The sequence below is a fragment of the Notolepis coatsorum genome (genome assembly GCF_963971535.1).
Source record: "Notolepis coatsorum genome assembly, chromosome: 14".
Taxonomy (NCBI): domain Eukaryota; kingdom Metazoa; phylum Chordata; class Actinopteri; order Aulopiformes; family Paralepididae; genus Notolepis; species Notolepis coatsorum.
In genome coordinates, this window is record NC_140178.1 from 6743891 (window position 1) to 6869134 (window position 125244).

General features: G+C 46.1%; 14 protein-coding genes across 15 annotated transcripts; 3 read left to right on the plus strand and 11 right to left on the minus strand.

The window, feature by feature from the left end:
- Positions 1-17650: 17650 nt before the first annotated feature.
- On the plus strand, positions 17651-46654 carry LOC311239891 (ras-related protein Rab-5C-like; the record flags this gene model as incomplete). The annotated part of the gene is made up of 5 exons (XM_084328335.1): positions 17651-17816; positions 22136-22287; positions 40643-40762; positions 44565-44658; positions 46524-46654. 5 exons carry the CDS (start codon positions 17651-17653, stop codon positions 46652-46654), a joined length of 663 nt encoding a protein of 220 aa, XP_084184461.1.
- A 20309-nt stretch (positions 46655-66963) lies between these two features.
- On the minus strand, positions 66964-67338 carry LOC311240210 (histone H2B-like; the record flags this gene model as incomplete). Its single annotated transcript, XM_084328754.1, has 1 exon — positions 66964-67338. The coding sequence occupies one exon, from the start codon at positions 67336-67338 to the stop codon at positions 66964-66966; it is 375 nt and encodes a 124-aa protein (XP_084184880.1).
- An 883-nt stretch (positions 67339-68221) lies between these two features.
- LOC311239892 (histone H2A-like) lies at positions 68222-68814 on the minus strand (the record flags this gene model as incomplete). Its single annotated transcript, XM_084328336.1, has 2 exons — positions 68222-68626; positions 68797-68814. 2 exons carry the CDS (start codon positions 68812-68814, stop codon positions 68222-68224), a joined length of 423 nt encoding a protein of 140 aa, XP_084184462.1.
- A 5379-nt stretch (positions 68815-74193) lies between these two features.
- LOC311240212 (histone H4) lies at positions 74194-74505 on the minus strand (the record flags this gene model as incomplete). Its single annotated transcript, XM_084328756.1, has 1 exon — positions 74194-74505. The coding sequence occupies one exon, from the start codon at positions 74503-74505 to the stop codon at positions 74194-74196; it is 312 nt and encodes a 103-aa protein (XP_084184882.1).
- A 5263-nt stretch (positions 74506-79768) lies between these two features.
- On the minus strand, positions 79769-80356 carry LOC311239893 (histone H1-like; the record flags this gene model as incomplete). Its single annotated transcript, XM_084328337.1, has 1 exon — positions 79769-80356. One exon carries the CDS (start codon positions 80354-80356, stop codon positions 79769-79771), a length of 588 nt encoding a protein of 195 aa, XP_084184463.1.
- A 1956-nt stretch (positions 80357-82312) lies between these two features.
- On the plus strand, positions 82313-82687 carry LOC311240209 (histone H2B-like; the record flags this gene model as incomplete). Its single annotated transcript, XM_084328753.1, has 1 exon — positions 82313-82687. One exon carries the CDS (start codon positions 82313-82315, stop codon positions 82685-82687), a length of 375 nt encoding a protein of 124 aa, XP_084184879.1.
- An 11016-nt stretch (positions 82688-93703) lies between these two features.
- Positions 93704-94078, minus strand: LOC311240211 (histone H2B-like; the record flags this gene model as incomplete). Its single annotated transcript, XM_084328755.1, has 1 exon — positions 93704-94078. The coding sequence occupies one exon, from the start codon at positions 94076-94078 to the stop codon at positions 93704-93706; it is 375 nt and encodes a 124-aa protein (XP_084184881.1).
- An 807-nt stretch (positions 94079-94885) lies between these two features.
- LOC311239894 (histone H2A-like) lies at positions 94886-95278 on the minus strand (the record flags this gene model as incomplete). The annotated part of the gene is made up of 1 exon (XM_084328338.1): positions 94886-95278. The coding sequence occupies one exon, from the start codon at positions 95276-95278 to the stop codon at positions 94886-94888; it is 393 nt and encodes a 130-aa protein (XP_084184464.1).
- Positions 95279-96666: 1388 nt separating this feature from the next.
- LOC311240207 (histone H3.2-like) lies at positions 96667-97306 on the minus strand. The gene has a single exon (XM_084328751.1). It carries the CDS (start codon positions 97287-97289, stop codon positions 96879-96881), a length of 411 nt encoding a protein of 136 aa, XP_084184877.1. The 5' UTR covers positions 97290-97306; the 3' UTR covers positions 96667-96878.
- A 6-nt stretch (positions 97307-97312) lies between these two features.
- LOC311240205 (histone H1-like) lies at positions 97313-99081 on the minus strand (the record flags this gene model as incomplete). 2 transcript variants are annotated; one of them, XM_084328749.1, is made up of 2 exons in its annotated part: positions 98398-98538; positions 98587-99081. In XM_084328749.1, 2 exons carry the CDS (start codon positions 99079-99081, stop codon positions 98428-98430), a joined length of 606 nt encoding a protein of 201 aa, XP_084184875.1. In that variant the 3' UTR covers positions 98398-98427. The 2 variants fall into 2 exon arrangements, with proteins under 2 accessions (XP_084184874.1, XP_084184875.1); XM_084328748.1 differs by having other exon boundaries at positions 97313-99081.
- An 8959-nt stretch (positions 99082-108040) lies between these two features.
- LOC311239895 (histone H3.2) lies at positions 108041-108451 on the minus strand (the record flags this gene model as incomplete). The annotated part of the gene is made up of 1 exon (XM_084328339.1): positions 108041-108451. The coding sequence occupies one exon, from the start codon at positions 108449-108451 to the stop codon at positions 108041-108043; it is 411 nt and encodes a 136-aa protein (XP_084184465.1).
- Positions 108452-109592: 1141 nt separating this feature from the next.
- Positions 109593-109982, minus strand: LOC311240208 (histone H2A-like; the record flags this gene model as incomplete). Its single annotated transcript, XM_084328752.1, has 1 exon — positions 109593-109982. One exon carries the CDS (start codon positions 109980-109982, stop codon positions 109593-109595), a length of 390 nt encoding a protein of 129 aa, XP_084184878.1.
- A 1614-nt stretch (positions 109983-111596) lies between these two features.
- On the minus strand, positions 111597-111908 carry LOC311240213 (histone H4; the record flags this gene model as incomplete). Its single annotated transcript, XM_084328757.1, has 1 exon — positions 111597-111908. The coding sequence occupies one exon, from the start codon at positions 111906-111908 to the stop codon at positions 111597-111599; it is 312 nt and encodes a 103-aa protein (XP_084184883.1).
- Positions 111909-113696: 1788 nt separating this feature from the next.
- Positions 113697-114450, plus strand: LOC311239896 (histone H2A-like; the record flags this gene model as incomplete). Its single annotated transcript, XM_084328340.1, has 2 exons — positions 113697-113709; positions 114089-114450. 2 exons carry the CDS (start codon positions 113697-113699, stop codon positions 114448-114450), a joined length of 375 nt encoding a protein of 124 aa, XP_084184466.1.
- Between the last annotated feature and the right edge of the window lie 10794 nt (positions 114451-125244).

A 125244-nucleotide genomic window follows, 5' to 3' on the forward strand; every position in this document is an offset into this window, starting at 1 on the left:
CTGGCGACCCAAAACAAATACAGACAGAGTGGCAGGGGGCAAAACAAGACAAAAACAAAAGGTACTGGCCAAGCCAGCAGGGGAAGCCACCACAAGAGTGGGGCTAGCAAAAGAAACAGGGTCGCCGAGGGGTAACTAGGGTAGCAGAGGGGCAACAGGAGGAACTGGCCTAGAGGAAACCGGGCCTAGAGGAACCGGGTCAGGATGAACTGGGTCCAGAGAACTAGCCTAGAGAACTGGCCAAGAGAACTGGCCTAGAGAACCGGTCTAGAGAACTGGTTTAGAGAACTGGCCTAGAGAACTGGTCTAGAGAACTGGTCTAGAGGAACTGGTCTAGAGGAACTGAGGGGCAAGCAGGGTAGCTAAGGGGTAACCATGGTAGCACCGGGAAAGGGCTAGCAGAGGGAAAGGGTAGCTGCCAAGGCACTGATAGCTACAGGGCCTATGCTAGCTGTACTGCTACATCAACATAGAGGCTGCGCTAGCTGCCGAGCTAGGCTAGCAGGGGGAAAGGGTAGCTGCCAAGGCACTGATAGCTACAGGGCCTATGCCAGCTGTACTGCTACATTAACATAGAGGCTGCGCTAGCTGCCGGAGCTAGGCTGGCAGACAGGGCTGGACCAGCATGAGAGAACAAGCTAGCTGGAAGGACAGTCCTAGCTGTGTGAGATAAACTGACCTTGCTAGCTGAAGGGCAGTCCTAGCAGTGTGAGATAAACTGACCTTGCTAGCTGAAAAGGCAGTCCTAGCAGTGGGAGAAAAACTGACCTTGCTAGCTGAAAGGGCAGTCCTAGCAGTGGGATAAACTACACAAAAAAGTGGAGGCCATGCAGAGGGACCGGGTTAGCTGCTTGGGCCTGGCTAGCTACAGGGCCTATGCCAGCTGCAAGGCTGCATTAACATAGAGGCTGTGCTAGCAGCCGGGGCTAAGCTAGCAGACTGGGGCTCTGCTGAGGGACTGGGTTAGCTGCCAGGGCATGGCTAGCTACAGGGCCTATGCCAGCAGTAAGGGCTGCATTAACATAGAGGCTGTGCTAGCCGCCGAGGCAAAGCTAGCAGACAGGGCCATGCTGGTAGTAGAGGCCTAACAAGCTGCAGGGGGGTCAAACAGGGCTAAGAGGGGAGCTAAACAGGGCTAACAGGGAAGCAAATGGGGGAGTCAACAGGCTAACAGGGGAGCTAACCGGGGAGACCAACAAGCTAACAGGGGAGCTAACAGGCTAACAAGGAAGCTAGAGGGGAGCTAGAGGGAACAAGAAAAAAAAAGGCAAACTCAACATACACCGTCTGTGCTGGCTGGGGTCATCGATTTGGTGGGGTCGTACTGTTATGGTTTGTAACCGACCCCAATCGCACAACACAAGACAGGTATGATGGTTTGCCAAGAAACAGATATTTATTGAGAGACAGGGAAAAAAGGGCACTGTCCCTTTAAGGGAGAACACAAATACAGGAATATAACAAGAGGGGAAAAACTAGGTGCCTTTAAGAGGCGGGCAGGAAAAGAGTACACTAAGGGAAGGTTAATGAACGCTAGGGGAAACATTAAAGGAACGCTAGGGGAAGGTTAAGGAAACAGAGGAACTAGAGACTAGGAGATGTCGGGACAAGGAGAGCTAGGGAACAGGAGAACTGGGGACTAGGAGAACTAGGGACAAGGAACTAGGTGGAACTAGAAGGGGAGAACTTGGGACCAGGAACTAGGTGGAACTAGAAGGGGAGAACTAGGGACAGAGGGGACTGAGGCCCGCGGAGGCGGGCTGGGGACAGGGAGGAACTGGGGACTGGTGGGAAAACATCTGGGCCGCTCTGCAGAACAGAGGAGAGGGTTAATATTCAAAAGGGAACAAACAGAGCAGATGCAGAACAGTCCAAATAAACAAAGTAACAAAGTAATAATATCTTTGTGTGACAAACACACAGGGGGAGATGTAATGTCCAAAAATACTATCTAAGTGAGAACAAAAACAGAGTGGGAGATGAAATGTCCAAACTACTAACTAAGTGAGAACAAAAACAGAGTGGGAGATGAAATGTCCAAACTACTAACTAAGTGAGAACAAGAAAAGGAGGCATTACGCTGGGTGAGTGACATCACAATCAAAACTCACCCAAGCGTATGCGGAATGGTACAGGAACGCAGCGGGACGGGGGCAAGAGGCATTACGCTGGGTGAGTGACATCACAATCAAAACTCACCCAGGCGTATGCGTAATGGTACAGGGACAGCAGCGGGACGAGGGCAAGAGGCATTACGCTGGGTGAGTGACATCACAATCAAAACTCACCCAGGCGTATGCGTAATGGTGCAGGAACAGCAGCGGGACGGGGGCAAGAGGCATTACGCTGGGTGAGTGACATCACAATCAAAACTCACCCAGGCGTATGCGTAATGGTACAGGAAACGCAGCGGGACGGGGGCAAGAGGCATTACGCTGGGTGAGTGACATCACAATCAAAACTCACCCAGGCGTATGCGTAATGGTGCAGGAACAGCAGCGGGACGGGGGCAAGAGGCATTACGCTGGGTGAGTGACATCACAATCAAAACTCACCCAGGCGTATGCGTAATGGTGCAGGAACAGCAGCGGCGGCGAGGGTGTCGCCACCGGGTAGCTGGCTGTCCGAGCCGAGGAACAGAGTGCTGGAACAGCGGCGGTGGCGAGGGTGTCGTCCACCGGGTAGCCGCTGTCGGAGCCGAGGAACAGGGTGCTGGAACAGCGGCGGTGGCGAGGGTGTCGTCCACCGGGTAGCCGCTGTCGGAGCCGAGGAACAGAGTGCTGGAACAGCGGCGGTGGCGAGGGTGTCGTCCACCGGGTAGCCGCTGTCGGAGCCGAGGAACAGGGTGCTGGAACAGCGGCGGTGGCGAGGGTGTCGTCCACCGGGTAGCCGCTGTCGGAGCCGAGGAACAGAGTGGCGCGCCACACCTTGGTGTGCACGTCGGAACCGAGAGACGCCTCGGGGTGCGTCTGCGAGGAGGAGTGTGCCAAGCACGAGGATCCTTGGAAGATGCGCGTTGCGCGCTGGAGACTGGAGAGCGTGCCAAGCCCTTGAAGATGCGCGTTGCGCGCTGGTGACTGGAGAGCGTGCCAAGCCCTTGCAGATGCGCGTTGCGCGCTGGTGACTGGAGAGCGTGCCAAGCACGAGGATCCTTGGAAGATGCGCGTTGCGCGCTGGAGACTGGAGAGCGTGCCAAGCCCTTGAAGATGCGCGTTGCGCGCTGGTGACTGGAGAGCGTGCCAAGCCCTTGCAGATGCGCGTTGCGCGCTGGTGACTGGAGAGCGTGCCAAGCCCGAGGGTCCGGGAGATGCGCGTTGGTCTAGATGTGCGTCAGGACGAACAGCTGCGCTGGGGTCTGCAGTGGAGCGCTGGGGTGCCTCCCGTGGAAGTACAGGGAGCGCAGAACAGTCTCCTCCACAGGCTACGGCGACAGCAGACGAAGGCTGGAGCAAAACATCTCAAGGCTGGAGAAATCCATATACAGCATTGGTAGACCAGAGGATCTCCCGAAAGAGTCTAGATGTTAGAGAATATGACTCAGCATGAATACAACACGACCCCACGCCGAAACGAGGGGAAGAGCCCTGGTATTTAAAGCCCACAGGGGAACTAATTAGCCTGCCACCACAGGTGCGAGAGGTAATTGATAATAGTCCAGGTGTGGCCACTGAGAGTAAACGAGAGTAAAGAACGAGAGGGTGGGGGCTAGAGAGAGTGAGTGAGAAGGGAATTTCTAACAGTAGGCTTAAAGAAAACAGAGAAAGTTGGTGAGCAGCGGACAAAACCTCACAGTACCCCCCCCTCAACGGGAGCCACCTGGCGACCCAAAACAAATACAGACAGAGTGGCAGGGGGCAAAACAAGACAAAAACAAAAGGTACTGGCCAAGCCAGCAGGGGAAGCCACCACAAGAGTGGGGCTAGCAAAAGAAACAGGGTCGCCGAGGGGTAACTAGGGTAGCAGAGGGGCAACAGGAGGAACTGGCCTAGAGGAAACCGGGCCTAGAGGAACCGGGTCAGGATGAACTGGGTCCAGAGAACTAGCCTAGAGAACTGGCCAAGAGAACTGGCCTAGAGAACCGGTCTAGAGAACTGGTTTAGAGAACTGGCCTAGAGAACTGGTCTAGAGAACTGGTCTAGAGGAACTGGTCTAGAGGAACTGAGGGGCAAGCAGGGTAGCTAAGGGGTAACCATGGTAGCACCGGGAAAGGGCTAGCAGAGGGAAAGGGTAGCTGCCAAGGCACTGATAGCTACAGGGCCTATGCTAGCTGTACTGCTACATCAACATAGAGGCTGCGCTAGCTGCCGAGCTAGGCTAGCAGGGGGAAAGGGTAGCTGCCAAGGCACTGATAGCTACAGGGCCTATGCCAGCTGTACTGCTACATTAACATAGAGGCTGCGCTAGCTGCCGGAGCTAGGCTGGCAGACAGGGCTGGACCAGCATGAGAGAACAAGCTAGCTGGAAGGACAGTCCTAGCTGTGTGAGATAAACTGACCTTGCTAGCTGAAGGGCAGTCCTAGCAGTGTGAGATAAACTGACCTTGCTAGCTGAAAAGGCAGTCCTAGCAGTGGGAGAAAAACTGACCTTGCTAGCTGAAAGGGCAGTCCTAGCAGTGGGATAAACTACACAAAAAAGTGGAGGCCATGCAGAGGGACCGGGTTAGCTGCTTGGGCCTGGCTAGCTACAGGGCCTATGCCAGCTGCAAGGCTGCATTAACATAGAGGCTGTGCTAGCAGCCGGGGCTAAGCTAGCAGACTGGGGCTCTGCTGAGGGACTGGGTTAGCTGCCAGGGCATGGCTAGCTACAGGGCCTATGCCAGCAGTAAGGGCTGCATTAACATAGAGGCTGTGCTAGCCGCCGAGGCAAAGCTAGCAGACAGGGCCATGCTGGTAGTAGAGGCCTAACAAGCTGCAGGGGGGTCAAACAGGGCTAAGAGGGGAGCTAAACAGGGCTAACAGGGAAGCAAATGGGGGAGTCAACAGGCTAACAGGGGAGCTAACCGGGGAGACCAACAAGCTAACAGGGGAGCTAACAGGCTAACAAGGAAGCTAGAGGGGAGCTAGAGGGAACAAGAAAAAAAAAGGCAAACTCAACATACACCGTCTGTGCTGGCTGGGGTCATCGATTTGGTGGGGTTGTACTGTTATGGTTTGTAACCGACCCCAATCGCACAACACAAGACAGGTATGATGGTTTGCCAAGAAACAGATATTTATTGAGAGACAGGGAAAAAAGGGCACTGTCCCTTTAAGGGAGAACACAAATACAGGAATATAACAAGAGGGGAAAAACTAGGTGCCTTTAAGAGGCGGGCAGGAAAAGAGTACACTAAGGGAAGGTTAATGAACGCTAGGGGAAACATTAAAGGAACGCTAGGGGAAGGTTAAGGAAACAGAGGAACTAGAGACTAGGAGATGTCGGGACAAGGAGAGCTAGGGAACAGGAGAACTGGGGACTAGGAGAACTAGGGACAAGGAACTAGGTGGAACTAGAAGGGGAGAACTTGGGACCAGGAACTAGGTGGAACTAGAAGGGGAGAACTAGGGACAGAGGGGACTGAGGCCCGCGGAGGCGGGCTGGGGACAGGGAGGAACTGGGGACTGGTGGGAAAACATCTGGGCCGCTCTGCAGAACAGAGGAGAGGGTTAATATTCAAAAGGGAACAAACAGAGCAGATGCAGAACAGTCCAAATAAACAAAGTAACAAAGTAATAATATCTTTGTGTGACAAACACACAGGGGGAGATGTAATGTCCAAAAATACTATCTAAGTGAGAACAAAAACAGAGTGGGAGATGAAATGTCCAAACTACTAACTAAGTGAGAACAAAAACAGAGTGGGAGATGAAATGTCCAAACTACTAACTAAGTGAGAACAAGAAAAGGAGGCATTACGCTGGGTGAGTGACATCACAATCAAAACTCACCCAAGCGTATGCGGAATGGTACAGGAACGCAGCGGGACGGGGGCAAGAGGCATTACGCTGGGTGAGTGACATCACAATCAAAACTCACCCAGGCGTATGCGTAATGGTACAGGGACAGCAGCGGGACGAGGGCAAGAGGCATTACGCTGGGTGAGTGACATCACAATCAAAACTCACCCAGGCGTATGCGTAATGGTGCAGGAACAGCAGCGGGACGGGGGCAAGAGGCATTACGCTGGGTGAGTGACATCACAATCAAAACTCACCCAGGCGTATGCGTAATGGTACAGGAAACGCAGCGGGACGGGGGCAAGAGGCATTACGCTGGGTGAGTGACATCACAATCAAAACTCACCCAGGCGTATGCGTAATGGTGCAGGAACAGCAGCGGGACGGGGGCAAGAGGCATTACGCTGGGTGAGTGACATCACAATCAAAACTCACCCAGGCGTATGCGTAATGGTGCAGGAACAGCAGCGGCGGCGAGGGTGTCGCCACCGGGTAGCTGGCTGTCCGAGCCGAGGAACAGAGTGCTGGAACAGCGGCGGTGGCGAGGGTGTCGTCCACCGGGTAGCCGCTGTCGGAGCCGAGGAACAGGGTGCTGGAACAGCGGCGGTGGCGAGGGTGTCGTCCACCGGGTAGCCGCTGTCGGAGCCGAGGAACAGAGTGCTGGAACAGCGGCGGTGGCGAGGGTGTCGTCCACCGGGTAGCCGCTGTCGGAGCCGAGGAACAGGGTGCTGGAACAGCGGCGGTGGCGAGGGTGTCGTCCACCGGGTAGCCGCTGTCGGAGCCGAGGAACAGAGTGGCGCGCCACACCTTGGTGTGCACGTCGGAACCGAGAGACGCCTCGGGGTGCGTCTGCGAGGAGGAGTGTGCCAAGCACGAGGATCCTTGGAAGATGCGCGTTGCGCGCTGGAGACTGGAGAGCGTGCCAAGCCCTTGAAGATGCGCGTTGCGCGCTGGTGACTGGAGAGCGTGCCAAGCCCTTGCAGATGCGCGTTGCGCGCTGGTGACTGGAGAGCGTGCCAAGCACGAGGATCCTTGGAAGATGCGCGTTGCGCGCTGGAGACTGGAGAGCGTGCCAAGCCCTTGAAGATGCGCGTTGCGCGCTGGTGACTGGAGAGCGTGCCAAGCCCTTGCAGATGCGCGTTGCGCGCTGGTGACTGGAGAGCGTGCCAAGCCCGAGGGTCCGGGAGATGCGCGTTGGTCTAGATGTGCGTCAGGACGAACAGCTGCGCTGGGGTCTGCAGTGGAGCGCTGGGGTGCCTCCCGTGGAAGTACAGGGAGCGCAGAACAGTCTCCTCCACAGGCTACGGCGACAGCAGACGAAGGCTGGAGCAAAACATCTCAAGGCTGGAGAAATCCATATACAGCATTGGTAGACCAGAGGATCTCCCGAAAGAGTCTAGATGTTAGAGAATATGACTCAGCATGAATACAACACGACCCCACGCCGAAACGAGGGGAAGAGCCCTGGTATTTAAAGCCCACAGGGGAACTAATTAGCCTGCCACCACAGGTGCGAGAGGTAATTGATAATAGTCCAGGTGTGGCCACTGAGAGTAAACGAGAGTAAAGAACGAGAGGGTGGGGGCTAGAGAGAGTGAGTGAGAAGGGAATTTCTAACAGTAGGCTTAAAGAAAACAGAGAAAGTTGGTGAGCAGCGGACAAAACCTCACACACAGTGCCTTTAAGAGGCGAGCTGGCCAAGGGGAAGGCTAAGGGAAGGCTAACGGAACAGGGCCGGGGCAAGGGACAAGGCAGGAACAGGGAGGACTAGGAGGACAGGACAGGGAGGACTAGGAGGACTAGGAGGAGAAAACAGGGACAGAGGCCCGCGGAGGCGGGCTGGGGACAGGGAGGACTAGGAGGACTAGAGAAAACAGGGTAAGGCCTTGGAACAGGGCGAGGGCTGGAGCTGCATACTGGGACAGAGAAAACAGGGTAAGGCCTTGGAAACAAGCATTAATGAATGTTGCTGCTCTGCAGCTTCTCCCGGGATGGTTAGTCTGGGGAAGCAGGTGGGTACGTCAGAGCCGCTCTGCAGACTTCTCTCGGCAGATCTCCGAGGTGGTAAGCGGGACCGAGAGGGAGAGAGGGAGCGGGTTAGCTCAGAGTACAGTAGGGAACAGAGCAGGTGAACAGGAGAAGTGACTTGTCCCAAAAACAGAGTAATCCAAGTGACAGAATCTTCGGTGTATATACACACTGTGAGAGAAGTCCCAAAATACAAATCCAAGTGAATAATATCTTCGGTGAGTATACACACAGTGAGCGATGTTAAGGCCAAATATTATCCCAAAGAACAGTCCAAAAAGCTGACGCTGGGTGAGTGACAGTCTGACAAAAAGCTGGATATCTTCAGTGTCTTTAAACACACGAAAAACGAATAGGATCAAAGACAGTCATAAAAACTCACCCAGGCGCTGTGCGTAAAGAGAGTTGGATCAAAACGGGGCGAGCGCGTCGCCACGGGGAAACGGGTTGTCCGAGCGGAGGTCTGAGTGGTGCGCGACTGCTTGGAGTACGCGCCGGTACGAAGGGCGCAACTGGCGCGGAGGTCTGAGTGGTGCGCGACTGCTTGGAGTACGCGCCGGTACGAAGGGCGCATCTGGCGCGGAGGTCTGAGTGGTGCGCGACTGCTTGGAGTGCGCGCCGGTACGGAGGACGCATCTGGAGTGCGTCTGAATGCGCGTCTGGGGTGAAGAGCGCGTCTGCGCAAAAGAGCGCGCCGGCTCGGAGAGACGCATCCTCCCATAGAGTATTAGGAAGCGATGCGCGTCTGGAGTGAAGAGCGCGTCTGCTGCGCGGAGGTCTGGATGCGCGTCTGGGCGTCTGCTGCGCGGAGGTCTGGATGCGCGTCAGGACGTCTGCTGCGCGGAGGTCTGAAGTGGAACACTGGGATACCTCCCGTGGAAGTTTAGAGAGCGCAGTCCAGTGTCTCCCTCAGGCAACGGCGACAGGAGGCGAAGGCTGGAGCGCATCTCACGCCGGAGATGAAAACAGCATAAACAGACAGAGGACCTCCCGAAGGAGTCTTGGTGATAGAGAATATGATACGGAATGATACGGCGCGACCCGAAAAGGGACAGAGGGGAAGAGCGAGGTACTTAAAGCCCACAGGGGAACTAATTAGAATGCACATCAGGTGCGTGAAGGTAATTGATACTTGAAACTAGAAGTGAGTGTTCGGCACCAGACCAATCAACCACATAATGACAGGTAGTCCAAGGGTGTGGCTGCTGAGAGCAAACGAACGCGAGGGTGGGGGCTAGTGAAGTGAGGAGACAGGGAATTGATTAACAGAAACTAAAGGAACAGAGCGAGTAGGCTTAAAGGAACAGAGCGAGTAGGCTTATAGGAACAGAGCGAGTAGGTGAGCAATGGACAAAACCTCACAGTACCCCCCCCTCCACGGGAGCCACCCGGCGACCCAAAACAAAGACAGAGGGGCAGGGGAAAAAACAAGGCAACAAACAAAAGGTACTGGGCCAGGCCAGCAGGGGAAGCCACAACAAAAGTGGGGCTAGCAACTGGGGCAGGGTAGCCGAGGGGTAACTAGGGTAGCTGAGGGGTAACTAGAGGAGCTGAGGGGTAACCAGAGGAGCTGAGGGGTAACTAGAGGAGCTGAGGGGTAACCAGAGGAGCTGAGGGGTAACTAGAGGAGCAACGGGAAGGGGCTAGCAGAGGGAAAGGGTAGCTGCCAGGGCACTGATAGCTAACAGGGCCTATGCTAGCTGTACTGCTACATTAACATAGAGGCTGCGCTAGCTGCCGGAGCTAGGCTGGCAGACAGGGCTGGACCAGCATGAGAGAACAAGCTAGCTGGAAGGACAGTCCTAGCTGTGGGGAACTGACCTTGCTAGCTGAAGGGGCAGTCCTAGCAGTGAGAGAAAACTGACCTTGCTAGCTGAAGGGGCAGTCCTAGCAGTGGGAGAAAAACTGACATTGCTAGCTGAAGGGGCAGTCCTAGCAGTGGGGCAAACTGACCTTGCTAGCTGAAGCGGCAGTCCTAGCAGTGGGAGCAAACTGACCTTGCTAGCTGAAGGGGCAGTCCTAGCAGTGGGAGAAAAACTGACATTGCTAGCTAAAGCGGCAGTTCTAGCAGAGGGAGGAAACTGACCTTGCTAGCTGAAAGGGCAGTCCTAGCAGTGGGAAAACTGACCTTGCTAGCTGAAAGGGCAGTCCTAGCAGTGGGAAAAACTGACCCTGCTAGCTGAAAGGGCAGTCCTAGCAGTGGGAAAAACTGACCTTGCTAGCTGAAGGGGCAGTCCTAGCAGCGGGGCAAACTGACCTTGCTAGCTGAAGCGGCAGTCCTAGCAGTGGGAGCAAACTGACCTTGCTAGCTGAAAGGGCAGTCCTAGCAGTGGGAAAACTGACCTTGCTAGCTGAAAGGGCAGTCCTAGCAGTGGGAAAAGCTGACCTTGCTAGCTGAAAGGGCAGTCCTAGCAGTGGGAAAAAACTGACCTTGCTAGCTGAAAGGGCAGTCCTAGCAGTGGGAGAAAAACTGACCTTGCTAGCTGAAAGGGCAGTCCTAGCAGTGGGAAAAACTGACCTTGCTAGCTGAAAGGGCAGTCCTAGCAGTGGGAAAACTACACAAAAACTGGAGGCCATGCAGAGGGACCGGGTTAGCTGCCTGGGCATGGCTAGCTACAGGGCCTATGCTGGCTGCAAGGCCTGCATTAACATAGAGGCTGTGCTAACAGCCGGGGCTAAGCTAGCAGACTGGGGCCATGCAGAGGGACTGGGTTAGCTGCCAGGGCATGGCTAGCTACAGGGCCTATGCCAGCAGCGAGGGCTGCATTAACATAGAGGCTGTGCTAGCAGCCGGGGCTAAGCTAGCAGACTGGGGCCATGCTGAGGGACTGGGTTAGCTGCCCTGGGCATGGCTAGCTACAGGGCCTATGCCAGCAGCAAGGGCTGCATTAACATAGAGGCTGTGCTAGCAGCCGGGGCTAAGCTAGCAGACAGGGGCCAAGCTGGTAGTAGAGGCCTAACAAGCTGCAGGGGAGCTAACGAGGCTAACAGGGAAGCTAACAGGGGAGACTAACAAGCTAACAGGGGAGCTAACAGGGCTAACAGGGGAGACTAACAGAACAAGAAAAAAAAAAGGCAAACTCAACATACACCGTCTGTGCTGGCTGGGGTCGTCGATTGGTCGGGTCGTACTGTTATGGTTTGTAACCGACCCCAATCGCACAACACAAGACAGGTATGAGAGTAAGCCAAGAACTGGGCATTTATTGAAACACACAGAAAACGGCACTGTCCCTTTAAGGGAGAACACAAAATACAAGAAAACAAGAAAGGGGAAAATAGGCACAGTGCCTTTAAGAGGCGAGCTGGCCAAGGGGAAGGCTAAGGGAAGGCTAACGGAACAGGGCCGGGGCAAGGGACAAGGCAGGAACAGGGAGGACTAGGAGGACAGGACAGGGAGGACTAGGAGGACTAGGAGGAGAAAACAGGGACAGAGGCCCGCGGAGGCGGGCTGGGGACAGGGAGGACTAGGAGGACTAGAGAAAACAGGGTAAGGCCTTGGAACAGGGCGAGGGCTGGAGCTGCATACTGGGACAGAGAAAACAGGGTAAGGCCTTGGAAACAAGCATTAATGAATGTTGCTGCTCTGCAGCTTCTCCCGGGATGGTTAGTCTGGGGAAGCAGGTGGGTACGTCAGAGCCGCTCTGCAGACTTCTCTCGGCAGATCTCCGAGGTGGTAAGCGGGACCGAGAGGGAGAGAGGGAGCGGGTTAGCTCAGAGTACAGTAGGGAACAGAGCAGGTGAACAGGAGAAGTGACTTGTCCCAAAAACAGAGTAATCCAAGTGACAGAATCTTCGGTGTATATACACACTGTGAGAAAAGTCCCAAAATACAAATCCAAGTGAATAATATCTTCGGTGAGTATACACACAGTGAGCGATGTTAAGGCCAAATATTATCCCAAAGAACAGTCCAAAAAGCTGACGCTGGGTGAGTGACAGTCTGACAAAAAGCTGGATATCTTCAGTGTCTTTAAACACACGAAAAACGAATAGGATCAAAGACAGTCATAAAAACTCACCCAGGCGCTGTGCGTAAAGAGAGTTGGATCAAAACGGGGCGAGCGCGTCGCCACGGGGAAACGGGTTGTCCGAGCGGAGGTCTGAGTGGTGCGCGACTGCTTGGAGTACGCGCCGGTACGAAGGGCGCATCTGGCGCGGAGGTCTGAGTGGTGCGCGACTGCTTGGAGTACGCGCCGGTACGAAGGGCGCATCTGGCGCGGAGGTCTGAGTGGTGCGCGACTGCTTGGAGTGCGCGCCGGTACGGAGGACGCATCTGGAGTGCGTCTGAATGCGCGTCTGGGGTGAAGAGCGCGTCTGCGCGGAAGAGCGCGCCGGCTCGGAGAGACGCATCCTCCCGTAGAGTATTAGGAAGCGATGCGCGTCTGGAGTGAAGAGAGCGTCTGCTGCACGGAGGTCTGGATGCGCGTCTGGGCGTCTGCTGCGCGGAGGTCTGGATGCGCGTCAGGACGTCTGCTGCGCGGAGGTCTGAAGTGGAACACTGGGATACCTCCCGTGGAAGTTTAGAGAGCGCAGTCCAGTGTCTCCCTCAGGCAACGGCGACAGGAGGCGAAGGCTGGAGCGCATCTCACGCCGGAGATGAAAACAGCATAAACAGACAGAGGACCTCCCGAAGGAGTCTTGGTGATAGAGAATATGATACGGAATGATACGGCGCGACCCGAAAAGGGACAGAGGGGAAGAGCGAGGTACTTAAAGCCCACAGGGGAACTAATTAGAATGCACATCAGGTGCGTGAAGGTAATTGATACTTGAAACTAGAAGTGAGTGTTCGGCACCAGACCAATCAACCACATAATGACAGGTAGTCCAAGGGTGTGGCTGCTGAGAGCAAACGAACGCGAGGGTGGGGGCTAGTGAAGTGAGGAGACAGGGAATTGATTAACAGAAACTAAAGGAACAGAGCGAGTAGGCTTAAAGGAACAGAGCGAGTAGGCTTATAGGAACAGAGCGAGTAGGTGAGCAATGGACAAAACCTCACAGTACCCCCCCCTCCACGGGAGCCACCCGGCGACCCAAAACAAAGACAGAGGGGCAGGGGAAAAAACAAGGCAACAAACAAAAGGTACTGGGCCAGGCCAGCAGGGGAAGCCACAACAAAAGTGGGGCTAGCAACTGGGGCAGGGTAGCCGAGGGGTAACTAGGGTAGCTGAGGGGTAACTAGAGGAGCTGAGGGGTAACCAGAGGAGCTGAGGGGTAACTAGAGGAGCTGAGGGGTAACCAGAGGAGCTGAGGGGTAACTAGAGGAGCAACGGGAAGGGGCTAGCAGAGGGAAAGGGTAGCTGCCAGGGCACTGATAGCTAACAGGGCCTATGCTAGCTGTACTGCTACATTAACATAGAGGCTGCGCTAGCTGCCGGAGCTAGGCTGGCAGACAGGGCTGGACCAGCATGAGAGAACAAGCTAGCTGGAAGGACAGTCCTAGCTGTGGGGAACTGACCTTGCTAGCTGAAGGGGCAGTCCTAGCAGTGAGAGAAAACTGACCTTGCTAGCTGAAGGGGCAGTCCTAGCAGTGGGAGAAAAACTGACATTGCTAGCTGAAGGGGCAGTCCTAGCAGTGGGGCAAACTGACCTTGCTAGCTGAAGCGGCAGTCCTAGCAGTGGGAGCAAACTGACCTTGCTAGCTGAAGGGGCAGTCCTAGCAGTGGGAGAAAAACTGACATTGCTAGCTAAAGCGGCAGTTCTAGCAGAGGGAGGAAACTGACCTTGCTAGCTGAAAGGGCAGTCCTAGCAGTGAGAAAACTGACCTTGCTAGCTGAAAGGGCAGTCCTAGCAGTGGGAAAAACTGACCCTGCTAGCTGAAAGGGCAGTCCTAGCAGTGGGAAAAACTGACCTTGCTAGCTGAAGGGGCAGTCCTAGCAGCGGGGCAAACTGACCTTGCTAGCTGAAGCGGCAGTCCTAGCAGTGGGAGCAAACTGACCTTGCTAGCTGAAAGGGCAGTCCTAGCAGTGGGAAAACTAACCTTGCTAGCTGAAAGGGCAGTCCTAGCAGTGGGAAAAGCTGACCTTGCTAGCTGAAAGGGCAGTCCTAGCAGTGGGAAAAAACTGACCTTGCTAGCTGAAAGGGCAGTCCTAGCAGTGGGAGAAAGACTGACCTTGCTAGCTGAAAGGGCAGTCCTAGCAGTGGGAAAAACTGACCTTGCTAGCTGAAAGGGCAGTCCTAGCAGTGGGAAAACTACACAAAAAGTGGAGGCCATGCAGAGGGACCGGGTTAGCTGCCTGGGCATGGCTAGCTACAGGGCCTATGCTGGCTGCAAGGCCTGCATTAACATAGAGGCTGTGCTAACAGCCGGGGCTAAGCTAGCAGACTGGGGCCATGCAGAGGGACTGGGTTAGCTGCCAGGGCATGGCTAGCTACAGGGCCTATGCCAGCAGCGAGGGCTGCATTAACATAGAGGCTGTGCTAGCAGCCGGGGCTAAGCTAGCAGACTGGGGCCATGCTGAGGGACTGGGTTAGCTGCCCTGGGCATGGCTAGCTACAGGGCCTATGCCAGCAGCAAGGGCTGCATTAACATAGAGGCTGTGCTAGCAGCCGGGGCTAAGCTAGCAGACAGGGGCCAAGCTGGTAGTAGAGGCCTAACAAGCTGCAGGGGAGCTAACGAGGCTAACAGGGAAGCTAACAGGGGAGACTAACAAGCTAACAGGGGAGCTAACAGGGCTAACAGGGGAGACTAACAGAACAAGAAAAAAAAAAGGCAAACTCAACATACACCGTCTGTGCTGGCTGGGGTCGTCGATTGGTCGGGTCGTACTGTTATGGTTTGTAACCGACCCCAATCGCACAACACAAGACAGGTATGAGAGTAAGCCAAGAACTGGGCATTTATTGAAACACACAGAAAACGGCACTGTCCCTTTAAGGGAGAACACAAAATACTAGAAAACAAGAAAGGGGAAAATAGGCACAGTGCCTTTAAGAGGCGAGCTGGCCAAGGGGAAGGCTAAGGGAAGGCTAACGGAACAGGGCCGGGGCAAGGGACAAGGCAGGAACAGGGAGGACTAGGAGGACAGGACAGGGAGGACTAGGAGGACTAGGAGGAGAAAACAGGGACAGAGGCCCGCGGAGGCGGGCTGGGGACAGGGAGGACTAGGAGGACTAGAGAAAACAGGGTAAGGCCTTGGAACAGGGCGAGGGCTGGAGCTGCATACTGGGACAGAGAAAACAGGGTAAGGCCTTGGAAACAAGCATTAATGAATGTTGCTGCTCTGCAGCTTCTCCCGGGATGGTTAGTCTGGGGAAGCAGGTGGGTACGTCAGAGCCGCTCTGCAGACTTCTCTCGGCAGATCTCCGAGGTGGTAAGCGGGACCGAGAGGGAGAGAGGGAGCGGGTTAGCTCAGAGTACAGTAGGGAACAGAGCAGGTGAACAGGAGAAGTGACTTGTCCCAAAAACAGAGTAATCCAAGTGACAGAATCTTCGGTGTATATACACACTGTGAGAGAAGTCCCAAAATACAAATCCAAGTGAATAATATCTTCGGTGAGTATACACACAGTGAGCGATGTTAAGGCCAAATATTATCCCAAAGAACAGTCCAAAAAGCTGACGCTGGGTGAGTGACAGTCTGACAAAAAGCTGGATATCTTCAGTGTCTTTAAACACACGAAAAACGAATAGGATCAAAGACAGTCATAAAAACTCACCCAGGCGCTGTGCGTAAAGAGAGTTGGATCAAAACGGGGCGAGCGCGTCGCCACGGGGAAACGGGTTGTCCGAGCGGAGGTCTGAGTGGTGCGCGACTGCTTGGAGTACGCGCCGGTACGAAGGGCGCATCTGGCGCGGAGGTCTGAGTGGTGCGCGACTGCTTGGAGTACGCGCCGGTACGAAGGGCGCATCTGGCGCGGAGGTCTGAGTGGTGCGCGACTGCTTGGAGTGCGCGCCGGTACGGAGGACGCATCTGGAGTGCGTCTGAATGCGCGTCTGGGGTGAAGAGCGCGTCTGCGCGGAAGAGCGCGCCGGCTCGGAGAGACGCATCCTCCCGTAGAGTATTAGGAAGCGATGCGCGTCTGGAGTGAAGAGCGCGTCTGCTGCGCGGAGGTCTGGATGCGCGTCTGGGCGTCTGCTGCGCGGAGGTCTGGATGCGCGTCAGGACGTCTGCTGCGCGGAGGTCTGAAGTGGAACACTGGGATACCTCCCGTGGAAGTTTAGAGAGCGCAGTCCAGTGTCTCCCTCAGGCAACGGCGACAGGAGGCGAAGGCTGGAGCGCATCTCACGCCGGAGATGAAAACAGCATAAACAGACAGAGGACCTCCCGAAGGAGTCTTGGTGATAGAGAATATGATACGGAATGATACGGCGCAACCCGACAAGGGACAGAGGGGAAGAGCGAGGTACTTAAAGCCCACAGGGGAACTAATTAGAATGCACATCAGGTGCGTGAAGGTAATTGATACTTGAAACTAGAAGTGAGTGTTCGGCACCAGACCAATCAACCACATAATGACAGGTAGTCCAAGGGTGTGGCTGCTGAGAGCAAACGAACGCGAGGGTGGGGGCTAGTGAAGTGAGGAGACAGGGAATTGATTAACAGAAACTAAAGGAACAGAGCGAGTAGGCTTAAAGGAACAGAGCGAGTAGGCTTAAAGGAACAGAGCGAGTAGGTGAGCAATGGACAAAACCTCACAGTACAGGTGATTAAACTGGGTATAAAATATATAAATGAGTACTACCGAGTAATATTGCTAATCAGATGTATGTACAGAGTTGTAGTATTAGTGATACAGTATAAAGACACTATGGTAGTAAGTCTTACTGACCAGCAGTGTAACTAGTAAGAGTAGGTAAGGGATAATGTACAGATATAGATCTAGTATCTACAGATATGTAAAATGATTATATGCAGGTATGTACAGACAGATGTGGATATATATATACTCGGTAAGAATAAACATATATATACCGTATACAGCATTATTGTACATGCTATCAGAGTTATATGGGTCATCAATGGTACTTCAACATTTGATTTATAATCCAGTAAATATAAAAACTGCACATTGTATCAGTATAAAACATTTGTGATGGAAATTGAAGAATAGTACATTTTGAACAAAAGCCGCACCGTGCACGATCATTCCAGTACGAAACGAAATGCATCAAAAATATGTTACATTGCTATTGCAATCACCTGTCCTGTCGCACCTGCTACACCTTTTCAGAATAGTTATATATATTATCTAACATTATTGTACATGCTATCATAGTTATATGTAGGTATATAGGAACTGTTCTCCAATTTCTATTCTAATTAGTGTATTATACTAGATCGTACAGCCCTGGTCTATTTTATTTTATAATTCTATTATTTTCTATTGTGCTTCTATTTTAATTTAGCTTTACATTCCATTTGATTTTATTCTACCGTAATCGTCTGTCCTTTAATGTCGCACCAAAAACGACCAAATCAAATTCCTTGTATGTGTAAAACTACTTGGCAATATAAAGACCTTCCTTGATTCTCAATTTGCCTTCATTCATGTCCCCTCTCTTCCAGCTCCCACAGGTGACGTGTCCTCTCTTCCTCTGGAGCGCCCTCTGCCCCGGTCAAACCTCATGACCCACCCGCACCTCCGTCACCCCCCTGCACCGAGCCTCCGCCCAGAGTCGCCCCCGAAACCCTCCAGACACGTCTCTCCGAGCAAAGCTCCTCCCAGCAGTACAGCGCACCATGGAAGGTCGAGGAGGCCCGGCGCGGACCAACGGCACGGCGGCAAGCAACAAGATCTGCCAGTTCAAGCTCGTCCTCCTGGGAGGGTATGCGGTGGGCAAGTCCAGCCTGGTGCTGCGCTTTGTCAAGGGCCAGTTCCACAAGTGCCATGAGGGCACCATCGGAGGTGAGTCGTCTTCCTGCGGGGGGAGAGCTGGTCGTCTGGTGATCGAGTTTATAGTATCGAATCAAATCAAATGTATTAGTAAGGCCCGACAGCACACGTTAATGTCACCATGGGCCGGACACATCTTCTTTAAACAAGTCAAGAAGAAACATCACAATAAGTCAAGAACAAAACAAAAACACCATGAAGTCCAACACATTTAAAATAAATGCAAAATAAATGCAACACTCCCAGACATACCCCACGCGAAGGTAAGGAAAAACTCACTAAAACCTAGCAATAGGAAAAAATGCACCACAGGCAATGTGGAGGTGTAGCATATTGTCCCTGCAGTAGTATCTTGTCCCAGCAGTAGCATCTAGTCCCTGTAGTAGCATCTTGTCCCTGTACTAGCATCTTGTCCCTGTACTAGCATCTTGTCCCTGTACTAGCATCTTGTCCCTGTAGTAGTATCTAGTCCCTGTAGTAGCATCTTGTCCCTGTACTAGCATAGTATCTTGTCCCTGTAGTAGTATATTGTCCCTGTAGTAGCATCTTGTCCCTGTAGTAGCATCTAGTCCCTGTACTAGCATCTTGTCCCTGTACTAGCATCTTGTCCCTGTAGTAGCATTTTGTCCCTGTAGTATCATCTTGTCCCTGTAGTAGCATCTTGCACCTCACATGGTCGCCTCCGCCGTCACCCATGAGTGAATGGGTGAATGTGAGGAACAACAATTGTAAAGTGCTTTGGATAAAAGCTGTTATATTAATTTACCATTTTTCTGTCTCCGTTCTGAAGCGATGGTCCACAGAACGGGGTCTGCCGTAGCGTCTCTAATTGCTTTCTCAGCGAGATGATGCGGAACACTATAGTGCCTTGTCTCCAACTAACAATAGCCAAAAGAAAATCATGGACGCAGCCTCCACAAATTACGCACCAAAGCTATGGAACACCCTGCCTATGGACAATAGGGAGGCTAGATAAAGCTATGGAACACCTTGCCTATGGACATCAGGGAGGCTAGATAAAGCTATGGAACACCCTGCCTATGGACATCAGGGAGGCTAGATAAAGCTATGGAACACCCTGCCTATGGACATCAGGGAGGCTAGATAAAGCTATGGAACACCCTGCCTATGGACAATAGGGAGGCTAGATAAAGCTATGGAACACCCTACCTATGGACATTAGGGAGGCTAGATAAAGCTATGGAACACCCTGCCTATGGACATCAGGGAGGCTGAATAAAGCTATGGAACACCCTGCCTATGGACATCAGGGAGGCTGAATAAAGCTATGGAACACCCTGCCTATGGACATCAGGGAGGCTAGATAAAGCTATGGAACACCCTACCTATGGACAATAGGGAGGCTAGATAAAGCTATGGAACACCCTGCCTATGGACATTAGGGAGGCTAGATAAAGCTATGGAACACCCTGCCTATGGGCATTAGGGAGGTTGGATAAAGCTATGGAACACCCTGTCTATGGACATCAGGGAGGCTAGATAAAGCTATGGAACACCCTGTCTATGGCCAGAAGCTCGACAAATGTACCCAGCTGAAGCCCCCCACAACCATCAGACCGGAGAGGACCGAGCCCCCCCGACCCTCCCTAATGGAGGGATACCCTCCCTATTGGAGGATGGGAGGGAGACGGATCAGACCGTGCGAAGAGGAACTCGAGCAACTCAACGCACAGGGTGAGCAGACCGTGGCTTGACCTCACGACTACGCACACGCACAACCCGCATGCCACCAGGGAACGAACAGAAGGAACAAACCTTGTTACTGCCCCCAAAATCACGGAGTCAAGAGCAAACTCAACCCCGTGGCAAGGCCGTAGCAGCGGAGCGCGAAGGAAGACCCAGACCCCCTGAAGGGACTGGATCCCCTGGAAAAAGGGGGCCGGGAGAGGTCAATGACGCCAAGCGTCAAGACCTCACCAGGTGGTCACTTAGTGACACCGCCCCCCACATCGCCAGCGTATTTGGACAGGGCCCCTCCAAGAGCGGGCCCTTCCCCCCACTAGTACGCCGCCTGGCACACTGACCCTGCAACACAGGCAGTCAGCATGGCCGTAACTTGAAGCACTCAAAAGACTAACCATAACGGAAGCAGGCAGCGCACCGGGGAAACCAGGCAGCAGGCTTTAGACCCGAGCCTGGAGCACTGCGGACGAGACAGGCGCCAAAGGGGTCAACTGAAAACAGCACCCCGGCGGAAGGGGCGTATGCTGGCATTGTTGCGCACCATGACAAAGCCTCCATCAAAAAAAAACCACCCAGAGGGGTCGAGGCAGAGAAGGCTGACACGATTGGCAGACGTCATGAACGTGCAGGGGCACACTTAACCGGGTAACCCGGGAGTTGACTCTGCTCCAACACACCAGGGAATCAACCACCCTCTTGGTACCACATACGGTGGTTGTTCCTATAACCCCTCAAGAAAAAACTCCAAAACACACCTGCGGGTATACACCAGCTATACTGCAGTACCAGTGTTTCAGTTTCCAAAAAAGGGTTATTCCAGGCCTACGGGTCAACGAAACATTACTTCGGACCGGGCCCGGCGGCTCGGGAAACACACAGGGCTACCAGAGGAGGTCCAGAAGACCACCCCAACAGCCCCCTCTTCGCCATGCGTGAGAGAGGAGCGAAAAGAATGGAGAACCAGCCCCTTTACGATAGTGCAGAGTACAACATGTACCCAACAAAGGGTCCCCATAACGCCTAACCCTGTGGCACAAGTCCCTCAGGGTACCAGAACAGCAGATCTGCGTCCCCGGCGGACAACGGGTTAACTGACCTGGACCAGCACGACCAGAACCAGTCCCGTGCCCTAACCACGCCTACATGCCCACTCCAGGAGAGGGGGTAGGTATGCGTGTCGATCTAAAACATGAAAAGAGGGCGCCACCCAGACGGTCCCATTTGTACCGCGCTCAGTGGCCCACCCCAAGGGCGTGAGACCCCTCTACCTATGTTCTGATCTATTCCGTTAACATCCCCCAGATATGAACGAGAATCCATCGAGACCCAGTAACAGGCGCTCGGAAGAGGAAAAAATCCCCCATCCCAGTTGCCCTATAAAAACGCTGTTTTAATAACGAGCAACCAAGGCGTACTAGCCTCCTGCATGATTCCTATCAGAAAACACCCGAGCCAGCACTATGTACGCGTCGAGACCCAAACACATCAATGGACAGTCTAACCAGACACCAGACATTGGTCCTTCAAGTCGCCTGGGAGAACGACAAGAAGTTGTCGTGCTTCATATTCTTCACTCTTTTTATTAAAAAGAAAGAAACACTGACTGACATGAATCCCACGTGACGCGGCCGAGGGTAAAAATTGTTTACATTCTTACATCCCGCCACCCTCACCACAGAGAGGAGACGGGAATCCTCAGAGAGACTTCTCACGTGAGCCATAGATTGAAAAGTCACGGTAACATTGAGTCATGTGACCAACAGACTCAAGTCACACGTATATCGAGCGTAGTAGAACAGTAAGTTCCTACGCTCTGCCCCGACAACTTGACAACAACAGACCCTACATACGGGTCTGAAAAAACTCACGGAAGCCGTCGTCCAATAGAAACATGCCTAGTGACGTTTGCTATGACGGGGGGAAACCCATGACTCAACCGCCTGTGATAGGTGCAGAGTCAGGGAAACCCCCCCCCCCCCCCCCCGTGCCAAGCTGCCTAACAGCTTGGCCCTAACCGAATGAAAAGAGAGTCCCAGAAACCCCCTGACCAATCAGAAGAGGGAAGGAGGGGTTTATCCGGTACCCCCTCGCAAGCCCAACCCTTGCATACGACAACAACAAACAGCCATATGATACCTTAAGTAGCCAATATGCTAATGAACAGCGCAAAGCTAATTCAATGCACGCTAGCGACAGACACATCTGTGAACATGGTTTATAACAAGTTTAAAAATTTAAACACGTAGCAACTTTCTTCGCTAACAACCTCGTCAAGTGGGGTATATACCAAGGCACTTCTTTATGGTGAAAGTGAAGAAGGAGGCGAGTAGGTGACCACACACCTGCTTATGAAGGTAAGCGGATAGGGGTGTGGCCAGACGGATGTCGGTATGTAAAGGTACATTGTGGAGTTTTTTATTCAGTGCTGTGCACGAAGTGAGGTTAGTGCAGACTGACGCTGAGCGGAAACCAGTATGAAATAGAACAATCTGTATTGTCACAGTGAAAGGGTTAACCATTCGGTAGTGTGACGGTGAAAGGGTTAACATGCTGTATTGTCGCAGTGAAAGGGTTAACCATGTGTCAGTGAAAGGGTTAATGTCCCGTGTCTCTCGTCTTCTCTCCAGCCGCCTTCCTCACACATACAGTATTTCTGGATGACACAACGGTCAAATTTGAGATCTGGGACACTGCTGGCCAGGAGCGGTTCCACAGCCTGGTGGCCATGTACTATAGAGGAGCCCAGGCTGCCATCGTGGTCTACGACATCACCGACACAGTGAGTCACATGGTCTATGACATCACCAACACAGTGAGTCACATGGTCTATGACATCACCAACATAGTGTGAGTCACATGGTCCCAGACGGACTCCCATCAGCCCGGAAGGCGTCTATGCCTTCTACAACGCTGTTCGGTTTCCGGGTTCCTCTGATTGGCCACTAAGCCCACGTGACCCTACGCTAGCACCAATAAACCAATACAAAATAAAAAATCGCTACTTTACATCAGGGTGAACGCTGTTACGCTGCCACCACCCACTTCAATGACAGAACTCTCATATTTGCGAATGCATAAACTATTATCTTAAATTATGGCTATGTGTCTAATATGGCCGTCGCTTATCAATGACTTGTTTTGTTTACATCAGGGTGAACGCTGTTGTGCGCCACCACCCACTTCAATGACAGAGCTCTCATATTTGCGAATGCATAAACGATATCTTAAATTATGGCTATGTGTCTAATATGGCCGTCGCTTATCAATTGACAGAGCTCTCATATTTGCGAATGCAACAGCGTTCACCCTGATGTCAACAAAACAAGTCATTGATAAGCGACGGCCATATTAGACATATAGCCATAATTTAAGATATAGTTTATGCATTCGCAAATATGAGAGCTCTGTCATTGAAGTGGGTGGTGGCAGCGTAACAGCGGTCACCCTGATGTAAAGTAGCGATTTTTTATTGGTTTGTCATGACAAACCAATTACATAATCCAACATATGTGTAAAGAAACAACATATTCCAGTTAACGGTATATTTTTTTAATGATTCATTACGGTATAAATTAGGTTAACTGGAGCTGCGTATTGCTGGCTCTCATATTTGCGAATGCAACAGCGTTCACCCTGATGTAAACAAAACAAGTCATTGATAAGCGACGGCCATATTAGACACATAGCCATAATTTAAGATATAGTTTATGCATTCGCAAATATGAGAGCTCTGTCATTGAAGGCGCTTGTCGCGGCTCATGCGCATGCGCAGGCGTACGCGATAACTGGCGGCGATAAGGGGGTGTGCTAGCGTAGGGTCACGTGGGCTTAGTGGCCAATCAGAGGAACCCGGAAACCGAACAGCGTTGTAGAAGGCATAGACGCGCCCGGGAGTTGACCCTTGGCTCACAAGCCTGGGTTGATCATTACTTAATATCGCAGACAACCAGAGACCTTTTGTTCCTGTAACTGTAAAAGTCATATAGATGATTTAAAGTTTAAACGCGTATAATTCTTTATTGCCTGTATTTATGGTAACGATGGGGCATACAGACCCTCAGCTGCACCTTTGTTTACATTATTAATTTTTCTCACATTTTTATATTCAGATCCAATTTGATTGCCTATATGTATGTCTTTCTATTATTACCTGTACACCCCCTCCCCCATGCTGCTATGATGCAGAATTCATAAAAGTAATCAATAAAGGAATATCTTATCTTATGATGAGATATTCCTTAGGTCCACCTCGTTCTCTTTCACGTTAGAACTCAAAGAGAGCTCGCGCACACTCAAAACAGTGCGCCATCCATAGTTACAGCAATTGTTAGCTACTATCAAATACATGTAACTCAGTACAAGTCAACTTCAGCAAAAACATATGAAATAATATGAAATGAAAGACAGTGTGTAAGCATTAATTAAACCGAAATACAAAAACAACGGTTCATACCTGTTATCAAACCAAAACAGCACACACAAAACATGGCGTGAGCTACCGTCATCACCGTGTAGTCCACCTGTTATTGCCAAACAGAATACGAGTTAGCACACAACGGTACTGTGGCTGTTTTACACAGGGCGAATTAATGTCATCACACACAGGACAATTTCAGTACCAAAACCAAAACATAAATCAATTTTACAAGTTATACATAGCAATTAAGGTAATTAGGTAACCGAACGTGCATACCTCGTTCTCTTTCACGTTAGAACTCAAAGAGAGCGACCACTTCCGCCGGCGTCTCTCTTGCCGACAAACCGGCTAAACCATTATGTACATTGGTTGAAAGTATTTACAATACAACAAATACTCAACTGGAAAGATGACCTATCCTCTCTAAACCCATTATAAAAGACCAAAAGGGATTTCGTTTGGAGAATCAATAACTCAATATGAGGAAATTAATATAAACTAGTAACCAAGGCACCCCTCCAAAACACTAGAGTGAGCTCGGTCCACTTTGTTCCTTCAAAGTAAGAGTGTTTCCGTCTTGACCTACTTATTTAAGATGAAAGATAACAGTTTCTGTCCATAATCTAGCATAACAACTTCACTCTGCTACATAAGCAAAGGTGCAGGTGAGGGTCTGTATGCCCCATCAGTTATATTGTACACAATAAATATAGGCAATACTAATTAGAATCTGAATATATACTAATGAGTAGTAAAAATAATCTGTATACATAAGGTACCCTAACTGGCATCAGATCAGATCAAACTGAACCTAAGCAAAACAGAATTGCTCCACCTGCCGGCCAAATCCTCCCCCCTGACCGACCTCTCCATCACAGTCGAGAATGCAGCTGTGACCGCATCGCCGACCGCCAAGAACCTTGGTGTTGTCCTCGACGACCAGTTGAACTTCTCTGCTCACATCGCAGCGACAACCAGAACCTGCAGATTCCTCCTGAGCAACGTCAGAAGGATACGCCCCTTCCTGACAAAAGAAGCCACCCAACTCCTCGTCCAATCAACAGTCATCTCCCGCCTCGACTACTGCAACGCACTGCTAGCTGGCCTCCCGGCCACTGCCACCAAGCCTCTTCAACTCATTCAAAACGCAGCGGCCCGCCTGATCTCAAACCTACCGAAGTCGGCCCATGTCACCCCACTTCTTAGGGACCTGCACTGGCTCCCCATTGCTGCACGTATCCGCTTCAAGGCCCTCGACCTAGCATACCGTGCGGCAAAGGGAACCGCTCCCGCCTACCTCCGGTCAATGGTCTCTAACTACACACCCTCAAGACCCCTACGCTCTGCATCTTCTGGCCGCCTCAGATCTACTCCTATCCAAGCTCCCGGAGGGTCATCAAAGAGAAGCCGCCTATTCTCAGTCCTTGCCCCACAATGGTGGAATGAACTACCCATCCCAGTTAGGACAGCCGAATCCCGTCCAATCTTTCGCCGTCGACTAAAGACTCACTTCTTCAACCATTATCTGAAATGATAAAAAAAAAAAAAAAAAGATCTAACCCCGACTAACCTTACTGTCATGGACTTGTCCTAATAAACTAACCTACACTGTAACACGCAACACTTTGATGAACATTGTTACTGAGTTATACCCTTCTTGCTGTCTTGTCGCACAGAACTTGTTATGGTTTGTAACCGACCCCAATCGCACAACACAAGACAGGTATGATGGTTTGCCAAGAAACAGATATTTATTTAGAACAGGGAAAAAGGGCACTGTCCCTTTAAGGGAGAAAACACAAAACACTGGAATAACACAAGAGGGGGAGGTAAAGTGCCTTTAAGAGGCGGGCAGGAAAAGGGAACACTATGGGAAGGTAAGGGAACGCCTAAGGGAAGGTTAAGGGAACGCCTAGGGAACAGAGGAACTAGAGACTAGGAGAACTAGGGAAAGAGGACTAGGGACTAGGAGAACTAGGGATAGAGGACTAGGGACTAGGTGGAACTAGAAGGGGAGAACTTGGGACAGAGGGGACTGAGGCCCGCGGAGGCGGGCTGGGGAACAGGGAGGAACTGGGGACAGAGAACCGCGGAGGCGGGCTGGGGACAGGGAGGAACTGGGGACTGGTGGGAAAACATCTGGGCCGCTCTGCAGAACAGAGGAGAGGGTTAATATTCAAAGGGAACAAACAGAGCAGATGCAGAACAGTCCAAATAACAAAGTAACAAAGTAAATACTATCTTCGTGTGAACAAACACACAGTGGGAGATGAAATGTCCAAAATAATATCCACGAGAGAACAAAACAGAGTGGGAGATGAAATGTCCAAACTAATAACTAAGTGAGAACTAAAGGAGGCAATACGCTGGGTGAGTGACATCACAATCAAAACTCACCCAGGCGTATGCGTAATGGTGCAGGAACAGCAGCGGGACGAGGGCAAGGGGCATTACGCTGAGTGAGTGACATCACAATCAAAACTCACCCAGGCGTATGCGTAAAGGTACAGGGACAGCAGCGGGAACGGGGGCAAGAGGCATTACGCTGAGTGAGTGACATCACAATCAAAACTCACCCAGGCGTATGCGTAAAGGTACAGGGACAGCAGCGGGAACGGGGGCAAAAAGCATTACGCTGAGTGAGTGACATCACAATCAAAACTCACCCAGGCGTATGCGTAAAGGTACAGGGACAGCAACGGGGCGAGGGCATCGCCACCGGGTGGCTGGCTGTCCGAGCCGAGGAACAGAGCGCTGGAACAGCGGCGGTGGCGAGGGCGTCGTCCACCGGGTAGCCGCTGTCGGAGCCGAGGAACAGAGTGCTGGAACAACGGCGGTGGCGAGGATGTCGTCCACCGGGTAGCCGCTGTCGGAGCCGAGGAACAGAGCGCTGGAACAGCGGCGGTGGCGAGGATGTCGTCCACCGGGTAGCCGCTGTCGGAGCCGAGGAACAGAGTGCGCGCCACACCTTGGTGTGCGCGTCGGAACAGTGGCGGTGGCGAGGGTGTCGTCCACCGGGTAGCCGCTGTCGGAGCCGAGGAACAGAGTGCGCGCCACACCTTGGTGTGCGCGTCGGAACAGTGGCGGTGGCGAGGGTGTCGTCCACCGGGTAGCCGCTGTCGGAGCCGAGGAACAGAGTGCGCGCCACACCTTGGTGTGCGCGTCGGAACCGAGAGACGCATCTGGTGCGTCTGCGTGGAGGAGTGTGCCAAGCAGGAAGGTCTGGAAGATGCGCGTCGGCGCGCTGAGGTCTGGAGAACGTGCCAAGCTCGAAGGTCTGGAAGATGCGCGTCTGTGCGCTGGTACGGAGGAGCGTGCCAAGCTCGAAGGTCTGGAAGATGCGCGTCTGTGCGCTGGTACGGAGGAGCGTGCCAAGCTCGAAGGTCTGGAAGATGCGCGTCTGTGCGCTGGTACGGAGGAGCGTGCCAAGCTCGAAGGTCTGAAGTGGAACACTGGAATACCTCCCGTAGAGGATTAGAGAGCGCAGTACAGTGTCTCCCTCCAGGCAAACGGCGGCAGGTGGCGAAGGCTTGAGCGCATCTGGCGCGCTGGTCTGGAGTGGAACACTGGAATACCTCCCGTAGAGAATTAGAGAGCGCAGTACTATGTCTCCCTCCAGGCAAACGGCGACAGGTGGCCAAAGCCCTTGAAGATGCGCGTTGCGCGCTGGTGACTGGAGAGCGTGCCAAGCCCTTGCAGATGCGCGTTGCGCGCTGGAGACTGGAGAGCGTGCCAAGCTCGAAGGTCCGGGAGATGCGCGTTGGTCTAGATGTGCGTCAGGACGAACAGCTGCGCTGGGGTCTGCAGTGGAGCGCTGGGGTGCCTCCCGTGGAAGTTACAGGGAGCGCAGAACAGTCTCCTCCACAGGCTACGGCGACAGCAGACGAAGGCTGGAGCAAACATCTCAAGGCTGGAGAGATCCATCTTACAGCATTGGTAGACCAGAGGATCTCCCGAAAGAGTCTAGATGTTAGAGAATATGACTCAGCATGAATACAACACGACCCCACGCCGAAACGAGGGGAAGAGCCCTGGTATTTAAAGCCCACAGGGGAACTAATTAGCCTGCCACCACAGGTGCGAGAGGTAATTGATAATAGTCCAGGTGTGGCCACTGAGAGTAAACGAGAGTAAAGAACGAGAGGGTGGGGGCTAGAGAGAGTGAGTGAGAGGGGAATTTCTAACAGTAGGCCTTAAAGAAACAGAGAAAAGGTGGTGAGCAGCGGGCAAAACCTCACAGTACCCCCCCCTCAACGGGAGCCACCCGGCGACCCAAAACAAATACAGACAGAGTGGCAGGGGGCAAAACAAGAGGTACTGGCCAAGCCAGCAGGGGAAGCCACCACAAGAGTGGGGCTAGCAAAAGAAACAGGGTCGCCGAGGGGTAACTAGGGTAGCAGAGGGGCAACTGGTCTAGAGGAACTGGGTCTAGAGAACTAGTCTAGCGAACTGGGCAAGAGAACTGGTCTAGAGAACTGGTCTAGAGAACTGGTCTAGAGAACTGGTCTAGAGCAACTGGTCTAGAGGAACTGAGGGGCAAGCAGGGTAGCTAAGGGGTAACCATGGAAGCACCGGGAATGGGCTAGCAGAGGGAAGGTTAGCTGCCAGGGCACTGATAGCTACAGGGCCTATGCTAGCTGTACTGCTACATCAACATAGAGGCTGCGCAAGCTGCCGGAGCCAGGCTAGCAGAGGGAAAGGGTAGCTGCCAGGGCACTGATAGCTACAGGGCCTATGCTAGCTGTACTGCTACATCAACATAGAGGCTGCGCTAGCTGCCGGAGCTAGGCTGGCAGACAGGGCTGGACCAGCATGAGAGCACAAGCTAGCTGGAAGGACAGTCCTAGCTGTGTGAGAAAAAACTGACCTTGCTAGCTGAAAGGGCAGTCCTAGCAGTGGGATAAACTACACAAAAAAGTGGAGGCCATGCAGAGGGACCGGGTTAGCTGCTTGGGCCTGGCTAGCTACAGGGCCTATGCCAGCTGCAAGGCTGCATTAACATAGAGGCTGTGCTAACAGCCGGGGCCAAGCTAGCAGACCGGGGCCATGCAGAGGGAAAACTGGGTTAGCCGCCAGGGCATGGCTAGCTACAGGGGGGTCAAACAGGGCAAAACGGGAAGCAAACAGGGGAGCTAACCGGGGAGACTAACAAGCTAAACAGGGGAGTAACAGGCTAACAAGGGAGCTAAACAGGACTAACAGGGAAGCTAAACTGGGCAAACAGGGAAGCTAACAGGGCTAACAGGGGAGCTAGAGGGGAGACTAACAAGCTAACAGGGGAGCTAACAGGGCTAACAGGGGAGCTAGAGGGAACAAGAAAAAAAAGGCAAACTCAACATACACCGTCTGTGCTGGCTGGGGTCGTCGATTTGGTGGGGTCGTACTGTTATGGTTTGTAACCGACCCCAATCGCACAACACAAGACAGGTATGATGGTTTGCCAAGAAACAGATATTTATTTAGAACAGGGAAAAAGGGCACTGTCCCTTTAAGGGAGAAAACACAAAACACTGGAATAACACAAGAGGGGGAGGTAAAGTGCCTTTAAGAGGCGGGCAGGAAAAGGGAACACTATGGGAAGGTAAGGGAACGCCTAAGGGAAGGTTAAGGGAACGCCTAGGGAACAGAGGAACTAGAGACTAGGAGAACTAGGGAAAGAGGACTAGGGACTAGGAGAACTAGGGATAGAGGACTAGGGACTAGGTGGAACTAGAAGGGGAGAACTTGGGACAGAGGGGACTGAGGCCCGCGGAGGCGGGCTGGGGAACAGGGAGGAACTGGGGACAGAGAACCGCGGAGGCGGGCTGGGGACAGGGAGGAACTGGGGACTGGTGGGAAAACATCTGGGCCGCTCTGCAGAACAGAGGAGAGGGTTAATATTCAAAGGGAACAAACAGAGCAGATGCAGAACAGTCCAAATAACAAAGTAACAAAGTAAATACTATCTTCGTGTGAACAAACACACAGTGGGAGATGAAATGTCCAAAATAATATCCACGAGAGAACAAAACAGAGTGGGAGATGAAATGTCCAAACTAATAACTAAGTGAGAACTAAAGGAGGCAATACGCTGGGTGAGTGACATCACAATCAAAACTCACCCAGGCGTATGCGTAATGGTGCAGGAACAGCAGCGGGACGAGGGCAAGGGGCATTACGCTGAGTGAGTGACATCACAATCAAAACTCACCCAGGCGTATGCGTAAAGGTACAGGGACAGCAGCGGGAACGGGGGCAAGAGGCATTACGCTGAGTGAGTGACATCACAATCAAAACTCACCCAGGCGTATGCGTAAAGGTACAGGGACAGCAGCGGGAACGGGGGCAAAAAGCATTACGCTGAGTGAGTGACATCACAATCAAAACTCACCCAGGCGTATGCGTAAAGGTACAGGGACAGCAACGGGGCGAGGGCATCGCCACCGGGTGGCTGGCTGTCCGAGCCGAGGAACAGAGCGCTGGAACAGCGGCGGTGGCGAGGGCGTCGTCCACCGGGTAGCCGCTGTCGGAGCCGAGGAACAGAGTGCTGGAACAACGGCGGTGGCGAGGATGTCGTCCACCGGGTAGCCGCTGTCGGAGCCGAGGAACAGAGCGCTGGAACAGCGGCGGTGGCGAGGATGTCGTCCACCGGGTAGCCGCTGTCGGAGCCGAGGAACAGAGTGCGCGCCACACCTTGGTGTGCGCGTCGGAACAGTGGCGGTGGCGAGGGTGTCGTCCACCGGGTAGCCGCTGTCGGAGCCGAGGAACAGAGTGCGCGCCACACCTTGGTGTGCGCGTCGGAACAGTGGCGGTGGCGAGGGTGTCGTCCACCGGGTAGCCGCTGTCGGAGCCGAGGAACAGAGTGCGCGCCACACCTTGGTGTGCGCGTCGGAACCGAGAGACGCATCTGGTGCGTCTGCGTGGAGGAGTGTGCCAAGCAGGAAGGTCTGGAAGATGCGCGTCGGCGCGCTGAGGTCTGGAGAGCGTGCCAAGCTCGAAGGTCTGGAAGATGCGCGTCTGTGCGCTGGTACGGAGGAGCGTGCCAAGCTCGAAGGTCTGGAAGATGCGCGTCTGTGCACTGGTACGGAGGAGCGTGCCAAGCTCGAAGGTCTGGAAGATGCGCGTCTGTGCGCTGGTACGGAGGAGCGTGCCAAGCTCGAAGGTCTGAAGTGGAACACTGGAATACCTCCCGTAGAGGATTAGAGAGCGCAGTACAGTGTCTCCCTCCAGGCAAACGGCGGCAGGTGGCGAAGGCTTGAGCGCATCTGGCGCGCTGGTCTGGAGTGGAACACTGGAATACCTCCCGTAGAGAATTAGAGAGCGCAGTACTATGTCTCCCTCCAGGCAAACGGCGACAGGTGGCCAAAGCCCTTGAAGATGCGCGTTGCGCGCTGGTGACTGGAGAGCGTGCCAAGCCCTTGCAGATGCGCGTTGCGCGCTGGAGACTGGAGAGCGTGCCAAGCTCGAAGGTCCGGGAGATGCGCGTTGGTCTAGATGTGCGTCAGGACGAACAGCTGCGCTGGGGTCTGCAGTGGAGCGCTGGGGTGCCTCCCGTGGAAGTTACAGGGAGCGCAGAACAGTCTCCTCCACAGGCTACGGCGACAGCAGACGAAGGCTGGAGCAAACATCTCAAGGCTGGAGAGATCCATCTTACAGCATTGGTAGACCAGAGGATCTCCCGAAAGAGTCTAGATGTTAGAGAATATGACTCAGCATGAATACAACACGACCCCACGCCGAAACGAGGGGAAGAGCCCTGGTATTTAAAGCCCACAGGGGAACTAATTAGCCTGCCACCACAGGTGCGAGAGGTAATTGATAATAGTCCAGGTGTGGCCACTGAGAGTAAACGAGAGTAAAGAACGAGAGGGTGGGGGCTAGAGAGAGTGAGTGAGAGGGGAATTTCTAACAGTAGGCCTTAAAGAAACAGAGAAAAGGTGGTGAGCAGCGGGCAAAACCTCACAGAACTTGTACGTCGCTTTGGATAAAAGCGTCAGCTAAATGACTAAATGTAAATGTAAATGTAAGATACATTGTAGTCTGTGCAGGTTAGGTGGTAAGAGGTTAGAGGTAATCATAATCTTGTTTTATCATAATGTTTTATTATTATGCTTGTTGTGTCTATATATATATATATATATATATATATAGTGCTGTCAATCGATTAACATATTTAATCTGATTAATCTCATGATTGTCCATAGTTAACTTGCGATTAATCGCTAATTAATCGCATATTTAAAGAAAAATGTATCTACCTTAAACAGATATTTTTCAAGTTACAAGTTTTAATACTCTTATCAACATGAGTCAACAAATGCTTGCTTTATGCAGCCATTTAACACAAAAGGATGACCCTCATGCATTGCAAATTTGCATCAAATTTAAAACAGTGATGCACAAAATAACTTAAAAGAAAATAATAATTTAAGACAATGAATAAAGTGTGCATGAAATAATAGGGGAAAGAAAACGTTAGGAACTTGTTACATTCACCCACACAAGGGCTGAGTAATCACACCCCCCCCCCCCTCTCTCTCTCACACAAACTCTCCCAGCTCTCTTTCTCTCTTGCCCCTTCAAATCAAATCGAATTTATTTGTAAGGCCCGACAACACACGTTAATGTCCCCATGGGCCGGACACATCTTATTTAAACAAGTCAAGAAGAAACATCACAATAAGTCAAGAAACAACACAAGAACACCATAAGGTCCAACAAATTTAAAATAAATGCAAAATAAATGAATGCAATGCAAACACTCCCAGACATACCCCACGCGAAGGTAATGGAAAAACTCACTAAAACCTAGCAATAGGAAAAAATGCACCACAGGCAATGTGGAGGAGAGAAACCTTAGAAGGGCCAATTCAAGGGGGGATCTCCCTTCTTAGATGTCGGTGATAGTAGTGTTGCAGACGGACAGTTGCTAAGCATGCACTCATGTGTGTAGTGAAACACAGATGACTGCATGCAATAGCAACTGAACATTTAGAAAAATTTAAGATAGAGCTGATAGCGGATCTATTTGAGGCACAGGGGCGGCGCAAAGAGGGTCGCGTCCTCCCCGTCTTAATCACGGGAGGTTCAACACTCCGGGCATAACTCCGAGACAGCCGGAGACAGGGGGACAGGGGGCTGCGCAGAGAGGGTCGCAACCTCCCCGTCATCATCGCGGGACGTCCAGCACACCGGTCATCACTACGAGACTGTTATGGTTTGTAACCGACCTCAAACGCAACGGCACAGACAGGTAGTTCAGAGTTAGCCAAATACTAGGGCGTATTTATTTACAGAGTCAAAAAAAAGGGTAAAGTACAATTATCAAACAAACAGGGAGACTGCCTTCGGCAGAGTCATCTGCGGCTCTGCAGAATCTTCCTGGTGATAGCGGTGGGGAAATGGCATGTGACGTTGTAGCGGCTCTGCAGATACTCCCAGCTTTTACTCAAGGTGGAAAACGGAGAGAGAGAGAGGTATCAGAAACAGTCCAACGAAACACGGAGGCAGTGTGGTTCCCTCCTCCCTTAGCTATGTCCAGAACCAATTGACAGTGACAGTCTTCAGTGTTCCCCACAACACACAATTAGCTGAGTCAGTGCAAACAAAACGAAATCTTCAGTGTCTCTTCTAAAACACACAATCAGAATAATCCAGAGGGGTAACGAAATCTTCAGTGTCTCTTCTAAAACACACAATCAGAATAATCCAGAGGGGTAACGAAATCTTCAGTGTCTCTTCTAAAACACACAATCAGAATAATCCAGAGGGGTTTGGTTCCACTCACCCAAGCGCAACGCGTAAAGCGGGAAAATGAGGCGCAGCTCCAAACGGGGAACAAGGTTCTCAACAGCGGTTCTCCACAGAAAGGTCCTGGAGAGAAAGTAGACCAGGAACAGCAACGGGGAAAAAGCAGGCAAATGCAGTTGTATTCCAGAACGACCCGACAACGATAGAAGGAAGGTCCAGGTATATAAAGCCCTCTGGGGCGCTAATCACAAACTATGACAGCTGCGTGATGAAAGTGGCAATCACTCAAAAAGCGTGTGGCGGGGAATGCACCAATCAGCACCGTACCTCAGGAGAGCGTGTGGCGGGGAACAAACCAAACCTCACAGTACCCCCCCCTCCACGGGAGCCACCCGGCGACCAGCCCGACCCGGCTCGCCCGGATGGGCACGATGGAAGTCGGTGATTAGGCCGGGATCCACGATGAGCTGGCGGGAGACCCAGCTCCGTTCCTCCGGGCCGTACCCCTCCCAGTCCACCAGGTACTGGAACCCCCGACCCCGCCGTCGAACGCCCATCAACCGGCGGACCAACCACTGGGGGTGACCGTCCACCATCACGGGAGGAGGTGGTTCCGGAGCAGGAGGCATCAGGGGACTGAGAGAGACAGGCTTAACCCGGGACACATGGAAAACGGGGTGAATGTGCATGGACGCAGGAAGCTTAAGACTCACCGCCGCCGGACTGAGTACCTTCAGAACCTCAAAAGGACCGACGAACCGGGGGTTAAGCTTCTTGGCCGAGGACCGAAGCGGAAGGTCCTTTGCGGAAAGCCACACCCTCTGCCCAGGGTGGTACGTCGGCGCAGGGACCCGGCGCCGGTCAGCCCCACGACTGGCGCGCTCCGATGACCGGAGCAGCGCAGTCCTGGTGATCTCCCAGACCCGACGGCACCGGTCGAGGTGGTCCTGTACGGAGGGAACTGCCACCTCCGACTCCTGTGCAGGGAAAAGAGGGGGTTGGTAGCCCAGGGATACCTCAAAAGGTGAGAGGCCGGTGGCGGAACTGACCATGGAGTTGATGGAGTACTCGACCCAGGGAAGGAAACGGCTCCAAGAAGCGGGTTTCTCGGCAGCCACACACCGAAGAGCAGACTCCACACTCTGGTTCATCCTCTCCGTTTGTCCGTTAGTCTGGGGATGATAACCAGAGGAAAGACTGACCGTTGCCCCCAATCCCTTGCAAAAAGCCCGCCATACCTGGGAAGTGAACTGGGGCCCACGGTCCGAGACTACGTCCTGGGGAAACCCATGGAGGCGAAACACGTGGCGTGTCAGGAGGTCCGCCGTCTCGGCCGCCGAGGGAAGCTTGGGAAGGGCCACGAGGTGAACCCCCTTGCTGAACCGATCCACCACGGTCAGTAGGCACGTGTTCCCCTGGGAAGAAGGAAGACCCGTGACGAAGTCCAACGCCACATGGGACCAAGGGCGGCTCGGAATGGGAAGCGGCTGCAATAGCCCGGAGGGTGCCTGGTGGGAGGCCTTGCTGCGGGCGCAGACTGCGCAGGCCAGTACGAACTCCTTGACGTCGTTCCTCATGGTGGGCCACCAGAATCGACGAGCCAGGAAGGAGAACGTTCGATGAACGCCTGGGTGGCAGGCGAACCGGCTGGTATGGCCCCACTGGAGGACCCGGGACCGGACTGAGTCGGGGACGAAGAGACGATGAACCGGTACATTGCCTGGAGCGCGATGGAAGCGTAGGGCACGCCTTACCACCCCCTCGATGCCCAAGGTGACTACTCCTACCACCCTGGCCTCTGGGAGGATGGGAGTCGGGTCCTCAGTGGTTGGAGCCCCCTTGGAGTGTAACCGGGACAGGGAGTCGGCCTTCGTGTTGCGGGAACCAGGGCGAAACGTCAGCGAGAAGTCGAACCGACTGAGGAAGCTGGCCCATCTTGCCTGGCGGCCATTGAGGCGCTTGGAAGCACGGATGTACGTCAGGTTCTTGTGGTCCGTCCAAATGGTAAATGGCTCCTCGGCCCCCTCTAGCCAATGACGCCACTCCTCCAAGGCAGCCACAACCGCCAGCAGCTCCCGATTGCCGATGTCGTAGTTCTTCTCGGCAGGGAGGAAACGACGCGAGTAGAAGGCGCACGGATGTACCTTCTGGTCCGTTGCCGACCGCTGGGATAAGATAGCTCCTAGTCCAGTATCCGAGGCGTCCACCTCTACGATGAATTGTCTCTTGGGGTCTGGATGGAGCAAGACCGGGGCGGAAGTGAACCTCTTCTTGAGGGAGCGGAACGCAGCACACGCCGCTGAGGACCAGTCGAACGGCAGGGCGGGAGAGGTCAGCCTGGTAAGTGGTTCCGCCACCTGACTGTAGTTCCGGATGAATCTTCGGTAGAAGTTGGCGAACCCGAGGAAGCTCTGTAACTCCTTCCGAGAGGTGGGTTCCGGCCACTCCTCCACGGCCCGGATCTTGCGAGGGTCAGCTCGGGTCAAGCCTCTCTCCACGATGAAGCCCAGGTAATCGACGGAGTCGGAGTGGAATCGGCACTTCTCTGACTTGACGAAGAGCCGATTGTGGAGGAGGCGCTCCAGCACACGGCGGACATGCTGGATGTGTTCCTCGAGGGTCTTGGAGAAAATGAGGATGTCGTCTAGGTATACTACCACAAACTCCTCCAGCATGTCACGAAGGACGTCGTTCATGAGCGCCTGGAATACCGCCGGAGCGTTGGTGAGGCCGAACGGCATTACCAGGTACTCGTAGTGGCCCCTGGGAGTCTTGAAGGCGGTCTTCCACTCATCGCCCTCTCGGATACGGACCAGATGGTAGGCACTCCGGAGGTCCAGCTTGGTAAAGACTGTAGCCTGGGTGAGAGGCTCGAAGGTGGAGTTCATGAGAGGAAGAGGGTACTTGTTCTTAATGGTGATCTCGTTGAGCTGGCGATAGTCGATGCAGGGTCGAAGGTCTCCGTCCTTCTTCCCAACAAAGAAGAAACCGGCCGCCACAGGGGAGGAGGAAGGCCGAATGAGTCCTGCTTCCAAGGACTCAGAGATATATTGATCCATCGCTGCCTTCTCAGGGACGGTCAGACTGTAGAGGCGGCTGCCGGGAAGGGGAGCCCCTGAGCGGAGGTCGATGGCACAGTCGTAAGGCCGGTGAGGCGGAAGGGCCTGAGCCCTGGACTTACTGAAAACCTCCTTGAGGTCGTGGTACTCGGGGGGTATGGTCGAGAGGTCCGGAGGCGGCTCACAAACGGATCTCCAGGGCGAGGGACAGGACGCCGCCTGAAGACACTGGGCATGACAGGAGGAGCTCCACCCCCTGATGGTACCGGAGGACCAGGCGATGTGGGGCTCGTGCAGCGCGAGCCAGGGCCGGCCCAGGACTACTGGGACAAGAGGGGATCTGGTGATAAAAAACTGGAGTCTCTCAACGTGGTTACCAGCAATGGTGAGCAGGACAGGACAGGTGCGTTGAGTGATGTCAGCCAGGCGGTGTTGGTCCAATGCGAACACCTCCAATGGCCTCACGAGGTCCTCTAGTGGAATGTTGGCCCGGGTAGCAAACTCGAAGTCTAGGAAACTCTCGTCAGCACCCGAGTCAATGAGTGCCTCCACCGTGGCCCGTTGGTCCGCCCAGGCCAGGGTGACGCTCATCAGACGGCTAGGTGGTGCACGGCTCTGGGAACGAGAAAAACGGCTCACCAGGATCTCCCGGGGTCCCGGCGAGCCTGGTCTTTTGGCCGGGTGGGGCAGTTGGAGATACGGTGTCCATCTCGACCGCAGTAGAGGCAAAGGCCGGACCTGAACCTTGCCTCCCGTTCAGCTAGGCTAAGATGTGAACGTCCCAGCTGCATGGGTTCCTCCCCGGGCACCGAACGGGAGGGGAAGGAACCACCAGTTGTGTTGGGAGCAGGGCGGACCGCAGTACCGTCACGAGTACGGGGGGTCTGGGGAACCTCTGGAGGTCCCGGTCGGGTTCTCTCACGTCTTCTCTCCTGGAGGCGTGCGTCGATGCGAATGGCGAGGCTGAATAGGTCCTCGAGGGACTCAGGTTCCTCACGGGTCGCGAGCTGGTCCCTGACAGCGTCGTTGAGCCCCCTCATGAAGGTGAGACGAAGCGCTTGATCGTTCCAACCGCTCTCCGTTGCCGCCAGTCTGAACTCCAGCACGTAGTCAGTGACCCCGCCACTGCCCTGCCGGAAGGTGCCCAACCGAGCTCCAGGGTCCTGGCCACGGGCTGGGTGGTGGAAAACCCTGCGGAGCTCAGCCACGAAATCTGGGTAGGAAAAACAGAAATCAGCCCCCATTGCCCAGGAGGCAGTAACCCACTGTGCTGCCCGGCCTGAGGGCAGGTTAGTCATGTAAGCCACTCGGGCTCCCCTTGAAGTGAATCGGCTGGGTTGATGACGAAAAACCAACTCACATTGCATGATGAATGTGGCACAATCCTCGAAGTTACCATTGAACAACCGTGGTTCGGAGAGGCGGGGCTCCCGAGGTGCGGGATCGGGAGGCGCGGGCCTGCCACGGCTGCGGGTGATGCTCCGGCCGAGGCTCCTGTAGTAGGTGGGGTTACAAGCAAGGTGTTAACTGCTTCACTCAGCGCTTGTAATTGGTGGAGAATATTAGTCTGCTGATTACCCTGGGCTGTCTGCAGGCTAGCCAGAGAGCCAATGGACTCCTGAATAGGCAGGACCTGGTTTCGGAGCTCCTGTACAGCAGCCGCACCTAGCTGTAGGCTGTGGTCGTTGGTTAATTCAATCTGGACCGCCAACGCTGTTCTGACCCTGTCTGTGTCGGCTGAGGTCGTCATGGTTGGGTCGTAATGTTATGGTTTGTAACCGACCTCAAACGCAACGGCACAGACAGGTAGTTCAGAGTTAGCCAAATACTAGGGCGTATTTATTTACAGAGTCAAAAAAAAGGGTAAAGTACAATTATCAAACAAACAGGGAGACTGCCTTCGGCAGAGTCATCTGCGGCTCTGCAGAATCCTCCTGGTGATAGCGGTGGGGAAATGGCATGTGACGTTGTAGCGGCTCTGCAGATACTCCCAGCTTTTACTCAAGGTGGAAAACGGAGAGAGAGAGAGGTATCAGAAACAGTCCAACGAAACACGGAGGCAGTGTGGTTCCCTCCTCCCTTAGCTGTGTCCAGAACCAATTGACAGTGACAGTCTTCAGTGTTCCCCACAACACACAATTAGCTGAGTCAGTGCAAACAAAACGAAATCTTCAGTGTCTCTTCTAAAACACACAATCAGAATAATCCAGAGGGGTAACGAAATCTTCAGTGTCTCTTCTAAAACACACAATCAGAATAATCCAGAGGGGTAACGAAATCTTCAGTGTCTCTTCTAAAACACACAATCAGAATAATCCAGAGGGGTTTGGTTCCACTCACCCAAGCGCAACGCGTAAAGCGGGAAAACGAGGCGAAGCTCCAAACGGGGAACAAGGTTCTCAACAGCGGTTCTCCACAGAAAGGTCCTGGAGAGAAAGTAGACCAGGAACAGCAACGGGGAAAAAGCAGGCAAATGCAGTTGTATTCCAGAACGACCCGACAACGATAGAAGGAAGGTCCAGGTATATAAAGCCCTCTGGGGCGCTAATCACAAACTATAACAGCTGCGTGATGAAAGTGGCAATCGCTCAAAAAGCGTGTGGCGGGGAATGCACCAATCAGCACTGTACCTCAGGAGAGCGTGTGGCGGGGAACGAACCAAACCTCACAGAGACAGCCGGAGACAGGGTGACAGGAGGGCACGCAGAGAGGGTCGCATCCTCCCGGTCTTCATCACGGGACGTCCGACACTCCGGTCATCACTCCGGGACAGCAACTCACAGGGAGACAGGGAGACGGGACAGGCGTTAGACAGCTTGCGTGATTGTAATGGGCGGACATAGCAATAGATACAAGTGGTAAGCATATATGTGAATAGAATGAAGTGAATATTATGAAGTAAGCATATTAAGTGAATAGAATAGAAGTACTTAACCCAGCAATGAAACCACATTGACAGACCACAAACCACGTTGACAGACCACGGACAGAAGACGGTAAGAAGCTGATCCATGGCCTCGGTGGTGCACGTAGAACAGTCACTGCAATCTTCCTCACCTGTCTCACCCCCCATCTCTCTCTATCCCTCACACACACACACTTCAGAACAAACATAGTATCAATGAGAGCATCAATAATACACCTGAGTGAAGTCTAGTAAAAAAAAAAAAAAAAAAAAAGTAAAAAATAAAGAATTCTTAAAAGTTAATCGTGAGTTAAAAAAAATAGTGGTGTTAATAGAATTGGGCGTTAACGCATTAATAACATGTTAACTTTGACAGCCTTAATATATATATATATATATATATTAGTGCTGTCAATTGATTAAAAAAAAAGTAACAAATTTATCTCACAATTTTCTGTAATTAATCTAGATTAAAAATCGCATTTTTTCTACTTAAGACCGAAGCTTGTAACAGATATTTACTTGAGTAAAATCATGGAATTAATGTAGAATCAACACAAAAAGTATATTTAGATTCAAAGTCTATTTTAATAGCTTTCTTTGAATACAGTTTCTCTCTTGTGAAATACAAATGTTCAACAAAACCATCAACATTGACTCAGCTAGACCTCTTTCTTCTATCCGTGGCGCTAACAGAAATAAAAACAACCCAGGCCTATGTTAAAGTGCAGATTGGCTTAGAGGACAATAATGACTTGTATATCAGTAATATAAATCATATTAACAACAAAAATGTGTTCCATCTTCATGTCAGATGATTTTCAAAAAGGTGCATGAGTCAATGCAAAAAAAGAACAAGCAAAGATACTGCTGAAAGTTCAGAACGTTGAACATTTTTCACTCCATAGATTAATCTATGGTAGATAATTTTTTTTTAATGTTTTAAATAATTTTAATTAATCTCAAGTTAAAGCATTAACTTTGACAGCCCTAATATATATATATTTATTTATCTTTCTCTCAGGATACATTCACATGTGCAAAGAACTGGGTGAAGGAGCTCCGACAAGCCAGCCCCAACATCGTGATCGCACTGGCGGGAAACAAAGCAGATCTGGCCAACAAGAGAGCTGTAGACTTCCAGGTACCAAGGAGTTGTACCACTGTACCTTATTCTGACATCTGATTGGACCATTTTCACAGGCAGAGTGGGCAGGGGGGTTATAATAATAATAATAATAATAATTTATAAAGCGCTTTTCAAGAACACAAAGACGCTGACAATGAGCAAAACGAATGAACAGAGAAACAAATAACCACAGGGAATAAGCAACAGTATGAATACGCAGGACATACAACCACGGGTAACAAATACAGAGTCCAGTAGGGGAACAGTCAGGGAAGTAAGGAAACTGAGGGGAGGGGTGGGGGGGGCAGGTGAGGGAGAGAAAGTAGGGAAGGGGAGGTGGTAGGTTGGAGGAGGGTGGTTATGGGTAGGGAAGGTTGTATGCTTGGGAGAACAGGTAGCCTGAATGCCTTCTACAACATAACTGCATTTCCGTGTCTCTGATTGGCCAGGTCATTTCTGGTCATGTGACGCGTATGCCCAATCGTGGGACCGCAAGTTTCTACAATGGTTAAGCTTAGGCGCTCTTTCGAAGTAGGTTAAGGTTAGAGTTTGTCTTAGAGCATGGTGATAGAACGCCTGCCCTGATTCCGACGGTTAAGCTTAGGCACTCTTTCGAAGTTGGTTAAGGTTAGAGTTTGTCTTAGAGCATGGCGATAGAACGCCAGGTAGTTTGCAGGCTGTTAGACCCGGAAATAGGCGCAGAACTTGCTGTCCCACGATTGGCGCACATGTCACATGACCTGGCCAATCAGAGCGCAACACTCGAACGTGGAAATGCAGTTCCGTCGTCGAAGGCATACACGCAAACAGGTATGTTTTGAGTCGGGATTTAAAGGTGGAGAGTGAGGGAGAGTCGGAGGGTGTTCCAAAGTCTGGGTTATGTTTGCTGTCTTAACAGCAGAGGAGATGAAACTGGTCCTGTCTGAGTTAGTTAAGGAGTCTAACAACAGAGGAGATGAAACTGGTCCTGTCTGAGTTAGTTAAGGAGTCTAACAGCAGAGTAGATGAAACTGGTCCTGTCTGTTTTAGTTAAGGAGTCTAACAGCAGAGGAGATGAAACTGGTCCTGTCTGTGTTAGTTAAGGGGTCTAACAGCAGAGGAGATGAAACTGGTCCTGTCTGTGTTAGTTAACACAATGGCGCCCGACCACGGAGATGTCTGTGTTAATCGCAGTTCGACGCCATCTTGCCTCCCGGACAACAGTGGAGTGGCGAGGCGGCCATTTCGGATGAGTACAAATGAGCATTGATGCTCCCGATTCCTTATACAATACACAGTGTGGTGCAGCCTGCGGGCGAAAGTAACGTTGCTACTACCATTCCATAGGGGTACCCCGAACAATATATGCCGGCATTAAGATAGGACTTTACTGGTATTTTGTGGGCTCACTCTTTTGTTTCATTCCTTTTCTTTGAGCGTGATAAGGTGTGTGTTTCATAATATTTCCCGTTCAGTGAATCCTTCTATTTTCCTCCCCTATGTTCCCCCTTCCTTTCCCATATTACCGACCTGGAGCAGTATATGTAATCCCTTAGAGAAGGTAGATACTGTGTTCAGCCCAGACGTGGGCAGCACTTAGTCTGGGTACCGTGAGAGCACTTGGTGCCTGGGTGTAATTATATAATTGATTTATGCCAGTGTAATCCTTGTGTTGATACCCATGGTGCAATAATCACCAGACGTAGCATTGTTGTAACTAGGCCACGTTACAATAACACTCATCCAGAACGGGAGCACTGTGTGTGTGACTTTTATTGAGCCTAACCCTAACCCTAACCCTTTGATGCGGGTAATATATCCATTATTAACCCCTTCCTATTCAACCTTCCATTTCCCACTGTAAGGTTTCTGGTGTTACTGAGGGAGGGTACTGCTTGCGGGGGGAACCAAGTTATTTCTTTACCATCCAGTCATTAGGTGTGGGGGGGGCTAATGAGACAATTGTGGAGGGTGAGGGTGTGTTGGGGAGTACTGCTGACTGCCCAAGAGAGAGGGAGGAAGACCAGAGTACCGGACCAGGTTTGTAAATCCTGGGCCTCATACACTCCCACTGCCAGCCTCCAGTTGACGCTCCGGACCCCAAAGACGGAGGTGCAGCTGGCCAGAGTGCTACTGTGTCTCGCTACCTAGTGACCGTGCACCACAGTTCCCACGAAGCAGGGATAATCCACCCTGCTACACCAAGATGCACAGTAGATAGATAGATAGATAGATGCAGTGTGCTTGTTTTGCAGTGAATGCGCGCCACGGTAATAATATACCCAAGATGGTTTATCAGGTGACTTCCTACGTTTGGTTCGATGAAGCCGAACCAAGACCTACGTTTTCAGGCGGACCAGAGTTCGCCTGCTTGGTCCGCGGACCGAGTTCGACGCGCATTCACACAAACCCGAAAAACCGGACTATCGAATTCTGGTCCGAAAGTCCGGACCAAACAGCCCCTGTGTGAAAGCGACCTAAGTGTGTATAAGATGTTAATTCATCTGTATCTGGATAACCAATGATCGGATTTTGTCAAGGCAGGTAGCGTTATTTCGGAGAAATTGATATCTATAGTCTGGTGTAGTTTTCGTCCACGAAAACTGGAGGCTCTAATTATTATTATTTATAGAGACTCTCTAGCAATAATAATTATTACAGCCTCCATTTTTTGTCTACACCAGACTATAGATATCAATTTTCCCGAAATAACGCTATACCTGCCTCGACAAAATCCGTGCATTGGTTATCCAGATACATGAATTATCATCTCAGAATAAGTGCATTTGTATGGGTTTTAGCTTATCTTTTACAGCTTACGTTTTGGGCAATTATTAGAGGCATAAATGCATTCGAACAAGAAACCAATGTATAGACATAGCAATGGCAAAAGAATTGCCAGGCCTAATGCGAGCCAGGTATGTCTTGGGCTTGTAACGTGGCTTCATCTCGAAGTTTCCATCCACTGAGCCGTGAGGCTCAACATGCTTGTTTGGTTGAGGTATGAACTCTCCAAATTGCCCATCAATATCGTTTTTGTGGGTATTGTCCAGTTATTGCTGTATGTTTTTATCTGCCCAAAATTCAAGCAAGCATGAAAGCATTACAGTAAGCTTGCACACCACGCCCCGCTCCGTCGTCAGGAACGCTGGTTCGCACCCGAGACCACCTACTACAGCGGTCCAGGTTTGGAGCGAATCAGGGGGGGGGGGGGGGGGGGCGTTCTCATCACACCCTATTTTGGTGCGATTGCGCTCTGATTCGACTTCGAATGGCTATTGTGAAAGCCCCCTCAGTCTGTATGTGTGGGAGGAGGAGGTTCTCTGTGGCACGGCTGCCACCTACAGTGTGAATGGGAATCGCAGAGCAGTAGCCGACTCTAGTGCCTAAAACCACAACTCGCTCATCTCTCAAACCCCACCCTTTTCTCTTGATCCTCCAATCACGGCTGTAGCCATGAGATATGTCAATTGACATGATTTTGTCTAATTTGATTTCTACAATGCCGTATGATAGAAAAACGGGGTCTAGGTTGAACATAATCATCCTTTTTAATTGGAAAGCTTCCCATCTATCTCTCTCCTCTCTGTTCTATCTCTCTCTGTGTTCTCTCTCTCCTCTGTTATCTCTGTTCTCTTTCTCTCCTCTCTGCTCTCTCCTATCTCTGTTCTCTCTCATCTCCCTCTCTCTGTTCACCCTCTCTCTCTCCTCTCTCTCTGTTCCCCCCCTCTCTCTCCTCTCTTTATCTCTGTGGTGGATCTGTGTGTTTCTGAGGTAACCAATGGGAATAAAATAGCTTTAAACGTAACCGTATCTGTCTTCTCCTTTAATGTTTCAGGAAGCACAGTCGTATTCAGATGACAACAGTTTGCTCTTCATGGAGACCTCAGCCAAGACTGCCATGAACGTCAATGAGATCTTTATGGCCATAGGTAAGTTATCTGTGATACCATCATGGCAGAATGAAATGGGGCATCCTGATGGCCTTGGGATAGAAGCTCCTGACCAGAGTCTCTCTGCACTGGCCATTTGGGCTGCACAATTAATCGTAAAAAGAAAAATCGCGATCTCGATTCATAGACTTATGCAATCTCATTTCTAAATGATGACGATTCTGATGTATTTGCATTTGACAAAAGCTATTCTTCCTGGGGTCCGGCACTTACAACAATATTCAATACATTACATCATTATCAACATCAATTACATCATTATCAACATCATTAACAATCTCATCCTCATATGTATCCTAAGATACGTATTAGTATAAAGTATTAAAATAAAATTATTAATCAAATAAATGGTGCTTCCTGAGCAGCACTCGCTACCATCAACATAAATACAATTAACAGTCAATTGGTTTTTACTAGGGATGAGCGATATTGCCCGCATATATCGGTATCGGAAATTAAGAGTTGGACAATATCGGACATCGGTAAAAAAGCCAATATCGAACATCCCTAGTTTTCACCGCTATGCCATAAGGGTTCAGTGCATGCTCGTTAGCAGATGGTATTTACATTTTTTCTTGAAAGTGGTTTTGGATTCTATTTGAGCGAAGTAGCTTGGCAATAGGATTGGGCACCGAGAACCGGTTCTAATAGGAACCGGAAGTAACATATTTGCATTTCGAAAGATTATTATTATTTTTTTTACTTTGTTAATTAATACCCTAGTTACAGTACAGCAACCAAATTAAACTGTATCAAGTCAACTGACAATGTGAATAGTATGCATTTTTTTTTAAAGATTAAAACAAATTTTCTTTTTTTAAACTCCTGCGAAATAAGCTGTGGCCTGTTTTGACCTGCACCTCAAAGAATCGGAATCGTTTAGAACAGGAATCGAAATGGAGAATCGGAACCGGAATCGTTCAAATCCAAACAATGCCCAACCCTACTTGGCAATGAGTTCCATTCCATGATAGCTCTGTAAGTCACAGAATATTTTAGTAGATTTGTTCTGGGTTTAGGTGCCAGTAGATGGCCTGACGTATAGCTTGTCTGGTCATATGGTCATGTTCTTCTCTTATGTAAACTATATGATCATAAAAATACTGCACCTGTATATGTGACGAATAAAACTTCAACTTGAATGCATTATCACTAGTCAAGTCAAGAGTTGTATTTGTCACGGCATACAAGCATACAGTGAAATGCGGGGGGTCATGCCTGCAGCGATGTGCAACACAGGTAATAAGACAGGAATGAGAATAGGACATTTGTGCAATAATACAATGTGCAATAATACAATGCAATAATACAAGTAATAATAATAACAACGGGTATATGTACATAAAGTTTACAAGAGCATGGTAGGACATGCTAGGTCCTGCGATAGTGCAATACACAGTTAGCTACGGATGAGGCACTGGGTCTTATGTACACTACTATACAATGCTATACTATGTGTCCTAGGGGTGTAACGATGCGACCTCACAATGATTAAATTCGATTACGATTCTTCAGGCAACGATTCAATGCATCATGAAATCTTTTCATTTGACTTCGATTCGATTAATTTTCTTAATTCCCCCAAAAATGTTGAATACACAAATGTGGCTGGGGGAACTGATTCACTCAGCACGAATGGACTATAGGTCAATAAAAACAACACACACACACAAAAAAAACAATAATAAATAATTTCGATTATATATCGATTCTAACATTTTCAAATCGATGCAGTTGAATCGTTGCATTAGGATCGATGCATTTCGATGCATCGATACACCCCTAATTATTACATTTCAGATTTTAACTAATCCCCCCTCCCCCTCCCTCCCTCTCTAAATTAGCCAAGAAGCTTTCCAAAGGCGAGCCCCAGGGCGCGGCCGGTGCCGGAGGACGAGCCAGAGGGGGGGTGGACCTGCAGGAGGCGGCGCCGCAGGGCAGGAGTGGCCAATGCTGTGGGGGAGGCGGGAACTAACTTCAAGCGGTCCAAGAAAACATCAAGCGGTCCAATGTGTTCCTGAGGAAGGAGGGAAGGAAGGAAGAACTAGAACTTGTTTCCCACTTCAAATTCCTTGGGGTCATCTTGGACTCAAACCTGACCTTTAAGAAACACATAAAGAAAGTGAGGAACACCATCAACTTCAACATTTCCAACTTCAAACAAATACAGCCCTCCCTAACACTTGAAGCCGCAAAGACATACCTACACTGTATGGTCTTCTCTCACATTGAATATTGCCTTCTAAACTGGTCATTTACTGGGGCCACAGCCATGAAACCCATAGAACAACTCTACAACAGAGCATTGAAGGTATATGACAGGAAACAGTACTCATACCACCACTGTAAAATCCTGGATAAGCATCAAATTTTAAATTTTGAAAACCTCAGACGTTATAAAAGTTCCTGCTTTGTATATAAATGCCTGCACAGATTAGCCCCTCCCCCTCTCAAGGAGTTTATCCACGAGAAAAGGAACACTGGATTAGCCACTAGATCAAACACCAGAGGGGATTGTGAGGTCCATTTTAGAAAGACCGCCTTCAGCAAAAATTGTCTATCGATAAAGGGAAGTGGAACATGGAACAGCCTTCCGGTCCCCTTAAGGGAATGTCCCACCCTGTCCACCTTTAAGGGCCAACTCAGGAAATGGCTGTTAGACAGCCAAATATGCACTCATTAGGGATGTTAGTGATGTTGTACTGACTGAATGTCATGTTAGTGTGGTCATGTCAGTGATGTCAGTTTTTATGAATGAACGTTGTATGGTCCGTTTTGTGTTTGTTTTATGTTAGGACTACGGGTGGAAATTAGCCCTGTGCTATTCCCGGCATATTTACGTCCTTATCATGCTGTGATGTTATGCATACACATGTAAATGATGTTCATTAATTTGCATTGTCCTTAATAAACAAATCTTAATCTTAACTTAACACGTTGACCGACCAACCAATCAACCGACACGGTATCGAGCAACTACACCAGATATCAACCAGCTTGACCACATCCTATTGGTCAAACCAAGCCACGCTGGTCAGACCACCAGATAAAAACCTTCACAGCATCACAGCACCAATCAACTGTTTTGGCAACAAACAAAAAACAGCCCACTGGCCAGTCGACTGCCAGACACAACAACTGAAGGTTTCCATTAATGAACTGACCAACGGACAAAAAGAATGAAATTTGACCAACGTGCTGATTTTCAGGATGGAGTTTTAAGAACAAGCCAACCCATGATTTGACTTATGGATATCTGACGTCACCCCCCAGGGAATAAAAAGAAGAAGAAAAAAAATAAAATAAAAAGGGTCCCACTGATGGGACTAAGAAAAAAATTAAAGAAAAAGCCATCTGCTCGCCCCCTTTTGTTTATCTGTGTTTTTGTAAAGAAAGAAAATAATAAAAAACCCAACTGGGAGAAATATAAACAAGCCTGTTGGTCTCTCTCTCGCTCTCCCTTCTCTCTCCTCGCTCCCTCTTTTACATGTTCCATAAAAAAAGGAAAAACCCTAGTATTTCTATCACTGTTCCAACTCTAATCCTGTAAAGTCCTTCTGAGGAGAAGAGAGAGGCAGGAGAGAGGGTTCACGGGAGGATAAGAAAGGCAGGAGAGAGGGTTCACAGGAGAAGGGGGGAGGCAGGAGAGAGGGTTCATGGGAGGAGGAGAGAGGCAGGAGAGAGAGGGTTCACGGGAGAAGGGGGGAGGAGAAGAGAGGCAGGAGAGAGGGTTCACAGGAGAAGGGGGGGAGGCAGGAGAGAGGGTTCATGGGAGGAGAAGAGAGGCAGGAGAGAGAGGGTTCAGGGGAGAAGGGGGGAGGAGAAGAGAGGCAGGAGAGAGGGTTCACGGGAGGAGAAGAGAGGCAGGAGAGAGGGTTCACGGGAGAAGGGGGGAGGAGAAGAGAGGCAGGAGAGGGTTCACGGGAGGAGAAGAGAGGCAGGAGAGAGGGTTCACGGGAGAAGGGGGGAGGAGAAGTGAGGCAGGAGAGGGTTCACGGGAGGAGAAGAGAGGCAGGAGAGAGGGTTCACGGAAGACAGCATGGGGGGTTGGGCGGTTGTTTTCCTTCGAGATAGCAGTCGTGTAGATTAACTGAATGATGACATTGTTGTTGTTATCACTATTATTATTACTTATTTTCTTATTTTTTTGGACACAAGTTATCCAGGATGATTTCAAAGCCTAAGACCCACTGTGGTTTTCCAATCGTTAACTCTTTATGATATCAACCATATCCAATGAATAGTGCATTATTAACATGGTCACGAGGAGTGATTTATTTAGCATTAATGTAAAGTGTCTGAATCATCTGTGTGTGCAAACGGGAGAGTGGATTAAAGCGAGTTTTCTCGACCAAAATCACAATTGTGTATTGAAAACATGTCGGCCGTGTTTGTATCCTCCCTTTTGCTGCAAACTTATAACCAATCAGTAGTTCTCGTCAATACAATATCTTGCCAATCGCTATGTGATGTTTTTTTGTCATCCTCGATTATTTTTGTGATGGACAAAAATGTTTTTTTTCTTTTTTATTATTATTATTATTATTATTATTATTATTATTATTATTATTATTATTATTATTATTATTATTATTATTATTATTATTATTATTATTATTATTATTATTATTATTATTATTATTATTATTATTATTATTATTATTATTATTATTATTATTATTATTATTATTATTATTATTATTATTATTATTATTATTATTATTATTATTATTATTATTATTATTATTATTATTATTATTATTATTATTATTATTATTATTATTATTATTATTATTATTATTATTATTATTATTTGTGTCTTGATTCCTCTTAATTTTTTCTGAAGATCTATGGTATTAAGTGCACTGGTTCTGTCTCGTCATCTTCTGTGAGTTCAGATGTTATCTTCAGCTTCCTTTTTCTTTCTCTCTTTTTACTTTTCATATCAGGGAGGGATTACCTTTTGGACCAGTGTTGTCATCCTCTGTTATGACATCATCAACAACTAGCACAACAGTACCTCCACGGCAACCACTGCTGTGAGGTGGGGGCTCTGGGGGAGGGTGGGGGTCTTGGGCAGAGAAAAAAAAATGTAATTTTACCAATAAACAAGGGGAAGGTATCTCTCTTGCCTGCATGTCTGGTCTTTTGTGTGTCCAGAACAAACACTTACGATCTTATACTGCCATAGAATTGAATGTTATTACACTTTTAATAGAGAACTTGTCCTGAATGTTTGTGTAGTTCTTTCTTCCAGGATGGCTGCCTGTAACCGTTGGTAACCACTTTCAAAAGGAAAAGACAGATTTTTGTACAGTGGTAGAGTCAGTAAAACCAAGGAAAGTATAAAATAAGGAAGGGTCATCATGGCACTGAACACACATTTGTGCCAACCAATTGTGAGAAACGTTCAGTTCGGCCGACATTGAATTAAATGGTATGGCCATTCCTCGTTTATGACCAGGTTATTATCTCGGATGTCAGAATCATTGCCAATTTGTTGCTTTGTTAACTAGCTAACGTTTGATATATTATGTATACCGGTATTTCCTCAGATAGCTGGTATATCATTTCGAATTTCAATACAGGCTTCAATAGAACTGGCACCAAGCAGAGCACAGAACGCTGGCATTCTGATGCGACGACTCTTCCTTCTATTCTAGTTTCCTTGGGTAAAACAAGGACATTGCTATTCTACTGTGAATTGTTTACAACATCCATTAATAAGACATGAAATTATTATGTTTTTGTTCATTTATTTCTCATAAATCAACACATGGCAACCGTTGTCTCTTGTGCACAATAACGGTTGCTATGTTACAGGCGACCATCCTGGAAGAGAACTACATAAACATTCCTCTATTGGTAAACCGCGTGAGATCGAGTGGATCCCAGTGTCGACTATCTGGAGTAGGATGTGTAGATTTTGTCTTGCGTGTTTGGAAAACTCATCTTTTAATTGGTAAAAGCAGCGGGAATCCAGTTGGTCCCAGTGTCTGAAGTAGGCTATGTAGATTTAGTCTTAACATCTCTTTTGAGGGGGGGGGGGGGGGGGGGCGTGTTGAATTCCTCACATTCCATTTCCAGTGGTCTCTTCCCAGAGGATTTAGTTGGCCAGAAATCCTTCTGACATGTGACAGTAAGCGAGTTGGCTCCAGTTTCTCAGGATCTTTCTTTTTAGGGCTGAAATAAAAAATGGCTGTCGGTTTTGCTGAAGTGATACAAATTTCTTTCCTCAAAACTTGCAAAAACACTGTGGTTCATTTCTATAATACTGAATGGCTCATTTTCAATTTGTGAATATTAAGTCTTACTTAAAGCTGGGGGTAGGTGACTTCAGAGTAATGAGCGAGACCTGTCCAACAAAAAGGGAGCAAGCTCTGCAGCTCTTCTCAAGGCTGGCACTGGGCGCTATGCTCTCGCAAAGCAAAGGTTTCACACTTATTCCCGGAAGCACTAGCAGCGTCTAGCTGCATTTTTTTTTAATTACATCAAAAGATATTTCTAGGCCTCCGATTGGCAGGTTGTTTCACACACTAGGGGCTAGATCCACAGAATGGATTGCACGGTGCTAATTGCACCCTTACTTACAATTCATTATGAATTGAAAATGGGGGACCCTGATGTAAACAAGATGAAAGTCTTTCTCTGGTCTGCATCCCCTTAACAATTGTGTGTATTGAGCCGTACTGTATTGTACCCATTCTGCAATCTTAATAACATGTTCATTCAATCAATCACTGTGCAGGTGATTGATTGAATGAAAACTTTAATTAACAGATTTCGTCTTGTTTACATCAGGGTCCCCCATTTTCAATTCATAATGAATTGTAAGTAAGGGTGCAATTAGCACCGTGCAGTCCATTCTTTGTGGATCTAGCCCTAGGTATTCACATAAGGTGCAGTATGCATACGGTAGTATTATTGTCCTTTTTACGTTCCTAGTAGTTGTAGTTGGATGTCTGGCAGCAGTCCCTGCCCACTGTTGTGGAGCCTGATGGCCGCTGGTATGAAAGACTGGCAGAGGCGGTTAGTTGATTTGAGCCCACAAAGTTGGTCACTAATTAATTGTCATGGACCAACTCCAAAAGGTGTACTATGATGACAGCGGTTGTCTATTATAGTTAGATGTTATCTATAGTTCAAGATATGTTTGGTGTGTGAGTCAGAGGTGAAACTGAGAACGAGGTTCACTTTTTGTTTTACTGTCCTGTTTACTTGGACGTAAGGGAAGTACCTTTTAATAAAAATGTCCTCCATTTATGTTGAATCTCGAATCTCTTGAATGGACAACTTGAGTTGTGTTTTCAGGAAGGGAACTTTTCCGTTGCAGATTTTATTGGTCAAGCTCGGGAGAGAAGACGGAATACTTTGTTTAAGACCGAGCTGTACTCTGTATTTATGTAATCCATATTTAGATAATGAAATGTAATGTGTGCTGTAATAATGGAACACAGCAACAGTATTTTTGGTGTCTTATAAACTCATGAGGGTTGTGCATGACACCAAAATAAAATAATCATAAGATCACTGGAATAGCGCAATGTACATTCTGTTTTAGGGTGCGTGTGGCAGTGAAAGGGTTAACCTTCTGTGTATTGTCGCGACAACGTTAGCGATCGGTTGTGCATGTTTTTCCATTGGGTTTATCTTATCGGAAGGGGAAACCCTTGCCAGCACGGGGCGGGAGAACATGCAAACTCCACACAGAAAGGCCCGGAGGATACCCCCCACCTGGGTACCTGGCAACACGGCAACCTGGTCCCCGAGCGGGAATCGAACCTAGGACCTTCTAGCTGTGAGGCGACAGTGTTTTTTTTTTTTTATCTTTTTATTATAAAAATAATCAGTTTACATTTTATGCATTTTCTATATATATATATACACACTATATTATTTAAATGTATTACTCACATTTCCCAGGCATAGCCCACCCCCTTCTTTTGCGCTTCCCTAAATCAACCAACAAAAACAGAACAAGCCACAAAGAAAACAGTGTTATATATACTTATTTCCTATACAACAAATCAAGCATAACGCTGCTGTCGGGACAAAACCTCATAACTCCAAAAACCCAACTTTTCAGCAGATGAAAAAAACTAACACAGATTTGAGGGTGAATAGAGTTAGGAGGTTTAGACAGATGATCGGTTTAATGCTTTCCCATTGTTTAAACTTTGTAAAACCCACACACACATATGGAGGATGATCTACGGAGTTGATTTATATAATAAAAAAAAAAATTCAAAAAATGGAGTTATGAGGTTTTGTCCCGACAGCAGCGATAACCAAAAAACCTCCCCTATCCCACCCAAACAAACCCACAAAAAAAACCTATCCAAAACCAAACTCTACTTTACCTTTTCCAAACTTAACACATTTACCACTGTCAATGAACCATCTCTTAAATATCTCCTTACTCAGCAATTTCTCTGTCAACATAACATCCCTTTTCATTAAATTCAAAAAGATTGGCCATACTTCCACCTTTCTCTGCTCAGAAAAAGCAATTCGCCTTCTCAAGACAATCGCATACCTGGCATGACTCAATACATAATTGATGAGATTTCTCTCCTCCTCCTTTCCATCTAATGCACCAAACAAAAAATATCTCTTCCAATCAGTATATTTGATTATTCCCCAGCTCGCCCTCATGCCCTCTTTCAGCTCTGCATGGAAGCCCTGCAGGCCTTCACACTCAATGAACATGTGCATAAAACTTTCATCTTTTAATTTGCACACATCACATGTTCTACTTATCTGTGTATCTATATGATGTAACACTGTTTTTGTATAGACCCTATTCTGTCTTACCATGAAATCATTATGATCACATTCGATATTATTAAACTTTACATTCACATTTTCCCATATTGATCCTCCCACCAACCCCGGAAACACTTTCTCCCACACCTGTTCCGATGCTGGCACCCTTCTTTCTTTTGTTACAAAGAATCTATAAATATCTTTACTCCTCACATTTTCCCAAACCCTTCTGCTCATCCCCCTTTCCTACCCTTAATTCTGGAAGACTACAGCTCCTATTCCCTACACACTCTCTCTCTATTATCTCTCTCCATTCCTTCGGCAATCCAGTTTTAATTTTTTCAAAATTTGACACGACAGTTGCAAACCGATATTCATCATCTACCTCGATTACATTGTCATAAATGGCCTGCACCGGGAGAAAACCTGGCACATACTCATATACAAAATCTTTTATCTGTGTCATCCCTGCTCTCAGGAAGATTTTACTATATAATACATTGCTATTATGGCATATCCTGGGGTTCAGGAATACTGGCTGATTTAAAACCATATCCAGTCCCACACAATCATATACAATGTTAGGCAGGTACTCTGCCCATGCCTGTAGTACCTCCCTATACATCTCCGGTATATTTTCCGTCATTAAAGGCTTAAAGCCCATAAATAAGCTATTGTCACCACACCTACCTACCTTCTCTAGACTCTCTTTAAAGAAACACTTCCATCCGTATTTGGTCTCATCGTAAATATATTTCTGTACACATTTCAATCTTACAGTTTTCTTCCTTACCTTTAAGTCTATTAAATTCAAACCACCCTCATTACACTTACCTATTAAGACTTTGTGGGCGATTTTTGGTGACTTCCCCCACCACAGAAAATCCGCCACAACCCTATTAATCTCATTTTCTATTGCCTCTGGCATATCCAAGGCACCTAACACATATGTCAGTTTAGACATCAATAAGCTGTTTATCACCACAACCTTACCCTTCAATTTTAGTGTGCGTTGTTTCCAAAATTGGAGCACCTGTTTAATCTTATTAATTATACCTACCCACGTTAAGTCCCTCTCCTCTTTCTCCTCTATCCCTATCCACACACCCAATATCTTTATGTGCCCCTCTGCTTTTTTCAGCGGAACCACACAATCACTAATTTTTACTTTACCTACACACAATAACTCAGTCTTATCAACATTAATTTTGGCTCCAGATGCCTTACCATATACCTCTAAGCACTCCATAATTCTATTTATGCTCTCCATGTCTCTCACCGTAAAGGTAGTGTCGTCCGCATATTGGTGGATCAAACTCTGCTCCCCGTAGGGTATTCCTATTCCAATTATTTCCTTTTTACTTTTTATGTATGTGGCCATAGGCTCTGCGGAAATCGCATAGAGCAAAGCTGAAAGAGGACACCCTTGCCTAACAGACCGCTCCACCCTAAACACATCTGTAATACACCCGTTACATTTCACACAGCTTTTTGCATCTTTATACAAAACACGGACCCAGTTGACCATCCTCTCCCCAAAACCAAAAACCTCCATGACCCTGATTAGGAAAAAATGCTCAACCCGGTCAAAAGCCTTGTTAAAGTCCACACTGAGTACTGCACAATCATCATTATTATAATTTACATAATTTACTACATCCTTAATCGTTCTTACAGTTTCTGTGATGTCCCTACCCGGAACACTGTAGGCCTGGGTTGGCGCCACTATGCTCCCAATTACTTTCTTGACCCTGTTGGCCAGAATTTTGGTAAGCACCTTATAATCAGAATTCAACAAACTTATAGGCCTATATCCTTCTAACTTTGTTTTACACCCTTTGTTTTTAAATAAAATTGTCAAGACACCAGTGGTCATTGCTTCATTACACTCACCATTCCTCTCTATTTCTCTGTACACTTTCAACAAAATAGGTGCTAGCAGACCAACAAAAGCCCTGTAAAATTATCCTGACAAACCATCAAGCCCAGGACTTTTGTTAGTCTGCAAACCCTGAATCGCTTCCCTCACTTATTTTTCAGTGATTTCACCATCACACATCACTCTATCCCCTTCATCTAATCTCATTTTCACAGTTTCCAGTACATTGTTCACACATTCAAAATCCACTCCTTCACTCTTATACAATTTTTTATAAAAAGATTCCACTGTATCCAATATTCCAACTAAGTCATTAACTTTTTCCCCTTTTTCGTTTTCTAGCTCTCTTATGTATGTCCTTCTCTGTTTACTTTTTTCTAGGCCTAGAAAAAACGAGGTGCTCCTTTCTCCTTCAAGGGCATATTTCGCCTTGCTCCTCATTATTGCTCCCATGCACTTTCTTCTTTCATTCTCTGCCCACTTTGCCTCTAGCTCTGTATACTTCTCTGCACTGTGTTCTGGATTTTCTTTTAATTTTTCCTCTTCTTCCGCTAGCAACCCTTTTAATTCCCATTCTTCTCTTTTGTTTTTATAATTTCTGGCCTTTGTATATCTTATACTTATCTTTTTTACATTAATTTTAACTTGTTCCCACCACATACCCACATTTTCATTAAACATTGGGTTTTCCATTTCAGTTTTCACATACCCATATATCTTTTTTTGATATTTCTCCTCACTCAATACACTTGTATTTAAACACCACACACCCCCACCTCTCCCTTGTATTTCTATTCCTAAATCAAAACACACAGCCGCATGGTCACTCAAAAAATTAAACTTCTGTTCTATATTATTAATGTAATTCCGTATTTCCCGTTTAACCAGACATAGATCAATCCGGCTTTGCCTTAAGCAGCCCGCCACTACTTGTTTCCTTGTAAACCCTCTTTTCCCAGAATTCTCCTCTCTCCACATATCCACTAGATCCACACCAGACATTATTTCTGTTAGTGTATTTCTAGCTGTGTCACACTTGAAAATCTTGCTTGTAGTATCTAACCTACTTCGCAAAGTGTTAAAGTCACCGACAAACAAACAATTCCCCTTCATGTGCACCTTTAGCCCTTCAAAAAAAAACTTCCTAATTTTCTCTACATTGGGCGCATATATATTCCCTAATCTAAACAAAACTCCCTGATGTTCAAATTCTAATATAATCACCCTCCCTTCTGCGTCCTCATATATTACCTTTATATTTTCCACTACGTCTTTTTTAAATAATACTGCTACACCACATGATCGCTCTGTACCATGATTTACATATAATACATCAGTCTTATTGGAGACTGGAACACGGATATGCAACGAAAAGATGCACCCGTCTTCAAGGCCTTCAGTAGGTTTTGTGATCTGCATGGCCTCAGCCAGCTAATCACCCAACCCACACGTGTATGTGAATCAACTCAGACTACCATTGACCTCATTCTGACCTCCGACAAGTCCAAGATCTCAAATAAAGGGGTTATAGCATGCGGGTTAAGTGATCATTATATGATATTCTGTACCCGAAAAAAACTAAAACAAAAGGCTGGCTGCCACAAAACAGTCACATCTAGAGACCTCAAAACCTACTCTAGCGAGGCCTTCAACCTTGAACTGGAGAGTCTGGACTGGTCAGATGAACTCAATGGTACACTGGTTGAAGAAACATGGCTTGGTTTCAAAACCAAATTCTCAGCAATACTAAACGACATGGCCCCCCTAAGAACCACCAGGGTAAAAAATCGCGCTGAGCCGTGGATGCACTCCGAAATACTGGCCGCTATGAAAAACAGAGACAAAAAATGCTCTGAGTTTCGTAAAAGTCAGTCAAAGCTTACTAAAAGCACGAGCAGTGAACTCCAAGCCCACGTGACTGAACTCAAACTAGAAAGAAACAGACTAAGAAACGACGTAAACTCCATGATCAAAACTGCAAAAAAGAATTTCATCAATGACAAAACTGAGGAAAACAAAAACAAACCACGTGAACTTTGGAAATTACTCAATAATCAACTAGGATGCAGTAAAAAACTTAAAACCAGATTCTCAAACATAAACATAAAAACGGACAACACGCTCATCACAGACAAGCTGGATGTAGCCAATTACTTAAACATTTTCTTCACAAACATAGCCACAACACTGGTAAACAAACTACCCTCCCACTCAGGGCTTTATGGGGTAGAACACATAGTAGCTTACTACAAAAACCTAGGGTTCCGCAAGGACGACTTCAAGCTGGAAATGGTAACAACAGATGAGGTACTCAATAAACTGAGCGCCCTCCAACCTAACAAGGCCACTGGCCATGACAACATCCCCTCCAAATTCCTCAGAGACTCAGCAGCCGCCATCACCCCAATCATCACACACATAATAAACCTCTCCATAAAACAGGGACACGTCCCCAAGGACTTCAAAATTGCGAGGGTGACCCCCCTGCACAAAAAGGGCAGCAAATTAGACCCAGGCAACTACCGCCCTGTTTCTATTCTCACCTCCATCTCGAAAGTCATGGAAAAAATAGTCTACGAACAGGTCGAAAAGTACCTAGCGGAAAAAAATCTAATCTACGAATTCCAATCTGGCTTCAGAACATCCCACTCCACTGACACATGCCTTCTCTATTTGAATGACCACATCAAACAAGAGGTGGACGCAGGCAAATACTGCGGCATGGTCATGCTGGACCTACAAAAGGCCTTTGACACGGTCAATCACTCCATTCTGATTGACAAGCTAAAAGCAATTGGTTTTGATAGTCTATCAGTGAGCTGGATGCAATCCTACCTTGAGGGGAGGGAACAGATGGTGGAGGTAAACGGTACCCTATCCCCCCCCCTCACAGTGAGCTGTGGTGTTCCACAAGGAAGCATACTAGGACCGCTACTGTTCCTAATTTATGCAAATGACATGTCGTCAGCTTGTGACTGCAACTTGTTCCTGTTTGCGGACGACTCAGCCCTGCTGGTCTCTGACAAGAACAAGTTACAGGTTGAAAAAACCCTCAGCTCGGAACTAGGCAGAATCTGCATATGGCTCGCTGATAACAAACTATCATTACACATGGGCAAAACAGAGTCCATTCTCTTCGGTTCAAATAACAAACTCAGCAAGACCGACGGCTTCTCAGTTACAGTGGGTGACAATATTGTCACAAGGAAAGATGAAATTACCTACCTGGGTTCCATCCTAGAGGCTAATCTCTCCTGTGACAAAATGGCATCCAATGTAATAAAAAAAGTCAACCAACGAACTCGATTCTTGTACCGGATCTCCTCTCTGGTAAACAAGAACACCCTGAAGACTCTGGCAGGAGCACTCATTCAGGGGTACTACGACTATGCTTGCACCTCATGGTACCAAAGCACCTCAAAGGCGCTAAAAACAAAATTACAAACATCTCAAAACAAACTGGTCAGACTACTGCTTGACCTTACTCCTAGAACCCACCTCACCCCTGCCCACTTTGACAACCTAGGATGGCTTAGAGTAGACGACAGAGTACAACAACTTGCAATGGGCCTGGTCTACAAGATACACTACACGACCAAGGTACCCATGTACATGTCAAAATACTTCCCAAAGGTCAGTGAATACCACGATCACAACACCAGAGGGAGCTCCACAAATCATGTTAAACCCAGATTCGGCTCAAATAAGGGACTAAACACGTTTCGCAATTATGCCACATCAATGTGGAACGCCCTACCCAAAGCTGTAAAGGAATGTGGATCACTACCCACTTTCAAAACCTCTCTCAAGGGACACCTACGGGAGACTGCAATTCAACACTGGCCCCTGTAAATATCCTAACCCAACCCCCTCCAATGTACAGTCATTTACCTAGTATGGTTTTGTCAATAGTTCAATGTACAATTTTGTTTGTTTGTACAGTGTCTCCTCCCCCCCCCCCCCTCAATGTACAGTATTACTTGTTTATACAGTGTGCCCCCCGCCCCCCCCCAACCACCTCCAATGTAAATTACCCAGTATGGTTGTCAATATCCCAATGTACCCAACCCCCCCCACACAACCTCCTCCAATGTACAGTTTCTACGTCAAATGTATATACTCCCTTTTCTTGACTCCTTCTGTATCACAAACAGTACTGTATTTGCAAATCTGGTATGTCATAAATGTATAGATGTAGCAGTACTGACTATCTGTATGTCATGTATGTCATATATGTCCTGATGAATTGAAAATGGGGGACCCTGATGTAAACAAGACGAAAGTCTTTCTCTGGTCTGCATCCCCTTAACAATTGTGTGTATTGAGCTGTACTGTATTGTACCCATTCTACAATCTGTTAATAAAGTTTTCAATCAATCAATCAATCAATCAATCAATCCATTTTCTTTTCACATCATTCATCATATTTTCCGTCCACCACGTTTCCTGCAGCATCACTATATCTGTATTAAAAGTCGATATCACCTGCTCAATTTTAGTTTTGTTCCTCAGTCCATTCACATTAAGCGATGTTACAGTGATGGCAGCACACATGACGAAAAATATATTGATTACCCTATATATCATACCTTATCATACCTTCTTACACCACCCTTTAGCACCTCTCTCCTCTCTTGATTTTCTTTTCAGTAGGTTGATAGCAGATGGGCTGGTGTCCATCTCCTCAGAGTCCTCTGATGTAGCCCCCACCTCTTCCCCGGTCCCTGGCAACCCCTCTGAGTATCCTATAGACCCTTCCCTCTTCTTCCTCTCCTCCGCGCATGTAGACGTTCCCTCTGCCGCGTCCCTTTCGTCGCGCGCCTCTAGATGCGCTCTGCCGCCTCCTCGCCCGCCAGCGCTGCCTCCCCGGGTCCGCGGCCCAGACCCAGTAACTCTTGTTTCGCCTGTAGATGCTCCGGATCCCAGCTGTCTCTCCACGGACTTCAGTGACCTCAGCAGTCCCGAATCAAAACCATCTATGTTTTCATTTAGGCCTGCGGTGTCCTCTCTCTCTCTCTGCCGCGCTGTCAGCTCCTTCTCCTCGTCATCTGCGTGCTGTGTGCTCGGGCCGTCACTCTCCTGTTCACTCTGACGCGCACTCAGCTCTGCGCTCTCCCCTGTCGCCGTCTCCACTTGATCTCCATCTGGGGTCTGCGTGATCTCCTCCTCTTCCTCATCCTCCTCCGCTTCATCATCTCCTTCGTCTTCTTCGTCTTCTTCCTCTCCTTCGTCTTCATCATCTGCTACTGCCTCACCCTCGTCCTCTCCACCTGTTTTCTCCGTCTCAGTGGCTTCTCCTCCGTCGTTTCCACTCTCCTTGGCAGCCCCACCGGTCTCACCTCTCGTACCCTGCTCCTCGTAGCGCTTCCAGGGCGTGCATGTACACTGCTCGTACTTTTCATCACATCCCCTGCACTTTCGTTCAGTGTCACACTCTCGAGCGTAGTGACCCTGCTGGGCACATTTGTGACATTTGAAGTCCGGGCAATCTCTCAGGACGTGACCAGGCTGAAGACACAGCCTACAAACTCGCACCTGCCTATTATGGATCACTCGAAAATGTTCCATCCCCTGTTGAGTCTCAAACCGGGTCGAATACGGCAGGGATTTGACATACTCAGTGAACTTCACTTTTACGAACCTTGTGCCGTCTATAATGTCTGTTCCAGGCCACGTCCTTCTCTTGATCTGCGTTACCGCCGCCACACCCCATAGCTTCAGTTTCTCGAGAATGTCCTCATCCGTTACGTATAAAGGCAGACCCAAAAAAGAGACGACAACCTCATCGTTCGACAGTTCTGTTGCCATTATTCTACTGTCCTTGATTTTAAATCCGTCCATCAGTTTCTCCTTCACCTTCTCATCCATCAACATGATTTCATACTTCTTGGGCGTCTTGTATCGACATCCAATGACAGTCCCACACTCCGACTTTATCGCCCTCAAAAGCTGCATCATTGTGACTCTATCAGGCCCCTCAATGTCCACCTCAACTGTTAATCTTAACTCATATTTTCGTTCATTCATTTCATCCGTCTGTCTCGGAATCCGCCCACCGTTCGAAATGTTTGTTGCCATGATTTCCCGTCCGAGCCTCGAGACAAACGTCAATTTCCCCTAAACAGCTAAAAGCCGTTGGGGGAAACTACACTATACAAAAAACAAAATAACACTCTACTACTTACTCACTTTAACCAACTATCTCACTATCAAACTCAAAGCTTCCGCGCGCTGTCAAATTCAAACCGACCTGTCAAAAAGAGGGCGTGTTCTAGGCGACAGTGTTAACCACTACACCACCGTGCCGAGAGAGCTGTGAAACATTTACACCAACAAAAATATATAAATAAAGTGTTTTTCTCTTTATTTCTGTTTTGAATAAAATTGTATTGACTGGGGAGATAAAGTGTGAGCTCCATGCCCTCCGTCCGACCTTGCAAGTCCAGGTTCGAGGCCTCGCCGTGGGCCACGGCTCGCTGACGCACCAGCCTCTGAGGAGAATCGCCTAATTTTATTTCAATAAAAAAAAAATTGTGATAGAAGGGAACTAATTTTGTGCAAAAATGGAAAGCTTTTCCATTTCCATGCGGCATAATTGTTACAATAGCCGATAATCCATTTTCCCAATGATGAATCCCTATTCGGGTGGAACAACCAGTGACGTCAGACTACACCTCCCTATAGCATCTCTTCTGTTCTGTTGGGAGTTACTAGTGTGACCGAGTGGATTTGAACCTGGGACCATAGGATCCACAGGCGACCGCACTGACCAGCTGAGCTAAAGGGTCAGACCCGTTAGCCGTAGGCAGAGCGTCACCTGATGTCCACCAGGTCCCTGGTTCAACTCCCGCTGGGGGCACAAACACAACACACAGATATCATTGAGCACAAATGCTAGAACATCAAATACATTGAGTGCTACACCATAAGTGCATGTTATTATATATTGCACACACAAATAAATAAACACATCCCTATATGTACTGTTCTTGTGTTTTTCCATTTGTCCTGGACAATGTCTAGAATGCTGCCCGTCATATTGAGTTTCAACACCAGATTAATTTACATTCTGGCTGGCTATCAAATTATTTTTGTTGTACGTTATACGTAAGTATGTTGCATAATGAGAACATTTAATTAATATATATTATTATTTCAGAAGTGTAATATGCATCAAATCTATATTATTTTTTACATGTTCAGGAAGCCCCGCCGTGAAGCAGGGCATCAAAAAATTGGTTAATACTCGTAATGTTCCTCTCCACGGAAATCTTTAGTAAAAGGCGAAAGATTTATGCGATCTGAAGAGAAACCAGAGTGAACTGACGAGATGGAGGCAGCGGGGCGACCGTATTATCCAGCTTACTACTCTCAGTTAGGGTTTACAAGATACAACTAAGTATAACTATTTTTGTCGCTCGTTCGGAGACCGTTTAACATCAATCTGACAGCCGTGTCAACATGCAATATATATATATTTATAATGCAACGCTGTCTGTTGAAAGTTACATTTATATTTGATTTATTTAACACACGCGCGCAATGCATGATGGGGATTATTGCAAACAGGAACCCCTTTTCCGTTGGCCGGTAACGTCTATTCGAAGCCCAAACAACTCCTGCTTCCGCGTTCGAGTTTTGCGCTCTGATTGGCCACTGACATAACGCGGAAGCAGGAGTTGTTTGGGCTTCAAATAGACGCGGGCCGGTATGCAGAGCGCCACACCCAACTCCCGCCAGGGGCACAAACACAAAACACAGATATCATTGAGCACAAGTGTTAGAACATTATCAAATACATTGAGTGCTACACCATAATAAGTGCATGTTGTTATCTATTACACACACAAATAAATAAACACATCCATATTTTGTATTGTTCTTCTGTTTTTCCATTTTGCATGGACCCTGTCTAGGATGCTGCCTGTCATATTGGGTTTCGCCACCAGATGGAGTAAGTGCTCTAGTAGGTGGACCAAGAGACTTGGAAGTGAAATGGAGGTTTTAGGTGCGTCTATACTTTCCGTAGCCGCATTTCTGGCAAGACGCTCTCTGATTGGCCGACGCCTGTTTCTACACTGGTTAAGCTTAGGCACTCTTTCGAAGTTGGTTAAGGTTAGAGTTTGTCTTAGAGCGTGACGGCAAGTTCTTTCGACGGTTAAGCTTAGGCACTCTTTCGAAGTTGGTTAAGGTTAGAGTTTGTCTTAGAGCATGGCGATAGAACGCCAGGTAGTTTGCAGGCTGTTCGACGCGGAAATGGGCAAAGACACAGCTCGTCACGCTATTGGGCGCACAAGTCACATGACCAGAAACGTGCATGGTCAATCAGAGCGCAAAACGGGAACGCGGAAGGACAAGCCAGTTGCCTAAAGCATAGGTCAGGGGACTGTGGTGCACAGACACAGGAAACAGAACAGGGTTAGGGTTTAGGGTTAAAGCAGTGTGTAAGAGCAGGGTTGAGAGCCTCTAGTTGGCTCCACAAGCAGCTGTTTGCTATGGGCCTTTAACTGCACTATTTAATAGCATCTATAATCCAAAGCGATTTACAAATGTTGTACAACAAGACAGCAGGAAGGGTACAACACTATCAGCTGAGTAACAATGGTCATCAAAGTGTTGAGTGATACAGTGTAGGTTAGTATTAGGACATGTGCATGACAGTAAGGTTAGTTAGGGTTAGATTTTTTTTTCTTTTTCATTTAATTTCAGATAATGATTGAAGATGTGCGTCTTTAGTATGACTGTGTATGAACGAATAATGGACTCTGTGAAGCGCTCTGAGTCAGAGCAACAGTCAGTCAGAGAAGAGCGCTATATAAATCCAATCCATTATTATTATTATTAGTCGACGGCGAAAGATTGGACAGGTTTCGGCTGTCCTAACTGTGGTGGGAAGTTCATTCCACCATTGTGGGGCAAGGACTGAGAATAGGAGACTTCTCTTTGATGACCCTCCCGGAGCTCGGATAGTAGGTCTGAGGCGGCCAGAAGATGCAGAGCGTAGGGGTCTTGAGGGTGTGTAGTTAGAGACCATTGACCGGAGGTAGGCGAGAGCCGTTCCCTTCGCCGTACGATATGCCAGGTCGAAGGCCTTGAAGCGGATTCGTGCGGCCATGGGGAGCCAGTGCAGGTCCCTGAGAAGGCTAAGTTATCCTCTTGGAACAGTAACAATCAATCAAAAAGTGACAATCTCACACAAAATAAATAAATCGATCCTGATAATATGATAAGCTGGTATGCCGGTCAGACTCTACTTGCTTTGCCCCATTTAGAATTCATAGTTAAATGCATGTTTAAATTGGAGAACTACAGTATGAAGTTTCAGAAAAACTATGTTGCTGGATCCAGTCGGCCAGCTGGCCTGGGGACATAGAGAACAAGTGTGTTGACGACGGGACCCCTGGCCACCCTGTCCCCAGCTCTAGTAGGGGTTCATCCTGTATTTACATCCTTGAATGTAACCTCCACACTTTTATCAGTGAACCATTTACTTTGTTAATTTCTAATAGTAATTTACTACAGTATTTAAATAATAATAATAATAATAATATTATAATAATAATAATAATAATAATAATAATAATAATAATAATAATAATAATAATAATAATAATAATAATAATAATAATAAACGTTAAACTCCACACACAACTGGCTAAACTTTTGGCACCTCAAATCTCTGAATATACCTGCATATAATCCTTCTGCCTACTTATACACCTGCATGGAACTCTGTATGATAGCATGTAAGAAAAAAATGGCGGAAAGCTTAGCTATTTGTAATACAATCTGTAATACTTGGCACAAGTGATAATAAAGCATAGGAGTCATAACAACACAGATCCCAACAGGGTCAAACTAAATATGTCACATTCTGGCCATCGTCAATAGTGCCAAAGCAGTCATTACGCATGAAAATTATTACATCAATTTCAATAATTGTCCCAATTGATATCGCTTTAGAGTTCTACAGAGGTAGAAGAGTTGCAGTTGTGAGTGACCTTACAATAGTGTAACTCACTGGACTTCTGGTAACAACGGATCTCTCTCAGCGCCACGGTACCGTACCGGGCCTGTAAGGATGTGGCTTCTTCACACCGCCGGTAGCCGGTGCGCTCTTACGGGCAGCCTTGGTCGCGAGGCGCCTCCTTGGGGCTTTGCCACCGGTGGATCTGGATTCCACTACATTCTACACAGTAATAACATTTTGTTGGGCTTTAAACGGCTGTATATGTCCGGCTCAGAAATGTCGACAGACCAAATACATTTAAAACCATTGCAGATAATTACCCCCTTGCATATAGACATTAGCCAAACACATAATAGGAACAGCTCTCTCATGACATCACAACACCAGAGGGAGCTCCACAAATCATGTAAAACCCAGATTCGGCTCAAACAAGGGACTAAACACGTTTCGCAATTATGCCACATCAATGTGGAACGCCCTACCTAAAGCTGTAAAGGAATGTGAATCACTACCCACTTTCAAAAACACTCTCAAAAAACACCTACGTGAGACTGCAATTCGAAACTGGCCCCTACAAATGTCCTAACCTAGTTGTACAGTAAATTACCAAGTAAGGCTTTGTCAGTATTCCAATGTACAGTGTAAAATGTGTGTGTGTCCCCTACCCAACCCCCCCCCCCACCTCCAATGTACAGCCCTCACCCAACCCACCCAACCCCACCCATCCAACCTCCTCCAATGTACAGTTTCTACGCCAAATGTATATACACTCCTTTTCTGGACACTTTTGTATCACAAACAGTACTGTATTTGCAAATCTGATATGTCATAAATGTATAGATGTAGCAGTACTGTCTATCTGTATGTCATGTATGTCATATATGTTATGATGAATTGAAAATGGGGGACCCTGATGTAAACAAGACGAAAGTCTTTCTCTGGTCTGCATCCCCTTAACAATTGTATGTATTGAGCTGTACTGTACTGTACCCATTCTGCAATCTGTATGCATCCATGGCTCAGCGCGATTTTTTACCCTGGTGGTTCTTAGGGGGGCCATGTTGTTTAGTATTGATGAAAATTTGGTTTTGAAGCCAAGCCAAGTTTCTTCAACCAGTGTACCATTGAGTTCATCTGACCAGTCCAGACTCTCCAGTTCAAGGTTAAAGGCCTCGCTAGAGTAGGTTTTGAGGTCTCTAGATGTGACTGTTTTGTGACAGACAGCCTTTAGTTTTAGCTTTTTGCGGGTACAGAATATCATATAATGATCACTTAACCCACATGCTATAACCCCTTTATTGGAGATCTTGGACTTGTCAGAGGTCAGTATGAGGTCAATGGTAGTCTGAGTTGATTCACATATCCTTGTGGGTTTGGTGATTAGTTGGCTGAGGCCGTGCAGATCACAAAACCTATTGAAGGATTTGAAGACGGGTGCATCTTTTTGTTGCATATCCGTGTTCCAATCCCCAATAAGATTTTTTTCCGCATCCTCAGCTCCAGCTAAGCACACATCCAGAGTATCATAAAAGCCAGAACAATTTATACATAGGGATGTTTATTCATTCGTCACCTGACCTTGACGGATCATTGGGATAACTCTCTCAAAACAAAGTCTGTGGCTCTTAAAAGAGCCTTTGGGTTTCGATATGAAGGGTTCAACAGGAGTTTACTTGGAGCTGGTGTACTTGGTCACAGCCTTGGTTCCCTCGGACACAGCGTGCTTGGCCAGTTCACCGGGGAGCAGCAGGCGGACGGCGGTCTGGATCTCCCTGGAAGTGATGGTCCTACGCTTGTTGTAGAGAGCCAGTTTAGAGGCTTCACCGGCGATGCGCTCAAAGATGTCGTTAACGAAGGAGTTCATGATCCCCATGGCCTTGGAAGAAACGCCGGTGTCAGGATGAACCTGCTTCAGGACCTTGTAAATATAAATGGCATAACTCTCCTTCCTGGACTTTCTGCGCTTCTTGCCCCCCTTGGCGGTTGTCTTGGTGACGGCTTTCTTGGAGCCCTTCTTGGGCGCTGGCTTGGCTGGCTCAGGCATGATGATCAGTCGGGACTAAACAGCAATGAATGTGGAAACAGAAGCGCACTGCTGCCTCTTTATAGGCCAAATTATGCAAATACGGCTGCCTGGCTTCTTGTATACGATTGGTTGAAAGGCTTTGTCGCACATTTCCCGCTCACAGGAAACTATTTGCGCGCAAAGCCATGATAACCAAATTATTATTTTAGCAAAACTCCATAGCCACACTTGATATTAAGCCAAACAATAATCGACATGAAACTGCATTTTTCCAAGACAATGATTTTGTGCACATTAAATTTAGCTCTCTGGGTGACATCCGTCACTGCTGTCACTGCTTTGACTTACAATATATATATATATATATATATATATATATACAGACACACATTCATACATATACACGTCTGTACATACCTGCATACTCCTTTTTACATGTATTTGGCATAATTTTTTGTAATTTGATTAATTTAATGTAATCTATATATATATATATATATATATATATATATATATATATATAACCCTTACTATTTATACCGCTGTCCAGTATGACTTACTACCCATATAGTTTTTTTCAGTCAAAATTAATCATCACTTGACCGCATTTATAATTTTATATTATATCGTTAAGCCTTCAAAAACAGGCACAAAAACACTACAGACAAACACATTAAACATTACTTCTAAACAGCACTGTACAAGTGTAACCATTAGTGGACACGGTCAAATGTTATGCATTACGTGTTTATAGTCTTACATTTATGTCCGAGGTAGCGAGACAACAACGTAAGTTACACAACCAAATTGTATTTAGACAAACGGAAATATTGCATCTTCAAGAAGAGGTGGGTGGCTCTGAAAAGAGCCTTTGTGGAGTTTGTCGAAGAGGCTAAATAATTTACTTCTTGGCAGGCTTGGCAGCCTTCTCAGTCTTCTTGGGCAGAAGGACAGCCTGGATGTTGGGCAGCACACCACCCTGAGCGATGGTCACTCCTCCCAGCAGTCTGTTGAGCTCCTCGTCGTTACGCACGGCCAGCTGCAGATGACGGGGGATGATACGACTCTTCTTGTTGTCACGGGCAGCGTTTCCAGCCAACTCCAGGATCTCAGCGGTCAGATATTCCAGCACAGCCGCCAGATAAAACGGGGCACCGGCTCCAACACGATGAGCATAGTTGCCTTTACGCAGCAGTCTGTGGACACGACCCACGGGGAACTGAAGCCCGGCGCGAGATGAGCGAGTCTTGGACTTAGCCTTCACCTTTCCTCCTGTCTTACCTCTCCAGACATGATTCAGTTTATTCTAGAGATGAACACAGAATAATGTTGTAAATATACCGAAGAGCCGTCTTTATATCCTCACTAAGGTTCGTGCTTATTGGTCAAATATGGCTCCGTGCATCATCACCCAATCAGAGAAGGACTGACAGAGATAATAGGGTTTGGTTTACATAGTTGGCGAACTTTTCATACGATCTCTCCACCAATCATACACGCAAATGTAGGCGGTGAAGGAAATTATAATAACAACGTGGATATTGTTATATCAGCGTATAAGGCGCGCCGCACAGAGCCGACTGTTGAACAGTCGTGAACGATGCATCTCTTTAATGCTCTTATGCTGACGTCATACTTGTCAGCTTGACAATTACGCAGCTGGTTCCAATAAAGGGATCATTGCCGGCTCACTGGTGAGATTCGGTCAGTGGTGTGTGAAACTGCAATGAAGTGTGTGGCGTCTTTTATTCCTCCGTAGTAGCCCAAGGCTGTCTAGACCTTTGCTGAAAATGGCTGCTGCGCCAACAGGTTATGGGCCCAGAAAGGATCTTGGAAGCCGATGGAATCGTTTGTGCTTTGACGGAGAGGAGAAAAACTATGAGTTGTGGGAAACAAAGTTTCTTGGCCACCTGCGTCTACATGGGCTGAAAAGCACCATATTGAAAAAGCCTAACAGTGACGAGGACGAAGAAGACGCAGACGCAGCCGCAACAAGAGCCGCAGAAGATGCTGACAAAAATGAAGAAGTCTACGCCGAACTTATTCAATTGTTGGACGACACAAGTTTGTCTCTGGTCATGAGAGATGCAGCGGACGATGGGAGAAAGGCGTTGAAGATTCTGAGGGATCACTACGCAAGTACAGGAAAACCACGTGTGATCAGCTTGTACACAGAGCTTACGTCTCTCCAGAAATATGCTAATGAAAGCATTACAGACTATATTATACGAGCAGAAACTGCTATCACAGCACTGAGGAATGCAGAAGAGATTTTAAGTGAGGGTTTATTGATAGCGATGATTCTGAAGGGGCTGCCAGCATCGTTTAAACCGTTTTCTATCCACATTACACAAAGTGATGAGAAGATCACCTTCGCCGAGTTCAAAACCAAGCTGAGGAGCTACGAGAGCACTGAGAAGTTCAGTGGGAGCTCAGTTGATGACAGCGTGATGAAAGTAAGAGGCAAAGACTTTGATGTGAAGCTGCTGACCTGTTATGCTTGCGGCCAAAAGGGCCATATGGCCCGCGAGTGCAAGGCTGCTGGTCACGGGGAACAACAGAGACAGTGGTGCCGTATTTGCAGAAGTTCCACGCACAGAGATGCAAACTGCAGGCGGAGAGGACGACGAGACAACGTGAAACAGGCCGCGGATGAAGAGGACCACGACCACCACCACACATTCGCCTTCAAGGCCCGCGAACGACAGGTGGACGGCGACCCAGGCAATGGCCTGAAGCAAAGAGGGCTTATGGTCGACACCGGTGCTACATCGCACATAGTGACTGACGTGAGCAAGTTCAAAGACTTTGACGAGAGTTTCGAGCCACGAAAACATGTCCTGGAGTTGGCTGATGGAGTGAGGGCCTCTGGCATAGCGCTGAAGAGAGGTGCAGCCAAAGTTTGGCTGAAAGACAATACGGGTCGAGAGGTGGAGACGATGCTGACGGGGGCGCTGTACGTCCCATCCTTTCCCCAAGACATTTTCTCGGTCAAGGCAGCGACGACCAACGGAGCCACGGTTGTATTCAAGGAAGGACAGAGCAAGCTCATTCATGAGAACGGTACGACATTTGATATTAAGGTGTATGATAGATTGTTTTATCTAAACACAGTTAATGATGAAAATGTTGATGAATGTCATGGGTGTTATGATATCAAAACATGGCACGAAATTCTAGGTCACTGTAACTACGAAGATGTGTTAAAATTGCAAAAAGTCACAGAGGGTATGACAATTAAAGGCAAAACTGATACATCTAATTTGACATGTGAAGTGTGCACAAAAGGTAAATTTGCTCAGAGCAGGAGCAGAGAGCCAGATGAAAGAGCAAAGGCTCCACTGCAGCTTGTACACACAGATTTGTCTGGACCTATAGATCCTACAGCTAAAGATGGGTTCAGATACACATTAGCATTTACTGATGACTATTCAGGAGCAGTTTTTGTTTATTTTTTTAAATCAAAGAGTGACACAGTCGAGGCTACTGAGAAGTACATTGCTGACGTTTCACCTTATGGAAAAATCAAATGCATGAGATCTGATAATGGTACAGAGTATACTTCTGGTCAATTTCAGTCATTGCTAAGTAGAAATGCCATCAGACATGAGACCTCAGCTCCTTATTCACCCCATCAAAATGGGACAGCTGAGAGAAATTGGAGAACATTGTTTGAAATGGCAAGATGCATGCTAATTGAGAGTGACTTACCAAAAGAGTTGTGGACATATGCAGTTATGACTGCTGCTGTCATTCGAAATAGGTGTTACAACAAGCGTGTAGGACAGACTCCATACTACATGTTAACAGGAAAGAAGCCTAACCTTTCAAAAATGAGAACATTTGGGTCACCATGCTATGCTTACAAGCAAAACAAGAAAAAGTTGGATTCAAGATGTGAAAAGGGTATTTTTGTAGGCTATGATAAGAACAGCCCTGCTTATTTGGTGTTTTATCCTGACACAGGAAAAGTACTTAAAAATAGGTTGGTCAAATTCATCACCTCAAGAGTGTCATTGAGAATCAGACTCAAACAGAGCAGGAAACAGGTGATGAAGATTTCAGTATGAGGAGAGCTGTAAACCACCTACCAACAACTGAAAAGGCAAATGTACTCACAAAAGAGTCACAGGAGAATGAGATTTGTGATAACATTGAGACAGGTGAAGGCCAAAGTAGCCAGAGTACATCTTATCCACAAAGAGAAAGAAAACCTCCTCAATATTTCCAGGGTAAATCTTATCCACAAAGGGAAAGAAAACCTCCTCAATATTTGAAGGATTATGAGTGTAAAGTCGAATCTGATGACCAAGAAGAACTAACCCTTGATTACTGTTATAGAGTTATTTGTGATGTGCCCCAAACATTGGAGGAGGCTATGTCATCACCAAATTCTCAATTATGGACTAAAGCTATGGAAGAGGAAATGGATTCACTGAGGGAAAATGACACATTTACCCTGACCACACTGCCAGAAGGTAAACATGCAGTGGGGGGCAGATGGGTTTACACAGTGAAAGAGAACCCAGTTGAAACATGCAAAGCCAGGTATGTAGCAAAAGGCTATAGTCAAGTGTCTGGTATTGATTATAAGGAAACCTTTTCTCCAACCGCAAATATGACCTCTATACGTAGTCTAATGCAAATTGCAGTAGAACATAATTTGGAGTTGCATCAAATGGATGTTAAAACGGCATATTTACATGCTCCTATAGACTGTGAGTTGTTTATGGAGCAACCTGAAGGATTTGAGGTTAAGTCAGAGAAGGGGGAGAAACTGGTCTGTAAACTTAACAAATCACTGTATGGTCTGAAACAATCAGGACGGAATTGGAATAAAATGCTCCATGATTATCTAAGTGAAAATGGTTTTATCCAAAACCCGGCTGACCATTGTGTTTACAATAAACTAACATCTAAAGGTGAAAGGATTATTTTGATAATCTGGGTTGACGATCTTATCATTGCAGGAAGCAACAGTCAAACAATCCAAAATGTAAAAGACATTTTGGGAGCCAAATTTAAGATGAAAGATCTTGGCAAACTTAAGAACTTTCTAGGCATTGATTTCACACAGACAGATGGTGAAATAAAGATGAACCAGAAAAGGTACATCATGAAAATATTGCAAAGGTTTGACATGTCTGACTGCAAGGCAAGATCGACTCCATGTGAGTATAAACAACAATTTGACAATGAAGGTGAATCTGTTGATCAAAAGAGGTATCGTGAAGTGGTAGGCAGCTTGATTTATGTAATGACATGTACTAGACCTGATCTAAGTTTTATTGTCAGTAAGTTGTCTCAACACTTATCCGAACCAAAAGAACAGCATATGGTAACAGCAAAACATGTGTTGAGATACTTGAAGGGAACTGTAGACCAGGAGTTGTGTTACAAGAGAAGTGATTCAAAACTAAAACTTGTTGCATATTGTGATGCTGATTGGGCAGCAGATCAAAATGACAGACGGAGCACAACTGGGTACTGTTTTAGTCTATGTCAGACAGGACCTGTTATTTCCTGGAAATCTAAGAAACAGCCTACAGTTGCTTTATCCACATGTGAAGCAGAATATATGGCTTTGGCAGCTGCTACACAGGAAAGTTTTTATCTTGTGCAGTTATTAAAAGGAATGGATAGTGAAAATGATTATGCACCAGTGACAATCTTTGAGGATAACCAAGGGGCAATTGCACTTTCAAAGAATCCTGTGTGTCGCCAAAGGTGTAAACATGTTGACATTAAATATCATTTTGTTCGATCTGCAGTAAATGATGGAAACATTATTATTGAATACTGTCCAACAACAGAAATGGTAGCTGATATGTTAACCAAACCTGCAACAAAGGTCATGCTTGAAAAGTTTGTGTATTTTATTTTTGGTGTTGAAGGTTAAAAATGAAAGAAAAGAAAATGTAAATGTATGTCAAAGGTTTTATCAGAATAAGATCAAGTGGGGGGTGTTGAACAGTCGTGAACGATGCATCTCTTTAATGCTCTTATGCTGACGTCATACTTGTCAGCTTGACAATTACGCAGCTGGTTCCAATAAAGGGATCATTGCCGGCTCACTGGTGAGATTCGGTCAGTGGTGTGTGGCGTCTTTTATTCCTCCGTAGTAGCCCAAGGCTGTCTAGACCTTTGCTGAAAATGGCTGCTGCGCCAACACCGACAATATAGAACCATGTCACTATACTATGAATAATAACCTCATAGACAAGCTTATTGGAATGTCTTATAACCTCTAACATAATACCAGGCCTGTTATGATGCCTTTATAGCAGAACATCAAAATCACATTATATTGTCAATTTTATTTGCTATAAATGCACCCAAAGTATTTAAAAATGCATGTATGTCGAGTCAAGGGGGCACTTAGTGTCACGATAAAACAGTATGCAGATTACATGTCTCGCATTAAACACAACAGAATTATGTTAATATTATGGAGCACACCAAGAGCTAATAACTCAAAATGATTTTTAGCTAAAGCAATTAGATTACGGAAGGAACTAGATAATAACCCAACGCCAAGTCTTCATTTGAGTGGAATGGATGCTTTGTCTACAAGTACCACTTGCATTAGAACTAGTCTTACTTTGTGCCATTGAAAGAAAATCCCAATTTGGCTAAACAAATCAACGTTCCTAGTTTGTGTAGTAATTTAAGACGGTAAGGCATGTTATTTCAGTCTGTTCCAATAGTTAAAGACTGGATTGACGTTTACGTGTTGGGAATAATTTTGGAATTAGTTACATATTACAATAAATGTAATGTACTTTTAACAACGTATAATTGACTCATTCGGTGACTAAGTGGGCGGCTCTGAAAAGAGCCTTTGGGTGTTAGGATAGTTGGTAGAATAAAAGTCTAGCCGCCGAAGCCGTACAGAGTGCGTCCCTGTCTCTTCAGAGCATAGACCACATCCATGGCGGTCACGGTCTTCCTCTTGGCGTGCTCGGTGTAGGTGACGGCGTCACGGATCACGTTCTCCAGGAAGACCTTCAACACACCGCGGGTCTCCTCGTAGATCAGACCGGAGATACGCTTCACTCCACCACGGCGAGCCAGACGGCGGATGGCGGGTTTGGTGATTCCCTGGATGTTATCACGGAGCACTTTGCGGTGACGCTTAGCGCCTCCTTTTCCCAGTCCCTTTCCTCCCTTTCCGCGACCAGACATGTTCACGAATAGATGATGGTGCAACGTCTCAGTTGGCCAAATCATGCGTATTTCAAGCGTCTCTTAGGACGTTGTTGAGGCCAACGAGCGCCGAGACAAAGTGTGGGGGGAGGGTTTGAGGTTTGGCCAATAGGGTTCCTCTGCAAGTTTGTCTTCATGGCCCCAACATTTACACAACATGTCTAGCCCGCGTCTATATTAATCCCAGCCGAACCTGTCTGGAACAAGGCAATAAGGCGGCTAAACCACCTGAAAGTGTTCTGCAGAAGGAGGCACAGTGATTAGAATATGAAAGCTGTTTTTTTTTTTTTTAATATATTTTTATTTATTAATGTATTTATTTGTACGCCCCTTCCCCAAGCATAGCTGTCTCTTAATGACACGGTACATATAGGATGTTAATTGAGAACTAGTTGTAAAATATATCTGTACTGTCTTGATTTTGTGCTGAATAGAAAAAATATATGAACGGGAAAAAGGATGCAATCCTAACTGCATGCATTTACATGCTTTTAACTTCTTTCATGCAACAGTTGAGTCTGTCCTTTTGTATGGCAGTGAATGCTGGACCTTGAAGCCCACCCTGTAGAAGTCCTTGGATGGGTGCTACACCAGAATGATGCGTGTGGTGCTCAACATCAACAGGGATGAGCATGTCACTAATGCAAACTTGTATGGGGGGGGGGGGGGGGGGGGGGTGCTAAGGGTGAGCGAGAAAGTGGCAGTCAGGAGAATGAGGCTGGCAGGTCACTGCCAGAGACATGAGATGCCAACCAGCAAACTTGTGCTGTGGGAACCAACACACAGGCATCGATCACTAGGACGTCCCACATTAACTTACGTGGACGTACTCAGGAGAGATGTGGGAACAGAATACACCGGCGAGCTAGCCAGATGCATGGAGGATCGGGATGACTGGAAGCACCGATGGAGGGCCCGTCCGAGGACGACCTAGATAGATAAGAAGAGTCAGTGATGGAAAATGAAAAGTTAGATTTATAATGCAATGATGGTGATACAACCAAAGCTCTGGTATAAGAAAATGTTTACTACTACTGTACTACACCCAGAGAAGAGAGGTTGACATGTAGTATATTCTGGTTTACCTGTTTATTTATTTATTTTATTATTGATTTGTGTGTGTCCCCCACGCCCCTTCCCCAAGCATAGCTGTCTCTTAATGATACGGTACAGACATGATGTTAATTGAGAACGTGATGTAAAGCATATCTGCATATCTGTACTGTTTTGATTTTGTGCTGAATAAAAAAAAAATATGATACCAGAATATGAAAGCTACTTAAAACCACTGACTATTCTACCCCCACCTGGAGCAATGTGGCAAATTCACACGTAAAAAAAAATCCAAATAATACAGAATCTAGCTATAAAAAAAAGACAGGCTATATAAATATACAATAATGTTCACCAGTCAGCTGGGCTGAGAACAGTCAAAGAAAGAATGGTTGTCCTGGGAAGGAGATTTGCATTAAAAATCAGTTGATAATCCTCACTGATGCAACACACCAATCTCTGTTTAACAAATATGGAAACGATTACTTTAGATTTAGATACAGATTGCAGAATGGGTACAATACAGTATGGCTCAATACACACAATTGTTAAGGGGATGCAGACCAGAGAAAGACTTTCTTCTTGTTTACATCAGGGTCCCCCATTTTCAATTCATAGTGACATTTATGACATACACGACATACAGATATACAGTACTGTTACATCCAGACATTTATGACATACAAGAACAAGAACGAAACAAGAACTTCATGATTTATTTATTCAACTCTCCCAATCTCCCTTTTTCCTTTATATCTTTAATTTTCAAATTTCATCATCTCAGAGTTACAGCTCATTGTAAAATTGTGCTCTGAATAATGTATTTCCCTTGCCTGGCTCCACTTCAGAGTATTATACTAACACGGAAACCTGCCACAGCCTCTACACAACCAACTGGAACTACATTGATGCTCCAAAAATAATAAATATCTGTAAAATAGCAACTGAATGAATGTTAAATACTTGGAAAGAAATGTACAAGGACGGCATGATTGATCTTTTCTCCCGAGTGATGTGTCAACGTTTGAGTCTGTTAATGACATTATGAATGAAGCCCCTCAAACTAGTTCAGCATGAAACCAGATGGAAATCTGTGGTCACTGAGCTGATTCCTCTCACTACCTGCCCTCAATGAGAGAAGGGGCAGAAAAAGGCTTAACTCTGAGTTATATGTATGATTGGAACATGTATAATTATGGGTGTATGGTCATGGGTTACTTTTGAGCTGTTGTTGATTGTTGCAACATTGAGTTGAAAACCAGTTTGTCATCTTGAATTTTAAACTACCAATAAAGAATGTCCTATTGTCTCAGTGTATGAACCTGTGCGGTTACATTGTTACTCCTAAAATAAAATATGGGCAAAATAGCAAAGTTGATATGACATAAATTAAGCACCTCGTACAGTTGGAAATGTATTGACTCCCGAGCTAATTCCTCCCACTATATCTGCCCTTGAGAGAAAATCCTTGTTAATTACAGCACCATGAAATATAAATGAAAATATAGCAATACCGCGCCTTATGGACTGCTACCTTATTTTATTGAGCTGTAATCAACACACAAGACACAGATGACCATATTCAAACTACTTTACTCGACTGTAAAACTTTGAATTTCCCTATCGAGGACAATGTAATGTGTTGCATCATGGGGGTCAGCCCAATGGTCCCACAGCCCCAGATTTTCTTTTCACTCAAATTTGGGCCTATGTTCCCACATTTCTATGATGCTTCTCAAAATGAGGCCCCATGTTCCCGGACGAACCTACTACGAGAGGACAACCTTGTTGCCCATATGCGCATGTCGAGTGTTAATTATATTGTATATTGTTTACACTGACTATTTATTAAATGTTTACTTCTCCACTGTAATATAATTCTGTGACATGTATGCATTATATTACCTGTACCTCCCCTCCTGTTATGATAGCGAATGACCCGAAGGGGATCAATAAATGTTATATGGCCATTTGCAGTGGGTTCTGCTTTATCCCTACAGTAGCCAACAAGATTATGCTAGTCTAAATATTTTAAATATCAGAATTAAAGTGTTGATTTTAGTATAACTGGCACGTCGAAATAATGAGTTAATGGAATGTACTTTTCATGATTACGGTGGCGGCTCTTAAAAGAGCCTTTGGGTTATGAAAGTAGGAAAACAAAGCAGATTTAAGCGCGCTCTCCACGGATGCGCCTTACACTTCTGCCCAAGAAGACCGAGAAGGCTGCTAAGCCTGCCAAGAAGTAAATTATTTAGCCTCTTCGACAAACCCCACAAAGGCTCTTTTCAGAGCCACCCACCTCTTCTTGAAAATGCAATATTTCCGTTTGTCAAAATAAAATTTGGTTGTGTAACTTACTTTGTTAACTCGGGCATAAGTGTAAGGCGATAAAAACGTAATGCATAACAGTGCTGTTTAGAAGTAATGTGTTGTCTGTCTGCAGTGTTTTTGTCCCCGTTTTGAAGGCTTAACGATATAATATAAAATTATAAATGGTTTGATTGATTGAAAACTTTAACAGATTGCAGATTGGGTACAGTACAGCTCAATACATACAATTGTTAATAAGGGGTTGCAGACCAGAGAGACTTTCGTCTTGTTTACATCAGGGTCCCCCATTTTCTATTTATCATAGACATACAGATAGACAGTACTGCTACATCTATACATTTATGACACATTCTCAGTCCTTGCCCCACAATGGTGGAATGAACTACCCACCCCAGTTAGGACAGCCGAAACATGCCCAATCTTTCGCCGTCGACTAAAGACACACTTCTTCAACCATTATCTGAATTTAAACAAAAACATGTCCTAATAAACTAACCTACACTGTAGCACTCAACACTTTGATGAACATTGTTGCTCAGCTGATAGAGTTGTGCCCTTCCTGATGACTTGTCGTACAGAACTTGTAAGTCGCTTTGGATAAAAGTGTCAGCTAAATGACTAAATGTAAATGTAAATACCAGATTTGCAAATACAGTACTGTTTTTGATACGAAAAGAGTCCAGAAAAGAGAGTATATACATTTGACATAGAAACCGTACATTGGAGTTGGGTGGGAGGGGGGAGGGGGACACTGTACGGCTGTGCTCCAATTCGCAAAACTGTACATTGGAATATTGACAAAACCATACTTGGTAATTTACTGTACATTGGAGGAGGTTGTGTTAGGACATTTACAGGGGCCAGTTTCGAATTTCAGTCTCCCATAGGTGTTCTTTGAGTGTTTTTGAAAGTGGGTAGTGATTCACATTCCTTTACAGCTTTGGGTAGGGCATGTCATAGCGGTCAAGTGATGATTAATTTGAACTGAAAAAAACATAAATAGTAAGGGTTATATATAGATTACAGCATGCACAAACATAAATTGACCATAATGACACCAATTTGTGTATTTCCACAATTGTTGGGGCTCAACTCGTAAACTATCTGAAGCGGTGCGACTCATTGAGACCATTTTCTTTACCTGCCAATGTTGCTGGTCTGGATCACTAATCACATAAATAAATGGGTAGAACTACAAGTAGTGTTTTGTAGCCGTGCCTGTTTCATATAAATAGTGGGGTCCATAAAAGAGCCTTTTGTGAGACAATGTTCCACTTGTTCTGTATAATATAATGGTTGCTTGTGTAGATATTTAATGTGAGGTAGTGGGGAACATAATTATGTGCCAACATATGATCTAAACTGGTCTGAATAAATAAAATTACATTAATCTGCTGTGTCCACTAATGGGCCATCACCCGTAGTCATTCCAATAGTGTCATAGCGGTCATTTACGCACGGACATAAATGCACCATGATAGCAATTTATGTATTTCCACAATAAAGGGCTCAACTCGTTGCGGTAAAGTATCTGAGTTAGTAGGACCCACTAATCAAACAGGACTTAATAACAATCAACATTCTCCAATTAAGAACCTATATCTGATCTATATTTTATATTCTTTTTTTTGCAGTATTCTCCATATTTATATAACATAAAGTTGCGTTTGCTTTGTTGCCGTGCTGGAAGTAACTCGTGGAAATCAACCATCCCATAAGTAATACTAAGTTATATACTTCGATAAGTCCCTTCACTTCCACACACACTAGAGTACAATATTGCTTTTCATGGAAGAGGTGGGTGGCTCTTAAAAGAGCCTTTTGTTGAATTAAAGACAACATGCTGTTCAAACGCTTATCTCTTCTTGGGAGCTGCTCTCTTTGCTATGGGCTTGGCAGCCTTCTTAGCTGGGGCCTTCTTGGGTGCAGCGGGCTTTTTCACCTTCTTTGGGCTCTTGGCTGCTACCTTCTTGGGACTCTTGGCCGCCATCTTCTTGACTTTCTTGGGAGACTTCTTGGCGGCAACAGGCTTCTTAGTTGCTGCCTTCGCGGGCTTTTTGGCCACGACAGGTTTCTTGGCTGCTGGCTTCTTGGCTTTCGGAGCGGCTTTCTTTGCGGGCTTTTTGGCTTTAACCTCAGCCTTGTTGATCTTGAAAGAGCCGGAGGCTCCGGTACCCTTGACCTGGACCAGGGTTCCCTTTGTCACCAGACTCTTGACAGCCGTCTTAACGCGGGCCTTGTTCTTATCCACGTCATAGCCGCCGGCAGCCAGAGCCTTCTTTACGGCAGCCAGAGACACACCACTCCTCTCTTTAGAAGCAGACACTGCCTCGACGACCAGGTCACTGACGCTGGGACCTGCCTTCTTGGGTCTGGGAGCTGCCTTCTTCTTAGCGGCCTTAGCCGGAGCGGCGGGAGCTGGAGCGGGAGCGACTTCTGCCATCTTCTCTCGTTCTGTCTCAGATTCAACACAAGTAGAATTATGATATTGAAGCTCAGTCAGAGGGCTGGTCTTAAACACTACATGAGAGCCATGTAGACTCAACCCACCCTGTCCTCCTCTGTGCTGCCAAACTGCTCTGCCGCTTGTGTTTTCTCCTCGCCAAAAAAGAGCTAAAATACACAACTATGAATATTGCAGGAATTTAACGCCAAATGGGTCAGCAAGCAGAAATATGTGCCATCAGAATTAAACCATTTGGAGACCCCTGGTGTGTTTGTGGACGCTTCAAACCACCAATTTGCGCCTTCACCATGGTGCGCAGCTATACCTTTCTCTGTTATTTATGTCTCACAATTCTTTAGATTGCATTATAATCCGACATAATCTCGTTTTCCAGCGAGCCGAGCTACCTGACTAGAGACTGGGAGCAAGAATAGTAATCTGGGGTGACGCGTTTTGTTTTAAATGGATGCTTTCCCGGTGTTGGTAAACACACTGTTGCTGGTGGCCTGTAGCGTGGGTCACCTCGACTTCGTATGAGGGATGATCACCACCTTAGATCAGAGGAAGGTTTCACGTGGCCTATATTAATTACAACTAACATTTAATTAATGTTGCAAAACATTTCATAACTCACACAAGAAACGTAGCTACATTTTCCTTTTCGGGGGGGGGGGACTAGTTTGTTGTGTACTTTAGACTGCTGCATGCTTGTTGACAATACATGCTTTTTGGGCATTGCTGATCTGCTGTGTTTTCTGATAAAATTCTGCTGCACTGAACACTTAGCACAATAAATAATAACTGCATTGGTCTATTTTAATTATATTTCAATAGTTTAAATAGACATAGTAGATTCATAATGAATCACCATATCGCCAAACATAAACGCACCATATCAACATGTTCTGCATTTCCACAAAAGAAGCCTTGCACGGAATGTTTGTGTAGTAAAGGCAATGGAATGGTTGCTATGTATAAATGATATGTATAGATTATCATATCAACACATAGTGTTGTGTCTTATTAATGAATGTTATAAAGAAGTCACAACGGAACAGTAATATCATGCTTTTCAGAAGTGTTTTACCGACTACCACTGCACACAAATTAGGCATTTTCTTTTGAAAGTGGTTACCAACGGTTACAGGCAGCCATACTGGAAGAAACGGAACAACACAAACATTACAGTTTGTGTTTAGCCTATAGGTCAGATATACAGGCCTCTATTGTTAGGGCTCAACTCATTGTGAAGTAAAGTATCTTAGAATGTGGTGCAGTAGGCTGCCAGCTACATTTGATACATTCAGAAGAAATAGCTCAAGGAATGAAACATACTATGTTGTTAGAGTCATACTTGTATTATTATCTTGTACCACAGTGAGACCATGCCGGTCTGCGTCATCTGTTTATGATGAGTAATAAATAACCCAAAGAAGAGGAAACATGCTCATGGAGACGACTCAGCACCATCAGAAAACATCTCTCACCTTATAAATGTATACTGGCATTTCCATGATTAAAAGTGATGCCAAATACATGTAAAAAGGATTATGCAACTGTATGTACAGACAGAAGTGTATGGATGTGTGTGTGTGTGCGTGTATGTGTGTGTGTGTGTGTATATATATATTGTAAGTCAAAGCAGTGACAGATGTCACCAAGAGAGCTATCAAAGTGCACAAAATCATTGTCTTGAAAAATGCAGTTTCATGTCGATTATTGCTTGGCTTAATATCAAGTGTGGCTATGGAGTTTTGCTAAGAGAATATATTAGTTGAGTTATTATGGTTTTGCGCGCAAATAGTTTCCTGTGCGCGGGAAATGTGCGACAAAGCCTCTCAACCAATCGTATACAAGAAGCCACGCAGCTGTATTTGCACAATTTGACCTATAAAGAGGCAGCAGTGCGCTTCTGTTCCTACATTCGTTGCTGTTTAGTCCCGACTGATCATCATGCCTGAGCCAGCCAAGCCAGCGCCCAAGAAGGGCTCCAAGAAAGCCGTCACCAAGACAACCGCCAAGGGAGGCAAGAAGCGCAGAAAGTCCAGGAAGGAGAGTTATGCCATTTATATTTACAAGGTGTTGAAGCAGGTCCACCCTGACACCGGCGTTTCCTCCAAGGCCATGGGGATCATGAACTCCTTCGTTAACGACATCTTTGAGCGCATCGCCGGAGAAGCCTCTAAACTGGCTCTCTACAACAAGCGTAGGACCATCACCTCCAGGGAGATCCAGACCGCCGTCCGCCTGCTGCTCCCCGGTGAACTGGCCAAGCACGCAGTGTCCGAGGGAACCAAGGCTGTGACCAAGTACACCAGCTCCAAGTAAACGTCCCTGTCCATCTAACCCCTATTCACCCAAAGGCTCTTTTCAGAGCCACCCACTTTGTTCTGAGAGAGTTATCCCAATGACCCGTCGAGGTCCGGTGACTAATGAGAATAAACACGTCCCTTTATGATTTTTTTTTTCCTGCACCATGTCTAGGATGCTGCCTGTCATATTGGGTTTTGCCACCAGATGGAGTAAATGCTCTAGTAGGTGGATCAAGAGCCTCAATAGATTTTCAAATTGGAGAAGTTAGGATTAACTGATTTTGTAATTAAATTTTAGCTGTTTGGTTAGGTTAAAGGTCAGGAGTTGGGTTGAGGGCCTCTAGTTGGCTCCACATGCAGCTGTTTGCTATGGGCCTTTAATAGCATCTAACTTCTGACCACACTCTTGGAGATTTAACAGTAACAACCATACAATCAATCAAAGTGACCATCGCACACAAAATAAATACATGTGTCAAACCTGATGTATGATAAACTGGTATGTCAATCAGACTGGCACATTTAGAATTAATAGTTAAATGCATCTTTAATTTGGGACCACAAACCTATATTTTCTAAAAAAGTGCATCTAATCTGGTTGATGGTAGATTGATAATCGATAGATAGTAGATTGTAGATAGTAAATATATAGTAGATAGACATGGGGGCCGAAGCTTGCTAGAGGCTTTTGTTAGTGAAATTATTGATCTGGGTGTAGAGAGGATATGATATTTTAATATGAACTACATAGATATATTACAGTTTTTCTCAATTGCTTTGGTGCATTTCTCTGATCAGAATTAAAGTTCTCATAACTGTTAGTTCAACCTCCACAACATTTTGTAATTTGTGCACATCATAGTAGCAGTTTCTCATTCCTCAGAACAAATTGCAAATGCTTTTGGACATGCATCAATTGCTTTCATACAATTCTCTGCTGTTTTATAACATTATCATTTGCTTAGGTCATGTCAGTCAAAATTAACTATACTTATGACTGCTGAATAGTCATTCCCTATAAAACTAATAGTCCTCATTTCATTGCTTGAGTCATTACATACAAATATGTTGAACTAGTTGTCAAAATCTGTTACGCAAATTTTATACATTTCTTTATAATTTTTCCCCTGAATGGAGCTGGATGCCAGGGAATCACTGCACACATTCATATATGTTGATGAGGCAGGTTTCAATCTGGCAAAGGTAGAAGGCGTGGAAGGAATCGCATTGGACAGAGAGCAACCACTGATGTCCCAGGCCAACGAGGAGGGAATATTACAATGTGTGCAGCCATCTCAGAAAACGGCGTCCTCACCCATATGCCCCGCATTGATCCATACAACACACATCTGCTGACTTTTTTAGACACTCTTTACAGGGACATAATCCCTGAGAATGAGAGGGGTCTAAATGGCGACCATCTGACCAAGTACATTGTTGTATGGGATAATGTGCGTTTTCACCACGCAATTCTGGTCACACAGTGGTTTGCAGCACATGAAAGGATGCTGGTGGAATATCTCCCTCCCTACTCCCCATTCCTGAATCCAATAGCCAGACAGACAGGAACGTCTGGATGTGAATGAATGATTTACAGTACTGTGTATGTTGTATGTTCCAATTCAGTTCCAATATGTACTGCAATATTGTTTACAGTTGTACACAGCTCTACCCAAAGGCCAAAGGGTGTTTCTTATGTTTGTTGTACATTTTGTTTGTATTTTTCTTTTGCACAATGCTGTGAACAAATTAAAATTGCAAAGAGCTATTATGCAGTAAAAATGTGAAACATACGTGTCTTGTACTCATTTACCTCACTAAATACAGCAATGTGTAACTGTAGATTTCAAATGGCTGTGCAAATAGTGTATAGTGCTGTCTTGAGCATTTTCAGAAAGTGTCACCAAGATCTGACTTTTTTTGCATTGGAAAACACTTACAGAGTGAACTGTCATAACGAAAACATGGCAAAGCCATTTGACTATCTTGTTCATAAACAATGGTGTCAGGACTTTTCATTTTGATGACAGTGACACTTTCATTGACATGAATACTTGCTTTTGAGGAATGAATTATCCATTTTGAGCAAGTGACACGCTTCTGCAGGTTATCACCTAGGTTTTGCAGTTTGTACGAATTGTTTTGAGAAATGCACTAACAGTTATGAGAACTTTAATTCTGATCAGAGAAATGCACCAAAGCAATTGAGAAAAACTGTAACACATTTCTGTTTGTTGGGAACCGTTTTTGGGTCATAGTTTTATGAAAATAAATGGTTTGATGGCTAAACACACATAGGAGCGTTTCTGCAGAACCAATCAAAACTCATTACAACATCAAGTGACTTGATGTCTCCCAATGGCATTCCTCCAGCTCAGTGGACAGTGGACTTTGTTCTGCACTCGGTAAGGTGCGGCAATGGGGAGCCAGTGTAAGTCCCTGAGAAGTGGGGTGACATGGGCTGACTTCGAACCACTATTATGTGGAGACATTGGCACAACTGTCTATTTGTGGGATGTTGATGTGCATTTTAAGTGATGTTATGTTTGCCTGTTGTGTGTAATTTTATATCTAGGTTGTGTGTTTTTTTCATTGGACCATGAGTCTGTATTAAAGTTTGAATTGAATTGAATATGTGTTCTAGTAGTAGTAGTAGTTACTCTGAACAGCCTGCATGTTTGTCTGATTCCAGTGAGTTTTTATTTTGGAGTTTCTCATAACAATCGAGTAGGTCAAACCCTGACTCATTGGTCTTGATATTAGTCAGTGTCTGGAAGAAGCCGTATCATATCTTCATTCATTGATTGATGAATTGTATTAACAGATTGCAGAATGGGTACAATACAGTACAGCTCAATACACACAATTGTTAAGGGGATGCAGACCAGAGAAAGGCTTTCGTCTTGTTTACATCAGGGTCCCCCATTTTCTAGAGAGACTTATAGTTAAACCCAGCGCCGTTTGGATATAACTACTCATTGGAGACCGTCTGCGGGTTTAGCTTCCAGTACAAACGAAGCTAGCTAGCTACCATCTATGCCAACGGGCTTTTGGATTAATAGCTATTAACCCTGCCATCGGGCGCTAGGATTACAAGGACCGGTTCCGTACGAGACCCCTTTCTTCCAGCGGCGACAGGATTATCCGACCGGTTTACAGTTCCTCCGGAGCTTGGAGCTCCAGAGGGAAACCATCGTCTCCAGCTACCATTTGCTTTTCCCAGTATCGCCTCGTTTCACCTCACTCCCTGCAGAGCTCCGGTTGAGTATCCGTAACCTAGGAACTATTCATTACCGCTGACTTTGATACACTGACATTCTATTATTAAAGGAGAACCGTGATAACTGATATGTATGTTGCTATGACTATTAAAATGCTTATTAACCAGGTATCCCTGTCCCTGCGCAGTCAATTGAGTGTCCGCCATTTTGTCTAACTATACTGTCTGGCTATTAATATTCTTTAGTAGTGGTTTAATCTAAACAATCTTTAATACAGTCCGGGTTGTGTAGCCCCTCAGCTACAATTATTATTATTATTATTATTATTATTATTATTATTATTATTATTATTATTATTATTATTATTATTATTATTATTATTATTATTATTATTATTATTATTATTATTATTATTATTATTATTATTATTATTATTATTATTATTATTATTATTATTATTATTATTATTATTATTATTATTATTATTATTATTATTATTATTATTATTATTTAAATACTGTAGTAAAGTACTATTAGAAATTAACAAAGTAAATGGTTCACTGATAAAAGTGTGGAGGTTACATTCAAGGATGTAAATACAGGATTAACCCCTACTAGAGCTGGGGACAGGGTGGCCAGGGGTCCCGTCGTCAACACACTTGTTCTCTATGTCCCCAGGCCAGCTGGCCGACTGGATCCAGCAACATAGTTTTTCTGAAACTTCATACTGTAGTTCTCCAATTTAAACATGCATTTAACTATGAATTCTAAATGGGGCAAAGAAAGTAGAGTCTGACCGGCATACCAGCTTATCATATTATCAGGATCGATTTATTTATTTTGTGTGAGATTGTCACTTTTTGATTGATTGTTACTGTTCCAAGAGGATAACTTAGCCTTCTCAGGGACATGCACTGGCTCCCCATGGCCGCACGGATCCGCTTCAAGGCCCTCGACCTGGCATATCGTACGGCGAAGGGAACGGCTCCCGCCTACCTCCGGTCAATGGTCTCTAACTACACACCCTCAAGACCCCTACGCTCTGCATATTCTGGCCGCCTCAGACCTACTATCCGAGCTCCAGGAGGGTCATCAAAGAGAAGTCTCCTATTCTCAGTCCTTGCCCCACAATGGTGGAATGAACTTCCCACCACAGTTAGGACAGCCGAAACCTGTCCAATCTTTCGCCGTCGACTAAAGACGCACTTCTTCAATCATTATCTGAAATTAAATGAAAAAGAAAAAAAAAACTCTAACCCTAACTAACCTTACTGTCATGCACATGTCCTAATACTAACTTACACTATACTGCCCTGTCAAGGCAGACCGCAGTAACTTCCAAACAGTGAAACTGAGAAAAATGGCTTTAAAGTTTTTTGACTTGCCATCCAAAATGTGTTATAGGTAGATATATGATAGTACCCAGATTTAACATGTATTAATGAAGTCATCTTTAGGCATACAAAAATATGATGTAATTATTTTAATTAACCCAAAAAAAGCAGATACTGCACTCTGCTGCAAGATTTCCTTAAATAATTATACAGGTAATGTACAGGCAAAGTGCAGTAACTTCAAATACAATGTTGTTTTCCCTCCAACTTTCATAACTTAACCTAGCCATTTTATTTGGATCATCATCATTCCAATATATTCAGGTGTTAAATTTCATTTTCAAAATGGCTAGGTTAAGTTATGGTGGGGCTGATCTCGGACAACTATGAGAAGGCCTATCGGGAGGAGGTTGAGGTACTGGAACGCTGGTGCCAGGACAACAGCCTGCTCCTGAACATTGGTAAAACCAAGGAGCTGATCGTGGATTTTAGGAGAAGACAGCAGGGGACACACACACCACTGATGATAAACGGGGCTACCGTGAACAGCTTCAAGCTTCAAGTACCTGGGGGTCCACATCTCAGAGGATCTGACATGGACAACACACATAGACTCAGTCGTAAAAAAGGCGAAGCAGCGCCTCTACCACATGAGACAGTTAAGGAAGTTCAGAGTATCTGGGAAGATACTCCAGTCCTTCTACTCCGGAGCTGTAGAAAGCTTCTTGACTGGAAACATCACTGCCTGGTATGGAAACAGCACGGCACAGGACAAGAAGGCCCTACAGAGAGTGGTTCGCTCAGCCGAGCGTACCACGGGTATTGCACTGCCACCCCTGCAGGCAGGGCCGCCTCAGGGGGTGTGCGAGCAGTGCAGTCGCACAGGGCCTCGCGGGAAGGGGGGCAGCGGGGGAAAAAAAGGCTTAGCTAAAGGCTAACTAGCGTTAGCGAGTGCTAACGTGTGGGTCAGTCGGGCTAGCCATGTCGGCTAGTAGCTTAGCTAAAGGCTAACTAGCGTTAGCTAAAGCTAGCTATCGAGTGCTAACATGTGGTTCAGTCGGGCTAGCCATGTTGGCTAGTAGCTTAGCTAAAGGCTAACTAGCGTTAGCTAACGCTAGCTAACTAGGCATGGCAACAACCAGGACCATCTGAAGCTTTTTAAGAAGGAGGTGATGAACTACAGACAGACGAGGCATGAGAACGTGGTCCTCTTCATGGCGGCCTGCATGGCTCCACCCCACCTGGCCATCATCACCAGGTTTGATTGATTGATTGATTGAAAACTTTATTAACAGATTGCAGAATGGGTACAATACAGTACAGCTCAATACACACAATTGTTAAGGGGATGCAGACCAGAGAAAGACTTTCGTCTTGTTTACATCAGGGTCCCCCATTTTCAATTAATCAGGACATATATGACATACATGACATACAGATAGTCAGTACTGCTACATCTATACATTTATGACATATCAGATTTGCAAATACAGTACTGTTTGTGATACAAAAGGAGTCAAGAAAAGGGAGTATATACATTTGACGTAGAAACTGTACATTGGAGGAGGTTGGGTGGGGTTGTGTGGGGGGGTTGGGTACATTTGGATATTGACAACCATACTGGGTAATTTACATTGGAGGTGGTTGGGGGGGGGGAGAAACACTGTATAAACAAGCAAAACTGTACATGGGGGGGGGGAGAGACACTGTACAAACAAGCAAAATTGTACATTGGACTATTAACAAAACCATACTAGGTAAATTACTGTACATTGGAGGGGGTTGGGTTAGGACATTTACATGGGGCCAGTTTTGAATTGCAGTCTCCCGTAGGTGTCCCTTGAGATTGGTTTTGAAAGTGGGTAGTGATCCACATTCCTTTACAGCTTTGGGTAGGGCTTTCCACATTGATGTGGCATAATTGTGAAACGTGTTTAGTCCCTTATTTGAGCTGAATCTGGGTTTAACATGATTTGTGGAGCTCCCTCTGGTGTTGTGATCGTGGTATTCACTGACCTTTGGGAAGTATTTTGACATGTACATGGGTACCTTGGTCGTGTAGTGTATCTTGTAGACCAGGCCCATTGCAAGTTGCTGTACTCTGTCGTCTACTCTAAGCCATCCTAGGTTGTCAAAGTGGGCAGGGGTGAGGTGGGTTCTAGGAGTAAGGTCAAGCAGTAGTCTGACCAGTTTGTTTTGAGATGTTTGTAATTTTGTTTTTAGCGCCTTCGAGGTGCTTTGGTACCATGAGGTGCAAGCATAGTCGTAGTACCTTTGAATGAGTGCTCCTGCCAGAGTCTTCAGGGTATTCCTGTTTACCAGAGAGGAGATCCGGTACAAGAATCGAGTTCTTTGGTTGACTTTTTTTATTACATTGGATGCCATTTTGTCACAGGAGAGATTAGCCTCTAGGATGGAACCCAGGTATGTAATTTCATCTTTCCTTGTGACAATATTGTCACCCACTGTAACTGAGAAGCCGTCGGTCTTGCTGAATTTGTTATTTGAACCGAAGAGAATGGACTCGGTTTTGCCCATGTGTAATGATAGTTTGTTATCAGCGAGCCATATGCAGATTCTGCCTAGTTCCGAGCTGAGGGTTTTTTCAACCTGTAACTTGTTCTTGTCAGAGACCAGCAGGGCTGAGTCGTCCGCAAACAGGAACAAGTTGCAGTCACAAGCTGAGGACATGTAATTTGCATAAATTAGGAACAGTAGCGGTCCTAGTATGCTTCCTTGTGGAACACCACAGCTCACTGTGAGGGGGGGGGGGTAGGGTACCGTTTACCTCCACCATCTGTTCCCTCCCCTCAAGGTAGGATTGGGTGAGAGAGGGCAAAACAAACGCACGTCACAAATGATGGATTCAGTTCACCTCCAATACCTGTTATTATCCTTGTCACATTTTCACCTCTCTCTCTCTCTTGCTCTCTCTCTCTTTTTCTCTTTCTCTCTCGCCCTCTCCCTCTCTCTCTCTCTCTCTCTCTCTCAATTCAATTCAAATGGGCTTTATTGACATGGGAGACATACGTTTACATTGCCAAAGCCAAACAAAACAATCAAACAGATAAAACAAAAGAAATCATTACATTACAGAAGGAATTTCTTGTACGGTATTTATGGTGGTTATATTCCGTTGGATGTCCTTTTCTTGTCACAGCAGCTCACAAATCTGGCTGCTGTGTTTGCACATTCTTGTATTTCTCCCAGTAGGTATGGGAGTTTTGAGTTATTGTCCATGTTTTCAAAGTCTCTTTGGGTGTTTGCAATTTGTGGGAAGTATATGTCTCTGATGTCTTGGTATAGTGGGCAGGTTGTTAAGAAGTGGAGCTCGGTTTCCACCTCATATTGTGTGCAGTGGGTGCATGGTCTGTCTTCGCTTGGGAGCCAGGTCTGCCTATGGCGGCCTTTCTCTATGGCTAGGCTGTGCTCGCTGAGTCTGTACCTAGTCCTGTGTTCTGAGCTGTGTGCTGAGCTGTGTTCTGCATGTGTTCTGTGTTCTGAGCTGTGTTCTGAGATGTGTTCTGAGCTGTGTTCTGTGTTCTGAGCTGTGTGCTGAGCTGTGTTCTGAGCTGTGTGCTGAGCTGTGTTCTGCATGTGTTCTTAGGTGTCCTGTGTTCTGAGCTGTGTGCTGAGCTGTGTTCTGTGCTGTGTTCTGCATGTGTTCTGAGATGTGTTCTGAGCTGTGTTCTGTGCTGTGTTCTGAGATATGTTCTGAGCTGTGTTCTGTGCTGTGTTCTGAGATGTGTTCTGTGTTCTGAGCTGTTTTCTAAGCTGTGTTGTGTTCTGAGCTGTGTTCTGAGCTTATATAGTGCTTTTACTAACTATATTATATTTCTCTCTCCTCTGGTCAGGGGCATTGCCGGGTCTGTGCAGCGATAACACTGTATATTGACTGTAGAACGGGAGCTCTCTCTCGCTCTCTCTCTCTCTCTCCCAGCCTCGGGCAGCGCTATTATTTAAGAATATGTTGACTGTATGTATATAAAAATATATATATATATACTTTATTTTTTTTTTAACCTTTAGGGGGGGGGGGCTCACGTTTAAATCTCGCACAGGGCCTCGCATTTCTCCCAGGTCCTATACAACAAGAGGTGCAAATCCAGAGCCTGCAGAATAATGAAAGACCCTCACTACCCCAACAACAGCCTGTTCAAGCTGCTGCGGTCGCCTGTACGTTAATGCCAAGCAAGCAGTGCAAAAATGCTTCCGCATTCGTCACCGCACGCTAGTGCGGTAAAGCGCCCTTCTTTTCAGACAAATGCTACCGTGCGTGCACCGGCGGCGGCGTGCTCGCTCAGGTGCGTGCGTGCGCCGGCGTGCTCGCGCGAGGTGCCCGCGCATGCGCATGAGATCCGACACGAGCGGAGCTCAATATATATAAGTCACCGCCCCTTATTCAGTATCTAGCAATAGCTCAATTGGCAAGGCCACATGGCTGTGGATCCTATGGCTTGTTTGCTGGCGAGTTCGAATCCCATCGAAAATATTTTTTAACGTGATTTTTTTTTAACGTGTATTCTTTCGCCGGTTAAGGTTAGGCATGGTTAAGGTTAAGGTTAAGGTTAGGCATTGTTTCGGAGTTGGTTAAGGTTAGAACGGTTAAGTTTAGGCGCTGTTAAGGAGCTGGTTAAGGTTAGAGTTTGTCAAAGAGAATGGCAATATAATTTCTATGGTTAAGGTTAGGCATGGTTAAGGTTAAGGTTAAGGTTAGGCATTGTTTCGGAGTTGGTTAAGGTTAGAACGGTTAAGTTTAGGCGTTGTTAAGGAGCTGGTTAAGGTTAGAGTTTGTCAAAGAGAATGGCAATAGACAGCCTATTTCCGCGCGACCTGGGCGCTGGGCGGCGGAAAATGAAAGGCGCATTACTGCATGCCACTACGGTAAATTTTTGCACTGCTTGCTTGGCATAAAGCTACACGCGCTGCGGTCAGGCAAACGCCTGCGAACACCAGCAACTATGACAGCTCAGCTTCTTCCCCCGGGCTATCAGAGCCTTGAACACTGAACTCTACACACAAGAGCACACACACAACACACACACACTGTACACGCTCACACACTAGCAGCCACTTTAACATGAGCACACACACACTCATGCTGCACACGCTCACACTTATGGTCACTTTACAAAAGGAAAGGTGACTTTAAGAATAGTATAGGATAACTTGAGATTGTATAATATAGCATTGTATAGCAGTGTACATAAAGACCCTGTGCCTCATCCGTAGCTAACAGTGTATTGCACTACCACAGGACCTAGCATGTCCTACCATGCTCTGTAAATAACTCATGTACATATACCTATTGGATTCTTATTATATTATTATTGTATTATGCACAAAGACCCCCCCACATTTCATTGTATACTTGTATGCAGTGACAAATAAAACTCTTGACTTGACTTTCCCGGTTTCCAAAATGATTTTGTCAGTGTGGTCTGGTACTGTCTATGGTGCTGAGCGGTGCCTACAAGTAGTTCAAGTTTGCTTTTATTTGTCTTGTATAAAGTACATGTACATTACAGGAAAATGCTTGGTTCTGTATGAGCCCATGGGAATGTGCTCCATACAGTAAAATAAAAAATCTACTATATCTATCAACAAGATTAGATGCACTTTTTAGAAAATAAAAGGTTTACAGAAAATATTGGTTTGTGGTCCCAAATTAAACATGCAATAACTATTCATTTTAAATGTGCCAGAGTCTGACTGACATCATATATCAGGTTTGGCATAATTATGTATTTATTGTGTACGATGGTCACTTTTTGATTGATTGTATGGTTGTTACTGTTAACTCTCCAAGAGTGTGTGTTGCCATAAGTTATAGATGCTATTAAATAGTGCAGTTAAAGGCCCATAGCAAACAGCTGCTGGAGCCAACTAGAGGCTCTCAACCCTGCTCTTACACACTGCTTTAACCCCTAAACCCTATAACCATGTTCCGTTTACTGTGTCTGTGCACCAGGATCTAACCCTAACACTCAACCCTTGACCTTTAACCTAACCAAAAACCTCAATTTCACTTCCAAAATCAGTTAAGCCTAACTTCAAACTTCTCCCATTTGAAAATATATTGGAGGCTCTTGTTCCACCTACTAGAGCACTTACTCCATCCGGTGGCGAAACCCAATATGCAGCATGCTAGAAATGGTCCAGGAAAAACAGAATACATAAGGAATGTGTTTATTTATTCGTCACCTGAACTGGGATAGAGTGGGTAGCTCTGATGATTATATGCCGATTGCTGACACTTTGTATGCATCTCATATATTTAGTTTTATAGAATTTAGAATTACACCCCCACCCCATTCGTGAAACGACAGGAACCAGGAAAAACAAATGCATAAAGGGATATGTGTTTAGTCATTAGTGACCCGAGCATGGTTGATCATTGGGATAACTCTCTCAAAACAAAGTGGGTGGCTCTGAAAAGAGCCTTTGGGTGAATACGGGTTAGATGGACAGAGAAGTTTACTTGGAGCTGGTGTACTTGGTCACAGCCTTGGTTCCCTCGGACACTGCGTGCTTGGCCAGTTCACCGGGGAGCAGCAGGCGGACGGCGGTCTGGATCTCCCTGGAGGTGATGGTCCTACGCTTGTTGTAGAGAGCCAGTTTAGAGGCTTCACCGGCGATGCGCTCAAAGATGTCGTTAACGAAGGAGTTCATGATCCCCATGGCCTTGGAGGAAACGCCGGTGTCAGGATGGACCTGCTTCAGGACCTTGTAAATATAAATGGCATAACTCTCCTTCCTGGACTTTCTGCGCTTCTTGCCCCCCTTGGCGGTTGTCTTGGTGACGGCTTTCTTGGAGCCCTTCTTGGGCGCTGGCTTGGCTGGCTCAGGCATGATGATCAGTCAGGACTAAAGAGCAATGAATGTGGAAACAGAAGCGCACTGCTGCCTCTTTATAGGCCAAATTATGCAAATACAGCTGCCTGGCTTCTTGTATACGATTGGTTGAGAGGCTTTGTCGCACATTTCCCGCTCACAGGAAACTATTTGCGCGCAAAGCCATGATAACCCAATTATTATTTTAGCAAAACTCCATAGCCACACTTGATATTAAGCCAAACAATAATCGACATGAAACTGCATTTTTCCAAGACAATGATTTTGTGCACATTAAATTTAGCTCTCTGGGTGACATCTGTCACTGCTTTGACTTACATCTACAGACACACACATTCATACATATACACGTCTGTACATACCTGCATATACTCCTTTTTACATGTATTTGGCATAATTTTTTGTAATTTGATTAATTTGATGTATAACCCTTACTATTTATACCGCTGTCCAGTATGACTTACTACCCATATCGTTTTTTTCAGTCAAAATTAATCATCGCTTGACCGCATTTATAATTTATATTATATTGTTAAGCCTTCAAAAACAGGCAAAAAAACACTGCAGACAAACACATTAAACATTACTTCTAAACAGCACTGTACAAGTGTAACCATTAGTGGACACGGTCAAATGTTATGCATTACGTGTTTATAGTCTTACATTTATGTCCGAGGTAGCGAGACAACAACGTAAGTTACACAACCAAATTGTATTTGGACAAACGGAAATATTGCATCTTCAAGAAGAGCTGGGTGGCTCTGAAAAGAGCCTTTGTGGAGTTTGTCGAAGAGGCTAAATAATTTACTTCTTGGCAGGCTTGGCAGCCTTCTCGGTCTTCTTGGGCAGAAGGACAGCCTGGATGTTGGGCAGCACACCACCCTGAGCGATGGTCACTCCTCCCAGCAGTCTGTTGAGCTCCTCGTCGTTACGCACGGCCAGCTGCAGATGACGGGGGATGATACGACTCTTCTTGTTGTCACGGGCAGCGTTTCCAGCCAACTCCAAGATCTCAGCGGTCAGATATTCCAGCACAGCGGCCAGATAAACCGGGGCACCGGCTCCAACACGATGCGCATAGTTGCCTTTACGCAGCAGTCTGTGGACACGACCCACGGGGAACTGAAGCCCGGCGCGAGAGGAGCGAGTCTTGGACTTAGCCTTCACCTTTCCTCCTGTCTTACCTCTTCCAGACATGATTCAGTTTATTCTAGAGATGAACACAGAATAATGTAGAGCCGTATTTATATCCTCACTAAGGTTCGTGCTTATTGGTCAAATATGGCTCCGTGCATCATCACCCAATCAGAGAAGGACTGACAGAGATAATAGGGTTTGGTTTACATTGTTGGCGAACTTTTCATACGATCTCTCCACCAATGATACACGCAAATGTAGGCGGTGAAGGAAATTATAATAACAACGTGGATATTGTTATATCAACGTATAAGGCGCGCCCCACAGAGCCGACAATATAGAACCATGTCACTATACTATACTATGAATAATAACCTCATAGACAAGCTTATTGGAATGTCTTATATCCTCTAACATAATGCCAGGCCTGTTATGATGCCTTTATAGCAGGAGGAGAGATGTTTTTCGACCTATTCTCATTATTGGATCAGCGCTCAGCCTGTTGGACAAACCGTCATAGTTGTGGGCTGACATAACATGTTGTGTTAAACAAATAAAAAGTGACGAAATGCAGATACTTTCTATATACCGGATTTCAAAATCACATTGTATTGTCAATTTTATTTGCTATAAATGCACCCAAACTATTTAAAAATGCATGTATGTCGAGTCAAGGGGGCACTTAGTGTCACGATAAAACAGTATGCAGATTACATGTCTCGCATTAAACACAACACCAGAATTATGTTAATATTATGGAGCACACCAAGAGCTAATAACTCAATTATTTTAGCAGAAGCAATTAGATTACGGAAGGAACTAGATAATAACCCAACGCCAAGTCTTCATTCTAGTGGAATGGATGCTGTTTACAAGTACCACTTGCATTAGAACTGGTCTTACTTTGTGCCATTGAAAGAAAATCCCAATTTGGCTAAACAATCAACGTTCCTAGTTTGTGTAGTAATTTAAGGCTGTAAGGCATGTTATTTCAGTCTGTTCCTATAGTTATCAAGACTGGATTAACGTAATGGGAGACTATTCAGTTTCTTAATTTTGGAATTAGTTACATATTACAATAAATGTAATGTAATTAACTTTAATTGCATCCCCTTAACAATTGTATGTATTGTACTGTACTGTACCCATTCTGCAATCTGTTAATAAACTTTTCTAATAGATTGGGTGTAATTGGCTATAGATACCAAGAGAAAGGGGGATACAATCAGATACAAATCTATCAACAAATTTGGGAACATGGGCTTAGTTTCAGTCATGGGTAAAATAACAGAGGGCATACATACCCTCATCTTGCACATTGTTGTTTTATATGCACTTATTTTTATTACATTTTGAGTTATTCACTGTAATATAATTATGTGACCTATATGTATATGCTAATACATGTTGTACCTCCCCTCCTGTTATGGTACCGAATGTCCAAGGGGATCAATAAATGAATATAATATCATGCAATTTGCAGTTTGTTCTGCTTTAGCCAACAAGAGATGCTAGTATAAATATCAGAATTAAAGTGATGACTTTAGTATAACTGATGTTGAAATAATTAGTTAATGTAATGTACTTTTCATGATTACGGTGGTGGCTCTTAAAAGAGCCTTTGGGTTATGAATGTAGGGAGAGAAAAAAAAAAGCAGGTTTAAGCGCGCTCTCCACGGATGCGGCGGGCCAGCTGGATGTCTTTGGGCATGATGGTCACCCTCTTGGCGTGGATGGCGCACAGGTTAGTGTCCTCAAACAGACCGACCAGGTAAGCCTCACTGGCCTCCTGAAGAGCCATGATAGCAGAGCTCTGGAAGCGCAGGTCGGTCTTGAAGTCCTGGGCGATTTCTCTGACCAGGCGCTGGAAAGGCAACTTTCGGATCAGCAACTCGGTGGACTTCTGGTAACGACGGATCTCTCTCAGCGCCACGGTACCGGGCCTGTAACGATGTGGCTTCTTCACGCCGCCGGTAGCCGGTGCGCTCTTACGAGCAGCCTTGGTGGCGAGCTGCTTCCTTGGGGCTTTGCCACCGGTGGACTTACGAGCGGTCTGCTTAGTTCTAGCCATTACGAGAAACAATGTTTTCTTCTTCACTCCAACAAGAATAATACGCTGCTGTGCCGTAACTCTGGCCTTATATAACTAACGTGGAGGCGCAGCCGTTTCTGATTGGTCTCCACTCTGGGAGTTCGTTATTCCGCCTACATCTCACACGATTATTGGAGGACTGGTCTTTTGGAAAAACCGCCAACAAAACGTCTTTCCTGATTGGGTGAGAAAACACCCAGAAAATAAAACGCGACTCTCCAACTCGCTGATTAATTTGAACTGAAAAAAAAACGATGGGTTTGATTGATTGATTGAAAAGTTTATTAACAGACTTTCGACCAGAGAAAGACTTTCGTCTTGTTTACATCAGGGTCCCCCATTTTCAATTCATCATACTGGACAGCGGTATAAATATTATATATATATACAGATTACAACATGCACAAACATAAATTGACCACAATGGCAGCAATTTGTGTATTACTGCAATTTTTGGGGCTCAACTCACTATCTGAAGCGGTGCGACTGATTGAGACCATTTTCTTTACCTGCCAATGTTGCTGGTCTCGATCACTAATCACATAAATAAATGGGTAGAACTACAAGTAGTGTTTTGTAGCTGTGCCCGTTTCATTTAAATCGTGGGGGTCCATAAAAGAGCCTTTTGTGAGAGACAATGTTCCACTTATTCTGTAGAATAATGGTTGCTTGTAGATATTTAATGTGAGGTAGTGGGGAACATAATATGTGCCAAATATAGTGTCAGAGCGGCCATTTACGCACAAACATAAATGCACCATAATGATAGCAATTTATGTATTTCCACAATAAAGGACTCAACTCGTTGTGGTATCTACGTTAGTATAGGACCAACTGATCAAACCGGACTTTGATTAGTCCAATTAAGAACCTAGATCTGATCTAGCTTTTTTGTGGTATATTCTCTATTGTCTCGCGTTTGCTTTGTTGCCGTGCTGGTGCTGGAAGTAACTCGTGGAAATCAACAATCCCAAAAGTAATACTAAGTTATATACTTCGATAAGCCCCCTTCACTTCCACACACTAGATAAGAGTACAATATTGCTTTTCATGGAAGTGGTGGGTGGCTCTTAAAAGAGCCTTTTGTTGAATTAAAGACAACGTTCTGTTCAAACGCTTATCTCTTCTTGGGAGCTCCTCTCTTAGCTGCTTTTGGCTTGGCAGCCTTAGCTGGGGCCTTCTTGGGCGCAGCGGTGTTTTTCACCTTCTTTGGGCTCTTGGCTGCTACCTTCTTGGGACTCTTAGCTGCTACCTTCTTGGGACTCTTAGCTGCTACCTTCTTGGGACTCTTGGCTGCTACCTTCTTGGGACTCTTGGCTGCTACCTTCTTGACTTTCTTGGGAGACTTCTTGGCGGCAACAGGCTTCTTAGTTGCCACCTTCGTGGGCTTTTTGGCCGCGACAGGTTTCTTGGCTGCTGGCTTCTTGGCTTTCGGAGCGGCTTTCTTTGCGGGCTTTTTGGCTTTAACCTCAGCCTTGTTGATCTTGAAAGAGCCGGAGGCTCCGGTACCTTTGACCTGGACCAGGGTTCCTTTCGTCACCAGACTCTTGATGGCCGTCTTAACGCGGGCCTTGTTCTTGTCCACGTCATAGCCGCCGGCAGCCAGAGCCTTCTTTACGGCAGCAAGAGACACGCCGCTCCTTTCTTTAGAAGCAGATACTGCCTCGACGACCAGGTCACTGACGCTGGGACCTGCCTTCTTGGGTTTGGGAGCTGCCTTCTTCTTGGCAGCCTTAGCGGGAGCGGCGGGAGCTGGGGCGACTTCTGCCATCTTCTCTCGTTCTCTGCTGCGAAACAAAAGCTGAAGTAACTAGGAGGAGTAGGAGCGTCAACAGACTGATAGTGTGGCCGAGGCGGGGGGCTGGTCTTAAACACTGCATGAGAGCCATGTAGACTCAACCAGCCCGGTCCGCCTCTGTACTGTCAAAATGTTCTGTCGCTTGTGTTTTCTCTTAGCATAAAATAGTTAAAATACACAACTATGAAAATTGCAGAAATCTAACGCCAAATGTCCCAGCTAGTAGACACATGTCCCGTCAGAATCAAACTATTTGGAGAAACGTGGTTAATCTGTGAACGCTCCAAAACAATAATGTGTGCCGTCACCACTGTTGTGCAGCTACTTTTTTCTTGTATTTATCTCTTACAATTCTTTAGAGTAAATTAGAATCCGACAAAATCTCGTTTTCCAGCGAGCCGAGCTACCTGACAAGGGACTGAAAGAAAGATGAGTAATCTGGGGTGACGCGTTTTGTTTTAAATGGGTGACTTTTCGGTGTTGGTAAACACAGTCTTTTGTTGGTGGTGGCCTGTAGTGTGGGTGACCTCGACTTCCTTTGAGTAAGTGGAGGTTTAATGTGGCCTATATATGGATTAAAAAACTGAAATTAGTCCTACCTTTATGAGTATGTACCGTTTACAAGAAACATAGCTACATTTAGCTTTTTGTTTACAATACAGGCTTTAAGAGACAACTGAAACAACATCTAACAGCCCTACGCCTGCACATTATGTACATGTAGACACACACATACCCATAGTTACTTTTATTTTTACTTTATTGTATTTTTAGTGACAGGAATATTAGTAGCCTATCAAATAGGTTGTAAGAGTATATGGTTTCTCACTGCTTGTGAATTGAGTGCACATTTAATATATAGTGTTATGTAATGTATATTGTACTATGTATGATTTCATTATGTTTAGGAATGCGGTATCATGTAATATGTTTGATAGAAAGTATATTGTCACTTTCAGATTTTTAATTCCACTTGGTTGCTTGTCTGAACATGTCTTATCTGTAACATGTTTATATGTTATGTGTGGACCCCAGGAAGAGTAGCTGATGTTTTGCATCAGCTAATGGGGATCATAATAAAATCATACTGTAAGAAAGAAGTACACAAACAGTCCATGCAAGGCCTCTATTGTTACTGTCTATTGGTGTAGTACATGTTGATACATTCTGAAGAAATGGTTCAAGGAATGAAACATACTATGTTTCTAGTCTACTACCTGTACCATAGTGGGGCATTGGTTTATACACATGGCCCATGGTGAGACCCAGTCCTGTGTAAATGTTGGTGTCATCTGTTTAGTAACCCAAACAAGAGGAAACCATCGGCTCAACTCAGCATCATCAGAAAACATCTCTTACAAAAATGTATCCTGGCATTCCTATGATAAAAAATTACACCATGTACCATTGATATCATGGTTTTAAAATGGACTATACCATGTTATGAAGAAATGGTTATTTTTTATTGCTTTTATAAAACGGTTACCAAGTAGCCTAATATGAAAGTAAGATTTACACTTACATTTATTAATACATAATGTTCAAAATAGAATTTACTTTGATTTACATTCATCTGTATGCTGCCATTTATTGTGCACCAACTGGCACAGGCAGAGATAGTATAAACATCAGACTTATTTCTTGAAGAGGTGGCAAGATGGTACAAGGCAGAGCAGATTGCTTTGAGCTACCCCGTTTTTTTTATCCACTTTTTCTCCCATCCCAATTTCGTATCATCCAATTCAACCCCCCCTGTCACGAACGCTGTTTCTTGCCTCCCACAAGCCGGCTGCAATGTGGACTAAGTCATACATAGCACAAGTCCCCTCCAAAGTATTCATGAATTCAAGGCATCACAGTATCTCCCCAGCATGTCCAAATGACTACAGACCGGTGGCACTCACCTCTGTGGTCATGAAATGTTTCGAGAGGCTGGTCAAGGACCACATTTGTGCCTCCCTCCCCAGTGATATGGACCCTATGCAATTTGCATACAGGACAAACAGGTCCACCGACGACGCGGTCTCCCAGGTACTGCACAGCACCCTCTCGCACCTTGACCGTCAGAAGGGGGGCTATGTGAGACTGTTGTTCATTGACTACAGCTCAGCGTTCAACACCATAGTCCCCACCAGACTGGTGGACAAGCTGATCGAGCTAGGTCTGAGCTCCGCCCTGAGCGCCTGGGTACTGGACTTTCTGAGCGAAAGACCCCAGGCGGTCAGGGTGGGGGGTCAGACCTCCAACACCATCACCCTGAGCATCGGGTCCCCCCAGGGCTGTGTTCTGAGCCCCCTGCTGTACTCACTCTACACACACGACTGTGTGGCCAAGTTCAGCTCCAACTCCATAGTGAAGTTCGCAGATGACACGGTGGTGGTGGGGCTGATCTCGGACAACGACGAGAAGGCCTACCGGGAGGAGGTGGAGGTACTGGAACGCTGGTGCCAGGACAACAGCCTGCTCCTGAACATTGGCAAAACCAAGGAACTGATCGTGGATTATAGGAGAGGACAGCAGGAGACACACACACCACTGATGATAAACGGGGCTACCGTGGACAGGGTGAGCAGCTTCAAGTACCTGGGGGTCCACATCTCAGAGGACCTGACATGGTCAACACACATAGGCACAGTAGTAAAGAAGGCGAAACAGCGTCTCTACCACCTGAGACAGTTAAGGAAGTTCAGAGTATCGGGGAAGATACTCCAGTCCTTCTACTCAGGAGCTGTAGAGAGCATCCTGACCGGAAACATCACTGCCTGGTATGGAAACAGCACGGCACAGGACAAGAAGGCCCTACAGAAAGTGGTGCGCTCAGCCGAGCGTACCACGGGTATTGCACTACCCCCCCTGCAGGTTCTATACAACAAGAGGTGCAAATCCAGAGCCTGCAGGATAATGAAAGACCCTCACCACCCCAATAACAGCCTGTTTCAGCTGCTGAGGTCAGGCAGACGCCTGCAAATCTCAGCTACTAGGACAGAGCGGTTTAGGCTCAGCTTCTTCCCCCAGGCCATCAGAGCCATGAACAATGTACATTGAGTGCTCAGAACATTGAACTGTCCACACACAAGCACACATGAACACACACACGACACGCACACTGTGCACGCTCACACACGAGCAGCCACTTAACACTTTAACATGAGCGGGCACACACTCATGTCGCACACACGCACACTTATGGCCAAAGGAAAGGTCACTTTAAATTAGAATAACAGGAACAGTGTATTGCACTACCAAAGCTAACTAGCATGTCACACATGCGCTGTAAATAACTATGTACAGATACCGAGATGTCACTCCATGTTACCTGCTATCTGTTACTGCACAATGTTGTTTCTTCTTTTGATTCTATTATATGTACCACTGTATTGCACATCGTTGCGGGCAAGACCACCCGCATTTCATTGTATACCTGTATGCCGTGACAATTAAAACTCTTGACTTGACTTGACTTGACTATGAGTTGATATGCAAGTTATACTTTTTGGGTTAAGTTCTCATTTAGCCAGTAGAGGGCAGAAGAGTCTCAGCCATGAGTTTGTTCTGCTTTACTCTCTTCTTGACACAGGGCTTTCATCGAATTACATTCCAAAACTCTGTTGTACTCCCCAAGATGTTATTTTATATTTTAGAACTCGAGGGATGATGATTATCAACCGATTTAGTCTAGTTCTACATGTGCCATTTAGGAGTTATATACTCACAACTATAGTGAGGGCATGCATGTACTTTGTACACCAACTCATTGTATTACACTGATACAGGCATTAGATCACCATGTATTTGTCCCTTTAAAATAAAACCGCGTAAACATTGTATAATAACTAAACGATTAGTTAAATTTTAAAAAATGAGTTATATATATATATATACACACACACACACACAATTGAATAAGGAATATACTTTCAGTTATTGAAATGGCTCTTAAAAGAGCCTTTTGGTAGTGAATATACGAAGAGTCTTATTTAGGCACGCTCTCCACGGATGCGGCGGGCCAGCTGGATGTCTTTGGGCATGATGGTCACCCTCTTGGCGTGGATCGCGCACAGGTTGGTGTCCTCAAACAGACCGACCAGGTAAGCCTCTAGGAGGAGTAGGAGCGTCAACAGACTGATAGTGTGGCCGAGGCGGGGGGCTGGTCTTAAACACTGCATGAGAGCCATGTAGACTCAACCAGCCCGGTCCGCCTCTGTACTGTCAAAATGTTCTGTCGCTTGTGTTTTCTCTTAGCATAAAATAGTTAAAATACACAACTATGAAAATTGCAGAAATCTAACGCCAAATGTCCCAGCTAGTAGACACATGTCCCGTCAGAATCAAACTATTTGGAGAAACGTGGTTAATCTGTGAACGCTCCAAAACAATAATGTGTGCCGTCACCACTGTTGTGCAGCTACTTTTTTCTTGTATTTATCTCTTACAATTCTTTAGAGTAAATTAGAATCCGACAAAATCTCGTTTTCCAGCGAGCCGAGCTACCTGACAAGGGACTGAAAGAAAGATGAGTAATCTGGGGTGACGCGTTTTGTTTTAAATGGGTGACTTTTCGGTGTTGGTAAACACAGTCTTTTGTTGGTGGTGGCCTGTAGTGTGGGTGACCTCGACTTCCTTTGAGTAAGTGGAGGTTTAATGTGGCCTATATATGGATTAAAAAACTGAAATTAGTCCTACCTTTATGAGTATGTACCGTTTACAAGAAACATAGCTACATTTAGCTTTTTGTTTACAATACAGGCTTTAAGAGACAACTGAAACAACATCTAACAGCCCTACGCCTGCACATTATGTACATGTAGACACACACATACCCATAGTTACTTTTATTTTTACTTTATTGTATTTTTAGTGACAGGAATATTAGTAGCCTATCAAATAGGTTGTAAGAGTATATGGTTTCTCACTGCTTGTGAATTGAGTGCACATTTAATATATAGTGTTATGTAATGTATATTGTACTATGTATGATTTCATTATGTTTAGGAATGCGGTATCATGTAATATGTTTGATAGAAAGTATATTGTCACTTTCAGATTTTTAATTCCACTTGGTTGCTTGTCTGAACATGTCTTATCTGTAACATGTTTATATGTTATGTGTGGACCCCAGGAAGAGTAGCTGATGTTTTGCATCAGCTAATGGGGATCATAATAAAATCATACTGTAATAAAGAAGTACACAAACAGTCCATGCAAGGCCTCTATTGTTACTGTCTATTGGTGTAGTACATGTTGATACATTCTGAAGAAATGGTTCAAGGAATGAAACATACTATGTTTCTAGTCTACTACCTGTACCATAGTGGGGCATTGGTTTATACACATGGCCCATGGTGAGACCCAGTCCTGTGTAAATGTTGGTGTCATCTGTTTAGTAACCCAAACAAGAGGAAACCATCGGCTCAACTCAGCATCATCAGAAAACATCTCTTACAAAAATGTATCCTGGCATTCCTATGATAAAAAATTACACCATGTACCATTGATATCATGGTTTTAAAATGGACTATACCATGTTATGAAGAAATGGTTATTTTTTATTGCTTTTATAAAACGGTTACCAAGTAGCCTAATATGAAAGTAAGATTTACACTTACATTTATTAATACATAATGTTCAAAATAGAATTTACTTTGATTTACATTCATCTGTATGCTGCGATTTATTGTGCACCAACTGGCACAGGCAGAGATAGTATAAACAGCAGACTTATTTCTTGAAGAGGTGGCAAGATGGTACAAGGCAGAGCAGATTGCTTTGAGCTACCCCGTTTTTTTTTATCCACTTTTTCTCCCATCCCAATTTCGTATCATCCAATTCAACCCCCCCCCCCCTGTCACGAACGCTGTTTCTTGCCTCCCACAAGCCGGCTGCAATGTGGACTAAGTCATACATAGCACAAGTCCCCTCCAAAGTATTCATGAATTCAAGGCATCACAGTATGAGTTGATATGCAAGTTATACTTTTTGGGTTAAGTTCTCATTTAGCCAGTAGAGGGCAGAAGAGTCTCAGCCATGAGTTTGTTCTGCTTTACTCTCTTCTTGACACAGGGCTTTCATCGAATTACATTCCAAAACTCTGTTGTACTCCCCAAGATGTTATTTTATATTTTAGAACTCGAGGGATGATGATTATCAACCGATTTAGTCTAGTTCTACATGTGCCATTTAGGAGTTATATACTCACAACTATAGTGAGGGCATGCATGTACTTTGTACACCAACTCATTGTATTACACTGATACAGGCATTAGATCACCATGTATTTGTCCCTTTAAAATAAAACCGCGTAAACATTGTATAATAACTAAACGATTAGTTAAATTTTAAAAAATGAGTTATATATATATATATACACACACACACACAATTGAATAAGGAATATACTTTCAGTTATTGAAATGGCTCTTAAAAGAGCCTTTTGGTAGTGAATATACGAAGAGTCTTATTTAGGCACGCTCTCCACGGATGCGGCGGGCCAGCTGGATGTCTTTGGGCATGATGGTCACCCTCTTGGCGTGGATCGCGCACAGGTTGGTGTCCTCAAACAGACCGACCAGGTAAGCCTCTAGGAGGAGTAGGAGCGTCAACAGACTGATAGTGTGGCCGAGGCGGGGGGCTGGTCTTAAACACTGCATGAGAGCCATGTAGACTCAACCAGCCCGGTCCGCCTCTGTACTGTCAAAATGTTCTGTCGCTTGTGTTTTCTCTTAGCATAAAATAGTTAAAATACACAACTATGAAAATTGCAGAAATCTAACGCCAAATGTCCCAGCTAGTAGACACATGTCCCGTCAGAATCAAACTATTTGGAGAAACGTGGTTAATCTGTGAACGCTCCAAAACAATAATGTGTGCCGTCACCACTGTTGTGCAGCTACTTTTTTCTTGTATTTATCTCTTACAATTCTTTAGAGTAAATTAGAATCCGACAAAATCTCGTTTTCCAGCGAGCCGAGCTACCTGACAAGGGACTGAAAGAAAGATGAGTAATCTGGGGTGACGCGTTTTGTTTTAAATGGGTGACTTTTCGGTGTTGGTAAACACAGTCTTTTGTTGGTGGTGGCCTGTAGTGTGGGTGACCTCGACTTCCTTTGAGTAAGTGGAGGTTTAATGTGGCCTATATATGGATTAAAAAACTGAAATTAGTCCTACCTTTATGAGTATGTACCGTTTACAAGAAACATAGCTACATTTAGCTTTTTGTTTACAATACAGGCTTTAAGAGACAACTGAAACAACATCTAACAGCCCTACGCCTGCACATTATGTACATGTAGACACACACATACCCATAGTTACTTTTATTTTTACTTTATTGTATTTTTAGTGACAGGAATATTAGTAGCCTATCAAATAGGTTGTAAGAGTATATGGTTTCTCACTGCTTGTGAATTGAGTGCACATTTAATATATAGTGTTATGTAATGTATATTGTACTATGTATGATTTCATTATGTTTAGGAATGCGGTATCATGTAATATGTTTGATAGAAAGTATATTGTCACTTTCAGATTTTTAATTCCACTTGGTTGCTTGTCTGAACATGTCTTATCTGTAACATGTTTATATGTTATGTGTGGACCCCAGGAAGAGTAGCTGATGTTTTGCATCAGCTAATGGGGATCATAATAAAATCATACTGTAAGAAAGAAGTACACAAACAGTCCATGCAAGGCCTCTATTGTTACTGTCTATTGGTGTAGTACATGTTGATACATTCTGAAGAAATGGTTCAAGGAATGAAACATACTATGTTTCTAGTCTACTACCTGTACCATAGTGGGGCATTGGTTTATACACATGGCCCATGGTGAGACCCAGTCCTGTGTAAATGTTGGTGTCATCTGTTTAGTAACCCAAACAAGAGGAAACCATCGGCTCAACTCAGCATCATCAGAAAACATCTCTTACAAAAATGTATCCTGGCATTCCTATGATAAAAAATTACACCATGTACCATTGATATCATGGTTTTAAAATGGACTATACCATGTTATGAAGAAATGGTTATTTTTTATTGCTTTTATAAAACGGTTACCAAGTAGCCTAATATGAAAGTAAGATTTACACTTACATTTATTAATACATAATGTTCAAAATAGAATTTACTTTGATTTACATTCATCTGTATGCTGCGATTTATTGTGCACCAACTGGCACAGGCAGAGATAGTATAAACAGCAGACTTATTTCTTGAAGAGGTGGCAAGATGGTACAAGGCAGAGCAGATTGCTTTGAGCTACCCCGTTTTTTTTTATCCACTTTTTCTCCCATCCCAATTTCGTATCATCCAATTCAACCCCCCCCCCCCTGTCACGAACGCTGTTTCTTGCCTCCCACAAGCCGGCTGCAATGTGGACTAAGTCATACATAGCACAAGTCCCCTCCAAAGTATTTATGAATTCAAGGCATCACAGTATGAGTTGATATGCAAGTTATACTTTTTGGGTTAAGTTCTCATTTAGCCAGTAGAGGGCAGAAGAGTCTCAGCCATGAGTTTGTTCTGCTTTACTCTCTTCTTGACACAGGGCTTTCATCGAATTACATTCCAAAACTCTGTTGTACTCCCCAAGATGTTATTTTATATTTTAGAACTCGAGGGATGATGATTATCAACCGATTTAGTCTAGTTCTACATGTGCCATTTAGGAGTTATATACTCACTATAGTGAGGGCATGCATGTACTTTGTACACCAACTCATTGTATTACACTGATACAGGCATTTGATCACCATGTATTTGTCCCTTTAAAATAAAACCGCGTAAACATTGTATAATAACTAAACGATTAGTTAAATTTAAAAAAAAATTAGTTATATATATATATATACACACACAATTTAACAAGGAATATACTTTCAGTTATTGAAATGGCTCTTAAAAGAGCCTTTTGGTAGTGAATATACGAGGAGTCTTATTTAAGCACGCTCTCCACGGATGCGGCGGGCCAGCTGGATGTCTTTGGGCATGATGGTCACCCTCTTGGCGTGGATGGCGCACAGGTTGGTGTCCTCAAACAGACCGACCAGGTAAGCCTCACTGGCCTCCTGAAGAGCCATGACAGCGGAACTCTGGAAGCGCAGGTCGGTCTTGAAGTCCTGCGCGATTTCTCTCACCAGGCGCTGGAAAGGCAACTTGCGGATCAGCAGTTCGGTGGACTTCTGATAACGACGGATCTCTCTCAGAGCCACGGTACCGGGCCTGTAACGATGGGGCTTCTTAACACCACCAGTTGCCGGGGCGCTTTTACGAGCAGCCTTGGTAGCAAGTTGCTTCCTAGGAGCTTTTCCTCCAGTGGATTTACGAGCAGTCTGCTTGGTTCTAGCCATTGTGCTATTACTTCAGTTAATTCTTTCTAAGATAGAAGGAAATAATGTAACGCAATACTACAAAACATGGCTTTATATTGTCGGTTCAGTGGGGGCGCGTCTTATGCTGATTGGTCTATATCTGTGTCGCCGTTATCATTTCCTTTCCAACGCCTAAATCGCCGTCTATCATTGGTGGAAAGGTATATGAAAAGTCCGCCAAAATGTAAACCCAACCTCCTCTCCGTCCGTCTCTGATTGGGTGATGATGCACAAAATATATTTGACCAATAAGAATCAGCCTTGCACGAACGTTAGTGGGGAATAGAACCTAGATTAAACTCACAAGCAGGTTTTATCATCTGGATAATCATAATATTCAAATGATGATGTGATGAACACATATTATGCAGGTGCATTATTAGGATCTGAATAGTGACATCGACGTCATCACATATCTCTATACCTTGTTTATTAATTAAATCGTGTTAATTTCCGGGACATAATTTGAAAACAATGAAAGAGATTCAGTTAAAAACAGAAGGACATTCTAATTATATGGCTGTGAACCACTTCTCCACTATAAGTTAGCACAATTAAATAATGTATTATGATAATATTCTGGGTTCACTCTCTCCTCTGGTATCTCCACACCAGTTATGGAATTCTGGACTAAATCATATCCAATACATATAATATCAGATGTGGGTTCCTGGGACAACAAAGGTGGTTCCTGGTCTATTTTAGTATCAATGAGGGTTTTTGACTAACGCAATGCTGTTTTAGATTCGATTCAAATGTAGCCATTATAATACAGCACAACTAAAATGTTTGGCATCCAACAAGAGTAGTGCAATAGCGATATTTAATGAAGTGATTACACAGGGTATAACATTATATACATGGTATTATGAATTGTATGATATATTAGATGTAGGTATAGAATTGTGCATTGTTCAAAGCGACTAACTAGTGACTATACCAAGATTATACAGTAAGGTGATTCGTTGCTCCCAGGTGGAAATTGTAGGTGTGAAGACAGTACAAGTACATTTAAATAGTCATAATAGGCATGGTTATAGATAGAAGTATTGCTTTCTCGGTAATATGTGGGTGGCTCTGAAAAGAGCCTTTGTGGAGTTTGTCGAAGAGGCTAAATAATTTACTTCTTGGCAGCCTTCTCTGTCTTCTTGGGCAGAAGGACAGCCTGGATGTTGGGCAGCACACCACCCTGGGCGATGGTCACTCCTCCCAGGAGTTTGTTGAGCTCCTCGTCGTTACGCACGGCCAGCTGCAGATGACGGGGGATGATACGACTCTTCTTGTTGTCACGGGCAGCGTTTCCAGCCAACTCCAAGATCTCAGCGGTCAGATATTCCAGCACAGCGGCCAGATAAACCGGGGCACCGGCTCCAACACGATGCGCATAGTTGCCTTTACGCAGCAGTCTGTGGACACGACCCACGGGGAACTGAAGCCCGGCGCGAGAGGAGCGAGTCTTGGCCTTAGCTCTGGCCTTTCCTCCAGTGGCAGTCTTGCCTCTTCCAGACATGTTTATTATTCTCTTACGTTAAACGAGTTAGAAAATGAATGCAGTGAGTTGGAGAGTAACCTTTTATAGTCAGTCAGACTTGTGTTTTCTCACCCAATCAGGGGAGATGTTTTGTTGGCGGTTTTTCCAAAAGACCAGTCCTCCAATAATCGTGTGAGATGTAGGCGGAGTAACGAACTCCCAGAGCTGAGACCAATCAGCAACGACCGCGCCTCCGCGTTAGTATGGCCAGAGTTTCGTCACACCAGCGTATTATTCTTGTTGAAGTGAAGACTAAAACGTAGTTTCTCATAACGGCAAGAACTAACTAACATAACTGATATAATAGTTATCGATTACACTGCTGACAAGTAATACATATGACCCTATGGTTAAAAATAAATACAATCCGAACTATCATGTTTGCTCCTTGTCTGGACTCCATTTGGGTTAAGCCTGCATGCTTTCCCCATTTCCAAAATGGTTTCGTCAGTGTGGTCCGGTACTGTCCATGGTGCTGAAACAGGTTAGCGCCCTTTAGATTTCCAGTGCCTACAAGTAGCGAATCCACGCTTCCAAACAATTTTATTTTATTTTATTTGTTCTTTTAGGGATTTATAATAAGGGCATTCATGTACTTTCTACACCAACTCATTGTATTACACTGATACAGGCATTAGATCACCATGTATTTGTCCCTTTAAAATAAATCAAATAAACTAAAACCGCATAAACATTGTATAATAACTAAACTATGCGTTTTGTAAAAAAAAATAAAAAAATATTTCCAGTGCCTACAAGTAGCGAATCCACACTTCCAAACAAAATGTTTATTTTATTTGTTCCTTTAGGGATTTACATACCTGTATACTATAATCTGTACATATTCCTTTTCTACTCTTACTCGTTGCCCTTACCCTGCTTGCCAGTATGTACCATAGTGTCTTTATAGTTTCAAGTTTCTTTAATAGTTGTCATACAGAAGTACAGAATACTGATCACTGTACATATTAATACTACAACTCTGTACAGTACATACATCTGCTTAGCACTATTACTCAGTTGTACTCATTTATATATTTTATAGCTAGTTTATTCACCTGTATACATAGCATATTACTATTGCATTTAACTGTTATATTTGCACTATAATTTGATGCCTCTTTACATTGTACTGTAATTGCATTGTATGATTTCAATAGATTTGAATCTAATATATTACTTACAAAGTGTTGTACGAATAATCTTGAGGCATATAAATTTAATTGTAATTGTTCACATATTCAGGAAGCCCTGCTGTGAGATGAGACTAAGTGTACTGGTCACTGAAACGTCTTTCACGGTCGTCTTCTCACTATTAAAATCACCATCAGTTATTTAGTTTTACATTATATGTACACACTGTAGTTACATGGCAATTCCAATGCAGGAATAACCTAGCAACATCAGGAACCGTAGGCATTGCATCAGTGACTGGATTAAATTAAATGCTAAAACAAATTCGGTGCTATGCCTGAGACAACTCAGTTTAATACTTTTCACAAATAAACTATGTAGAGTGTGCTCATTCAGTGATAAGGTGGGTGGCTCTGAAAAGAGCCTTTGGGTTTTGGATAGTTAGGGTTGAATAGAAGTCTAGCCGCCGAAGCCGTACAGAGTGCGTCCCTGTCTCTTCAGAGCATAGACCACATCCATGGCGGTCACGGTCTTTCTCTTGGCGTGTTCGGTGTAGGTGACGGCATCACGGATCACATTCTCCAGGAAGACCTTGAGAACACCACGAGTCTCCTCGTAGATGAGACCGGAGATACGCTTCACTCCGCCACGACGAGCCAGACGACGGATAGCGGGTTTGGTGATTCCCTGGATGTTATCACGAAGCACTTTGCGGTGACGCTTAGCGCCCCCTTTGCCAAGTCCCTTACCTCCCTTTCCTCTTCCACTCATTGTAACGTATGTAAGAAAACAAACGAATGTAGCAACTGGCCAACCGCCTGCTTCTTTGAACCCTCTCTGAGGACGTGGTTGAGACCAAGAAGCGCGCGCAGGGACAAATGTGGAGGGAGGGTTTGAGGTTTACGTCTGAACATGTTTTGAGGAAGTGTTGTTTTCCCAATACAATACATCATCCTGAGAACCAGGGGAAAAAGTGTTGTCACTTGTATTATTTTATTTTTAACCATTTAACATAATATATATATATATATATATATATATATATATATATATATATATATATATATATATATATATATATATATTTTTTTTTTTTTAAACTTAACTCTATTCATATTTTACAAGATGTGCACTGTAGTGCACAACCGGACTTCATTGATCGTAAAACAATAAGAATCATACGAATATTTTGGAATTATGAAAATTGCATCCACATTCAGATTGTCTTTTAACTGGCCAAAAGTGTGTGTGTGACAACGAAGAAAAGAAAACTTCTAATTTGATTCTTCTGAATTGTTCCTGTAGCAGGCAGGCCCCTTTTCTGAAGTAGACCAGTGTTCCTCTGGGAACTGTGTCAGTCAAGTACATGACTGAATTACCACATATTCCCATCTGTTCATCTGTGTCATTCTTCCACGTTTGCTCTGATTAAAAACCTCATATCCCTACATTTGGTTTTGGCCCATGAAGCTGTCTTTATCAACTTCATGTGGCTCAGTGCATTGCTATACTGAGATATATTGTTTGTATATGTGATATAAATGGATGCTTGTGCCTTGCTAGTGAAATATATTGTTTGTATGTGATATAAATGCATACTTGTGCGTTGCTACACTGTATCTCATGTATCTGCCATGACCGACTACCTTGTTGTTGTTGTCCTTAGAGTATGCTATGCTGTAATTTGACCAGAACAAAGCTTATTTGTGGGTAGTGTACTAATATTTCACAACTGTCCTTTCAGAAAGCACTGAGCACACTACAGGTATAGTTCAGACCTCCTTCTTGAGTGTTATACAGAGACAAATATATAAATAAGATGAAGAGGGTGGGGTATGCTATTGACCTAAATAATATACATCTGTATTTTAGATTTGTTCACTGGAAGAAGACGTATCATCCCCGGTCATCTGCAGCTGGCTGTGCGTAATGAAGAGGAACTAAACTAACTCCGGCGTGTTGACCAAGAAGACTAATGACTAATTACATGCGCAACAAGACAAATTAACCAAACCGGTCTGAATACATGCAATTGTGCTTATGTACTGTTTCCATAAATGGGAAGAATGAATACTTAAAGTCTTTATGTTGACGAGGAAATGTGTTGTTTTGTAATCCATTGTAACTAATGCATCGTTCTGCCGTGGTTTGATTTGATCAGTCGGCTAGACTGAAAGTTTAGCAATATATTGTAACGATATATAACTGTATATATAACTATATATATATAATTTTAGACAATAATTGTGATTCATATCATCCAGCCCTCCGGCTCATTGAAACAGTACCATAGCAGTCATTACGAGGTAACAAATGCACCATGATGGCAGCAATTTATGAATTTCCACATGTATGGATGTGATATGCAGTCTGATCTATATTTTAATTAATCATTAATTAGCTTACGATTATATACAAATTGGCTTGGAAGGAGTGAGACTCAATGTTCCCAGTCTGGTTCAAATAACTACAGATCGAAAAATGAAATACATGTTTTGTATAATTAGAAGACCCCTTCACCTCAATGTATACTATTACATTAGAATGCATTGTTCCTTCATGGGAAATGGTGGTTGGCTCTTAAAAGAGCCTTTTGATGTGAACAATGTTCTGCTTGGACGCTTACTTCTTCTTGGGAGCTGCTTTGGGCTTGGCAGCCTTCTTCGCTGGAGCCTTTTTGGGAGCAACAGGCTTTTTCGCCTTCTTTGGGCTCTTGGCTACTACCTTCTTGGGACTCTTGGCTACTACCTTCTTGGGACTCTTGGCTACTACCTTCTTGGGACTCTTGGCTACTACCTTCTTGGGACTCTTGGCTGCTACCTTCTTGGGAGACTTCTTGGCTGCAACAGCCTTCTTAGCTGCAACAGGCTTCTTAAGCTTTTTAGCGGCGACTGGTTTCTTGGCCGCTGGCTTCTTGGCTTTAACCTCAGCCTTCTTGTTTATCTTGAAAGAGCCGGAGGCCAGAGCTAAGGCCAAGACTCGCTCCTCTCGCGCCGGGCTTCAGTTCCCCGTGGGTCGTGTCCACAGACTGCTGCGTAAAGGCAACTATGCTCATCGTGTTGGAGCCGGTGCCCCGGTTTATCTGGCCGCTGTGCTGGAATATCTGACCGCTGAGATCTTGGAGTTGGCTGGAAACGCTGCCCGTGACAACAAGAAGAGTCGTATCATCCCCCGTCATCTGCAGCTGGCCGTGCGTAACGACGAGGAGCTCAACAAACTCCTGGGAGGAGTGACCATCGCCCAGGGTGGTGTGCTGCCCAACATCCAGGCTGTCCTTCTGCCCAAGAAGACAGAGAAGGCTGCCAAGAAGTAAATTATTTAGCCTCTTCGACAAACTCCACAAAGGCTCTTTTCAGAGCCACCCACATATTACCGAGAAAGCAATACTTCTATATATAACCATGCCTATTATGACTATTTAAATGTACTGTCTTCACACCTACAATTTCCACCTGGAAGCAACAAATCACCTTACTGAATAATCTTGGTATAGTCACTAGTTAGTCGCTTTGAACAATGCACAATTCTATACCTACATCTAATATATCATACAATTCATAATACCATGTATATAATGTTATACCCTGTGTAATCACTTCATTAAATATCGCTATTGCACTACTCTTGTTGGATGCCAAACATTTTAGTTGTGCTGTATTATAATGGCTACATTTGAATCGAATCTAAAACAGCATTGCGTTAGTCAAAAACCCTCATTGATACTAAAATAGACCAGGAACCACCTTTGTTGTCCCAGGAACCCACATCTGATATTATATGTATTGGATATGATTTAGTCCAGAATTCCATAACTGGTGTGGAGATACCAGAGGAGAGAGTGAACCCAGAATATTATCATAATACATTATTTAATTGTGCTAACTTCTAGTGGAGAAGTGGTTCACAGCCATATAATTAGAATGTCCTTCTGTTTTTAACTGAATCTCTTTCATTGTTTTCAAATTATGTCCCGGAAATTAACACGATTTAATTAATAAACAAGGTATAGAGATATGTGATGACGTCGATGTCACTATTCAGATCCTAATAATGCACCTGCATAATATGTGTTCATCACATCATCATTTGAATATTATGATTATCCAGATGATAAAACCTGCTTGTGAGTTTAATCTAGGTTCTATTCCCCACTAACGTTCGTGCAAGGCTGATTCTTATTGGTCAAATATATTTTGTGCATCATCACCCAATCAGAGACGGACGGAGAGGAGGTTGGGTTTACATTTTGGCGGACTTTTCATATACCTTTCCACCAATGATAGACGGCGATTTAGGCGTTGGAAAGGAAATGATAACGGCGACACAGATATAGACCAATCAGCATAAGACGCGCCCCCACTGAACCGACAATATAAAGCCATGTTTTGTAGTATTGTGTTACATTATTTCCTTCTATCTTAGAAAGAATTAACTGAAGTAGTAGCACAATGGCTAGAACCAAGCAGACTGCTCGTAAATCCACTGGAGGAAAAGCTCCTAGGAAGCAACTTGCTACCAAGGCTGCTCGTAAAAGCGCCCCGGCAACTGGTGGTGTTAAGAAGCCCCAACTGGCCAACCGCCTGCTTCTTTGAACCCTCTCTGAGGACGTGGTTGAGACCAAGAAGCGCGCGCAGGGACAAATGTGGAAGTTTACGTCTGAACATGTTTTGAGGAAGTGTTGTTTTCCCAATACAATGCATTCCTGAGAACCAGGGGAAAAAGTGTTGTCACTTGTATTATTTTTTTAAAACATTTAACATATATATATATATATATATATATATATATATCTTTTTTTTTTTACTTAACTCTATTCATATTTTACAAGATGTGCACTGTAGTGCACAACCGGACTTCATTGATCATAAAACAATAAGAATCATAAGAATATTTTGGAATTATGAAAATTGCATCCACATTCACATTGTCTTTTAACTGGCCAAAAGTGTGTGTGTGACAACGAAGAAAAGAAAACTTCTAATTTGATTCTTCTGAATTGTTCCTGTAGCAGGCAGGCCCCTTTTCTGAAGTAGACCAGTGTTCCTCTGGGAACCGTGTCAGTCAAGTACATGACTGAATTACCACATATTCCCATCTGTTCATCTGTGTCATTCTTCCATGTTTGCTCTGATTAAAAACCTCATATCACTACATTTGGTTTTGGCCCATGAAGCTGTCTTTATCAACTTCATGTGGCTCAGTGCATTGCTATACTGAGATATATTGTTTGTATATGTGATATAAATGGATGCTTGTGCCTTGCTAGTGAAATATATTGTTTGTATGTGATATAAATGCATACTTGTGCGTTGCTACACTGAGATAGTCTCATGTATCTGCCATGACCGACTACCTTGTTGTTGTTGTCCTTACAGTATGCTATGCTGTAATTTGACCAGAACAAAGCTTCTTTGTGGGTAGTGTACTAATATTTCACAACTGTCCTTTCAGAAAGCACTGAGCACACTACAGGTATAGTTCAGACCTCCTTCTTGAGTGTTATACAGAGACAAATATATAAATAAGATGAAGAGGGTGGGGTATGCTATTGACCTAAATAATATACATCTGTATTTTAGATTTGTTCACTGGAAGAAGACGTATCATCCCCGGTCATCTGCAGCTGGCTGTGCGTAATGAAGAGGAACTAAACTAACTCCGGCGTGTTGACCAAGAAGACTAATGACTAATTACATGCGCAACAAGACAAATTAACCAAACCGGTCTGAATACATGCAATTGTGCTTATGTACTGTTTCCATAAATGGGAAGAATGATTTCATTCCTTTCGTTTTGTTTTATTGCACTTTTGGGAGTTAAGGCTTTTATTTTGAAATCGACACCCTTACTTTTCCGGTCCTCCGGGACACGCATCTTGCCTGCTTTCTGGTGGCGAGCCAGTCCCACCTGGAACTCCGTGGGCTCGTGCTGCAGATGTCGATGTGTTCCTAATGCTGCTGCATATTGTTGCCTTTGTAACCTAACAGGAGGGAAATAAAGACCGTCAACAGTCATCCATGTCTGTCGTCCTTAACACAACGCCGTCAGAGTACACCGGTCACACTTGGTGCCGTTCGACCTTGGACAACGGACAACGCTCGTCTGTCCACCGGGGACGCTGTCTGCACGCCGCTTCTTCATTCAACTGGCTGTGCTGAGTACAACGTCGAACGTTAACGTGTGCGCATAGGATAAGCGCACATGGGATATTGGTTGTTTTTGTTTGATAATAATATGCTATAGATTGTAATTGTAAATATTATTGTAATGATACAGTAATTGGAAACGACACTAGTTGTACAAGACCATTGTATTTTTTTTCTTTTTCTTTCATCTGTTATGTATTGTGAATAGATAGCCTATGGTCTAATGTTCAAAGTTTGAGCAGTAACAAGTGTTGCTATCTAACACATGCCCACTGTAAATATAATTTGGAACTAATTTGTTTATATGGTTGGCTGGTAATGAGATATATATATATATATATAGTTTTTTTCCCCCCATCTGTTCTGGTAAATTGTGAATGGATAGCCATACAGTAGCCTACATGTATTTGTGTGTAGTCTAGTGTTTAAAGTCTGAGCAGTAACGAGCGGCCATTTAACACATTCACACATACTTTTCTTTTGTTTATAGCCCTCTAAAGCATTTTTATTTTTAATTCTTGAACATGTCCGAAGCAGTAGCACCAGATCTGGAGATGGTGGGTATGATGCCTGTATATGGCAGGGGTCAGTCAGCTCTTATGTATGGGAGGGGAAGACCAGTGGGTCCTACAGAACTAGGTCAGTCAGCTCTTATGTGTGGGAGGGGAAGACCTGTGGAACTCAGTCAGTCTACAGTTCGCCAGTCAGTGTTTGAAGCAGTGGGGCCAGTGGCCACATCTACTCCAATCACGCATGGCAATGACGCAGCCCCACAACTCGCTAGGTCAGAGGATTTAGGCAGCCTCGTCACAGACCTTGCCATACAGATAGGAGAACAAATTGCATCTACTCTGCATGCCATGCACCAGACCAGTTATCAGCCCCAGGTCCCCGCCCCTGAGCCCCAGGTCCCCGCCCCTGAGCCCAAGGTACCCGCACCCCAACCACAATGTTTTTCTGGGTGTGCAGACATGTCAAGGATGAAAGTAATAGTGCAGGCGGAGACTAAACCACCTCCGTTCTTCAGAGGTGATCGCACTGAGCCAGTCTCCATACATGAGTGGGAAGACATGATGCTAGTGTATCTGTCTAGAGCGAGTTGTAAAACCGACAGAGAATTGTGTGATCTAGTGATGGGCAGGTTGACTGGTAAAGCTAGAGACATAGTGAAGGTGTCACTGCGTAGCCGGCCTGAGTTGTCTGCCAATATGACCCCTGCAGCTGTGTTTGACATTTTAAAGCGTAACTTCAGCGAGCTGACATACTCCAGTATGCCCATGGCCGACTTCTATGCCATGGTTCCCAGGCCTAGTGAGGGAGTGATGGATTACTGGGTCCGGCTGAATAAAGCAATCGATGTTGCAGATGAGTGTCTACGTCGCCGGGGTCGGTGTGTTGATGATGCGAGCGCCGAGGTCGTGATGATGTTGATCACGCACTGCCCAGATCCCAGTCTAGCTATGTCCTTCCAGCTGAAGCCTGTGGAGCAGTGGACTGCAGCTGAGGTCCAGGAGCGTCTAGATGGTTACCAGAGAGACCAAAGGAGATCCAGTTCACGGGCACAGCAGGTTAACATCTCGGCATGCAGTCAGAGCCCCATGGCTTGTGGCCCATCCCCTCCTGTCCTGTATGGTGGGGCCCAGCAGTCTTCTGTTGTTGTGCAGTCACAGCAGCCTCCCTCCTTTGGCTCTTTTCATGAACAGCTTGGTGAGCCCCACAGGGTCTTAGCCGCAACGCAGGCCCTCAGCCCTCCTACACCCATCTTAATGACTCCTGCCCCGGCGAGTCCCCCCTCTGTAGACCCTGGCCTTCATCAGGTGGTTGACTTGTTAGACCGTGTGCTCTCACTGTGTTCGGCCTCGCTGGCCCCAGCAGTACAGGCTCAGCCTGGTCAGCCGTCTCGCTCCCACATCCAGCCGAGTAATGGGCAGACGTACCGCTCACGCAACCAGGCCAGACCGAGTCAGCAGAGTTACTCGCGCAACCAGGCCAGACCAAGTCAGCAGGGTTATTCGCGCAACCAGGCCAGACCGAATCAGCAGAGTTACCCGCACAACCAGCACGACCCATGCGAAGTGTGTCAAGACAGCAGGCATAACACTTATCAACACTGTATGCTCTATCGGCTGTGCCACCGCTGTTTCCGCCCTGGTCACTATGAGGACTCATGCCCTGGCATCTCCCAGCCATCAGCTGGATCAGCATCTCCCTCCAACAGACCCGCTCAGACCCATCCTGTCAATGCTGCCCCTTTAAACTAGCCAGCCCATGCAATGAGAGGGATAGTATGGGCAAAGTGAATGAAACCCTCGAGAGAGAACCAGACTTAGAAGCCATCTATGTAAACAGCTGCAGATTACTTCCAGAAAACGAAACAGCCATCTTTGTTGGGTCACAGAGAGTGAACGGAGCTAGTGAACTGTTTTATGCTCCAGTGTTAGTCAGTGACAAGTACACATTGAGGGGGATGTTGGATTCTGGTAGTATGTCATGCACGCTCAGTGAGGAGGGTGAACAAAAGTTACAAACCGCTGGTGTTCTCCCTCGTGTCCAGCCGGCACCTGTGAATGTGGTGCTGGTTGGTTGTGGTGGCTTGACTACTCGACCAAAGTGTGTCTATGATTTGGAGATTGAAGTTTGTGGGTCAAAGTTTGTGGTTCCTACGTTGGTTGTGCCAGGTCAGAGAGACGAGTTTATAATTGGCACTAATGTAATCAAGTCCGTTCTCCAAAGGCTGAAGTCGACTGAAAAGTACTGGGAGCTTGTGTCCTGCAGAAACAGAGACCCTGAGTGTGAGAAGTTCCTTGAGCTCTTAAGCTGCACCTCCCGCTGGTCGGGCCCAGACCCGCCCGGGGTGATAGGCACAGTGAAGCTATGCCAGGCGGTTACCCTCCTCCCTCAGCAGGAGTATCTAGTGTGGGGGAAGCTACCAGCCAGTGCACATGTGTCTCCTGGGAGTACAGTCATTGTGGAGCCCACCTCAGCGAGGTCGGCCCCTCGCAACATCATAGTGGGGAGAGTGGTGACTCCCATGTGGGGCGACCGCTGGGTCCCCATGAAGGTCTTGAACCCGACACAGAGCCCCATCACGCTCCGTCGTAATGCCAAACTGGCTGATGTCTCACCTTGTCTTGCTGTTGAAGATCTGTCCATCACTCAGGGCCTGTGTCAGCAGCAGTCTGGTGTCTCCAGCTCCTCCGCCTCTCCTGGCTCCTCGTTAGATGCTGAGCAGATGTTGGCCGACTGTGGACTGGAGGACGTGAACATCAAGTCATGTGAGGTGTCTCCTGATGGGAAGAAGAGGCTAGCTGACCTACTGGTGACGTATCAAGATGTCTTCTCCAAGGACAAGCTGGACTGTGGAAAGGTCAAAGACTTTGTGCACCGTATCCACCTCTCGGACGACCGTCCGTTCCGCCTGCCCTTTAGGCGTGTCCCCCCAGCTGACTATCACAAACTGAGAGAGGTGTTGACTGAGATGGAGGTGAAGGGGATAATCTCCAAGTCGATGAGCGAGTATGCCTCACCTCTGGTCATGGTGTGGAAGAAGAATGGAGACCTCAGGATCTGTACGGATTTCCGCTGGCTCAACGCAAAGACCGTCAAAGATGCTCATCCGTTGCCCCATCAGTCCGACTGCCTTGCTGCCCTTGGTGGGAACGCTTTCTTTAGCACCATGGATCTGACCTCAGGGTTCTACAACGTCCCTCTCCATGTGTCTGACCGGCGGTACACTGCCTTCACAACACCACTGGGCTTGTACGAGTACAACAGACTCCCGCAAGGCCTGTGCAACAGTCCGGCATCTTTCATGCGTATGATGCTCGGCATCTTTGGCGACCTCAACTACTCCAGCCTCTTGTGCTACTTGGACGACCTGCTGGTGTTTGCGCCGTCTGAGGAGGAGGCGTTGAAGCGATTGGAGGTGGTCTTCGGCAGACTCAGAGTGAACAACCTCAAGCTCGCACAGAAGAAATGTAACTTCTTACAGAGGTCGGTCAGGTTCCTGGGTCATGTGGTCGATGCCAGTGGAGTCTCTGTCGACCAAGAGAAGGTCTCCGTCATCTCTGGCTTCCAGAGAGAGGATCTGATGGAGTCGGATGGCCGCACTCCCGCTCCGAAGAGAGTGAGATCCTTCCTCGGCATGGTGTTGTATTACCAAAATTTCATACATGGCTGCTCCAGTATAGCCAAGCCCCTCTTTGCCTTGACAGCTGGCCAGAAGAGAAAAGGGAAGACCAGTGCTGGTCGTACGAGAGCCGGTACGTTCCGGAAGCTGACTCCTGAGGACTGGACTCCCGCCTGTGAGACGGCGTTTGAGGAGCTCAAGAGGGCGCTCGTCGACTGTGTAGTGCTGGCTCACCCGGACTTTGAGAGGCCGTTCATCCTCTCCACTGACGCGTCGTTGGACGGTATTGGAGCAGTGCTCTCTCAAGTCCCTGTCGGGGAGGAGAAGGCCAGACCAATCGCCTTTGCGAGCAAGTCGCTCAGCCGCAGTCAAGCGAACTATCCTGCCCACAGACTGGAGTTCCTGGCCCTCAAATGGTCAGTGTGTGACAAATTCAGTCACTGGCTCAAGGGTCACAAGTTCACTGTGTGGACTGATAATAATCCACTCACGTACATCATGACCAAGCCTAAACTTGACGCATGCGAGCAGCGCTGGGTGTCCAAGCTGGCCCCTTACTGCTTCGACATCAAGCATGTGCCTGGGAGGCTGAATACAGTGGCCGATGCGCTGAGCAGAGATCCCTTCGTGAGGCCGCTCAGCCGACGTCTCTTGACCGAGCCTTACTCCGCTCTTCTGGAGCAGGTGTGTGATGTGGAGAACAGGGGGGTGCAGGATATCTTCCGTCTGACATGCCAGCCCCAAGCTCTAGTGACCCCTTCTGGATGTGCGGTTGCTGATGTGTCCATGTCGGCGGATGAGACCTCCACGGTGCTTTCCTCCCAGGAAGACTGGGACTCTGCGCCAAGACACAGGGCAGTATCTATGGCGGGTCACCTGTCCACTGTTGTCACTGCCGACCACGACGCAGTCTCCTCCTTGTCGTTGGCCGATCTGCAGGCCCGCCAGCGAAAAGACGCCACCGTCTCCAGAGTCATCTTTTACGTTGAAAGGGGCCGCAGACCCTCCAGACGCGAGCGCTGCTATGAAGATCAGCCCGCCTTGAGGATGCTGAAGCAGTGGGAGAGGCTCGCTATGCAGAACGGCATATTGTACAGGGTTACGAAGGACCACATGACCAGGCACAAGAGGTTCCAGTATGTTCTGCCTGAGTCCTTGAAGTTGGAGGCGCTGTCTGGAGTGCATGACTTGGCTGGTCACCAAGGTCAACCTAGAACGCTGTCTCTCGTACGTCAGCGTTTCTACTGGTATGACATGGAGAAGGATGTGCGGGGCCATGTGAGGAACTGTCCCAGATGCGTACTCAGCAAGACTCCAGAGCCGGCGGCCAGAGCCCCTCTGGAGAGCATAATAACCTCTGCACCACTGGAGCTGGTGTGCATCGACTTCTGGTCAGCTGAAGATAATAACAACAAGTCTGTGGATGTTCTGGTCATAACTGACCACTTTACAAAGCTGGCCCACGCCTTCCCCTGCAAAGACCAAACCGCGAAGAAGGTTGCTAAAAAGCTGTGGGACAACTATTTCTGTGTGTATGGCTTCCCACAGCGCCTGCATTCGGACCAAGGAGCGAACTTCCAGAGTGAGTTGATGGCGGAGCTGCTGGAGTTAGCAGGGGTCACGCAGTCCCGGACCACTCCGTATCACCCTATGGGGAATGGTGGCACTGAGAGATTCAATCGGACCCTGGGTGGAATGCTGCGCTCCCTGCCATCGGAGTCTAAGCACAGATGGCCCCAGATGGTCCAGAGCCTGACCTTCGCCTACAATTGTACACAGCATGAGACGACTGGCTTTGCCCCCTTTTACCTGATGTTCGGGAGGGTCCCGCGTCTGCCAGTTGATCTGCTGTTTAAGAATGTGCTCCAGGACGAGGTGGTCTGTGACTATGATGCCTATGTGAAGTCCCTGGCGGCCGATCTCCAGTCTGCTATGCTGTTGGCCCAGAGGCACACCTCAGTGGAACAGGGGCATCAGGCTGACCAGTACAACAAAAAGATGAAGGGCTTGCCCCTCTCGGTGGGTGATCGGGTCCTGGTGGCGAACAAGGGCGCCAGAGGGAAGCGGAAGCTGGCGGACAAATGGGAGCCGGACGTCTACACCGTCATCGCTTCCAGACCACAGTGCCACATATATCGGATCAGAGACCGGACTGGGCGGGAGAAGACAGTCCACAGGAACCTCCTGCTTCAGGTCAACTTCCTCCCCTTGGACGGGTCATTTGATGATGAGGGTCTAGCCGCGGACAGCGACACCTGTGCGCCTGGTGAAGCCTCCCTCTCAGTCATGCCTGAAGCTAGTGCCTCAGACGCGGACAGTGTGGCGGCAGAGCCTTCCATGGGAGATGGACCTTCCATGGGAGATGGACCTGATGGGGATCGCACCGCATCATGGGTGCAGGAGCAGTCTTCAGTGGAGAGTGAGGATGAAGGGCTACGTCCATATTCCCCCCAGGGGATGTCCCCTGCTCTGAGTGAGCTTCCAGTGGCAAGTGCCGCCAGTCCCCCACTGTTGCTTGCTCCACCGAGTTCCCCCCCTGCTGTAGTCCAGCATGATGACAGTGTTGTGTCCACACAACCAGGGCGTACTCCTGAGCTAATGAGTGTCAGTGTGCCTGGTCAGAGCCAGGGTCCACAGACCACTGAACACTACACGTCCAGGTTCGGTAGGGTCATCAAGCCAGTCTTTCGGCTGATAGAGACAATGGTCCAACTTGAGAGTATGATGGGCTTCGAGCCACAAGCCTCTATCAGACATGTGTGAGGTCAGCTACAGTGTTGTGTATAGCACTTACGGCCTGATACAGTGTCCTTTGTGGTGATAAGGAGTAACAGTTTTATTTATGTGTATGTGCCCTCGTCATGGTATGGTCAAGTGTAGCTGGATGGTGTATAAGGCACCGTCGTTATCCCTGGAGGTGTGGTGGGAGTTGGCCACTCCTGGTGCCCTCCTGGCCTTTTATTAGGTGACAGGTATCGTTGGATTGTTCCGCAGTGTGTGGTTCTCATAGTAAGCTTGTGACTAGTGTGACACGAGGTAGGCACAGTTTTTTTTTCTTCGATGTAGGTGTAATTCTGTGGGGTGAATGTAACAAGTGCCTTGTTGCCTTGTATAGATAATTACACCCCATCACAAAATACACTTTAATACATTCCACTAATACTCCTAAACGTTTTATTTTATTGATTTAAGTTGATTTCATTCCTTTCGTTTTGTTTTATTGCACTTTTGGGAGTTAAGGCTTTTATTTTGAAATCGACACACTTACATTTCCGGTCCTCCGGGACACGCATCTTGCCTGCTTTCCGGTGGTGAGTTAGTTCCACCTGGAGGTCCGTGGAGTGAGTACTACTCCTTATGTTCAGTGAAAGACTTCGGTCTAAAAGTTGTTAAATATTGTATGTTACATTCCTAAAACTGTGAAACGAGTTTGTAATGTAACTACTGTTGTTAATATGTACCTGTGCAGTTGTTTTGTGGGAGGTTTGACTGGGTAAAATGCACTTTAATAGCATGTAGGAAGTTTGCACGCACGTGCGCTGCTGTTAACATGTAGTTAATGCAGTCACGTCTTTTCTCAACCATAGCTCACGTGCTGCAGTGCAGATGACTATTCCTAATGCTGGTGCATTGTGTTGCATTGTAACCTAACAGGTATGTGTGTACAGTAGCTCCCATGTGTCCGTTTTGTATTCAATTGTGTATATTTTTCCAATGTAATTGTATATTAAAATGTGTCATTCTTATGAGCCAGTTCCACCTGGAGGTCCGTGGAGAGGGAAATAAAGTCCGTCAACAGTCATCCATGTCTGTCGTCCTTAACACAACGCCG

What these genes read in the sequence shown, in the direction of transcription:
- LOC311240207 (XM_084328751.1), bottom strand. Translation starts at nt 97,289, where the DNA reads ATGGCTAGAACTAAGCAGACCGCTCGTAAGTCCACCGGTGGCAAAGCC.